Here is a 144,179-nt window from a genome sequence, read left to right as displayed (position 1 = left end):
TTACTTTAGTGCCTGTGCCTGTGTTTTATCAAACCCTACAGGAACATTTACAGCAATTGTACTTTGTGTAACGTAATATCTTGTGAACAGTCTGGTGAGAATGAGCTACTTTATTTGTACCAAATGTGTTGTTATGGCCCGATCCTGCTCTCATTGAAGTCAATGAGGAGTTTGCCATTAATTCCAATAGGAACAAGGATATGCACTTGATGTTATCAGAGCATGAAATACGCTAATATATAGAGAGAAAAGCATACGGAGACAGTTAATTAGCCAGTGCTGGACTTAGGACCTTCACTTAACTGTTTTCACTTTTGCAGCTGATTTCTTTTCTTCTATTTTATTTTTTTGCTGAACAGTGTTTTCAGTCAGACTGACATAATATGACTTTTATTTCACAAGCATGTGGTCCTCACCATTTGCACTACCAGGGAAGACACTAGATGAAGTGGCTAAAAAAGCAATTATCACCTTTCCCACCTTTTCACTTTTAGTTAAGTTACTTTGTTGAAGGCTCAGTTTACTACAAATGTTTAGTGGCGGGTTTTTGCAGTATCTCAGGCCTTGACAACTTTCATGAGAAGAGGTGGCACAATGTCAGCAGTAAATGAGAGTGTTATTTACATACTAATTAACGTTTGTACTAGCAGGTGATAGAATGTCATACACAATCCCCATATTCTGTTCAAATCTATTTTTAAGCTGTATATTAGGATTACAAATCTATGTAACCCATAAAGACGGTCAAAATGTTTTCTTATCTAAAAGACACTCCTATCCTGTAGTGTAGTTCTGCCCTTCAGAAGAATTATAGGATGGTTTAATGTGTCTCAGAAATCTTTTCCTGGATGACTTTTCCAGTTCATTTCAATGTTAGAAGTGTCAATTTCCAGCTACCTATCAGAAAGCAAAGTTTGCATTTTGCTAAAGCCTGGGTCGTCTTCTGATTGCTCAGAAACAAATTTCAATAGTATGTAATAAAGAGTGTTTGAATCCTAGTGTGGCATTGTTTGAGTTCACTATTAACCTCTCACTCTAGCACTTTGAGTGAGGGGGCATTTCCTTTTAGCATCAGAAAATTACCTTGCTCAAATGCAAAGGGGAAGCTCCATAATAAACCTTTAAAAATAAAATAAAGTAAAATGAAATCATAAAAAAATCTGCTTCCCACATGGGGAGAAATAAAAATTGTTACTAGAACAGAAAGTTCTTCAAGCTGACATATGTACTGCCTAGTAACATACTCTGAATCCATATGTCTGCCATATATAGCAATCAAAGGTGTATTGCTGCTTTTTTGTAAGAGGTCACATTGTATACCTACTGTTCTTACCACTGAAGGAAACAATCAGGGACTGTGAGAACATTAGCTGTTACATAAAGAGTATGATCCATGTGGATAGTAATTAAATTAGTGACCTGGCCTCTGGCTCTTCATAAGGTTGAACTAGGGTTACCATATTTTGTGCCTCCAAAAGGAGGACACTCCACGGGGCCCTGACCCCGCCCCCAGCCCCGCCCCCTCCCCCGCCCCAACTCCGCCCCCTCCCCAAAGTCTCCGCCCCCTCCCCTGCTTCCCGCGAACATTTAATTCGCGGGAAGCCTGGGCAGGTAAGGGGGAGTGTGGGGGGAGGAGGTGCGGCCCAGGCTGGCCCCCCCGGCGGCTCCAGCCTGGGTCGGCTCGGGCCCTGGGGTGCCGGCCCTGGCCCCCGGCCGACCACCCCCGGCCCGCCCAGCACTGCCGGCCGGCCCCCGGCGGCCCAGCGCACCCCCCCGGCTCCCGGCCCCGGCGGCCCAGCGCACCCCCCCGGCGGCCCGGCTCCCGGCCCGACCCCCGGCTCCCGGCCCCGCGGCCCAACGCACCCCCCCCCGGCGGCCCGGCTCCCGGCCCGACCCCCCGGCTCCCGGCCCCGACGGCCCAGCGCACCCCCCCGGCGGCCCGACCCCGCGGCCCAGCGCACCCCCCCGGCGGCCCGGCTCCCGGCCCGACCCCCCGGCTCCCGGCCCCGCGGCCCAACGCACCCCCCCGGCTCCCGGCCCCGCGGCCCAGCGCACCCCCCCAGCGGCCCGGCTCCCGGCCCGACCCCCCGGCTCCCGGCCCAGCGCACCCCCCGCGGCCCCGGCCCGGCGGCCCAGCGCACCCCCCCGGCGGCCCGGCTCGACCTCCCGGCCCCGCGGCCCAGCGCACCCCCTCGGTGGCCCGACCCCGCGGCTCCGGCCCGGCTCCCGGCCCGGCACTGCGCCCCTGGACCCCAGCCCGGCACCGCGACCCCGGCACCGCGACCCCGGCCCAGCCCTCCCTCCCGATTTTCCCGGACATGCCCGGCTTTTGGGGATTTCCCCCCGGACGGGGATTTGAGCCCCCAAAAGCCGGACATGTCCGGGAAAATCCGGACGTATGGTAACCCTAGTTGAACTTTGTGAATATCCAAGGAGCCCATTGATTAGAGAAGTTCAGATTAACAGTAAAAGTGATCAAAAAGCAAACAAACAATAATGGTCCAGACCAGCAGTACTGCTAAGTGATCACTAGTTGCTAAGGAATGTGACTGGAATGATGCTGTAAATTACTGATTTCATTTCAGTGCGTCTAGAATGGAACTGTGATTTAATTGTACTGTAATTGATGCCATTTGACAACAGTTGAAGTTTCAGGCTGATGTGTCACAAGCATCTGTATCTCTTACATTTGCATGTAGATAAAGGGATACAAAATGTGGCCAAGAAGCATTTTAGCTTTATGATTAATTTGATATATGGATGGTTCATTTCTCACTACTGTCTGTTCTATACAGGATCTTGGGCTTTAATATTTAATGGCTATTACTGTAACCCCTACCAATGGTGTGTAGTGCTTACTCAGAGGAGCAGTCCCATTCAAGTTAATGGAACCTCGGCTATATAGGCCAAACCTGCAGCTTCCCTTATGATTGTAATTAGCTACTGGAATAAGTAGACAGTGATTCCTTCCACATGACAAGGATATTAACCTATTGTAACCCTGACCCCCATCATGTGGGGTGGGGGGCTAAAAAATAAAAATCAGTCTCTTAGTAGCCCTCCTGCATGTCACATCTTTATTACAAGCATCAGTAAGGAATGATGAATCAGGCCTATAACCTTGAAAACACAACATCTCATCATAGGAGAAAGAAGTAAAACAATGTATTTTTGTGTAAACACCAGATTCACTCTGCATGGATCTTGTGAATCTGTAGTAAAGTGGCAGGTTTGGTTTGCTCAGGTTCTTATGCCTGGGATATGCTTGATGTTTGAAACTGGTGACTTTTTATCCACAGAAAGGGGTTGCACTGATTTAACTACATCTGTTTTTCTATCAATTCACTGAAAATTGTGCATAGACAAGCCCCACGTTAATCCTGTGCTTAAGTGTTTTCTGGATCATTGCCAGTGTTCAGCAACTTGCAGGGTCAAGCCCTCATTGAACAAAGAAGGAGCAAAACAAAATACACTGAAGACATACTGGAATATTTTTTTTTAAATATTTCATAGAGTGTTTTGTGTCGTGTTATAGAAAATGCATACTGTATGTTTCCTTTTTATGTATCGGGGTGATGTTATTGTTTAAGATGGATAGAGCTGGTTGTGAAGATGCTCCATATTCCTGCGCCTGTTGTGGAGGATGACTTGCTCTGATTGCATGATTACAGTTGCTCATGCTTGATTTCTGAATATTTTTTTATGTATGTATCTAGGTATCTGGGGTGTACCACAGGGCATTTGGATCCTTGAGGGCCGATTTATTGGTTTTGTGCCAAGTTGAATTTTTGAAATTCTAGCAATTTATTCTCATAGGATTAAATGTGCCCCACAAGGTCTTAGGCACTACTTAAACCCCATGTTGAAGATTTAAGCAGCTCCTAGGGTCTTGTGGACATCCTCTGCCTGAGAGTACATTTCATCTATCTAGAATTCGTGAAAAGCTTCTGGTAGATTGATATTTCAAAAAGAAAGTTTGTTTGTTTTCAAATATCTTAATTTTTTTTAAATGCAGTAAAGTGCACTGGGACTTTTGAGGAACCCCCTCAAATTGTTCCTATTAATTTATGTTTATTGCTTCTATATAGCACTCACAAATGTCTATATATTTGCTTAACTAACTATACCTGCTCCCGTCTCTCTAATAATGGACAAATCCAACTATGTGGGTATTAAAATCTGTGGTTTGGGTGCATGTTGCACAAAACACTAGTAGATATTAGAGAGACAAGGTGGGTGAGGTAATATCTTTTATTGGAGCAACTTTTGTTGGTGAGAGAGACAAGCTTTCAAGCCACACATAGCTCTTCTTCAGGTCTGGGAAAGATTCTCTCACCAACAGAAGTTGGTCCAATAAAAGATATGATTTCACCCACTTTGTCTCTCTAATATCCTGGGACCTACACTGCTACAACTACACTGCATACATTAGGATAAATATTATTTTATCATATACATATATATTATAGAATGACTTAAATTTCATCCTAAAACCCATAAATACAGCTCTTGGTCCCACTGTGGGTAACAAAGGGACCAGCAATATCATTTATTACCCTGTTGCTATTAACAAATAGAGTGTAAGAGTGTTGATTTACCCATTCACTCTTGAAAAGGTGTTGAAAAGAATTGCCATACTTCTCTTTCCCTAAAGACCCCAGATGAAGGAGTGGGCCAGACAGTTTGCCCCTCAGGAAGCACAAACGAGCCATCATCCAAAGTTACTGGGAGGAGAAAGGTATTGCAGACAACTAGGTCCCCAACTCAGAGGATGTCACTTGATATGGGGGGTTCCTTCTGGAAGAAAGGGAGAGCTGAATGAACCTTTTTTGAAGCTTTTCTGAACCTTTTCTGAAGCGTATGAACCTTCCTCATTCTGTATAATTCTTAATAGTTTGAAAATATTTTCTTTGATTTTCATCTGCATGGATCAAAAAGGCTGAGTTTCCTCTTGATTCACCTTGAAACCCTGTGGAAATAAAAAGGTTTATGTAATTTCTGTCCCTCACTCAGACAGATTTTCTCAAAAGTGGCCCCACATTTTGCCCCCCAAAAGCCCTTAGTGAATCTTTTTTTTTGATGGACCTGATCTGTATTTCAATTTTTAAACAAAACTCAAAACCAGAGTCGTTGCATGAGAGTTTGGGTTTCATTTTGTGAACATTTTGCACAGCATTACTTATACTGTGTTGGTTATATTACTGCATTATACTGTACTGCAAAGTAACTCCGAAACTACTACGCTGACTATTGAATCAAATCATACTGTACCAAGAACTAACAGTACAGTAATATTATACTATCAAGAACTCACTGTAATGTACTGTACTGGATATGGATATAGGGCCAAATTCTAACCTCAGTTATCCCAAAGTAAAGGTAGGAAACTGTAGTTAAATCCATGGATGAGTCATTCCTGGATTTACATTTGTGTGTAACTGATCTCAGGATCTGACACATGTTCTCAGCTTTTACCATACCCAAAACAGATAAAACATGATAGCATATATTTGATATAGTTTATATTGCAAAATTTATAGAGCTAAATACTGCATATCTATTATCAGAATTGGCCCTTTGTTGTAACTGACTAGAACCCTACTGTCTCTAGAGAGATTTAAACTGTTCAGTAGATGGTCATCAGTGTTGTTGCATATGCAATATACATTCTTTGTACAATACCCATAATGTGATAGGGAATGCTTTTTCCTCCTTTAAAAATGTTAAAAATGGAAATTCCAGCTATTTGACACTGCAGTAACTTGCTGAGAGAGGGCTGAAGGTGTAGCTTTTTCTATAATTGTTTTGAGCAACTGTCTGGGTTGTAATATTGCAATAATTACATGATGAAGTCATAATTAAAAAGAAAAAAAAAAGAATTTGGGGCCTACATAATTTAAACAGGACCCAATTTTATCAAATATGACCCATTAGGTTGTCTGGCCTGTGCCTTATAAGACATACCAAATTTTAAGCCGATAACTCAAATGGTTCCTGAGATATAAACTTGTGAAAAGTCACAATTTTGCATTGTGCTGAAAAGCCACCTTACAATACAGTGACTACCATAGCTCTTTAATATCCAGCAGAGTTCTCCTGCTGTGCTTTGTCAGTGGGTAGCAACATCCAAGTCTTCTTGTAAAAGTAATTCACACTTTTTTCACAACACTGTTGCTTTAATTACCACTGAACTCTGCTGTTGCTCAGACAGGCCTAGCAGGACCAAGAGAGGGTCAGCACCGCAGTCACTGCAAAAGAAGCAGATGGCTTTTTTTTCTTACTTTAATATTAACAAACCATCTTTGATTGAAATGTTCCTAGCTTCTGAGCCCTAGTCTTGTCTCTGTGCTCTCTTGGGGTATTCATTATCAAAGGATACCCACAGATGTCAATCTAGAAAAACATCAGAAATAATACCTAAAGTCCTAATCAGAAACTTCAATAAAGAAAAGACTTACATATCTTTGACATGCAAACAACTGATTGGATTTGTTGTATATGCCCACTGAATTTCTGATGGAAGTGGACAAACTAATCAACATATTGTACATTTTTAGGCTTTATAAATTATTGTTATGCATTCATATGCAATTCCTTCATTTTTCTCATATTTAGTTGATTTTTAACACCTCGTTAGAGCCAAACACTTCTATAGTAGAATAAGAAGGCACATTGCAAAGTTAAATTATAATTACAAAAAAATGTTTCATCTCTGTCCTATAGTATTGCCTAAGAAAATATCTCACATTTATGTAACTTCTTTCACCCCTAAAAGATTGTGAAGTACTTTTCAGATGTATAAGTCCCATTTTCAAACTCAGGTTCCTAATTGAGATGCCCAAATTTTGCAATTGGCCAGGTACATTAGAATGTAATTGCCTTAATGCCCATTTGGGCACCTAATTCAGGAGCCCAAGTTTGAAAATTGTCTCTCTCCCCTCTACATTTCATATAGAGGAATCAATATATTCACTGCTGAAATGCAGCAGCTTCTGTGGGGAACACAGGTGCTCTTTATCAGAGCACAGCAACATTACAGAATAGTATAGAGCAGGAAATGTGAATGAACTCCAGATCCAAATGACACTGCAGAAGAAATTTAGGTAGACAAAATTTAGATTTTAGGTTCCCAATGTTAGAACCAATACAGCACACCAACTCTCTAAAAAAATGCTGTGGGATCTTTGACAGGACCTCTGTTTCACATCTCACCTGAAAGATGGTAGTTCTAACTGAATCATGCCATTTAACTCTGTATTAGAGCACGGATCTGTTTCCGATTTGGAGCAGACTGCCACCTAAAGAATCTCCAATTAATATCACATCCTGCAGTGCTCTGGTTTTACTTGGAGACCTCTCAACCTATGAATTGACCAGGAATGATCCTGCTTAATTTATTAAATCTGACAAGTTCAAAGCTAGAGATGGCATAGCTACAATCTAGTAAAATACTCTAAAGTACAACATGCCATAATTAGGGATGAGATTTTTCAAAGGCGCAAATGGTGGTTGGGCACCCTGATCTCATTGACTTTCAATGGAAATTAGATAGAAAACCTCCCCCTAAATTGTTTGATAGGAAATAATAATAATAATAATAATTAATAAAAAAGCCAGAACAAAAATACCCATTCACCCAGCTTTAAAAAAGTTATACTAGTAGTTTTGAATAGCCAGATAATCCACCTATTTGCTACCCTAGGGGAATAATTCTAAAAATAACCTCCCTGTGTTGCATTGCACCAAGCATTTTTCTTTCTTTCTTTCTTTCTTTCTTTCTTTCTTTCTTTCTTTCTTTCTTTCTTTCTTTTATTATTATTCAGTACTGCACCCAAGACAGGAGGGAGATGTTTGAAAAGGAGAGCAGGGAAAATAAGTTTGTGTTTTTAACATAGTTTCAGAAAAGGTAGATAAGGAGGCAGAGGAGGGTAGGGGGTTGTATATCCTATGGGTCTTTGTTTATGAGAACATTCGAGCACTGAGTCTGTCCAGGGGATAAGAATTCTGGTTATCACATATTGAGTCAGTTAAGAGTAAATGTAGGCATGTGTATTATACAATGTGGTAAAATCCTCCCCTTACTGGGAGCAGGAATGAGTAGGCAGTTGCACGATCTGAACTTGACACATACAGCTGGCACAGGACAGGAAGTCTCACTATGAGTGAGCATAACATGTGTCAGGCAGCATGTTACTGCTCCTCTCAGCAGGAACAGTGTGTATTTCTTAACCATTGCTGGCTAGCACTTGTTGCTGGTGGTAGCATAAGTGCTAACCAGTCGGGATGCTGGATATGCCCTTGCTGCTAGCCTGGTGTATCACCCACTTCATTCTATGGAGGCATCCTGCATTGCTGTTTCTGTGAAGGTATCCATCTGGCAAACATACCTCCCAGTGTGCTCTCTGGAGGTGTTCTCACCTGGCATGCTTCTGGTATTCTGCCTGGCTGTTTGTGTGGGGAAAGAAACTAACAGAAAGCAGGATTTGCCTCCTGTGTATTGGCATGGTATCATTCCTTAGAGTATATTTTCTGCTTCCCTGTTGTCTGGGGAAGTATTTTCTAATTATGCTTTGGGCTGGCTCTAATGGAAAACATTCCTAAGCCATAATAAGTAAGGAAATTGAAATGAGTGGTTGATATATGGATTTGCAGTGGCCTGTATACATATAGCTAGATACATATAGCCAGCACACAATTTTTTTTTTCACGGAAGGAGAAAGTTATCCACCAGCATTAGTAAAAAATAATCTTGCTTCTTAACATATTGCTGAATGATTCAGCCAGAACTACAATTCTCTCTTTTCTAACTCCAACTCTTTATTGCCTTCAGATTATGTACACTTTTCTGCAAGTGAGCAGCAGATTGCCTGCTCTGCAAAAAGACAGCCTCAGGTGGAATCACTTTCTACAAGTTCTTTATTTCTTATTAACTATGTAAAACTTCTTGGTCTTTTAACCATATGTGCAGCACTATAAGAGTAACTGATCAACAATGTTCTCAATGAGTGACATTCCTGCATTAGGGTGGAGAGATTGTTTCTTAAGTTTGAATATAGCCATGCCAGTATTTATTACATTCTCTTTTCTGATTCTGTAAATTCATAGATAAGGGATGCAGTAAAAGCCAGAGCTGCCACTGCTATGAAGCCAATGAAACTTGTGTGGTTTAACCATTTAAAAAAAAAATACTTGGATTGTTTCCAATCTCATCTGTGCTGGAAAAAGTACCACAGATCATCCCCATCCTCCCCTATCTCTCCCCCAGACCTAAGAGACCGCTGATGAATGTTGCCAAAATAGCCAAAAATATTCAGGTCCAAATTTATGAAAGGACTAGAAGAAGACAGTGAATCTGAGGTAGGCAAGAGCTGCTGCAAGTTATCTTACAGAGATGATGATCCAACCCCACTGGATAAACCTTGGGATCACAGATCTCATCTGGTGGTTCCCAGAGAGATGATGCACCCAGAACACAAGAAACCATTTACAACATTTTTTTTTTTAAAGAAAGAAAAAAAATCTGAAGGAATTTAAATGAAATTAAAAAAAAATCAAATCACCACTAGGATGGACAGAAAAAGAGAAAAAGAGAGCAATGTTTCAGACCATCTGGTCTGGCCAACTGATGCTCTGTACACAACCTTAGGGGAGAGGGGACAGTAATGGCTTAAAGTCACCTTTGCACTTCCCAAATCCTAATAGCATTCATACTTGAACTTCTGCATAAACCAGAGCAACCTCAAGACTGCTCTAACTTACACTGACAGTAAAGTCACCCTAGGAGCCATTCCACTAGCAAGAGCCTTGGTGAATCCCAAAGTACCATGCCCACTCCTTAAGCCTGTTGGGGAGATTTTGCCAGAACCTGGGACTGGATGACAAGGGATCTATCACTTGATAATTGCCCTACTCTGTTAATTCCATTTGAAGCAACTGGCACCAGCCACTGTCAGAAGACAGGATACTGGGCTAGATGGACTGTTGTTCTGACCAAGCACAGCCATTTTTATATTCTTTGTCCTTAAACAGTGTTGGGCCCAGTTTCTGAGAAAATAGGCGTAATTCCTACTGGCACTTCTGGAAGAGATAAATAAGGAGAATTTAAAAGATCTTTAAAAGTTTTGCCAAGCTCTGTAAGAATATTGCACTTGTGAATGACCTGGGAAAGAGCTGAAGTAGAAATGTCACCAGCCAGCTGTGGAAACACCATAAGCAGGTTGAAGAATAAGGTGCTTAAGAATCCAATGGTTGTTTGGAATTTCTTTCAAAAACTAGAATGTTCTGGAGAAAGTCAAGGAAAATCTTCCATCCAAATAGCAGAAAGGTAGTAGTGACCAAATACAGAAATAGCTTATGGCCTCATCAAGTCTCAAGATCAGAGAAGTGTGAGATACAACAGTAGCTAACTGACCACCCCAAAGGACTTAATTATTTTTCCTGTGTTTTGGTCAACTGGGAGACTTTCCTGGGCAGTCATGGCAAGGGTTGGTGATAGCTGGGTCATGGGGAGAATGTGTGAGGAGGAAGGTAAAAAAAGCAGTCATAAATTTGGAGGGGGGATCTAGGCTGAGAATCTTCACCCCCATCAATATTGGAGTTACTCCATATGGCCTGACCACACTTCTGTTCTTCGGTGAGAAGCCAAGGGATATCAGAGTTTAACTGGACGATGAACAGGTGATGGTGCCATTTTATGAGCCCAAATCATCACTTTTGCTCCCTTTTTCACAAAGAAAGTCTTCCCCTGCTTTAGTGTCTGGTTTCTAGGAGGAAGTCTGAAAACTTTGTCACTGTCAGAATATTTTTTGTAAATAAAATTTTCTCTAAAGATCATTTTCCCTTCTCCTGTTGCTTTGTCATCCCTTTCCTGCCCTATTCTTGGCATCCTTCTCACTGTATTTTGATGTTATTACTAATTGTGTTATCTCTCCAGTTTAGATTGCAGGCTCCTGGGGGCAGGTACCTTGTCATTTTATTGTGTCTGCAAGGTGACATGGCCATCTCTGGTGTAATATAAATAATAGATTATAATAAAAACATCTAGATGCCATAATTGTCAGCCAACTGTATTCATGCAGCATCAGGGATAGAACTCATGACTTAAATGGAGGCTTCTAGCTAAGATCTTCATTGCCGGGACTATGGCTTCCTATGTTTTTTCAGCACCTAACAAAATGGGGCTCATATTCTACTTCAGGCCTTTGAACTCTACTACAGTACAAATAAATAATTATAACTAATGAGTTTCTAAAGCAGTTGCATTTCTTCAACTCTTTGAAGGAACCAATCTATGTATGCTTCAAATATTCCACCAAACCCAAGGCAGTACTAGTACTGGCAATATGTTGGTGTATTATATCCCTTCCCTCTTCTTTGTTAAGGCAGTGTTTTTCTTCTTGGAGAAAAACATTGCCTTAACTGAAAGTATTCAAGGTTCACAGAAATTCAATCCAACAGTTGAATGCTGGTTTGAAACCCCACTTAGACTATACCAGGATTGATGAGAATATGCCACGTTTCTTTCTTTCTCGTCTGGTCTTATAATCAAACCTGAACCTTCCTGGACTACACATGCCATTGGAATTCGGTTAGAGTTGGTCTCACTAACGTTTGTGGGTTAGCTTTTAATGTATATTATAGACATATATAAAACAGTATACGTTTATTCTTCAAAAAATAAAAATTAATTTATATACACACAGTGTGTTTGGGCAGCTACAAAATATATGTTCTTTCTCTTTTAAAGGGAAATACATATTGGTAAAGTGTATTGTAATGTTCTAAAAGCAAGAAGAAAACTTGATAGCTAAAACAATATAATCTTTCTGAATGTGGTAACAATTTTTAATACTCTACTATAGAATGAGGAATTCAGGCTCAGTGTTTAATAATGTGTTGTAGAACAGACAATGAATGCAGTCAGATCCACGAAAGATCTCTATTGGCTTCATCCTGACCATCTGACCTTACTTTGCTACCACTGTACTTGACAACCATGCCAACCCCACAAACAGGGAAGTATCTTAGCCTTTTCAGATTTAAGATACTGTTAAAGCTGATGAATCAGATTTCCCATATGTGGACATGACAACTATGAAAAAACTATAATTTAGGACATACAGTATTCTCTTTATCCTTTTATGTGGAATTTCACTTTAATGTGATGCAAATGATAGTAAGAAATACATTCACAGAATGTTAAAGCCTTCCTATTAAAAATTCTGTATGCATTTTATATTCTAATTCATGTACAGTCAAAAACCCTGATAAAATCACAGTCCTGATTTGACTGCTGCACTTATCGTATTAATGAGGATACTTTATGCCTTTTGAAAATTGGGATATAGTCCATTATGTGATTGTAAATGATGTGATTGTATCACATCAATTTGTTATTCAATCCGACCCCTCCCTTCAGTCAACTTTGTATATAAGAAGAGCCATTGGTGAAGGCATGCTGAGGATGGAAAAGCTAAACTTGAAATTAGTCTTTTCTTCTTTTGTCTTATTTTTACTTGTTAAAAAAAGAATATTTTTTTTCTGAATCCTAAAATTCCCTCTAACTCTAGAGGGAAATTCAAAAAGGAATTAAAAAGCACATAATAGGGGGCACCAGACAAGGTTCCCTAAAGGTATGTACTTGCTTTACCATACAGCCACAACAAACTAGAGCAGCTCCATTAACTTTCTGGCTGGTCATGTAATGACTGAACCTAGGAAATCCTTCCGACCCCCCAAAACTGTAATATATTAAGGATTGAAATCTACTGTTGGTGTTGTTTGCAAAAAGGGGTTCTTTGATTGTGATGTATTTACAATTTTTAATATTTTCATTTTTCTTAATTACTGACCATCATTTATTCTGCCCTTTAGAAACACTCAGTGGGTGTAATGCATCGGAACAGCTGCAGATGTCCTTGTAGCTTTTTCTCTACTACCCTAGTTTCTGTTTTTGAATCAGTGTTGATATGCGTAACTTGGTGAAGGTCAAAAATCTGTTTTCCCCACCCAAGGCTACTATGTGGCTTGCCACTAGTAAAAGAAACTCCCTGACTGACACGATCAAGTTTTATAAACTTTCTGCAGTTTAAATCCCAACGCTGGGAAACTTTTCTAGCAATAGGGCTCCTAACTCAAAGACACACTGAATGCAGCACTATAACTAGTAAATTAAGTCTGCATTCTAGTGTTCTTTTCCCCCTGGCTTCTAACCATTATGCATTTAATTCTCTCTCTAATGGGGTCTCCACCATTACCTTCTGAAGCTAGTACCACTCTTACTGAGTGTTAGTGGGTGTTCTTCGGAATGCAACCACCTTCACTCTGTTTCCCAATGGCTGCCTGTTGTTCTTTGTATAGTAAATGTTATCTTCAATTTTACTTCCCAGAGCATTTTTACATTTAATTTCTTCATAAAAAATTGTTGCCGCTGTCTTAAACTTCACTGAGGTAACATTGCTATATGCAGCAGAATATGCTCCAGTGTAGAGTTTATTAGAGATTTGAAACACAAATAATCAAATTGTTAACACACAAAGTGCAATCTCATATTTCTAACTTTTGGTCCTGTTCACCTAGGAACCTGATCTGAAGGCTTTATCAAGATATATGTTTTCCTTGAGTTTGGTTGTCATGGATGAAACTGCTGATGTTTTTTATGGTTCTGTCAATGTCATGCTGTAATATGAACAAATGTATTAGAACACACATGCACACACACACAGGAAATTAGCACAATGGAACATAAACATTTTTTTATTTTAAAATGACCTTTTGTGGTAAAGAGAAGGTGTTTCAGTAGAATATATTTAAAGGTCATAGGAACCTTTAATAGTGGTAGATAAATTTTGCCCTATTTAAATTCAAGCCCAATAAGAACTTTATACAATCTTTTGGACAAAGCTTGCAACGTTCTAATCTCTGCAAATCCACTCTGTACCGTTCACTGCTCTTATTAATCAGTTCTACAGAGCTGTACTCTTCTCAATACTGTTACACACACTGCATTTTTATTCTTCAGCTTCAGCTTGGCCTTTTCTATATTTTTGCTTCGTCTTACATTCAATTACCCACAGCCTAGTTTGCAGAATAGGATACTACTGGCGGCTGCATTTAAGCAACAGCACATTATGTCATCTTGCTTCATATATTTCACTCCAATCTTTTCTAGGATAAAGCTCATTTGAGAAATCTTTCCTCTGCCTTTGGGGAGAAATTATTTGCCTTCTTTCATTTGGTCTGAAATTTGCCTTCTCAATGTCTTTGTTTAAAAAGAAAACGTATTTACATCTTCTTGGATCCTATTAGTTAGCTAAATTGCCTAATTGTTGCAGTTTTAGGAATACCAAGTCATTTTCTCTCTCAAATCATTGTGGCACTATTTTATGGCTTCCATAATAGCATTTAGTGGTCCAAATTCAGAGCTTACTTTCTTTAGAAGGTTTTTGTATTCATTCTAGTGTATACTGTGATATCTGAGGAAGACCATATCCCTCCCATACATATGAAACTGGGATAAGCACTCTTTGAAAATAGAAGATATTAGCCCAGTAAAAGATTCCCTCTGAAAATCTCCAGTGTCAGAATGAGTGCCACCTAAAGAAATTCACTGTCAGTCCTCAGGGATGGTACTTGATATTCAGTTCTAGATTAGTTTAGCATTACTGGTTCCTTTTAATTAATTTCTCTATCCATGTTTTGATGGATCCCTCTCTCTCTCTTTTCCTGCACAGTCTTTGGTAAACAAGGGCAAGTAACCTCATTATGACATATTGCAAGAAGTCTTGCACCCTACTGAATTTTTCTAACACTTACTATGTATCAGCAGATAATAAAATAATTTTCTTTCTATGAAAGAGAAGCATACAACATGTATTAGTAACTTTCTGCATCTTTTTTTGCAACATTGATAAGCCTTGACTGATTTTGCCCAATGGCCAAATGTCACCTTAACCTAGTTAAGCACAAATCCCATTGAAGACAAAATTTCCTTTTGGGGACTGAGACAGAATTCTGTTTTTAGCATTGATGTAACCTTACTTTTCTTCCTCCTCTGATGACCCAGCATTTTGGGGTTCTGGTCACTGTCTTTCAATATTGTATCTAGAAAGTGAACCGGTTTTAACCGATCCTTTCTTTAATAACCTGAAACAGATTCCATATGCCAGGTATACAGAGGAGGTCTCGTATATTAAAACTGTCATTTATACAAATTCTAATATCTAGGACTCCAGTTAAATAGAGACTAAAACAAGCATTGTCCAGGATTTAACGCAGTTAGTTTAAAAATAAAAAATGCAGCCAAGGAGTGGAATTTTCAGAATAAAAAAAAAAAGCAAAAAATTTTAGAAAACTTTATGCTTCTTCACTGACATTGTACCCCCAAATGCTTAGTTGATAATAATTTAAAATATAAAATATAGTGGAGCCTGAAACTTCATTCTATCCCTTCCAAATTATTGTCTTTAATTAATATTATTATTGATCACATAATAGAAGATCCAGTCTGAGTGATATAAAGATTTGAAGATTTCAAGGCAAAGCTTTATAACTTAATTATGTTTCCCTAGGAGACTTAACATAATTCAATTTATTTGTCCCTTGTGTTTCATCAATCATTATATGAATAGAAGAGATGTCTGAGCCTCATTTCTATGTGAATTTCTGTAGATTCAAGAATTTTCATCTATATAGAGAGATTATTGGGAGAAAAAGAGCACACCTTCTATGAAGACACCAGTCTCCTAAGCCTCACCGATGATGATAGCATGTCTTCTGTTGTTGCTCAGTCAGTAAATTTGCTGAATACAAACTGTTGAGCTTCACAGCTTTTGTAAACCAAGTTCTGCTGTGTTTAACAGGTAGAAATCAGGCCTACTTATTGTTTTTCTTCACTCTTTCTGAAAAGGCTTTATTGTACATGGAAGACGCATGGTTTTGTCTGTGCTTTTTCTCTTGCAATTTTTTTTTTTTTTTTGGACTGTTGATTTGGGCCTGTTTTCTATATAAGAACATAAGAACATAAGAATGGCCGTACTGGGTCAGACCAAAGGTCCATCTAGCCCAATATCCTGTCTACTGACAGTGGCCAATGCCAGGTGCCCCAGAGGGAGTGAACCCAACAGGCAATGATCAAGTGATCTCTCTCCTGGCATCCATTTCCACCCTCTGACAAACAGAGGCTAAGGACACCCTTTTTTACCCATCCTGGCTAATATCCATTAACGGACTTAACTTCCATGAATTTATCCAGTTCTCTTTTAAATGTTGTTATAGTCCTAGCCTTCACAACCTCCTCAGGCAAGGAGTTCCAGAAGTTGACTGTGCGCTGTGTGAAGAAGAACTTCCTTTTATTTGTTTTAAACCTGCTGCCCATTAATTTCATTTGGTGGCCTCTAGTTCTTGTATTATGAGAACAAGTAAATAACTTTTCCTTATTTACTTTCTCTACATCACTCATGATTTTATATACCTCTATCATATCCCCCTTAGGGGATGCTCTGTATGATGCTCTGTTACTGCCATAATCCATATCACAGTGTGGGACATAGGTGGTGTCAAATCCTGCAATTTCTGAACACCCAGCAGGCTCTGCATCTCCATTTGGGAATCACCAAGCCAATCATGATATTCATCACCTTTTATATGAGGCCTCCAAACCACTCACTGAAATGAGATGGAGTTTAATTTTAGGGCCTGTAACACTTTATTTGCTACTCCCCTTCGTATCCCAGTTAAGAAAAGTGTGAAACAAGGAGACATAGTTTCACCAAAACTCATCACAGTCTGCCTCAAAATGGTAATGAGGCAAATGAATTGGAAGGGTGGAATCAACATCAATGGAGAACAGTTAAACCATCTCATATTTGTGGACGATATTGTGTTGATCGCTGAAAATACTATCCAACTACAGAAAATGCTGCAAAAACTCAACACAAAAAGCAGCCAAGTCAGACTGAAAATTAACCACTCCAAAATGAAATTTATGCACTCTGATACCTTGCCAAAAACCCAAATAACAATCAAGAGAGAACAAATAGAAGAAGTTGAGCAATATGTCTATTTGGGCCAAGAAATTAACATGTGCCACTATCAGGAAGGTGAACTCTCGCGAAGAAAGAAAGCAGGTTGATGCACATTCAATTCTATCTCGGATGTCCTCCAAAGAAAAATCAACAAGGCAACATGTGCCAGCCTCTTCAACTCAACAGTACTGCTGGCAATGTTGTACAGCAGCAAAACATGGGCACTGACAAAGACAGAGGAGCAGCAACTGTCTGTCATGGAGAGGGCGATGGAAAGAAGAATTCTGGGAATTTCAATCCGCAACCAAGTCCCCAATGAAGTGATCAGACAGCAGAGTGGAGTGCAGGATGTTGTTGTTGAGAGCAGGCAGAGTAAAATGCAATGGGCCAGGCATATAGCAAGGCTCACTGACAATCGATGGACTGCAGCTGTCGCTGAGTGGTATCGACGGGAACTGAAACAACCACTCAGCGACTTCTAAAGAGATGGTAAGATTTTATTGTGAAAAGACATGGTCGCACATGGAGAAGGAAGGCCAAGATATGAGAAGAATGGAAGATGCGTTGTGATCGGCGCAATCTATACGAGGGCTAAAGGACCGATTGATCAAAGTGATCAAGGTGAAGGTGAAATCTGCAAGATGCTTTACATGTTGTCAGACATATTTTGTGAAAGGTCTTTTCTATGTTAATGAAGCACTTGTACCTCATCCTATATAGTCTTAATCATACTGATTCTCAAAGCAGAAAAATAGATGCTGTTTGGCTATGAACTAATTGCAAATGGTGATCACAGAATATCAGTGTCTGTACATTCTTAGCTGTTTAAGAGATGTCTGTCTGTGTTGGAGCTGTTTGAAGGTTGACAGTCAGGAAAGCTGTTATTGATCCCAGCAGAGGGTGTTCCAGAGTTTGCGACCAACTCACAGTCACATGGTAGTGCAGAAATTTCATTACCTCCTCTAACAGTCTAACTTTCCTCACCTACTGTACAGTCTGGTTAGCAATGGTAGGAGGAATCAGAGATGTTCTATTGCTAGGGGGTTAGATGAAGGAGCTTTTTAAAAAATATCAAATAATTCCAGATCTGAGTCAGTGACTTTTAAAATGAAAGGTCTACTCTGTTACCGTTAATGGGCAGGCTTTCATAATTCCTTGCTATCACAGTACTAACTTCCTCTTTTCAAAGCCTTTCTGAACTTCTCATTGTCCAGCATTTGTATCCCTCACTTTAATGAGCGCTAAATAAGAATTATATAAGAATTTCAATAATTCTCACTGGACAGTTAATTAAGCAGCACTGAGTCTAAGGAGCAGTCAGCTATTACCTCCTTTTACAGACAAGTGCATCCACAGACACAAAAGGGAAGAGGTCAATTTTTTAAAAAAATGATGTGTGGATTAGTAATTTTTCTCTGTAATAAATGACCTAGCTAACAAGCTGAAACAGTGAAATAAAATTTCACTTTTTTTGTCCCTTCATTTCTCCAATCCACTCTCTTGTGTTCCCTCAAGCTTCTTTTACACAGGAAATGAATTCCCTTTAACTTTTTAGGGCCTGAAAATGTTGAACTAAAGCTCTCCAAATTTGCTTCCCTCAGTAAATTGCATGGGGCATGGCCCTACCCAATCCTTCATTACACATTTTTTTTTAACAGCTTCTGTTTTTTCTCATATTTGATAGATCCTACCACAAACTTCAACTAGAGTGAGTGCAGAGGACCATAACACCAGTCTTACACACAAGGTATTTTATTAAGTCCAGCAGTTAAAAATGTACAAAGTTCCTAGTAATAATCCATTCATTCTGTTCTCGCCTGATTCTTGGAGTAAGCCTGCACAATTATTCAAATCCCAGCTTTTAGCTACAGCATACACCTCGCCATGGGGCTGTGCCTCTGTAATCTTGCTTTGGTCTTGCATGTCAAATGGAATTAACTCCCATAAGAAATGTATGCGAAGACAACCCAAAGTGTCTAATCCTGCTGCTGTCTTAAATTTCTGAAATTCAGACCTGTCATCTTTTTTCTATAGCTTTGTTGAAGTTCTCACTTATGCTTCAGTCCATCCAAAGATGAAGTTTAGGGAAATTTGCATTTTTATATATTTTTCAGTTGTTCACTCCTGTGGCTTTTTCATGTGTTCCCTTTGTAGGAGTGTCTCCCCTTCCTCCCCCCAGTCCTATTTTACACTTGCAGAATTTCTGATAGAGGTGGAGTCAGTTGTTTTTGTAGCTGGCAATACACAAGTTTAAACCCAAGGAGCATTATTTGATGATTCAGAGGCCAAACCAAAACAGAAGCTAGGACTTGTGTGAGTGAGGAAATAATGATATCATTATTACCATACCTTAACAACTTAACCCAGCTAATCACAAAAACTAATTCTGCCTCAATTAAATCTCAAACTGCATTGCCTCCTTAAGGAATAAAATGCTCGCTGAAATTAGTTTTGGTTAGTCTAACTACACTGTTTGTGTGTTGTATTAAGAATAGATTAGCTAAAGAAGCAACCTTTCCAATGCTTCTGGCTTCTGCTCTTCTGTAGGGGGCATACTTTCAGATATCAGCAAAACAAGCCAGTATAGTAAATAAGGATTTTTTTTAAAAGAGAGAAAAGCATTATCATACAGAGCTTAATTTTCCACCTATTCAATCAAATATCAGCAAGATTTGATTAAACTTAGACAATTTTATATGAACTAGCCAAAATGCATTTACATAGAGGGGTCCAGTTTCAACATAAATTCAGTAAATAGCAATTACAAAATTATAGTCAAATAAAAAACTGTTTCTTCTAGCTGTCTTGAGTAAGTGAGGTTGGAAGGGTAAAACTGTAACTTATTGTAGTGGATATTTAATAAGTGGTAAGCCACAGCACTCTCCACTTGAAAGTTAATTACGGCCATCAAATGACAATACTTGTACAGAAAATATGTTAATGGTTTAACCATGGTAACAGTCACAACAAAGCCCAGCAAAATAATAATGGCTTTATGCATCATTTTCACTAATCATTACAGAAAGACTTATCTTTTAAAAAAGAGTGACCATCTCTTGTTTGTTTTCACAGTTTTAGGAAGTAAGTGTATTAGCAGTTAATTTTGAGACTTCTTCACTTCACTGCAAACAGGCACTGATATTGAAATTTTGATATGTGGAGTAGGTCAAAGTGTATTCACTTATAATGAAATTATATAAATATGAACTATATTGTGCATGTCAATGCTGTATTTTCTTCATCTCTCTCTTTTTTGTTTTCTACATATGGGTTTTGAAGAAAAGACTCTTTAACTTGTAGAACTTCACCTAGTCTTTCAGATCTTTTTAATTTAGAAGTGTAATTATTGTGCGATTTTTGTTGTTGAATAATCATCCTCAAAAGTAGACAGGATAAAAGAACAGGAGTTCTTGTGACACCTTAGAGACTAACAAATTTATTTGAGCATAAGCTTTCGTGGGCTACAGCCCACTTCTTCGGATCCATGGGGAGATAGATTCAATGTTTGTAATGGCTCAACCATTCCCAGTCTCTATTCAAGCCTAAGTTGATTGTATCTAGTTTGCATATCAATTCGAGTTCAGCAGTATCTCGTTGGAGTCTGTTTTTGAAGCTCTTCTGTTGCAAAATTGCCACCCTCAGGTCTGTTATTGAGTGACCAGACAGGTTAAAGTGTTCTCCTACTGGTTTTTGAATGTTATGATTCCTGATGTCAGATTTGTGTCCATTTATTCTTTTGCATAGAGACTGTCCGGTTTGGCCAATGTACATGGCAGAGGGGCATTGCTGGCACATGATGGCATATATCACATTGGTAGATGTACAGGTGAATGAGCCCCTGATGGCATGGCTGATGTGATTAGGTCCTATGATGATGTGACTTGAATAGATATGTGGGCAGAGTTAGCATCAGGCTTTGTTGCAAGGATAGGTTCCTGGGTCAGTGTTTTTGTTCAGTGGTGCGTGGTTGCTGGTGACACTGACCCAGGAACCCATGTAAGTATTCTCACATTTCTTATCAAACTGTCTGTACTGGGCTATCTTGATTATCACTTCAAAGAGGTTTTTCTCTTACTTAATTGGCCTCTCAGAGTTGGTAAGACAACTCCCACCTTTTCATGCTCTCTGTGTGTGTATATATATCTTCTCAATATATGTTCCATTCTATGCATCCGAAGAAGTGGGCTGTAGCTCACGAAAGCTTATGCTCAAATAAATTTGTTAGTCTCTAAGGTGCCACAAGTACTCCTCTTCTTTTTGCGGATACAGACTAACACGGCTGCTACTCTGAAAGTAGACAGGATATAAAATCAACTATCCTACTCAATACATAGTATTCTCAGTGGGTCAGATTCTGCAGTCCTTCCCCAGGAAAACTCCCCATTCAGGTCACTGGGACCTTTTATTGTTTTAAGGTTGAGGGATTGATTCTGTAAATTGACAAGTATCTTCAACTCCCATGGAGGCTGAGGGCACTCAGCATTTTGTAGGAAGCATGAGCCCTGAATTTAGCCCATTTTGAGTAAATAATAGATTATACAATACCTTTCATTGATTGTATCAGAGGGGTAGCCGTGTTAGTCTGTATCCACAAAATTCCTATCACTAAAATTCATTTGCAAATTTAACACCGTTAATTTGGGCTTGAATAGGGACTGAGAGTGGCTGGCTCACTACAAAAGCAACTTTCCCTCTCTTGGTATTGACACCTCCTCATCAATTATTGGGAGTGGACCACATCCAACCTGATTGAATTGGCCCTGTCAACGCTGGTTCTACAGCGAAGGGCAATGAAAATTATTAGGGGGCTGGGACACATGATTTATGAGGATAGGCTGAGGGAACTGGGGTTATTTAGTCTGCAGAACCGAAGAGTGAGGTGGGATTTGATAGCAGCCTTCAACTGCTTGAAGGGAGGTTCCAAAGAGGATGGAGCTAGGCTGTTCTCAGCAGTGGTAGATGACAGAACAAGAAGCAATGGTCTCAAGTTGCAGTGAGGGAGGTCTAGGTTGGATATTAGGAAACACTATTTCACTAGGAGGGTGGTGAAGCACTGGAATGGGTTACCTAGGAGGTGGTGGAATCTCCATCCTTAGAGACTTTTAAGGCCCAATTTGACAAAGCCTTGGCTGGGATGATTTAGTTGGTGTTGGTCCTGCTTTGAGCAGGGGGTTGGACTGGATGACCTCCCTGAGGTCTCTTCCAACCCTAATGTTCTATGACTTGTGAGGTAACTCCCTTCTCTTCATGTGTCAGTATAATAATGCCTGCATCTGTAATTTTCACTCCGTGCATCTGAAGAAGTGGGTTTTTACCCATGAATGCTTATGCCCAAATAAATTTGTTAGTCTTTAAGATGCCACCGAACTCCTCATTGTTTCTTTGATTGTTAACTCTCATTAATAATACCTTGCACTTGTGTAGCACTTTTCATTCAATGATCTTAATGTGCTTCCCACTGAAAATGCCTCAAAACATTTCTGTGAGGTACACTCTACTAGCTTGTGCGTGTTTGAGTGATGAAAGTATATCAAGTAGTCAATGGACCTATGCTAATTTACACCTGCAGAGGTTCTGCCTCATAGTGTCTGTTACTCTGAAAAATAAAGGGTGAAATTATATAGATCCTAGTGGGTAGCAATACGATAAAGTATTCATTCAGATAAAGCAAGTTATTTAGTGATTTTTGCCACTCTGTCTCTCTCCCCCCACTTTAATATGTGTTATTTACTCATATCACAATAGTCAAGAGTCTGTCAACATTTCCAACATAATCTGCCATTTTAAGGCATTCATACAAATACACATTTACCTATACAAATAAATTCTGGTTTAAAAACGTAGTATACATTTCTCTTGATGCATTCACATAGCTCTCACTATTAATAGCAATGTTATATTCGTACTTCAAGGGAACAATAAATTCCATAGCTTTTTCCAGGTCAGAAATGGAACCCCCAAAAATGTTTACACACTTGTTCCTGGCCTTCTTTCAAAGAAGAATAAGCATTTATCAATAGAGCTGACAGAATATTTTCTGACGGAATGTTTTTCCATAAGAAAATGGCTTTTGTCAAAACCAAAACTTTCCACAGGAATGTGATGAATTTGATGAAATTTCGCTTAGACACAAGGCATTTTGATTATTTCAAATTTTTGATTCACATTTCTGATTTTTTTAATTACTTTTCATTTCAAACTTTATTTTATATTACTAAAAAAAATAAAAAGTCAAAATTGAAATGAAATATTTTTATTTTATCTAAACAAAATATTTTAATTCACAGCAATGATTTTTTTAAAATTTCATTTTGTGGGAAATTTCGAAAGAAGACATATTTTGAAATTGGAGAATTTCCTAAGAAACTAAAATTCCAGTTTCCACACAGCTCTGCCTGTCATTATTAGGTATGTTTATTTCTATAACTCAAGACCACCTTTGTTTTGCTGGTTGTAATAAATGAAAATAGTCATTGCCCTTTTTGGGTTTATTTTATCAAAATGTCCAACTTCTTTTCTGATTACATTTTTTAAAGTGCTGGAGATAGCCACAATGTATCCACTGGTGGCTTGTCTACATAGTGCTTTAGTCTGTATCAAGGAAGTGTAAATTTTAGTCCGCATCAGCATGTCATGTAACATGCCTGTGTGGATCATGCTAGCATGCACAAGTTTCCTAGTGTATGTTGAATGTAGTCCCATTTGAAACAATACATGCTAGTATGGACTAAAACTACCTCTCTGGGGCCGACTAGACTTGAGAAGAGGCTGCTAGACAGACCAAATGGATGTTTCTCATATCCAGTTGTTCTTTTAAGGATTGCCTTAAAGTGCTGAACACTAACAAATTCCACTAACTTGCGGGATCAAAAACTTATTTATTATCTCAGGCTTGCTCTGTGATAAAACAAAATATATGTAATAATACTACTCACAGCTCAGTCCTTTCAGGCAACAACTACCACAATGAAACACTCAAATCTCCATGTGTGGGAATGTCCTGTTTCTTGGCTTGCAACCTTTTAACTGTCCCACACTAACAATTCTGCAAGGGTGACAAAATCAAGCATAACAAAACAAGGAGAAAAATGTCAACAGAGAATCCCTTACTTAGAGCCTAACTTTCGGCATGGGAATTAGATATGTCTTCTGTACTAGTGCTTCAAGCTACTCTCAGTGTTCACTAGCTGTCATCTCTCAATAGATACTTGTAGTTTTTTGCCCATCTGTAATAGGTTCTTAGACATTTCCCATTACTGTAAATCTTTAATGTATTTAACCCCACAACATCCCCATAAGATAGTAAGCTATTACGTCCATTTTACAACTAGGGAACGAGGCGCAGAAAGGTTAAGTGATTTGCCTTAGGTCAGATAAAGGGCCTCTGGAAACACTTGGACAGTGGTCTCCTGAGTTGAAGGTGAGACCCCTAACCAGTAGACCATTCTTCAACACCTCATCTCCTTTTCTAGAGATTTTGTCTGGCCTCCAATTCATCTCCTTTTCATTGGTGGTGTCAGCTTTTCCTTCCTGGTGGTTGGCTCACTACTGTGCTATCTCTGGACATCTTGCTACATTGCTAACACATGTGTGTAGTAACATTGTAAAGCTATATTCTCAGGGGTCCTTGGGCTATGGTAAAGGAACTTAAAGATAAGATATTGCTTAGGGTATTCATTGTTCATGGACATCATAAGTAATGAGGCCTTGTGAAGAGTTAACAGAAGATGAAAGCTACATGGCATGCTGCAGCACATGAAAACGTGATCAACTTGGCAAAGGGTAATACATATAAGTGAATGGCCGAGTTGAGGGAAAGCAGGAAAATTCTGGCTAATGTGAAGTGATCTTAAGGGAATAATTGTGAAAGATTAATTAAATGTGAGAAGAGTGTAAGTGAAGATATGTATTGAGAGTGTGAGAGGAATATCAGAAAAGGAGGGGAAAGCTAGGGAGTGGCTCAGACTGTTGAAGAAAAGCCAAGAAAAGAAAAATAATGGGCAGAATTAGGAGTATATCCAGCAGGTCAAGTCTGTACAGTAAGTAAAATAGAGGCCTAGCTCCTGTATTCTCATAAATTAATACAGAATCTCTCCAGCTCAGTGAAGGGCAATGAGTGGGATCAGAAGCTTGGGCTCTGTCATAAAGCAGTTTGAGTGTGACAGGGTTGATTGAATAAAGGTCCAATATATAGGATGAATGGCAATAGTGGAGCATGATAAGTTATAGAACAAACCCACTGCAGAACAATGACCCTATAAAACTGACCAGAATCCAAGAGGGAAGTAGCTGGACTTACATTGGCTACAGCTTTTTGGCTGCAGGCCTCTCCGTTGCACGTAACTATGGAACTGATTTTAAACGTAGTGATTATTATTCAATTATGTGATGCTGTAACTGAAAGAAGGTATTTCCTCTATGGCTATCAATGTATGAGAAGAAAATACCATCTAAAGTAGAAGGATAGGCTCATGGAGTGTTGCTGGAACTGTGTCACAAGAAGCTCATACAACTATGCCAAGGTGGTGATGGAGGCTAAGAAATGTTTCTTCTCCTTTTCCATAACCTTTATAAAGTTGTGGCCAACAAACCTGTTCCAGATAGTGAACAATCTTTAACCAACATAGGTCATCTTAGCCTAAGATCTGCTGTGAGGCACTTATGTCCTACTTCACAAAGAGGAGAACATTGCCTGTTCTGTTAAATTTGAGTCAGATAATAGAGTACCATCCCTTGGCCAAGCTTGGACCAGTCTCAGAACAGACTTCCCCTCAAATCTCTATTTCTATGATGACTTTCAGGAGCCCTGCCTCTCATGGCTGATGAAAGATAGTGGGGAGCACCTTGTTTAACTGCTAACAGAAATGGTTAATGTCTCTCTGAAGAGTGTAGACTATAGGTAACCTTTAAACACATTCCTCCTGTGGTGTTCCAGCCCTTGCTCAATAAGGTATCACTGGATGACAATAATCTAAGCAATTAATTCCTCATCTCAAACCTCCTTTACTTTGGAGAGGGTGTTCAGAAGCTGGTGTCATGCTAACTCCAGCAATATTTTAGATCCTTTCTGGTCAGGCTTCTCTCCTGGTGGATGATTCACTTGGCAAGTGACAGAAATCTTATTTATTTCATTTAATATCTGCTAATAATGTTAGAGCAACCAATGTCCTTTGACACCACATGGACCCTGAGGTTCTACTAGCATGTCTGTTGAACCTGGAGTAGACAGAATCGTATAAATGTGACTGCATGATTTTCCCTATAAGAGATCCCAAAGAGTGGTAATGGGCAGCTGCTTATCCACTCCAAGGCTCCCAAATTGTCAGTCCTGTCACCTCTCTTATTCCACACTTATTGGAAGCAGCTGGAGGAGACCACAAGCTGTTATGGGCTACAATTTCACCAGGATGCTGATACCACGTAGCACTCTACAGTCCCTCCGGTGCCCTAGTGTCTGGGTGAAACAGAGGCACAAATGAAAAGCAGTTGGTTTAGGATTCATTAATTAATGGCAGAATAACACTGGTGCTGATTCAGTGAGAGAAATATTTTGAGAAACTGGCAGGGTCTGTGACCATCTCCCCAGCTAAGGATATCTGTCCACTGGTTATCCAAGTGATGCAATGCTGCATTTGCCTCTGCTCCTGGACAGCAACAGGGATAACAAACTGCCCCTTTCCAAGCTATGTCTAGCAAGATGATGATGATGCCCTTTCTGTCAGATGAATGCCTTACTTTGCCTTTCTTTACTCCAGGCTAGACTACTCTAGCTATACATCTTGAGCAGACCATGAAGAACACCCAGAAACTATGGCCTTTACAGGGTATGCTACTACAATAGACACTCATTAGTAGGGACATATCAGTGGCCTATTGCTATGTTACTCCTAAGTAGCTATTGCTGTTATGGGGAGTGTCGACAATTCACAGTAGAGAATATTCAGAGTAACAGCCGTGTTAGTCTGTATCCGCAAAAAGAAGAACAGGAGTACTTGTGGCACCTTAGAGACTAACAAATTTATTAGAGCATAAGCTTTCGTGGACTACAGCCCACTTCTTCGGATGCATATAGAATGGAATATATAATGAGGAGATTTTTTTTTTTCTTTTTTTTTTCTCTTAATTAATTGGCCTCTCAGAGTTAGTAAGACAACTCCCACCTGTTTATGCTCTCTGTATGTGTGTATATATATCTCCTCATTATATGTTCCATTCTATATGCATCCGAAGAAGTGGGCTGTAGTCCACGAAAGCTTATGCTCTAATAAATTTGTTAGTCTCTAAGGTGCCACAAGTACTCCTGTTCTTCTTTTTACAGTAGAGAATGTGTTCCCAGGGGAAATGTTGCTCATAATGGCGGTTGCTCTTACAAGGTGTTGCTGCAAACAAGCATCTACTGTAACAAGCTAATGTAGGAAAACAAAAAATCACACAAAATATCCAATATCCTCTAAAAATACAAAAATCCTTAGTTAAACCAATTAAATTGGGGAAAATCAGAACTGAGACTCAAATAGTGTCTCCTGCTTTCCCTTCCCTGGATATTTTGAGGGTGGGATCTGGGGGTGATTTTACATAGCATTTATTCTCTATTGGACACAGACACAGTAGGGTGAGTTAAACTGAAGTTTCAGATTTTGTCCCATATTTTTGTGTTTTTATGTCTCAGTTGTTCCTTCAGTGCTTTTTGAACATTGATGTCATTTAATCTATACATTCTGTATACATTCAGGCAAATCACTTTTCGCCTCAGTTCCTCATAGGGAAAATAATATTTTTCCAGGGCTTTGGAGCTGTGCTCCGGCTCCGCTCCAGCTCCAGGCAAAAACCTACAGCTCCACTGCTCCTGAGCTGCTCTGCGCTCCAGCTCTGGCTCCGCTCCAAAGCCCTGTTTTTCCTATCTTTGTCGCTCTTGTCCGCTTTGACTGCAAACTCATTGAAGAAGGGAATGTCTCTTATTACATGCTGATGCAATGTTTAGCACAATAAAGCTCCACTTTTGGTTGGGACCTCTGAGTGCTAGCATAGTACAAATAATAATAATAATACATGCAGCAATACATAAATATCTCAGTGTTGGAAATTTGTTTTTATTTTATTTAAGAGCACATTCAAGTAATCAGTGCCAACAGAAATCCAAAATATAGTTGAACATTTTAAGAAAATAACCCATAATAACCTTGCAAGCCAATCATCTTGGTTTTGATCCTGTCCCTGTAGCCGGTTTGGACATTCTCTGGACTTTCTCAGGAGATATCCAAAGGACACCTGAATAGCCCAGTAAGTGTTAATGGTAATTCAATAGATGACACTCTTCTCTTTGAGTCAATACTTCATAGGTGCCCCTGAATGGTGCTAGGGGGCAGTGTGCTGCTATAGATGCCTCTTTCCAGTGAAAATATTAAAATAAGGCATTGATTAGAGCTGGGCAAAAATTTTGGACATTTTTTTTTCATCCAAAAATGCAGATTTAGATTGATTGAAACATTTCACATATTCTTATCATGTTTGACTAATTTTTTTTTTGTCATAAAACAAAACAAAATGCAACTAAATAAAAATATTTCACTTCTACATTTTTTAAACAAAATATTTTGATTTTATAATTCACAGTGAATTTCATTTTGAATTTTACTTCAATTTTATTTTTAATAAAATGTTAAACTCAAAATCAGGTCAAATGAAACATTTAGTTCAACCCCAAATATATATATATATTTTTTACTTTATGGTTTGCTGAAAAATTAACAGAAAAGGTGTCATTTTTTTTCAAATGTTTCAAACAATTTTCCCCTACTTTTTTCAGTTTGACCAACAAACTGAAAAATCATTTATTTGCATAGCTCTGGTCCAAATCAGTTGTATCTAGTCAATCTAGTTTTTTTATATCATAGTGAGAATATCTGAATTCTACCCACCCTAACGCCCTTTGCAGTTTCAAGTGGATGCAATATGCAGCACTTCCTGTCCTAAATTGTTGTGTAGTGGTGCTCTGTGTTGGCTAATGGTGGTTGCAATTTATCTTAGCAGTCGCTCCATTGCAGTGATGGAATGGGATGATCCCCCTGTAGGGTTTGTATTTAGGTTAAGTCTATAAAGTGCTTTTGGATCCTTTTTGATATACTGTGCTATATAAATGTATGATGTTATGGTTATTATATCAGGATTGCCTCATTAACCCCACTGCTTCCAGATCAATCCCTTTAATGGCTCCATTTTTCTTTTAGGCTGAATAATACAAAAATAGTACAACATGTTACAACAACTCAGATAAAAAAATCAAGATGTCCTGCAGCGTTATATTAAAATATTCATTTATCTTGTTAAAATCATTAAAACAAATGATTGGTAGGTTTATATTTATTTTGGTACCCCTTTTAGTGAAGAACTGGGATAACTGGAAGACAGAGAGATAGTTTGACTAACTCACCATCAAGACTACAAAAGCTTTTCCACAGTGCTAATTTAGGCTCTTGCTACTTTTAAACACTTTCCATTTCATAAATAAGTGGAAACTCTTTCTTCTTTTTGGCTGACTTCACCCTTTTTCTCCCTTTCCAGAGGGACCTATAAAGAACAGAGCTAAGGAAAGGGAAGGTGTGACAAAGCTTAGACAATAACGTTATTTTAAAGTTTGACTGCAACAGCTCCCTCAAAACAGATGTTCTGCGACTTTAGTGCCTGCTGTCGTGGCCCTTTCCTTCTCTCCTCTTTGATTGGCAGTGCCTTACATCAGCTTTTCACCTGTATTCTTCTGCTTTCTGGTAGAGACATTCCCAGCACAGCAATGGTAAGCAGTGGCACCAAGTCAGATATTTCTTGGGGCAAGGGGCAAATTCTGATCCCCTCTGACTGCCCAGCCCCGCAGCAGCAACCCCGTTCCAGTCTCCACTCAGCCTCCTCCCACTCCCACAGGGACCATGAGTCTTCCTCGGCTGAGGATTCTCCCCTCTTGCTTACCACACAGTGCATGAGCTGGTGCTGCCTGGAGTCAAGTTCAGAGTGGACTCTCCTGCACTCCGTAATACACTGTCTGGACAGAGGGGTAGCTGGGCTGGATTTGAGTGGTGTTGCGACCCTGTGCTCCAGGTTACAACACTGCTCCATGAAATTTGGCCAAGCCACCTTCTGTATGGATAGATGGGTGGCCAGATCCAATTTCAGTAGTATTGCAAACAAACAGCTGGAGTGATGCTCCAGACTTCTCTGACAGCATATTGATTTAGTACGAGACCACTGCTTAAAAGCAGTCAGGCCGTGGGCCCATGGCTCTGCAGCCTATGGAACTTTGAGCAAGTGCAAAAACTTTTTTTTTTTTGGTGTGGGGAGGGCTAATGGTACTACTGATGGTAGGACGTCTTGCTGTACTGGAGAATAGGCTTTATTCTGCTCATAACCAATTTCTTTGTCACTTTGGGATATGTTTCCACAATAGCTTAGGGACGCATCCTGTTCAGATATCTGGATAGACAGAGCACTAGATGGAGAGCCAGAAGACCTGGGTTCTCTTTCTGACTCTACCACTGCTGTGTGACTTTGGACAAGTCACCTCACATCTCTGTGCCTGTTTCCCTTTGTCTGTCCTGTCTATTTATTTTGGAAGTGTCCTCAGCCCCTCCCATGGATTTTTCCCATCCAAGGGCATAGTCTAGACTATTATTATTTTTATGTAATCATTTAATACATAGTACCTAAAAGTATTTTAGACCCTTTCAGGACATGCAAGAAGACAGTTCTTTGCTCCAAGCCATTTAAATTCAAAGCCTCTGCTCCTGCCATCTGATGCACATGAGCAGACCCCTGCACCTGTGCTGAGTTGCACTGGCTTCAACGGGGCTCCATGACGGCACAGGGGTTTGCCTACATACATCATACAGGAGGATTAGAGACTAACCAGACAACATACAGAAGAAGAGATGGGGAGAACTGAGAAAAAGGCTAAAAACCAAATGTTTGATGTGGGTTTTTTTATACCAAATACTTTGTCGATGTGCGGTGTTTGTTCCTTAACTCTTGTTAAGGTTGTTAATTCTTGTTAAGGTTGTTTGGCACATTATATTGTTTAGGTTTTATTTAGGGCGGGGGAGAGAAGGGATTAAAACATGCCCTCAGTTAACATTACCCTATAAACCCTATAGCTTTTCTCATTTCTTGCTTTTTGAGTCTTTAACATTACACAATTTATACTGAGGAAAGGATAATCTTAAGAGGACAGGATGTCCTTGGTTTAAGGCACAGACCTAGCAATCTGAGTGCTAATCCCAGCTCTACTCAGGCTTTCTGGGTGGCAATGGGTCAGATTTTAAAGTGGAAATAATACTTAGTATCATGGGGTGTGGATGTTGTAAGGCGGAACTCAATAAAGTTTGTAAAGTGCTTTGAGATCCTTTATTATAGCACCGTCAAGTACTATTATTGTTTTCAGTCACCTCATTCCATTTCCACCTGCCTCGCCCAAGAACATTCACTTGTTCAACACACCCTTCACAGTTATTTCCATCAGCTCCATATCATGACATCAGTGGTTACTCTAAGAAGACAACACTTTTCAAATCATATGGGCCAAGAAAACATTGTGGGCCATTATGATCCTTGATGCAAATGCTCTGAAGTCAGTGAATTTAGACAATTTTTCACTTGACCGGGATGAACTTGGCCCTACATTGTTAATGTGGTTTGTCGAGTATTTGTTTGTCATGTGAAAATACAGGACTAATCCAATGGCTTTAACATATATGTGAAATAAACACCTTTTGCTTTGGGAGAAATTCTGCATCCATTGAAGTCAATGGCAAAACTCCCATTGACTTCAGTGGGGCTAGAATTTCACTGTGTGTGTGTGTGTGTGTGTGTGTGTTTCTAACCTGGTATATGGTATATTCCTCCACTTGAATATTATCCCATAAATACAAGGGTAGCACTTTTATAATGTCACTAGTAGCTAAAAGCCTCAGAATAGACAGACACAGCACAGATGACATCATAGTCTCTGGTATTTAATAATATTCAGAAAACGTATTGTTTCTATGTGGAGCACAGTAAACAGGTCATCACAGCTCATCTTATATAAACTGCTTTTGTAAGACAAAGAGAATCTGCCATTACATTACATCCCTAGAGCCTGTGGCTTAAAACTTATATGTTGGTCCAATAAATGGCATCAAATTATCTGTCTTATCCTTCTATTGAACGCAGAACACATGCTGCTAGGAAACAAAAAGGACATGCATTTATTTTCAAGCATAGGACTTTGGAACCACTTGGGAAGAATATTCTTGATTGAGAACCAAAACATTCCATGATGCTTAACAAACCTGCAAATTGAAAAATCAACATCTGCCCTGTGTAGCAACAATAGTAGAAGGACCTATAGCTCGAAAAATTCAAAATATTCCTTAAATTATATTTTTGTGCATTTACAAAATTACTACTCTCTGAATCAAAAGTCTCAAGCTGTTTTTATCTGAGAGCATACGTTGTGTCGATAGACAATATCTCAGCCTGTAGTCGTACATGAAAAGCCCTGCTGCATAGCATAATGGACAGTCCTGCGAACAAGAAGCTGCATCTCAGTGAATGCTCCTATAATAATATTTTAAAATAAATGATATGCATCATTAAATCACTGAGGATGACTAACTCAATTTTAGAAAAATCACAACTCCTGCAATCACAGTTACAGTTCTTATTTGAATATTTTAGCTTTTACCTGGGCAGCCAATAGAAGCTAGTGAAGCCACATTCTGCTTCATACAGATGAAGGCACTACTCTAAAAGAAACAGGAAGGAACCTGTGATTATGTAGATACAGTAGCACGGGCTAGATGGTTGTTTTTTTTTTTTTTTTTTTTTTTTGCCATTTTTCTTATTTACATATCACAGGCATTTCTTTATGAAGTTATTTTAAATAATTTATTAGATTGATCTCTTCAAAATTCTACCAAGGCTAGGGGAAAAAAATGTCTTCTAAACTTATTTAAGGTTTGTGCTCAAGCAGGGCATTTACCTGCCTCACTGCTGATGTTCTAAAAATACCTCCATGTCCATACTATTATCCATTCTTCACGTCCAATTGCTCTGTTATGGTAATAGTCAGAAGCACACCATGTAGTAATTACTTACAGCTGACTTAAGAAAAGAATATTCAACTCCCCCACTGTTCCACTAGAAGGTCTTTATGCACTATTAACTCATTCCTGTTTATTAATACTCTACTGGTAATTCTGGCTGTTGCTTTTTAGGTTTGTAATAGGGGGACTATTAAACAGCAATTATTGACCATATGGGTTGGTGAATATTTGTTGTTGGTTTTTTTTATTAATCCTTTTAACTTCTTTTTAAGGAAGCCATATTGCAACATAGTAGAAATGGCATTACATCTGCCTGGGACTAAGAACCTTGGCCATACTTGCCATTTAGAAAATGCAAACTTCATATTTCAGATATATCAGAAGAAGGTGCAGAAATACTGCAGAACAATTTAGAAAACATGAAAGTCCTAAGAGGCAGGTACAGGGAAAACCTTTGTCTTTGTTTTACGGCTCTGGGCATTTTGTTTTTTTATTTTCTCTGCCTTTTATTTTTTTAAGATAAATAGACATCTGAGTTTTTTGCTCATTACATCTGTTCTAGAATTTCCAAATTTTAAACTAATAAAACCCAAGCTAGAAAAAGTGCAAATTATCAAACCTCTGGGTACTAGGCAGCAGCCTTTGTGAATGAGTCTGCCTAGTGAAAGGGTTCAGGAGGGACAAAATTATAGTAATTATGTCTCAAATAGCTGGGCTGGGGCAAGTGGGTCTTTTTTACTGCAGTTCTTGCCTTTGGCCAGTAGCAGCAGTTAGTACCCCTGTAGTTTCCAGCGGTTGCCTCTCTGTTTCTCCTGCTGCTCTTCGCTCCTTCACCTCCCGACTTTCCAGAGTTAGGGAGGCAGCCAGCTGTAGTTCAGTCAACTCTCTCACAGTTGGTGCTTCCCTCTTTTGCTGCCCCCTCAGGATGATGGAGAGGAGGAGCCAGGTGGGTTGGGAAAGGAAGTGGTAACTATAAAGAGGGTGAAGCAGAGGAAGGAGGGAAAGGGGAGCCTTAATGAGGATGGATGACAAGGGATAGGCCTACAGTGAGAGAGTGGAAGGGGGAAGCTTGAGATGAGTAGCAAGAAAGAAAGAAGGGAGATATGCCCATTAGAGGTTCCAGAGAAGAGCGCCCAACATCAAACACATTTGCTGTGGTGGGTGTTTATGGGGAATTTGTGGGCTGTGTAAAGCCCCTACACACCACTTCTGATAAGATGGTGACATTGCAGTTGAGATTGACATTATTTAGAAGTTGAGAGAGGACATGGCAGCAGAAAATGAGGGACAGCATGGAGGAAGAAAGAGCCAGATGCAAAGGGCAAAGTACATCACCAAGCTCCCAATCTTGTAAATTGCTCTATGTGAGTGGATCCCTGTGCCCATGTGGAGCCCCACTGAAGGCAAGAAGGAAAGTCAGATTTTCAAGATGAAATCATTTCAAAGGCAATTTTCTCTATTTTTCACTCACCCTATTTTTTCTCCTAGCAGAACATTTTCTTAGGGCTTGTTTTCACTACTGGGAGATCGACGCTGCTGCAATCGATGCAGCGGGTGTCAATTTAGCAGGCCTAGTGAAGATCGGCAAAATCGATGGCAGAGCGGTCTCTGGTTGACTCTGGTACTCCAGCTCCCCAAGAACAGTAAGGTAAGTCGAGCAGAGAGCGTGTCCCATCGACGCAGCGCAGTGAAGATCCCGGGGTAATTCACATAGCTAGGTAGTGTAACTTAGCTCGACTTTACCCCAGTAGACAAGGCCATGATCTCTTAATACTATAGAGTTTGGTAGAAGTTCTCATACCTGTGTGTGTTTGGCTTGGATTATGATTCTTTGCCATATCATTCTGGTCTTCTGAGCTGATGACCAAAAACAACTCAATTTAGAAAAAAACAGAGGGCATAGTTGTTTCTGATCATCATTACATCATACATTTTCCAGTACTAAAATAACTAGTGTCAAAATAAAAAGTTTAATAGATAAAAAAATCAATTTTGAATCTGTTGTTGTTTCACTGCCAATGAGACACTCTATTGTTTTCCTATTATAAATTTGCATATGTTATTGTTTTATGATTTAAAAATGCTTTTTTTGGTATCTCAGCTAGGTATCATACAGAATGACTTAGAAAATAAATTAGAAAAGCCTGTTAGATATGATGTCAGCTCCAAAACTGCTTCTAACCTAAATTGTAATGTAGATGAGTTAAATTGTCTACATTTATCTGTAGTCTTGTCAAGCTACAGAGATTTTTTAGTGTGATCACATAGATTTCAGGGAAGTGTGGACTTACACAAAGCTATGCTAAAAATAAATACTGGAGATAAAAAATAGAATCTGTCCAGTCTCTATGCTATTAAAGCAGGATAAAGTATTTTATTCAGCCTGGGTCTATGATAGCAGAACAGCAACCTGTTGTTCACATTAAAAATAACAGTTATGCGAAACCTATGCATTCCTTTGTTCTCTGTTGCTGCCTGGATCTACATTGCAAAATCAGTGTGTGGCCTGAATTGTTGTTATGCCAGAAGTATTACCTCCTCAAGCAGTTATTCCTCTGAAGTGGTGTATCTCATCATAACACCAGTGTTCCATAGCATGCATTGCCTGCCTGATGGTTTCTGTGTGCAGTTTAAGGTGCTGTGTTTTGGTCTATAAAACCCTAAGTGGCTTGGACCTGCCTCTCCCCAGGTGAAATCCTGGCCACACTGAAGTCAATGCAAGATTGCTATTGACTTCAGTGGAGGTGTTGGAATTGGAGCTCCCTTGCTGTAGAAAACAGGGATCTAGCAAAAAGGTGAGGGCTTCTTGATTAGGGAACTTGCTCCATTCTGGCTCTGAAATAGCCTGGATTTGTTGGGCTTAGCAGAGTGTTTTAAACTCATCTATTTGGTAGTGCTTTTGGGGAGGGCTGAGGGTATGAGTGTAGTGGTGCATATTTTGCTATTTTATAATAAAATAATATAATAATGGAGATATCCCATCTCCTAGAACTGGAAGGGACCTTGAAAGGTCATCAAGTCCAGCCCCCTGCCTTCACTAGCAGGACCAAGTACTGATTTTGCCCCAGATTCCCAAGTGGCCCCCTCAAGGATTGAACTCACAACCCTGGGTTTAGCAGGCCAAAGCTCAAACCACTGAGCTATCCCTCCCCCCCACTTGAGAGAGTCGCTAGTTAAGTGAAGTGAATGGAGCCTCTGCCATGCTGATGGGTGGTTCTTCCTTCTATAAATGGAAATCTGGAGTGAACTAGCCCATGAGGTGATCTACTGCTTCAGTAAGCCCCAGAGTGCGGGCCACATGCAAAATTTACATTCAGATTGATGTCAGAGCCTATCAAAGAGACTGCCACAGCTGCTGGGCTTAGCTGCTTAATGCCACACCTTGTAGGTTTCTGTTGCGGGGGGTCTTATTCCCAAACCCAAAACAAGATTTTGGTTCATTTCAATTAAATGGTCAGTTCCCTCCTCCCTAATTTAAACCTGGCTCGAAACATTCAAAAGTATTCTTTAAAAGCCACTGGGAAACTATATTTTTGCAAGATAAAATTACAGCAGATAAATGACCGTGTCACTGACATGTTACTTAATCTTAATACACTTTGGTAGATTAGTTGTGTTTAGTATTCTAGGTGAAACTGTAGTGTAGCACCAATCCTTGCACATGCTAAAGGGAAAATGGTGTGCTAGTGATTCAGTCGTTATGCTTGTTGCAGGGAAGAGATTAGAGTAGCGCTTCTTTGTCAGTTCATCTCCTTAACTAATAATATATTATTTATTACAAAGATTTAGTTTCTTAAACCTGTCTTCTTTTTTCTTTTAAAGATATCGCTTACTGTTTGATCTATAGTCTTTAAATATATATAGGTATGTGGGGCTGCAGCACAAGCTACATTTTTTAATGCCATCCAGTTTTATCTAAGTCTGCATTTTATGTTCAAAGGGCTAGTTCAAGCACATCTGGGGTCCCCTGTAGCCCAGTGCATAAGGGGCCTTCCACTTCTGTCATCATTTATTTTTCCCTTCCCCTGTATAACCAGACATAAAGTATTAGTGTGAAATTACAACTCTGGTCTATGTAAAAATGCTGCAGCTCACCTACACTTTTAGTATTGTGCACCCACACACACATACACACACACACACACACACACATACACGACTTCACCCTTACTGGGTCTGCCTACCACATAAGCCGTCTCCCTCACTACCCTCCCCACACACAGCACCCAATCTCCCTCACTCTCAATGCACTCACTGTACAGATTACTGTCTCTGCAGGAGCCAGACCCTTTCACCCTCTTCCCACAGGACTAGGTTTGGAAGAAGAGCAGGAGCAGCCCCCGGAGATCTCCTCCTAGGTCTCCTCCTTGTATCCCAGGGTTTCTTGTCTTCCTCTTGGTCATCTGCAAGGAAAGTGCTCTTCTTTCCTGTACCTGTCCCAGGGAGTGAGGCAAGCTGGGCATTCAGCCAGCTGCCAGGGAAATAGCATTTAGTGCAGGGCCCAGATGTGTTTTTCTCCGTTCTCTTTGGGGCCCAGAGTAAATTCCTCCCTGTCAGCTGGTGACATGCTGGAGCGGGAGAAGACAGAGTGGGGAATTCAGGATATTCAGCAATGCACCCAGACAAGGACTGTGTTTCCTCCTGGCAGGTAGTGGTGGAGGCCCGACTGCAAGACAGAGTGGGTTACTTCTCTCATGTTCCTAGTATGGTGTTTTTGAAGGAGGAGGGAGAACTGGAGGAAGCTGCCACAGTGTGTTCCCAACATGCTATGTCAGGTCCACCAGCCTGTCATAAACTAGCCAATCAGAAAACAGTTTTTAATGCCAGTTATAAAATATAAGTAACCTTTTCATGGCATTTTTGTCTTCTGTATGATTTTGCATATCAGAAGCGATGTGTCCGAAGAAGCAGACAAAATAAGAACATATTTCCATCAGAAGTACAGATCAGAGTGAGTCACAGTGGGTGGAATAGGATGGGAAAGAAGGGAATTGTGTATCCTCTACAACTGCTGCCCTGTATTCTGGGCACCATGTCTGCATATTTGAATCTAGAATGGTATATTCTGTGTATATACACCTCTACCCCGATATAATGCGACCTGATATAACACAAATTCGGATATAAGGGGGTAAAGCAATGCCCCAAGGGGGTCGGGGCTGTGCACTCCAGTGGATCAAAGCAAGTTCGATATAACACGTTTCCACCTATAACACGGTAAGATTTTTTGGCTCCTGAGGACAGCGTTATATCGAGGTAGAGGTGTAAGATTTTTTAACTCTAGATGTACAATGCTTTTTCATACAGTGGCACACTTATAGAGTGAGAGTGAAATAAGCATTGAGTATCTGACCCACAAGGGAAATGGAGGATTTCAGTTTATGTGGCAAAAATGGTGGAAGGAAAAAGGCACATTTTAAAATTGGTCTCCCCATCCTGTGCTAAATATCCAAATGTTCCATAGAATAACTGTAACTCCTAGTGGTATCCTTTAAAAGATAGTCAGTATTGGATCTGTGGGTCTCCTTTAAAGATTTTTGTTTCAACAGATCTACTTCTTTCTCTCATTCCCTTGTTGTTTGACTCTGCCCTTGTCAGTGCTACTGTTCTGACAATCAACAGGGATAGCAGCATGCAACATTAAATCTGCTCATGGGAGAGCAGGCGAGACAGTGTCTTAAAACTGGGACATCTGGTGGTTCTACTGTTAAGCATAAGTGGAGAGCACTAGTTAAAATACTGGTTCAGTACTGTTCAATACTGTTTGGAAATGGCATGACTAAACAGCATTTGGTGGGTAGTAAAATGCAGTTGTAAAAAAAGTCAGTTTTATCACAAAACCACCTTCTCCCTCTTCACCCCCAGAATAACAAACTTTCAAGTAAGAAGTGAGCTCATGAAAACAGCAAAATTAAACTGGATTCCAGTTAGTAAAGGAATGTCAATGCAAGGCAGGGATAAGTTTGCGAGAGCTAGTATTATGTGTGGATTCTTGTATTTGATCATGAATATGTAGGGACATCCTTTCAATAAAAAGAAAGAGTTCTGGTAGGAAAGGTGGATTGTAAAAACAAAACAAAACAAAATCCTCTCTCTCTCTCTCTCTCTCTCTCTCTCATATTGAACAAAAATACTTGATATGCAGTTTGCAATCTTGACAGCAAAACCAGCATGTCTTTGCTCAGTTCCCCTAAATGTTATCTGAGTACATTCCATTAAAAATTAGGTTGTCTCATCACCTGAACTTGAGATAAAAAGTAATAAAGTAAATATATTAAATGAAAATGTAGCAATTAGACCAAAAGTTATGTTGTTTCATGAGTATCAGAACAGACCAATCAGTGAAAGTGCCTTTATATTTAGCTCACTGTAACTGTAAAGGCCTACTACTATGCTTTAATTTGACCAAACCATAGTATAAGGTTTGTTATAAGCACTGCATGACTTTTATTGCCTTGAAGATGAAAGTTCCTTTATAAACTGACATCCAGTTTTTGCAGACCCAATGAAATAGTATTGTACATCACATGTGCAATACGGACAACATATGTAATATTCCTCCAGATTTAACCACTTTTGTGTGTATTAGCCAGAACCTGGGACATGTTTTCATAATTTGTTTAATACACCGCTACCTCGATATGATGCCACCCGATATAACACGAATTTGGATATAACGCGGTAAAGCAGTGCTCCGGGCGGGGGCGGGGCTGCGCACTTCGGTGGATCAAAGCAAGTTCAATATAACGCGGTTTCACCTATAACGCGGTAAGACTTTTTTGGCTCCCAAGAACAGCATTATATCGAGGTAGAGGTGTAGATGCTTAAGTTACTTTAATATGATTGTTTTCTGCTCTCCAAAAGTAGAATTATTTCTTTAATTAGGTCAGCATTAAGAATGGAAGTAGGACCGTATGGTTTCACCATCTTGTCTTTGCAGCAAACATTACCTTAAAAATGTTGTGCAAGGAATTAAGAAGAAACTGCACTGAGAGAAATGTTCAGTGTTTTAGCAGAGCGTAAGTGTTCCACTACTCTACATTACTCTGCAAGTTGCCTATGTCACTCTTAGTCAAGTATTAAACCTCTTTTATTTCACTGAAAGTCTTTTTTAAAACAAATGGCAAGTGTCAAATAGTGTTATCTTTTGAAATCCTGTTGCAGCAGTTCCACTATGAATTACCATGTCCATTCAAGACTTTTTCCGTTTCTTCCACACCTTTTTTCTTCTTCTGTCCTTTCTAGAGCTGAAAGAAACATGCCTGCCTTTAGTTTGCATGCATTTCGATAAACTTTTGCAGTGAGTTTTGTTTTTACAGTTTAGCAACAGCTAACCCCACACAAATGTTCAGGTTTTGAATTACAAAAAAATGGGAAGAATTTGGGCAAAATGAGTTTGGTAGAATTTGTTGCTAACTCAGTGAACTTCATTAGGCTTGTGGTAAAATTCGCCATTTTCATTGATCATTTTGCTGCTTCTAAAAGCCAGAGAGAGCCCCGCCCCCCAAATATTGTCAAAAAACCTTTTTTTCTTTTTTAAGTGATATTGCTCAGAATATACTAGAGATGAAATTGTGTGTGTGTGTGTGTGTGTGTGTTTACCTTTGGGAACTTTTTCTTGGTAAATACATGATCATACAACCAAAACTTGGTTTGTACTATTTCCACTCTAAACCGGCAGTAGTAGAAGGGCATTTCTTTACATCAAACATATAGTTGGAAAGAGAACTGATATCAGCAGAGCTGGTGCTGAGAGTAAGGGCGAAACAAATGCTGGAGGATTAAAGGACTGCTCTGCCCTTCTTCTACAACCCTGTATGGGTGAGGGAACCTGCTGGCTTCCTCCTCTATGGCTCCTGTATGAGGAGCTAACACCTATGGTCCTCTCTTAACAAGAAGTCAGGAGACAGAGCCACAGAGTCAGCCTGATACTGGTGAGTTTAGGGGGTGTGGTGCACATGGGGTTGTGTGAGCAAATAGGGGGAACACCTGAAAATGTCTCTGAGCACAGTAGTTGGGAAAATAAGTTCCTTCAGCTTAGGGCAATAAAGCACAATCTCAGGAACTATTATTTTCCTTAGGGAAATATTGTCCTCAGAGCCAGTCAGTATTTGTATTATATTAACTTTTCATGGGCTGCAGAGATCTCAGTTTTATGTAAACTCTGTACATATGTTGGGACACTAAAGTAAGTTTACAAATACTGCATTTCAAATTACACTAGAATCACTTCCAGGGGACCTGTTTTTTTTTTTTTTTCTAAATAGAAAGATTAGTTTATGTCTTGTGAAATGTATATATATAGTCAGAATTCTTGTGTATCACAGACCATAGAATTTCATCATGAAAGCATGTCTGTATAACTAGGTTTTATACCATGAGCAATTCTCCTCTAGCAGGATAGGAGTGAAGCCAATGGGTTTTATCCTGCAGGAGTAGGGAGGGGACTCTATTTTACAATTGGACGGATCTCTTGGCAGTGCTACAGACAGGGAGAGCTGCAAAAAGCAACTTCCAACTAAGACCAGCTTAACTCATCTCCTAATGGCTCAGTTCCTTTAGATTTGTCAGGTAGAGCTGCAGTTTAGAGATGGCTTAGTCTCAGCTGTATTAACATGGATGATGCACATGCAGAGCCAGATGGTGTCCAGATCTCTGCCCCTCTCTCACTCTCCACATGCAAGGGAATATCAGCAACCTCTCCCTCCCCCCTTGTACTGCTGATCCACTTGCTGCCAGTGCTTGACTGAGCTAGCAAAATGCCCTCTCCTTGTCGCCACATTCACGGTGGTGATCTCTCTTAAGGGAGAACCCCAGGTTCAGACCCAGTCAACAGGATTAGCCAAGGTATATGGACAGAGATGCAGAACTCATGCAAAGGGACAACGCTTCTTCATTGATGGCTTTCTGCCAGGGGCCGAGCCTCAAAATCTCCACAGAATCTTCAGGGTTTTGGATCCAGATACAAGGTTTCTTCACCACTCTTATAACTAATGAATGCATAAGAAACTCCACAAGGGTGGAACCTAACATGGTGTTTGTCTGGCCATTACATATGTATCTACATGGTGGTGTGATTGGACCCTAGAATCTATCAGCTGCAGGCTTATTCCCTTGTCTCCAGGGTCCCCTCCCTGCTCCTGCAGGATAAAGCTCGTTGGCTTTACTCCTGTCCTGCTAGAGGAGAATTGCTCAGACACAATAGTAATGGGCATAGTATAAGAGCCTAGTTATACAGACGCTTTCATGACAAAATTCTATGGCTTGTTATATGCAAAATGTCTGACTAGATGATCTTATGGTCCCTTCTGGGTTTTGGCCTTAAAATCTATGAAATGGTCACTCCATATTTTGCTTATCTCCTCTTGACCCTCACCTGGAGTTCTTCAGATCCCGTCATCTCCCACTGAAAGAACCTTCCAAAACAGTTGCCCCTAGAGACACTGACAAATTCTCCAATGTTAATGTCACCACTGACCGTTACTAACTCTTCCTCTTGCTGTTCTTTAGCTTGCCTGCTTTAAATTGACTCCCCAGCAGAGGAAAGGAGGGCAGAGATTGAAATGTCTCTCAGAGGCCCTCCACTTTGTCCCTCACCAGCCTTACATTTACAACATATAACATAGAAACTCAAACATGCCTGATAGCATTGGAAAATGAACCTCGCAACATAGCCCCCATCACTTTGTTGGGCAAAACAGGCATAGTCTCCCAGAATAACTGTCGGATCTTACACCCGGACCCAGCATGGTTATATCTGACAGCCTAGATGCTGGCTGGCTGACTGACCAATATCCACCAAAAGAAGCTATTGAGCGAAATTCAGAATATTTTGCTCCAAAGTAGGAAAGCTTCAACTAGAATGACTTGTAAAGCGAAGTGGAAGAGGTTTTATATTTGAACACGTCAGCACCAGCTGCCTCCTTTGACAGCACCGATTTTAGCAGTATTGGACTTTCTACTAACTCTGAAACAACCTGGAGTTTCTATTAGTTCTGTAATGGTACATCTAACAGTGATATCTGCACATCACCCTCCTGTCCAGGGCCACACTGTATTTTCTCACTCTAGATTGCTTAAGGGCCTTATTCATGTTTTTTCTCCAGTTTGGAAGCCCCCTGCTGAATTCACAGAGTTAATGGGTGTTTGCTTTGAGCCCTTAGTAACCTGTTCCTTATACCACATGTCAATAAAGGCTGCTTTTTAGTATCCATTATGTTAGCTCGATAGCTACGGTAGATTCAGGCCCTCATGGTGGTCCCCCTTACAAAGTGTTTCATAAGGATGGGGTTACTATCAGGGCCACATCTCAAATTCCTGCCCAGCATTGATTCAGAGTTCCAAATGAATCCATTTATTCATCTTACAGTTTTATTCTTCAAACTTTGCTCAGTCCAAGGGGAAAATAAACTTCATACACTTGATGTATTAAGGCAGGGCATTGTCATATTACCTTAAGAGAATAAAACCATTCTGGTACACACCTAGACTGTTTGTGGTCTGTGCTGATCAGGTTAAGGGTCAGACAATTTCCTCACAGAGATTATCAAATGTGGCCGCCAACAATATGATAATATGCTACGAGCTAATGAGGCTAACCACCTTAGAGCACATTGCACTAGAGCCCAGGCAACCTTTGCTGTTTGTTTGGAGAATGTCCCTATTTCTGAAATTTGTAAAGCAGTGATTTGGAGCTCAGTCCACACATTTACAAGACACTTTTCCTTAGTAGAGGATTCCAGGCTGGATGTCCATTTTGGTAGGGTTGTCCTGCAGTCATTTTTTAATTAGGACTAAGTATTCAGTTCCAAGCAAACAGAAAACTTTTTTGTTTGCATTGTTGTTCTAGCCTTGTTGTTCCCATGATATGCGAGAGACAAGGTGGGTGGGGCAATATCTGTTACTGGAACAACTTCTGTCGGTGGAAGAGACAAGATTTCAAGCTTCACAGAGCTCTTCTTCAGGTCCGGAAAGGGTAATCAGAGTGTCACAGCTAAATACAAGGTGGGACAGATTGTTAAACCTAAGGGATTAACACATGATGCAAGAAACCACTTAAAATGAAGAGGGCAATTAACACTTCTGCAGTCTGAGGACAAAGGACAAATTGTTGTAATGAGCTATACAACCAGTTTATCTGTTGAGACCTGTTTCAGAGGGGTAGCCCTGTTAGTCTGTATCAGCAAAAACAACAAGGAAGTGGGCTGTAGTCCACGAAAGTTTATGCTCTAATAAATTTGTTAGTCTCTAAGGTGCCACAAGTACTCCTGTTCTTCTTTTTGCGGATACAGACTAACTCGGCTGTTACTCTGAAAGGAGTCCTTGTGGCACTTTAGAGACTAACAAATGTATTTGGGCATAAAATGTCATGGGATTATAGCCCCCGAAATCTTATGCCCAAATAAATTTGTTAGTCTCTAAGGTGCCACAAGGACTCCTCGTTGTTTCTGTTGAGACCATGATTTTTAGTGTGTAACCTGGTTATGAATTTAATTTTCCAGGCTCATCTTTTGGAGGTGTTGTAAAGGTTTCCTTTGAGAATGAGGACTGATAGGTCAACTATGGAATTATCATTTCTTAAAAGTGTTCACTCATGTGACAATGAGCTGCCTGTCTTCCACTACTGCGGTGTTCTACTCCTCTGGGATTCTGAAGCAACTGAGAGACAGTTGAGGCTGCTCCACTCTTTATGCCTTCGGGTCGGGACAGGGAGTGAAGATATCTGGTATCCATACAAAATCAAAATAATGCTGGCCAAAATAATTTGATGATAATCTGATCTTGCATACATGGGGTGCTTGAGAATCAGGAGTGGAATCCATGTGGACATCACAGCTCTGAGAACTACAGTTACTGTAAGGTAAATATCCATTCTTTATTGTTATTTCTTTTATCCCCTTTTTTGCCTCACAAAAGGTAATTAGGCCATAAACAGAGATCTGACAACTAATTTTATTTGCAGCAAAATTAATACATAAGCAAACAGATAATTTTAGTGGAGCAAAATTAAAATATATATATTTTAATGATGTTTTAAACACACCAAATCTCATTTCTCTCCTCCCCCTATAACTCCGTAGACTTTTCTACTTCAGTATGCATAGAAATATTTGCTAATTTTAGTAAACAAATGTTCTCTTATTGATTATTCCCGAATGTTCAGCAGGCCCTACTGGTCTCAATCCATGGTACAAAGTTGCTTTTTATTTCTTTCTTCTGTTCTCTGGCTCCCTTCAGAGAGGGAATAATCTGAGGGAAAAGACATTACCTTTCCTACAGCTAAATTTTCATTGACATTAATAGGAGTCAGGTGGCCAAATCCCTGCACACAGCTTTGAAAATTTAAGGTTTAGTGTTTTTTCTGGGCAGATTCTTACATTGCCAGAGTTCTGAATCATCTGAAAAGATATTAAATATGTAACTATACAATGTCAGCAGTGCCTAGAGAGTTTATCTCCAAAATTATCACCTGCCTTCAAAAAAACTATAACCCTAAAGTATTGATTGGTTAAAAGGTAGCTGATAAAGATTAAGCCAGCAACCCTGGCAGATTACTCTAATCAAATGAAAAGAATATTAACAGGGCTAGTCACTGTTCTGATAATGTTTTGTTTGAAATTCAGAGACCTTGTCTAAAGTTGTGTTTCATTCTTTTTGAATATTTTTGCTAGACATTAAAATAAATTGCAGGAAAGAGAGAGAAAAATATCGGAATATAAAACACATTTTAGGGAATGAATTTAGGAAGTTTCCATTTGTAGTAAAATGTGCATGGTACAGTATGGTAAACAGTTGGAACTTTTCAGAATCTTTATACAGTATGCGCAGTAGTCAGCCATTAGGGCCCTGATTCAACAATGCATATAAGTGCATGCATAACATTGAACATGTGAGTAATCCCATGCAAGTCGATGGAACTACTCGTGTGCTTAAAGTTACATGTGCATTTAAGTGTTTTGCTGAATTAGAGTCCAGGGTGGCACAAAACCCAACATTTTCATTTGCAGGAGGCTCATTTTAAATATTTTTTTTCTGTTTTTGGAAGGTCACAGCTTCAGAAAATGTGTTTGAAAAAAGCTAAAAACTCAAAGCAAAAGGCATGTGAAATCAGATTGTTTTACCTGATTGGGGTCAAACCCATTACAGTTTGGATAATTTCTTATCTGCTTATGTGGCCTTCATCACCAGAGTCCAAGTGCCTCACCAACAGTAATGAATTTATCTTCACAATGCCCCTACGAGGTAGGGAAGTATTAATATCCACATTTTGTACAGAGAGAGGAGGGAAGCACAAAAGGATTAAGGGTCAGAGTCTGATACCCTGGGCCTGGCTGGGTAACACCTTACTCCATGAGTATTCCTGTTGACTTCAGTTCGATGACTCTTGGAGTAAAACATACCACCCGATACGAGAAAGGGTATCAGAACTAACTCTAGACGGCTTGATCAAGGTCACAGAAGAAGTGTGTGACAGAGCTGTTAATTGAACCATTGGATCTCTTAAATCCAGTCCATGGCCTCAACCATAAGTCTATCCTTCCACTCAAAGCTACAACTAAAGCCTCAACTTTGCCCTAGTTTGCTCAAAAACTGGCCGAGCCTTGTTTGAAACTCCAACCAGGTTTGCTGGTTTTGACTTTGTCAGCAACATTTTGCACAGCTCTGAAGGCCATCAACCTTATACAATATTCTGTAGAGTGAGATATTGTGAAATATCACTTGGAAAAGAACAACACTTGTGCCTGGGTCTCCAGTGTGTAACAGATAGTTTCATCCAGCCAAAGGCTGAGTTGTGGTTTATTCTATTTAGAGAATTTTCTGTTGAATTCCAGGATTGAGCTAATACACCATGTCCTAAGATATTGAAATCAGAGAGAGAGAGAGAGAGAGAGAGAGAGAGAGAGAGAGAGAGAGAGAGAGACTAGTACAGGATAATGGATTCATTTTCATCAGTCATGGAGGATATTATTAAATTACTAACTCTTATTGAAACAATGTGTCTTCCATTAATAATATCACTGCAACTTCATAACCTTTCCTACTTAGGAAGTCTGAAGTGGCTTGTAAAAGGCGAAGAAAAGGTTTTGGAATTGAAACTAATTGCCATGTAGTTGGTTTGTTTTTGTTTTGTTTTTTAATTGCACCGAATTTTAAGGCACAGTGTATAAATGCGGGTTTAAAAGTTTTTATCAGCGCTGTAGACAAATTTGGAATTAAAATCAAGAACAATCTGAAATGTTGGGTTGCTCCACTTTTAAAAATAAGTTCCCTTCTCATTTGCAATTAAAATGTTTGGAATTTGCATAAAATGTGTGAAATTAGAGATAATTGAAATACAGTAGCTATAAATGTGTCTGCGCCATTTGAAAAATAAATAAAATGTCCACTAAAAGGGTGCTAAAGCCATACCCCCATCTCTCGTTTCTCACATTTGGCTCTCTGGTATTTTTCACACTTTTATAGCTAATTTTTATTGCAAAACAATATGTTACATTTGTAGCAGTTGTGGGAATGCAGAATAGCCCCTGGCAGCTTTGTAAAAAATGGAATGTTAGGAACACATTTAGAAGAATACAGTTTTCAATTTCATCCACAGCACTGGTGTCATGGAATCACATTAAGTGTGAGAAAGAAAGAAAGAAAGAAAGAAAGAAAGAAAGAAAGAAAGAAAGAAAGAAAGAAAGAAAGAAAGAAAGAAAGAAGTGCAAATGTTATGGAAAATACTTTAAATAAATGTTCCATCCTCATTTTATTCCCTTTCTAATATTTTTGATGAGATCCACCCAAATGCCCCCCGAGGGACTGCAGTAAAAGCCAGAACCCAGGTCAGAGCTGTTAAAAGCCCATGTTTAAAGTGCCACAGCTAAGAGTTAATCCTGGAAAACTTGTTTCTATTATATGGCATAAATAAAGGGTACCCCACTGGAGAATGCTACAGCACCTCTGTTTGGATGGGAGAGAGAAATCTCTGCTGAAGAACAAATTCTGCTGGTAACGCGGATTCGGCGGCATGCCTGCGGGAGGTCCGCCGGTGCTGCGCCATTGGTGTACCCGCCGCCAAATTGCCGCCGAAGCCGCGGGACCAACAGACCTCCCACAGGCACGCCGCCGGAAGCTGCCTGCCTGCTGCCCTCACAGCGACCAGCAGGCCACCCCCTGCGATTTTCTGCCCCAGGCACATGCTTGCTGCGCTGGTGCCTGAGCTGCCCCTGCTGAGCACCAGGGCATGAATGCCACAGCTATATTTTGCGTAACTCAAAGCACTGTCTCCAACGTGTACCTCAGTGGAAAGATTTTTCCTTTTCATTCTGTAGCCCAAGGCTATTTGGATCTTTTACCATCTCCAAACTGATGGCTATTTTAGCAGCTAATATAAACGTATCTTCAGTCAGACAACAGGGTGTGCTGCACATGGTGCATTCTCCCTAAGCGGCACCATCTCCTTCATATACTCCGAGTTCTGCTGGCCCAGCACGTTAACATTCATCTTTGTTGCCAGATCTTTGTTTTCTTGGCTGCAGAGCAAAATGCTTCTGATGTGCAAACAAGTTCGCGCAAGGGACTGTATCTTTCACAGATAGAACTGGAAATAAGGACCTCTATCATATTGCCAAATTACACTTTATTAGCATTTGCACTAGTGAATGCCTAACACTGGAATGTGTATGACTATCTTACCGTATATATGAATCATGCAGATATTAAAAAAAAAAAAACAGGAGTACTTGTGGCACCTTAGAGATTAACAAATTTATTAGAGCATAAGCTTTCGTGGGCTACAGCCCACTTCTGCATCCGAAATGGTCTGTAGCCCACAAAAGCTTATGTTCTAATAAATTTGTTAGTCTCTAAGGTGCCACAAGTACTCCTGTTCTTTTTGCGGATACAGACTAACACGGCTGCTACTCTGAAAGCAGATATTTCTGTAACTCCAATCTTGGAACTCAAAAAATGTCATTCATTTAATGCCTCGTGCCTCTTTTTTAGTGAAGCTATACTCTGATGTCCTGTCATTTTTGATGCTGTGAGGTGTTTCTGTTACTGGGGAACACCAAATCGTTGCTTTGGTGTAGAAATGGGCAGCTATTCAAATACTCTGCATCTAAGAAAAATAACAACAACAACAACAACAAAACCAAACACAAAAAACACCACTGCATTTTGATGTAATTCCATACAGTACTGAATCAGGACACCTGGTTGAAGGTTGCTGCACCAATCTGTCAGTATTCCCAATCCTAGAATATCATTTCTGGAAACAGTGTTTTCTGGAGGTGTTACTTGTGGAAGAAAATCATGCCAAAGAAAAAGCGTTCCCATGCAGGTACTGTACTATAGGTAAAGGAAAGAGTTATTTTAACACCTGGGCGTCCTTTAGCTGTCTACCTATTATCTGATACAATCAGGCACAGGAACCTTGTGACACTCACAATTTGGAATTTAAATGATTTTATATATATAAATAAGATGAATGTGCTCAGAGCTCTTTTATCTCAACCCTACATCCCAGTAGCAGAGATGTTGATGTGCACTGGTCTGAATCGGGAACTTCACAACAAACCTTCCATGGTTCCTGCCTTTCGAAATAAGGCTTACTAGGGCGCGGCAGACTTTCAGCATGTTTTGTACAGCCCTGAAAATTTAAGAGCTAGATTGTACTGTCCTCAACTCACGGCAATGACTTAAAATCCACAAAGTCATCCTGCCCCATGAGGGACTGTGTTTCAGGCCGACACAATCGCTCTGGGGCCATTTTTTGTGCATGGGGCAAAACAAGGATGGGACCATGGTCACACACCCTCTTTGCCCCTCTACATCCTTTTTTAGTGTTCTCCTTAAAGGGGAGCAGAAGTGAGTAGTCCTAGTACTGTTCAGGTTGCACAACTATGACACTGTGTAAATAATAATAGCCAGCTGCCATTATATAATAACTGCTTTGGTAGGTGGGACAGAATGAGACGAGGGGGTGAAAGCCGGTGCTGAAATATTCAGTGGTTGATTAGATCAAACTCTGAAGAGACCAGTGCAGACGATAATCCTGCATTTAGTGTAGGGGGATTCATCAAGCAATCACCGTGTTCCTTTCCAACCCTATCATCTCTGAGTCAAGGTACAGGAATGCACAGGCAGTGCAGAAAGCTGAAACAGAGAACCCCAACACAGAGCTCTTCCACTGATTTCTGTGATGGTCTCCTCTCCCTCATCCATTTAATTTCTGCTCAATTTAATGTCCCACAGGGGCCAGAAGTCTGAGTGATCAAGTATAGAAACTGTCTCTCTTTCATAGATAGAAGACTAGGCTAGTCTAAACTTACTGACTGACATGCAAAATTGATCATTTCAAGAGCCTTTTGTATCACACAAAACTTCAAGCTGAGAACCCAAGGCATTTCCTTTCATCAACCTGGTTCTAATTTGATCAAAGCACTAAAATAATTCAACCCACCTTATTTCTTGTCCAGCTCTTTTACACTTTACAGCATATTATATATCCATCTCCTCTCCCTGAATTTTAAGAAGCAACTAGTTATATAATTGGATCAACAGTTGCCAATCACTCCAGCGTAACATTACATTTTTACTGACAGCCTCTAATTTTGAAGTTATTTTTTACTATGAATGTGAATATATTATCCTTGTATATACATTAAGACAATTAGAGGATCCCCTTAAGGAAAATAAGGGTTCAAATAGCACCAGCAGTATAGGTAAACCAACAGAACTGAAGGTTCACCCTTGTTGCAACCAGATGGCATGCTAGCAGAAGGAAGGCTTGGAGTACTATCAGTGTGGTGCTTCTATTAGTCCTACCAGAAAATCAGAATATTACTGCAGTAATGAAGCTGACCATATTTATGTGCTCATGCACAGTAGACACCAAATTTATTTTCTGGCCCCAAATCCTAATGGCTCAAATGAGAATTTTGTAACAAAACAAAACAAAAATTCTGCCTCAGAGCAACTCATTGTGGATACTGCATGTGCGATACACTATGCTACTTCATTATGCAATTATAATTTACATGTGTAACAACAGCAGGCACTATTTCATTTCAATAATTTATACAATTATATAGGATTGTTAAAAATGCAAATAATATTTTTCTCCCCTATGCTTGAGACGTAACAATGTTCTTTGAAAGACCTTGAATTTTGTCTGAGTAGCATCTCCATAAATAAAACTGAGTGACAACCTTTTAGAAAACGCCATGTTTTATACCATTAATTCACAGATAAGCATTGTTAGTCAAATAAGCATTTAAATCCCAATAGCCTGAATATTTCAATACCTAGCAGCAAACAAATAAATAGAATATGCACAATGGCAAGCAAATTATAGAAAATATTCCATAGAGTTGACATTTGAACTCATCACCTCTTAGGTAAAGGTGAACAACTATTAATATAATTTCATTATTTCTAGGACCATTTTTTTGTTTGCATGCCATTCATTCCCCAATGTATTATCTTGAAAGAATTAAATCAGTAAAATGTAGCTTAAGCAATAATAATATAAAGAGAAAACAATACGTTTTCTTTTGTTTATTGACCACTCCAAGCGCACGCATTGGTGGCACATACCTGTTTGCTTGACTATGTAATATAAAAAATAAACCAGTTTATCCTGAGCATTCTCATTCTTTGGCCTACTGGAAAAGCACAGGAGCAAAATATAGCTCCGAACCGTTGACTGTAATTAAAATGTTTTAACAATTTGCAGAATAAGTGAGAAAATTCAGCTGAAGGGACTTCTGAATTCAGATATGTGTGTTTGTTTTTAAGTAATCATGGATTATTTTTAGTAGTAGTAGTAGTAGTACTATTTTATTTATTCCATTCAACCTGTATTTATTTAAATAACAAATCAGGATAGGTGCCTGGCACTTCAGACAAGTGCTTGTTATACACAAGCTGATAAAATGAAGTAACTGGGTTTATCACTTTTGAAGCCTGTTTTACAGTACCACGTTTTTTTCTTTGGCAATTCATGCTGTTTTTTTTTTAAGTAATGCGATAAAACCACTTCAACATCCTCCTGTATAAAATTGATTGTTGATGAGACACATGGTCATCTTCATCTGCTGCTGTGTCCCTTTCTTTAAAACAAAACAAAACAAAACAAAAAATGAACAAAACCACAAGCAGTATGTGCAGATTGAATTTAGGATATTCTCCATGGGGGAGAAAAAAATCCATATAATCTACAAGAAAAATCCCCCCCCCTCGCAACCCCCTAAAGATGAGAGCAATATTAAAATTCACATTTTCATATCCACTACAGATTAATGTGGTTCAAGATAGATACTTAGTTCTCTGTTCGTTTCCCATGCACCTTCACAGTGAAGTTGATAGAAATTACTACAGCGGAATGCTTAAAGCAGATGTTATCCCATTAATTAGCTCTGGACCTGAGTAGGCTCAAGACTTTCCCATTTTCAGGCCGATAGGAATTGGTCCCAGTGAGCGTGCTCCATATCCACATTTAGTATCATCTCATAAACAGCAGTGAAAACACAGCAGGCCCTTGATGAAGATACATTAGCTTATTTCTAATTTAAAGTTATGTTGCTTAACCTTAATGTAATTGGTCACTGGTGACCAACTGTTTGTATAGTGAGTTGATGACCAAAGAGATGTAATAAATTATAAAACTCACTGCTTAAATGGAGGGAATGACTGTTCTGTTAAAAGCCTTGTGTGTAATAATGGTAAAATAATTGCACCTCAAACAGAATAGCTGTGAATCTGTTAATACTAACAAAGTCTTTCTCCGGGAGGTTAGTTTCATCCCTTTTTAAAGCAAGTATATGAAACACTTACATCTTTTTTTTTCCCTTTCTCCCAGTGTAATCTCTTACATTGGCTGAAGAGTAAACTTTAAAAACCCAGGCTAACATTGATTAAAAATAAATTGGTAAATCAAGATAGGCTCTTATTTGGGGGTTGTGTGGATTAAAATAATCAACCAATTTCTGTGGTTAAAAGGAAACAAAATAAATTTGCACAAATCATTATATTCTGTATATCTATTAAGACCCACTGCTAGATATGTTTTAGAGAAGGGTTGATTAGCTGGTAGAATAACCAGGATAATAATCAACTATGGAGGTAAGTAATTGACACAACTTTAATGTTTAATAATGAATAGCATGCCAGGGGCAAAATAAAGGAAAATTTTCTCCTTTCTGAGAACCAATTCAGACCTAAAATTTCATAGGCCAAATATAGCAATTACTTGAAATTCCTGAACTGCTTCTCTAGTATTATAGCAAAACTAACAAGTCTAGTTAAAAGGAAAGCACACAAGTGGCTATATTAAATCAATTGGTTTCTATATGTTGCAATTTAATTTCAAACCTTGTCCCTGTTGAAGACTTAAGGGTTGATTTTAAAAATGTAGAAATGTAATGAACACACACTCTTCTGTGTCTTTTTGTAAAAAAAACCTAGATTGTACTATCTAACTGTTAATTAAATCAAGAAGAATAAGTTTATGATTTGCTTGTCTCAGAAGTGATTCTTCCTCTCTAAATATTTGCATTTAAAATTTGGGTGGCCTCCAAAAGCCCTAACTTTGCAGGAAAGGGAACAGTTTCTTTATTCTTTTTATTCTCACATTTTGTTTCTAACAAGGACCTCCCAATAATTTAAACTATTTAATGTACCTCAAAGATCATTATTTCCCCCTGATCCCTCAGAGAAATATAGGAGCATTTCTATTTACTGCTAACATTAGATTTACCTTTGAAGACTGGTTTACAAAATGGAGACATTAGCATGTGAAAGTTATTATTTTTTATACCACTGGGAATGCTAAGTTTTTGTGTTTGGTATATTAGTGTAAATATTGCCAGGTTTGTTATGGAAACTTGAAAAGCAGAGGCATGAAGGTATTTTGGTTTTAAAAACACATGTTTCTTTACCAGATAAAATATAAATACTATTTTGAGGATTGTCTTGAATTTATATTTAAAAGCAAAATAACAAAACCATGAATAAAAAATGCCCCTTTGAATTCTTAACAAACTAACAGAACTGCTCCACCAATGGAGAAGCAGGTGGGGTAATGCATCACAATTCATATAATTGCGGCTGTAAAGAAAGATGAGAGATATGTGCACTGTTTGTGTCACAGCAGTTGTGATCTGTGAAAATAACTTCTGAACAGCCTTTCTTAATAGTAAAAATGACTCTGTTGCTGTTCCAACTAAAAATCAATACAGCTCACAATTTTAATAAGGAACATGAATCTGGAAATGTGTTTAGTATCAGGTTATATAAACACACCCTAATGAGATACTATAAAATCCATCACATTAAAGGCTGGTTTCCTACAAGGTATATTAGCTTAAAAATAGTCAATATATTAGGTCAGTATACAACACTACCCATAATAAAGCAGGTCTGTCAAGATAAGATGCATGTTTTGCCCCTTAAAACTGTTATGTTTTGCACATTTTATAAGGTTCTTTGAATACATGAATAAGATAAGTTATTCCCATCCCTTTCTTAAGCAATCTCAGAAATGGCTGTGACCTGAAATTGGAAATCTTGTAAACACCCATCCGAAGAAAATGTGTGCAGTTCTGTCTTAAAGAGACGGTACATGTTTAATTATCCTAACTTCTTCTAGGAGAATACTATTAACATGCACATTAGCATCATCTCATTGGTTCCTCCTGCTGCTCCACCTTAGGGGCAGCAATAGGAGCTAATCTTATAGCTCCCATGCGCATAATAATGAAATTTTGTCTTGTCTCGAAGGCAGTGTTCTTTGGTCTAAAGTACAGCAGGAAACATTTCTTTTTTTAGAAAATTCCTGACCAACTCATTTAAAAAGATTTTAAAAATTAACGTTCTCCCTATGAGAATACCAGTGATTGCAAAATACATTGCTTTGACTTGTGAATGAAACATTAAGAAACTGTGCCAATAAATGTGCTCCATATTCTTATAGACATATACAATATAATATAGATGTTTGTGTATTTAGCTTTTTGTAAAACTGAGAGCAGTGGGTTTTGTTTTTTACAGTGTCTGTATAGGGTATTCTCAAAGAAATACCCTATACAACAACAAGATATAATTTTAATATAAAATATCTTTGTTTTTTGCGTACAATATTCCACAAGCTATAATAGGGAAAGAACGAAAAAAAAACATACAAGCAAAAAAATACATGTGAATCCAAGGCTACTGAATTAAGGGAGGTTGTACCAACATTTCCCCCACTGTACATTATTTGTATTCAAGGTTTTTGAAATGACATTGTAATCTGATGATGCACCAGCCTATTATATTGTCTAGCAGGACAAATATCCTTGCGTTTTCTCTGTAGAACTAACACAATTTTTCCATGTCAGAGGTGCATAATATCCTGGCGGTCATAAGGAATGATGCTATTAATCCTCTTGGGCAATCTCCAGGTCTGATTATTAGGGAAATAAATTTGCATGCTGCATATGAGCTAGGTGAATCACCGAGAGCACAAATTATATTTCCTGACAGCAAGTTAGAGAATGGAGCCACATCGCTTTTTTATCTTTTTTTTCCCCTCTGAAAGCTATAGAATTGCAATTCATTACATGAGATTGGTTAGAATTCAAGTCTCTTTTTAAGTTGATATTAAGTTGAGTCTGTTATCTCTGTGAAGGCTAGTGGGTTCCCCTGAGTATCCACCTAATCACTACTTAAAAAAATCGAAACGTATAGTTAGTGTCATGATTTAGGTACCAGAGCTACTTTATTTATCAGCACAGAGTGAGATAATTTCAATTTGAGGCTCTGTAGCCCTCATGAATTTAACTGTCTTGAAAGCTTCCCCCTCCCCTCCTTCCTTTTTTTTTTTTCCATATTGTAATAATGGTTACTCTGGACACCTCTATTGCTGTGTTCCCAATGCATCTTACAGGATTGGTTGGGGGGTTTTTTTGTTTTGTTTTGGGTTTTTTTGTATTGTTGCAGACCTGATTTTTAACATGTTTAGGTAAAACATCACTCGCCTTTCAGTTAAGAAATTTGGCTGCATTTGCTATGCCAGAAGCACAGCCAGGCATGTCTGCCTTCAATATCGGTGATGAATGTATTTTTATTATTTCCACCATTTGGCATCTGAGAAACCTTTTTGCATTATTAAATCAGAACAGGGAGAATGATAGCAAATAAGAGGAGAATAAATGGCTTTATGTCCTAATGTATTAATTAAGCAGACATTTATTATAATCATGGTTTTATAGACATGTGGTAAAAATGTGTGATTTATCAGTGATATATTTACTGAGTTCTGCATATGGTAACATTCATGAGCTAATTTGGAGATTTCCACTTTTAACAGATTTCACTTTGAAATCCTACTCATTGGTGCTGTCCTGTACGTGCAGACAACAAGCATAACCAAGCCTTAGTGTGGTGAGTAACAATATAGCTGTAACCAGCATGGAGGCAAGAGAGGAATGTCTCGATTAAAGGTAAAATGTTCTATAAACCCATATAGATCAGATACAGCAGACTTGAATTGACTTTTGTGGGGATTCTGAAATGTCTTGTGTTACCTCAGTGGAGATGAGAAAAGGTTGAAGACATAGAAAATGTCTAAACTGGTAAGAATAGGAAGCATGACTGAAACAAAAAGAGACAGGTAGTATATCTGACAATGCCAAATCTAAAATGTTCTTAATCATTTACTTATTCACGGGTTACAGGCAGCAATACTGAGAGCAAAGGAGATACGTCTCAGACTTGAGGTTTCATATGCATTGTCAAATATATAGCAAAGGGGAAGGACTTTTAATAATCGTATGTAAAATCTGCTAAAGATTTGTCTATTATTGCATCAGTTTAGTTTCTTTGTTTCCTGATCAGGTCTGGTGTCATTTCTTTTTAGGACAGAGGTGGGTTTTTTTGCATTTGGACTGTGATCATGCATAGGCAGGAAGTATTACACACGTTTACAAAAAGGAGATCGTATTTGAAGAACATTTAAAGAATGTCCACAGGGGAGGGACTTGCCTGCTCATAGTGTTATTTCCTATTCCTGAAGAGAAACATTGCAATCAGATAGCAGTGCAAGTAACCTTAATTTCTGGCTTGCACAAGGCATTGCTATTGGTAACACAGGGTGTTCATAGCTGTCCTGAAATAGGAAAGGGTTATAAGATGGGGAAGCTAAGAGAGATACTGCCACAGTTGAGATCAGAAGAGGGACTCAAGTTTCAGCCCACTACCCTATAAATGAGGAGGACCAGCTGAGGCAAAGCATTCTCTGTAAGGAGTTCAAGCTTCTGGAACACACTTCCCTGCGTTGGTCAATCAGAGCCCAAATTGGTTAATCTTCCAGTCACGATGGAAAGCCCATCTTTTCTTTCTGTTTTCTCAGGCTGTTGAAGAGGGAGCACAGTGGGGACTAGGTGGTTATATCCATGGACAGTCCTTCTGGGGATAGGAACCCAGAGCATAGGCTGAGCACCTACAGCTATGGTTAATATAAATTTGAATAAATAAAATAAAAGCAGCTGGCATTTTTATAAAAAAAAAACATAAAATATTTATTTCTTACTACAGACTGGCCATTTCTCCACAGGAGTAAAGGACAAATGATGTGTACACACCTATTAGCAAAACAGAACATGACTGAAACTCCTGAGGGCAGGAACCAAACGTCAGATAGTGAAGCTTTGCTTCAAAACTTTACACTCTACGTTCTCAGGGTAACTGATCAAAAATGCAATGAAAACACTGTCCTGGAAATATGGGAGAGCAAATCTAGATGAGAATTGAGAACCAGATGAGAAAGCAAAACTAGAATAAAGTGTAAAGAACAGAAATGTCTTCAACTGAAAAGGTTAAAAATAATTATTTCTCTGAAAAATATATGGTGAGGGGGTTGTTTTTCATTTTTTTCAGATTTCCCCTGTCTGTTAAATGTCTAGCTCTCTCTGTAGTCTTAATCCTTGTAACTAGTGGGGACTCAGCAAATGCACAAGGGAAGCCTGCTTAAATCAATTGTTTCTGTGTGTTCTGTGTTATTACACAGAATGTTATTACACCACAATGTATGTCAATGCATCGGGATTTAGTGGTGCAGATTCCAGTGCTGTAATGACTGAAACCCCACAAAAATCAGAGTGTTGTGCCAATCAGAGCTTTTAGCTTCATTATGGAGAGCTTTTCCTGAAGGTTCATAAGCTTTATGCAAATTTGTATAATACAAAGCGTGTACAGTGCTGATCCCAGGAGGGCTATTCCTCACCTCTTACTGACATGACCAACCTTTTTAACTAGTGGAATTCTAACTGGAAATTAGCTGCTTGCGTTAAGGAAAATAACTAAAATATCTGAACTCCAGTGTGTTCCATTAAACTTTTAGTAGTTAGTATGCAGTTGCTAATATTGATTTTGTTTTTAGCAGAATGAAGCCTGTGTTGTGAGTATTGGAAATATGCATAGCTTCTCTTCTGGCTTTATTTCTTGCAGTAGGTTGAAAGCACAATGGTGCATTAAGTCTAAAACAGCCTGTTCTCCTGCCCGACTCTGCTGGGACTTGAACCTTGGATGTTAACACACAGGACTCATCACTAAATCTGCAATGCTTCTTGATGCAGCCTTAAGGCCCCTGTATACCCCCCTCCAATCTATGCCCAGAATACAACCCACAGTTAGATGTGACAGAGGGAAAAGGCTTGCTGCTTCTGTGTCACTACCTGCAGTCATATGTAGCTGAAGGCTCTGGCTTACATTCGAGGCGACCACAGTGTGCCATCAACTTCTGTGCAGTGACCTGTCATAGAATTTCACATGGCCTGAATAACTGACAGAACAGTTCACCTTTCGGGGAAATGTAATGTTTTCTGATAAGAAGCTTATGTTAGTTTTCTTAGCAAATAGCCTGAAAGCATTTCTGACTATGGCATTTCTAGATGTGATAAGTTGAAGGAAACATCCTTGACCATGACTTAACAAAGCAGGCCATTCGTTTAATGGGGTAGCTGTTTTAAGAAACGTAAATAAATGGCAACTTAAGGATGATATAAAATAAATGATCACAGAGACAGCCCAGAGCTGCATTGTCACAGAAAATACAAGGCACTATTTATGGAGCTGTAAACAGGGGAGGATATTTACTATTGCAGCTGGAATTAAATCAGAAAGCCAAAAAACTGAAATTTGGAGCAGCGTTAGGCCTAATTTCAGAAGCTTTTTAGGCAGGTAACAGCATATACTGATTGTTTTGTAATTAAAAATATTTTGCATTAAATTACACATAAACCTTAAAGTTTAAAGAGCCAAATTCTACTGTTTGTTTCACCATGGCACCTCATTGAATCAGTGAAGTTGCAGAAGATAAACTGAGAGCACAATTTGGACCATAAAATGTGTGATTGGGAGGCGGGGGGGGGGGGGGGGGGGAGGGAGGGCTTACATGCAGATGTCAAACATTTTGTAAATGTATATTTTAACCCAAGTACTCCTTTGTAGATGGGCTGGAGTCAAATCCTTACAGCCAAAATACCCTTTTGTGGGTATTCACAGCTTGCAGCTGACCTCTCTTTATAATGGGCTGAACCAGACCCCTAGCTCTAAACTTCCAGGGTGTTCAAAAGCCCACTCTGATTCCTAATTGGGCCGATGGAGCCTATCTCTGTTCTGGTGGTTATTCTGGACTTGCTTCTGATAGTCATGCTAAGTACTATCTTATTCCTTGAGGGAATTCACTGAAACCAATGGAACAGCCTGAGGAATGAGGTACTATTCAGTATGAAACTAGCCCTTTATTATTAATTTATTATAAACTCTGCAAACCTTACCTACACTGTATATGTTAATCACAGGGAAACATGTGTGGCACATCTAAATTTAGTTTTATAAACTGCACTGCACACCCTTCAAACTGAAAATGTTTTCCTCCTCAGTGTTTTACTGGTATCCCTAAACTATTACGCTGCATTTAAAAATGAATTGTGTGCAATGACATTACAGAAGGGGTTAGGCTTTCTGAGCTGCCACCAGTGACATATGACTGTAGTGACAGACAGTCAGCAGTATTCAAACTGAATTAATCTGAAAAAAGAGCAGACTTCAATGTGAAGTTTAGGGGGAGGCTGAACAGCTACATATTTACAAAAGGGATGTCACTGAACCGTCTTTCTACCCAGGGATAGCCTTTGGCTACTTAATACTTTAAAACCAGTAGTAGAAGGATTAAATACACCTGAAGTCAGGTCTTTGAGGCCATTTCTCTCTAGTGCTCTCTTTTCCTTACTTGAGTTGGACCTCACCAGATTTTTTTGAAGGCTGTGACCAGGGTTGATATTCTGATACCTTTTATTAGAATTGCACAGAAGTAAAAGAAGTCTCGCAGAGACACAGACTCCTTTTTCTGATGTCTTTGAAAAGTTAACACATCCGAGGCTACATAAGAAACAGACATCACAGAGGAGGAGGAGGAGGGATATGGTAATAAAGGTGATAGTGATACCTTCATTTAACAAATATGCAGTGCTAATTATGTAAACATGTAAGAACTCAAAAATCTTTTCATCATATGTGTCACACAACTGAAATATTTTACAGTCTAATTCAAGATCATAGGGTAATAATGTTATTTTACATTGGCTAGTTGACAAGCATAGGCCAGGGCTGTCTATCAAACAAAACTGTTGTGCCAGATTGTATCTTGGCAATAAGCACAAAAGAAGAGCCAGTCAAATTCTGTTTACATATTAATAGTCGAATCAGATTTCTGTACTACAGACATTCCCTTAACTGGATGGCTATAAAAAGAGAGGAAGGAGAAAGATGCTTGTGCTTGGGTGGGCCATATTTTAAACTAAGTGATTTTTACAGAGAACTTCTACTTCTATGAAGCTGCAGATCAGGTTTCTCAAATGCACCCAAGAGATCAGGTTCTCATTCTGAAGGAGGATTTAAGCAACAATAGCTTTTCTCTTTTTTCATTATTTAACACAGAAGACAACAAAAGGAGAATATATTTTTGAAGAATGACAAGATTCTACCACCCTGTTTCTTGCAAAACTTAAAACCATTTTAGGTACATCTATGTTATAACAAAGTGGTCAGCTTGTGAGCAGCATAGGTATAAGAACCATGGAGTGAAGAAAAGTTGGGAGATTCTGGCCCCATGCAGGGAACAAGATGATGCTTTCTTCTTTTAAGACATGCACCCAATAGTAGCTTTAATTCATTGCGACTCGTGCGGTCCCCATCTGCCTCCCCTTCCCTCCCCCCCACCAGCATTACTGCTACGAACAGAAAGGGTAAAATTCTGGCCCCGTTGAAGTGAATGGAAGTTTTGCCATTTAACGTAATGGGTCAGGATTTCACTTGGGAAGTGCAACACCAGATTAGACTGGTCCATCCAGTTCAATATCCTGTCTCTGATAGCAGCCAGTACCAGATGGATATAGGGACAAATAAGAAACCCCTGAATGCCCAAAAGGGAGATTTCTTCCCAACCTCCATCAGTTAGTACTTTGATTATGCCCTGAAGCATGAGGGTTTGCATTCCTTATAAATATCTTATCTTGGCCAAATTAACTGTTGATGTTCTCATTATCATTAAAAATGTCCATTTATTTTTTTCTGAATCATATTAAGCCCTTATTAAATCTAAATTATATCTTGTGGCAATCTGTTCCACAGGTTAATTATGCATCACGTAAAATGCATTTTCTTCTATCTGTTTTTAAAATGTTGCATTTCAGTGTCATTGTATTATGAGACAAGGTAACTTGAAGCATGCAATTGACCTGCTGTATACCTGTCATTAACTCTCTCATGTCCTCTCTTATATGTGTTCTCCAAGCTAACCAGTCTGTCCTCCTTCCACTCCTTCATTTTTGTTATGCTCTTCTATGTTGGCTTTGGTTTCTTTAGATGGGTTGAACATAGGCTGGTGCAGCATTCCAATAAGAATGCACCATCAAGTTATTCAATGACATAATATTTTTAGCATTAATTTCTATCCTGCTCTTTCTACATTTTAACATTTTATTTTCTTCTTTGACCACTGCTGCCCATTGAGCAGCTTTATTACTGAGCTGTCCACAATGTCACCTACTTCTTTTTCTTGAGTGGTTAGTTAATTTACAACCCAGCAATTCAAATAGCATCCCAGTAGTTCAAATAATTCCTTCAAATATGCATTACCTTGCATTTGTCAACAGTGGATTTCATCTCCCATCATGCTGCACATCTGCCTAATTTTCTTAATCTTCTTTTGTCTTGATGACCCTCAATATCTTATGTCATCTGTAAATCTTGCCAGCTCCCCATTTTTTGCAGGTCACTAATAAGTATATTAAATAACACTAGTCCTAATAAAGTTCCTTGAAACACTTCACTGTTAGACTTTTTCCATTTTAAACAATCAACTATTTATTCTTACTCTGTTCTCTGTCAGCTTTATTGAATACACACATTTATTTTCAGAATGTTGGTATCGTTCTGCTGGAAGCACTCACTCATGTGGGCTAAAAAGTCGGAGGCTTAAGTCTCACATCAGACTTCAGGCTGATCCCCAGTGCTCACAAAGCGTCCTTAGGGCTGCTGCACTGTTAAGGGTGCTGTCCTATCAAATGAGTTGTTAAACAAAGTCCCTTCTGCTCATATCTGGTGGTTCCCCGGTTAAAATGAAAGATCTTGTGGTGATTTTCTAGAATTCAGCATCCTAATCAACATTCCTTGTATCAATAAAATAGGGTTTGTTGTCCAAGATGAGTGAATAATGGCTAAGCAGTCACTTCACTGCTGGAAATTAATTAACTGAGGCTAAGTTCTTTGGGATACTTTTAATATGCAAAGTTCTACATAATACCCAGCTCTGAGAACACCCACCAGTTGTAATAGAAGATTCAAGAAGGAAGACTGTAGTCAGTCAGGAATGCCCACCATTCTGAGGACTAAATGAGATGAGATCCTTTCACTAGCTTGCATCTTTTGGAGTCACTTTGGAATTCATACTACTGAGACTATGTGAGAGCTACAAGATAGCTTTCCTTCTTGTGCTGATTTATTGCAAGACTGGAAGTCTAACTTACTATGCAGGGGTCAGTAATGGTTTACAGTATAGTATACAATGGAATATTAAAGTTAGTATACCATGGTCTAGTAGAATAAGAGACACATGCAAACAACAAAGAGAACTATAGTATGAGCAAGCCAAGCCAAAGAGGATGGATAGACTGAAAGGAAAAGACAGTTTATATTTACAGTGATCCGATGAGTCCTGCATATCCATAAATGACGATGTCTACAAGTTGAGTTTCTGTCAAAGAAGCTAATGTAGATACCTGGAATGTTCAGTTATCGAGTACCATTTTTGCTTAAGCGCATTTGTGTTACATCAATGCCAGTGCTAGTGTAATGTCTGTGTACAAAGGAGCTCTTGGGTTTGAAACACTAGTAGTCCTTGGAACTAGAGGTTCAGATCTTGGCAGGACTGACTCAGTCGTCATCCTTCTGTAGCAGAAAAATTGAGTTCTGTACGATTTACTGTGTGCAAGTCTCTTAGATATAGGTTTAAGACTGAGGTGCTGTCCAGCCAGAGTAGACAGAAATATATCCCTGGGTCCTTTTTGTGAGGGTCTAGCGGGATGTCCATGGAAAAAATCTGCTCCTTACTCTGTTGTTCAGTTTGCTGTAAGACATTTGGTTGCCACCTTCCACACCAGATGGTTGCATACTAAAGGTGTTATATGTGGATAATTGTAAAGTACCTGGAGGTAAAATGTTCTGTATACAGTGATCATTATTGATTGTATTTGTTGTTAAATGGCAGCTGAAACACCAGAAGCAGTGGCCTGCCTACTTTTGTTCTTCTCAACAGATGCAATTTTCCAATATCAATTATTATTATCTATGATATAACAGATAAAATATATATTATTAATATCTATCTATGGTACTTTTATGACCCTCAATATTGTAGTGTTTGTGTGCCTCACAATCTTCATTGTATTTATCCTCACAGCACCCTATGAGATTGGAAAGTGCAGTTATCCCCATTTTACAGACAGGGAACTGAGGCACAAAGAGACTAAGTGGCTTGCATAGAAAGCCTAGAGAGGAGCAGGGACTTGAACCCAGGTCTACCAAGTCCTAGGCTAGTGCCTAAATCAATGGGCCATCCTTACTCTCTTCCTCATTTATGCATGACCCTGAACATTTTAGAGCCATTTTAGTTCATTCTTATAGTAGCTATGATGTGTCTTCCAGACACAATAACGTACACTGCAGAGAGTCCGATGGGAGGTGGAAGAATGGGATGAAAATGTGGGAGGTTTTTTTAAGGCAATTCCCATCCCTAAACCCTCTTCTCTACATAGTTCCTGTGCATTCTCCATTTCCTGTCTCTGCTCCATTGTGTCTATTTGAATGGTAGCTCACACCTTAAAGCTGTTATTTTCAAGTTTTAATAATATTTTGCAACTCGTTTCCTGTTTCTCAGACGACAACCTTGCCAAAAGCATTCTTTGGCAGGTACTAATTTGGGTGACGACCACTTGATCTACATTTTTGGTGGGTAATTACTGAGTCAGAAGTGAGTAACTTTTTGATATCCCCTGGCATTCAGAAAGGCGGGTATTTTTACTACCCACTCATTAAAGAGTCACTGGTAGTGTAATGCCATGAATTCTGCACTGTTCTCAGAGATGAGAAAAATCTGACTTAACTCTGAAAGTTACTACTTTATGCTTATTTTGGTCGTATTTATATAGTTAGCAGTATGTTGGCATTTTCAATATTAACCCTACTAAGGATTTATCATATTGAATATTTAAATTTGCATGAGACTGAAACTTGAACAAATCATTGGTATTCAGAAAGACACACACAAGTTCACAAGCTGATCCAGAGTTCCTCTGAACTATGTGAGCCAGATTCATCACTACTCTGGCAGCTTTGCATCATTCTTGTGATATAAAGCACCTGTAGTGCAGGCCCCTTAATGAATGAGGGAGGAAACCTAGTGACAGAGGATGTGGAAAAAGCTTTCAATGCTTTTTTTGCCTCTGTCTTCACAAACAAGGTCAGCTTCCAGACTACTGCACTGGGCAGCATAGCATGGGGAGGAGGTGACCAGCCCTCTGTGGAGAAAGAAGTGGTTCGGGACTATTTTAAAAAGCTGGACAAGCACAAGTCCATGGGGCCGGATGCGCTGCATCTGAGGGTGCTAAAGGAGTTAGCGGATGTGATTGCAGAGCCATTGGCCATTATCTTTGAAAACTCATGGTGATCGGGGGAGGTCCCAGATGACTGGAAAAAGGCTAATGTAGTGCCCATCGTTAAAAAAGGGAAGAAGGAGGATCCGGAGAACTACAGGCCAGTCAGCCTCACCTCAGTCCCTGGAAAAATCATGGAGCAGGTCCTCAAGGAATCAATTCTGAAGCACTTAGAGGAGAGGAAAGTGATCAGGAACAGTCAGAATGGATTCACCAAGGGCAAGTCATTCATGACTAACCTAATTGCCTTCTATGATGAGATAACTGGCTCTGTGGATGAGAGGAAAGCAGTGGGCATGTTATTCCTTGACTTTAGCAAAGCTTTTGATATGGTGTCCCACAGTATTCTTCTGAGCAAGTTAAAGAATTATGGGCTGGATGAATGGACTATAAGGTGGATAGAAATCTGGCTAGATCGTCAGACTCAATGGGTAGTGATAAATGGCTCCATGTCTAGCTGGCAGTTGGTATCAAGCGGAGTGCCCCAAGGGTCAGTCCTGGGGCCAGTTTTGTTCAATATCTTCATTAATGATCTGGAGGATGGCGTGGACTGCACCCTCAGCAAGTTTGCAGATGACACTAAGCTGGGAGGAGTGGTAGATATGCTGGAGGGTAGGGATAGGATACAGAGGGACCTAGACAAATTAGAGGATTGGGCCAAAAGAAATCTGATGAGGTTCAACAAGGACAATTGCAGAGTCATGCACTTAGGACGGAAGAATCCCATGTTCTGCTACAGACTAGGGACCGAATAGCTAGGCATCAGTTCTGCAAAAAAGGACCTAGGGGTTACAGTGGACGAGAAGCTGGATATGAGTCAACAGTGTGCCCTTGTTGCCAAGAAGGCTAAGGACATTTTGGGCTGTATAAGTAGGAGCATTGCCAGCAAATCGAGAGATGTGATCATTCCCCTCTATTCAGCATTGTTGAGGCCTCATCTGGAGTACTTTGTCCAGTTTTGGGCCCCACACTACAAGAAGGATGTGGAAAAATTGGAAAGAGTCCAGCGGAGGGCAAGAAAAATGATTAGGGGGCTGGAGCATATGACTTATGAGGAGAGGCTGAGGGAACTGAGATTGTTTAGTTTGCAGAAGAGAAGAATGAGAAGGGATTTGATAGCTGCTTTCAACTACCTGAAAGGGGGTTCCAAAGAGGATGGATCTAGACTGTTCTCAGTGGTAGCAGAAGACAGAACAAGGAGTAATAGTCTCAAGTTGCACTGGAAGAGGTTTAGGTTGGATATTAGGAAAAACTTTTTCACTAGGAGGGTTGTGAAGCACTGGAATGGGTTACCTAGGGAGGTGGTGGAATCTCCTTCCTTAGAGATTTTTAAGGCCTGACTTTACTTTTAAGGTCAGGTTGACAAAGCCCTGGGTGGGATGATTTAGTGGGGGATTGGTCCTGCTTTGAGCAGGGGGTTGGGCTAGATAACATCCTGGGGTCCCTTCCAACCCTGATATTCTATGATTGTATGATTCTATGTAAATGCAGCTGTGCTGGCCAGCTAATCTGTATTTATGGCTGTTTTGCATTTCCAGAGTGGCCAGAGCGTACTGGTGAATCTTGCCTTCTGAATTACTTGGGTACACAAAATTTGGCTGGACATATCATGAGAAGAGGGATCCTTCTGAGATTTTTGGCACTGCTTGCTGTCGTGAGTTATTTTGGCACTAGTTTGTGGTTCCAGGCAGAACCTGTCCAGAGGTGAGCAAAAATGAAAAATAATGTGGGAAGAAATGATTAGATTTCTTTTCAAACATCAGAAAAGTTCAGATTTTTGAGTTTTAGAAGTGTATGTCCGTGTGTGTGTGTGTGGGGGGGGATATTTGCCATATTCTCAGCTTCCCTATCTGGCTGCTTTCCCCTCCTTCTTTCTTGGCACAGTGGTCCCTAGTGGGTTCCCCCAAATCCTGGAAGCAAACAAGCTCCCACAGCAAATGCTCCTGGGAACTAGCCAGTGTCCCACGAGTGAACAGATTTGAGATCTTTGAGAAAAACTGATCTCTGTTTTTGAACTAACAGTAAATTGTCATTGTGCTTGATTTCTCCTGTTTGGATACAAAATATTTAAAAAGTTAGTTTGAATGTGACAATATACACATACGTCTGTACTGTCTATTGCTCGGCATCTTTATCTTGGCATCATAGTGAACTAAGCCCTGCTCTTTAGCTGTGTTGCTTACAGCTTGTTCCTAGAATAATTTGAGCTGCCCCATGCTTTTAGACTGTCATTCAGCATGTCTTTGAAAAATTTCTGGCCACCTGGCTGCATTTTCCTTGTCTCAGGTGGCTCAGTATCCTTTCTGGTAGTTTCTCATCACAAACGGTCAGTGCCTCTCAACTGTAACTTTAATATCATTGCTTTGATGCTAGAGTTGATGCCAATGAATTTAATATCCAGTGTATAGCATTGCCAATTTATCTCGGGAGTGATAAGTAGGCAGCATTGATAAAATGCATTTAGTGCCTGAATTCGACTTAAATATGTAGTCTATGGTTCACAGCCTCAAAACAGAGAGGATAAAAACTGCAGCACAGTAAACTGATGCCCAAGAATTAGGGTGCTAATGAATTGTAACTCTTAAAAACAATTAAGTCCCAGCATACTAGAATTTCCTCAATTCCAAATAGTAAAGTTGTCAAATCACCCATGGAGGATAACCTGATAGGCATCTGGTAGGAAGGTTTGTGTTGTAGAAATCTGAAGAAATACTGTTTTGTTTGTTTTGTTTTTTTAAAAAAACCACATGCTTTAAAGAATGGAAATTCCATTGCTGACACATCTTCACTTTCTTATTGTACTAGCAAAATGCTTTCCATGCATATGAAATCAATGGGGAAATATTGATTTCTGGCTATGAATTTGCTTTCAAGGCTTAGGCTGACTGTCTAGATACAGTGAGTCTGAAAAATATCTATTCAACTGTTTATAACTATCTAACTGGCATTTTTAAAAATATTACCCTGTATTAATCTAGTGAATAGTGTTATAACTGCCAGAGTTAATGTTTATTACACTTATTAAATGGATTCTGATATCTCATATAAAATAAATGGCAGAGTTAGAAAATTAATACTTTAATTCTTCAAATTTGTGTCAGTAACTTTATCTGCTGAACATCATATGAATACTACTATATCTGAGCAAAAGCACACACAGCTCTATAGTGTTGGCAATGTGATTATCTCTTTAATTATGTATAGATTCTTTGTTTTCTGATCAAAACAAAATAGGATGATAGGTGAAAAAAGGGTGATCCATGCAATACTGAATAAAGCATCCTTCCTAGATCCTACAAGTTGATGGAACTGTTCAAGGATAACTGCCCTCTCAGACCAGCCAATGATGAATCTGGGGCTTTTACGCATTCTGTATCCTGGAAACTAATAGACCCATTAACTTGTCAAAGAAATTAGATGCAGGATCACCATTGGTCATGGTGCAAATGATCGTTGGTGATAACTCTGGAATTGTGAATTTTATTCATGTTAAAAAATACAAATATTTTCAAGTTAATATGTGCAGTATATAAATAAATGCCTTAAATGGAATTAAACTGCTTGTACTCAAAAATACAATACAATTAAAATATTACATTTCCCCCACCCCATCTCCCAGAAGAAGATCAATGTCCAGGTTTCTAACATCCTAAAGTTTAACAGAATTCAGACCCTTTTTTGTGATTCAGCATATATTCAGTTTAAGTTGAGATTCATAGGCTTTGGGCAGTATTCAGATCTGGGCTTTTTGTTCTGCCCTTTTTAGAGACAAGGGCTATTGCATGTTACAGATCCAGACGTGGATTTTGAACCTAAAATTTCAGGTTAGAGTCAAAATTTTGGTATTGCCAGTCATAAAAATAGGTGCTAGTTGCAAAACTCTGATCCAACCCTAGCTTTGGATTCGGAATGCTATCAATGATTACTGGGGTTACCATCTGGTATTTTAGTCCAGGACCATCTCTAACTGATACAGTGAAGCTATGAATAAACTGATACTAAGGAATTCATTAGTATGAACAGTTGTTCCTAGCAAAATTGCAGGTCTGACCTATATGAGACTGATCAAACATGATACATTTGTGAGACATTGATCTGAGGGAGAGAACTCAAAATGTTTAGAAGGAAAAATGATGTGAAGACAAAAAGGATATAAAATAACACCAATGTTTTTAGTATATAATCCTTCCTCTCCCTCCTCCCCCCAGCCTCAGCACCACATTTTCACTTGCCTGAGCACATCTTGGTACAGAAAAGGGATGGAAATATTGAAATACCATGAAAAATGCTCTTCTTCAGGTATTTGATCCTCTCAAAACTAGGAGGTACCAGACATCCAACCCGTGAATGTTTATCTGAAATGGACAAAACCGCCAAACTTTTTGAGCTTCACCCATTGCTAATCATGAGTGCAACTTCCATTAATACTAATGAGAGATGTGAATATGTCATAAGAGATCAGATTCTTAAAATCGAGGAAAATATCTACAGTAAATATTTTTGATTGACAAACTATGATTGTACTCTAGCTAGTGTAATAAAGCTGTTATATGAACACTAATTACAAACTATAGTTTTACATAATTTTCCACAAAAATACTACCATTGTCTTGCTATGGCATACATTCTAAGATGTGTGTTAGCATCTGCACATATGCCTTATCATTACTAGAACAACTGTACTTTAGTAGAAAAACTGTGGAAGCATTTCCACGGTTCTGTGCAAAAATCTATCAGTTCATTTTGGTATTTTGTTTTTCCCTTACACCATGAAGATATTCAGTATATGCATCTCTCTTCAGGAAAGCACTTCAGCATTCACTTAATTCCATTGAAATCAGTGGGACATATGCATGTGCTTAAGTGCTTTCCTGAATCAGGGACTTGGTGCATACTAAATGCATTGCCATTGCTTGTTACCTATTTCAAAACTCCTCGTTGGTAGGCTTTACCACAGTAGCTTTTATAAACTTTGTTATCGTTACCCTCTACAGCTGGCACAGAATTGTAACTTCACTCAGAGCGATTAAGCAGCAGCGGATGTTTTCTTGTCCCTTTTGGATAAAGTCCATTACAGACTTACTTGATGGAACTGTAGCACTCCTGTTGGCTCTCCTTCTTCCTTTGTTTGTTTGTGTTTTGTTTTCTGTCTTTTTGTTAAATAAGTTGTTTCAGACACTGTATTTGCTCAGAAGGACAGAAATGACACCACACTACAGGAAATATTTCATGTTTAAACAAGTTACAAGAAGATTATTTGAAGGGTAACAGGCAGGTTATGTAACCCATAAAAGTATGAATGATTTACAAATATTTAACAAGGAAAAAACTAATTATGCCGCTCCTGTCACAGTGAGGGCAGGCTTAGAAATGGTATAATCAATATGAGAATGTTAGCTGTAATGCAGTCTGTCAGCTTTTTAACCAACCAAAAAACTTCAACAAGTCTATAAACAGAATTAACCCTCTCTTTGCTGGATTCTGCTTGTGCTGCAATGTTTTCTCATCTCATGGTCCATATTAGCAGTTGTCTGTCATGCAATCTTTTCAAGAAGCATTTGCACTGAGGTTGAGAGAGTTTGTCTCAGAGCATTGAGGCTAAGAGAATTTGTATTGAGGACCATGAGAATGTAGTTTATAGGGACCAAATTGTGCCTCGGACCCTGATCAAGCCAAAGCACCTAAACATGCACTTTACTTAAGAACATACTTAAAGGTAAGTATGTGCTTTCATGCTTTGCTGGATCTTAGCTTCAGTTGCACCTCTGAAACCTCACTGACTTCTGATGTAACTAGATGCTGAATTTGTCTCAAAGAGTCTATCTGCAGGAGTCTAGGACATTGCCACCAGATGTAATGAAGACAGAAGCTTGAACCCTTTCCACCCAAATTAAACAACTGAATCCTGAGTATGCGACATAGTGCAGGAAGTTGTTTTCTTATATGGTTCTTACGTTTTAAAAGAAGCAACATTACCATGTATTTTACACATATTTTTAAATCACTGTATAAAGTTAATGATTCAGATGTTTTGCATTATAACCTGGCATCTCAGGAGGCATGAAAATAGCATAGTAGGAAAATGTCATTGCATACTTTATAGGCAAAGCTGTTAACAAATGGAAATCCTTTCATACCTAAATAAGAGTTCCATCTTTACTCCCTCCGCCTATCTCAACCTTCCACTGGACTTCTGATGTGCATAAACTGTGACTAACACATAATAGTAACAAGGCTTTTGGAGCTGCCAGAAATCTTTACTTATTAAAAAAGTAGCCTATGCTTTACAATTATTAACCATGCATGAAAATGTTTCTCCTCTAAATGACAATATCCCAAATCTGCTGTTTGCCTCAGAGAACAGGGGAGAGGACTCGTTTGAAAATGGAAACCTGCAAATTTAAAAAATTTAAGCACAGATCATAATTATATCTGCCCACAAAGTGCTGGGTGTGTATAGTTCTATTTGATTTGTTGCTTTGTTACATTAGTTGTGGTTGTTTACGGCATTATATGTTGTAGTAACTTTATTTTATTGCTACTGTCACAACAAAGCAAAGCTGCTATTATGTTATAACAAACTAAAACCACATTTCTAAACCATCACATCTAACCAAACTACAGTGCTATAACACTTAATTTACAGTTTATTCCAATCGCATGGAGGCAGGAAACATAAAATATATAAAAAGTTGGATTTCATTGGTTTGTTCCTGCAAAAGACTTTTCAGGTTTGCTGTTTGTCACAAAGAAAGCTAAGGAAAAATGCTTTCCATAGATACTCTTTTTTTATATGATAAGTACACAACTATGCAATAGACACAGGACTGCAGTACTTTCAAGCCAGTTCACTGCATTAAGCAGGAATTCCAAGTGACAGGAACACAGGCAATAGGTCTATTTCAAATGTTTATGATTAGTACCTTTCTATTAGAGATGGACCTGAATCAGTACCCTAGAACCAATCAGCTTTCCGCATTGGAGGAGAGTGGAAGGGAACAGAAGCCAAACCTGAATCCAAATTAGTGCCTGGCCCAATTTCTGTACTGGACAAAACCAAATTTGAAGCTCAAGTATTTTGCAGTTATAGCCTGTTTCTGACTTCATATACTGTTGAGTCTCAGTACTGCAAATCAGAACATTGAGGCAAGATACTTAAATATGCAAGTAACTTTAATCACATATCAGAGGGGTAGCCGTGTTAGTCTGGATCTGTAAAAAGCAACAGAGAGTCCTGTGGCACCTTTAAGATGTGGCACATCTGTTAGTCTTAAAGGTGCCACAGGACTCTCTGTTGCTTTTAATCACATAAGTAGCCCTATTGAAGTTAAGTGTTGCTTAAATACCTTCCTGAAGTGGGGCATAAGATACTAAGGAATGGGATAGGTGCTTTGGAAAGGCACACAGTAGATACATAATGCTGCTGAGCACATCTTGGGAGGTCCCCTCAAATTCCACTGAATATACCCATTTCTAATCATTTTAGAGCATAGATGTCACATTGAATTCAATGGGATTTGATGGATCTCAACAAATTTCAGGGTGGGGCCACTAATAATAAACTCAAGTATCAGGGGGTAGCCGTGTTAGTCTATATTTACTCAGACCCTACGCTACCAGCACTCCCAGCTATCTTCGAGACACCACCGACTTCCTGAGGAAACTACAATCCATTGGTGATCTTCCAGAAAACACCATCCTGGCCACCACGGATGTAGAAGCACTATACACCAATATTCCACATGAGGATGGACTACAAGCTGTCAGGAACAGTATCCCTGATGAGGCCACAGCACGCCTGGTGGCTGAGCTTTGTGACATTGTCCTCACCCACAACCACTTCAGATTTGGGGACAACTTATACCTTCAAGTCAGTGGCACTGCTATGGGTACCCGCATGGCCCCACAGTATGCCAACATTTTTATGGCTGACTTAGAACAACGCTTCCTCAGCTCTCGTCCCCTAGTGTCCCTCCTCTACTTGCGCTACATTGATGACATCTTCATCATATGGACCCACGGAAAGGAGGCCCTTGAAGAATTCCACCTGGACTTCAACAATTTCCACCCCACCATCAACCTCAGCCTGGACCCGTCCACACAAGAGATCCACTTCCTGGACACTACAGTACAAATAAGTGATGGTCACATAAATACCACCCTATACTGGAAACCTACTGACCGCTATACGTACCTACATGCCTCCAGCTTCCATCCAAGACACATCACACAATCCATTGTCTACAGCCAAGCCCTAAGATACAACCGAATTTGCTCCAACCCCTCAGACAGAGACAAACACCTACAAGATCTTTATCAAGCATTCGTAAAACTACAATACTCACCTGGGGAAGTGAGGAAACAGATTGACAGAGCAAGACGGGTACCCAGAAATCTCCTACTACAGGACAGGCCCAACAAGGACAATAACAACACCACTGGCCATCACATACAGCCCCCAGCTAAAACCTCTCCAGCGCATTATCCACGATCTACAACCTATCCTGGAAAATGATCCTACACTCTCACAGACCTTGGGAGGCAGGCCAGTCCTCGCTTACAGACAACCCCCCAACCTGAAGCAAATACTCACCAGCAACTACACACCACACCACACCACAGAAACACCAACCTAGGAACCAATCCCTGTAGCAAAGCTCGTTGCCTACTCTGTCCCCATATCTACTCTGGTGACACCATCAGAGGACCCAACCACATCAGCCACACCATCAAGGGCTCATTCACCTGCACATCTACTAATGTTATGTATGCCATCATGTGCCAGCAATGCCCCTCTGCCATGTACATTGGCCAAACCGGACAGTCCCCCCGCAAAAGAATAAATGGACACAAATCGGACATCAGGAATGGTAACATACATAAGCCAGTAAGTGAACACTTCAATCTCCCTGGTCATTCTATTACAGTTTTAAAAGTCACTATCATTGAACAAAAAAACTTCAGAAACAGACTTCAAAGAGAAACAGCAGAACTAAAATTCATTTGCAAATTTAACACCATTAATCTGGGCTTGAATAGGGACTGGGAGTGGCTGGCTCATTACAGAAGCAGTTTTTCCTCTCCTGGAATTGACACTTCCTCATCTATTATTGGGGGTGGACTACATCCACCCTGATTGAATTGGCCCTGTCAACACTGGTTCTCCACTTGCGAAGTAACTCCCTGCTCTCCATGTGTCAGTATATAATGCCTGCATCTGTAACTTTCACTCTATGCATCCGAAGAAGTGAGGTTTTTACCCATGAAAGCTTATGCCCAAATAAATCTGTTAGTCTTTAAGGTGCCACCAGACTCTTTGTTGTTGTTGTAATAATGAACCTTAGTGTTGGGTACTCCCCTGCCTACATTCCCTTCTGTTGTGCTGTACTCTTTCTCCATGTGGAACCTGAAATATATCCTTTGTTATATGTTCTGTCATGCATTAGAGCACAGACATTTGAAAGGGAGATGTTGGACCCTAGCTAGCACATAGGAAGTTTTAGTCCGGTAAGTTGGTTAAGGGTCTGTAAAACTTGTCAACTAGGTCTGAACAAAGAATTTGCAATGAATAATTTATTCTGGGGTCTTTTTTCCCATGTTTTTCTGTTTGAAAATTTAGCTTCTGAGTTACCGCCTGTGACTGTGAGGGACACCTGTGTAACTTGCTTTTCAGTTCTCTCATTTGAGGCAGTCTTAGCTAATCAGTTTGAGAAGATCTGCCATGGCATGATAGGCTGTCACCAAAAAAATCATTATGAAATCAGCACTCATGCACAAATATCAGTCTAGTCATAGGTGTGCTAGACCAGAATCAGCCCTTGGAGAAGTTTCAGATGAAAGTCACCTAGTCTTGTATCTCATGCCTGTGCTCAAAAGCAAAATTATCTGTGTTTCATATGGGTTCACTTTCATTTTCATACAGCCTCCCAGTATTACAAATTAAGTAAGTTTGAGGCCTTTGAAACCCTTAGAACAGTGGTGGGCATCCTGTGGTGGTAATCCACTGGCGGGCCATGAGATGGTTTGCTTACATTGACCGTCCGCAGGCACGGCTGCCTGCAGCTCCCAGTGGCTGCAGTTTGGCATTCCCAGCCCATGGGAGCTGCGGGAAGTTGAAGCCAGCTCATTCTGCTTCCCGCAGCTCCCATTGGCTGGGAACAGCAAACTGTGGCCCCTGGGAGCTGCAGGTGGCCGTGCCTGTGGAGGGTCAATGAAAACAAACTGTCTCACAGGACACCAGCGGATTACTCTGACAGGCCTCATTGTTGCCCACCACTGCCTTAGAACTTCCATGCTTTTGCTTAGGCTCCAGACTGGATGTACTCTGCAGTTTATTGAATCAGGTCCTGTGACTTTCATAGATGTCATTGGCAACATCTTCTGCAGACTCTTAGGTTTGCTCTGAATAACTCTTAAAAGTAGTAAGCACCACAGCATTTCCTGGAAAATTCAAGAGGCAGAAAGAATGTGACAAATTCAGTGGCTGAGCCATCAGGATATAGAGAACAAGTATCAAGCTGTGCCATATGTCAGTTGTGCTTGGCTTGGAAGGTCTCCTCCTGTAAAAGCATCTTGTTCCACTAGGAAGTGAAGCCAGGAGCGATAGCCTGCAAAATTAAACTATTTTTTCTTCAAAATCAGTGGATGCTTTTGTTTAATGAAACACCAGGCAAAATGTAATTTGAGTCCCAATACAAACCTTCTCATCTTCTTCCCCCCAAACAGAGTTACCTGTCACCAGCAAGGTGGTACTTACCATCCAGCAAAGAGATGTGAAGTTAGCACTTGGATGGAGATTGAGCACTCTGAGAATCTAGCAGAAAATATTACTGCTCCCTCTGCTGAGGGTGTCCACTCCCTTATCCTCAGGAGAAGTTCATGCATGCTGGACTCAGCTCTGGGCTGGCATGGCCTTGTTCCAACAGTGTCCAGAAAAACTTTTTTTTTTTTTTTTTAAATCTATGGCTAAACGGATTTTGCTCACTCTTTTTGGATAGAGATCTGGCCGTTGTGACCCATTCTTTCTTACTTCCAGGCTGTATTCTAGTAATGTACTCTGTACCTAAGGCTGACTATGGACGACACATAGAAGTTGCAGTAACCAATCTCCTGAGCAGAACAGGTACACAAAGCATATGACACTCATGTTCCACGCATTGTGCTGGCTCTTCATTCAATGAGGCCCTTCATAGGCTACAGTTGGATTCCTTTGATCCAACCATCCCAAGAGTACTGTGAGCTACAGAGATGATTCAGCTGACAGTGCCTAGGACAAAGCTTGCAAGAGTTGGATGCTAGGCACTTTTGATGAACAGCTACTAGCCATGGACCTCTCTTCCACAGGGGATTAGAATCAATACTCATGTCTCCCCATTTCGAGCTGAGGACAAGGTGCACCAGTTTGCCTAGTCCTTTTCGCAGTAAAGGCAGTGGCATGATGGCTGGAGAATTTTCTTTCCCCTGTAACTATTCGCCTTTGAAGAAGGCCAAGATATGAAAAATGCAAAGAGGAAAGTAGAGAGAAAGATAGTCAGAATAACAATGAGGCTTAATTCTTGTTCTCTGCTTCTGGATTTTTGATCCTGTTATTAATGGGTGGTGATTTGTAATGGAACTTGTTTGGGCAGTCCACTCCATTATATGGTACTATTTTGGTGGATATGTTTGTTGGTGGGTGTTTCTAAGTACCGTGAAAACACCTATAGCCATGGAGAGGCATTATTTATAAATTATATATATATATAAGCCACAGTGATTGGTGCACCAGATATGTACAGACAAATAGAGTAAAGGGGAGGAGAAGCAAAGTGAGTACACTGGGATGTGCGGGCAAGACAACAGAACATGAAGGAAATCAAGAGATGGGGAAAATGGAGGGAAAAGGGAAATAGAAGGAACAAGGAATAATTATAGAGATATAGATTATAGTTGTAGCGATAGGAAAAGGAAAACAGAGAAGGGTTATATTTTTTCAAATAAAAAAACAGGGAGAGAGGAAGAAGAAATGTGAATACAAATGAAAGGGAAAATAAAAAATAGAGAGGAAAGAAAGTAAATGAAATTACAGGGTTCTATGAGAGAGGGAGAGAGAAGAGTAAATACATGTAAATTGTATGATAAATAAGCAAGACAATAAACTTTTGTTTAAACCATCAAGCTTCTGCGAGTGTGGAAACAGGGGGAAGGGGATGGCAGAACGATGTTGCTTAGGGAATGTGAGTATTGCTAGTTTGTAATGATTGGCATTATATGTTTTTTTATATGTCTTTTCTCCATGTATTTGATGGACTGTTCCATTAGCTACCAGTAGGGGGCTAGGTGTCTGGAAATAATGAAAATAATCTCAAAATGAGATTTCTCAGTTCAACAAAGTCAGATAGATTTCTCCCAAAGTAAAAGAGGCCTAACTGAGGCCTTAGGCACCCCTGCTATAAATTACAAAAAACCCCAAAACAAATAAAATTAAACAGCCAGCAGAACACAAAAGTCACCTCCTCTCCTACAAATCTAACCCCCCTTCAAAATTCACCACAACAACCCACACAAAGAGCTTTGCCTTTGAGTGTGCACTGCATACAGAGAAGGGATGGTATTTCTGACATTTTCACCAATTCTTTTATAGCCAGGCCCTTATGTGAATGTTGGATAGAGTTTAGGTTTGGAGTGTTTGCTTTTTCTGTAGAACATGGCAAGGAGGCAGTAGAATGTGTGGGAGGAGAGGAAGAGAGGGGGAGGGGAGAAGACCTTTTAATTGTAGGACCTGCATCCTAGCTGTCTTGACATAGAACATTTTACTGTCCCTGGTATTTTTCTGTCCTAAGCAATCAGGTATTGTGACTAGATGATAGAAATGACCTTGAGGTGACTATACCAACAGCTGGTCACAGGCGTTGATTTCTCTTCTTTTTATCCTCAATGTAATAAAATGTTATTTTGGTCACAGTGGAATCATCACAATTTTTAATCATGTGTAGTGGGAAAATAATGTCACGTTATTGGCTTCCCATGTGTATTGCACTGGTGGTTTCCCAATCTCACACCATAGTTGTTTCAAGGCTCATTCATTCTCATGTCTACATGGAATGAGTATCAGGAGGTCTCCAAAACAAATTGTATCTGATGAAGGAGGGAGGGAGAGAGGGGCTTAGTTTGTATATTTGTGAACTACGTGATGCAACTGTGATTTCCTGTAGCTGGAAGGATAATGCTGCAGGATTTCTTTATGGCTTTAAGCACAACTGCAAAATATAATAAAGTTAGGATCTTTTCTGTCATCGATCTTGCTTTCTCCTTCATATAACATACCATGTTATGCAGGAACTTTTCTCCATGCATCTCAATTTATTTAAAGACACTGTATTCAGAAGCCTTGAAGTGAGTAGTTGCTCTAGCACGGGCTTTATGTATGTACCTAATGTACATTTGCACACACACTCTTTAATAAACAGCCTCATCCTCAAGGTTTCCTGCATTCAAGTATTCAGACTGATCTCAATTAGTTTGAAAGATAGGCTCAAGGTACAGTTAATATTCTTAAAAAGTTAACATTTGCTGTCAGATATTACAGCTATTTCCTATTCTTACCATAGGGCGAAAATGGTAGTATCTCAGATATCACTGTGTGATAACTGCGGGCAAATGCTGATTTTTAATGACAATTGGCCACGATTGTATAGCTGCTGGTATAATATTGCAGCTGCCAGTGTGTCCAGGATCTACACTGTGTGCCTAAATCCTGCTTTTGCTGCTTGTGGCTTTAACCAGAAGGAGATATCTCTGGTGCCATTACTTGCTTCCTCCAAGTCTTTGCAGATCTTTCGCACCACCAATCAGTCCTCTCTGCTTGGGTGCCCTGTGTACTCCAGGGGGCAGTCATTCACCATTTCCAGCAAAGTGAGACTTTTCCATGTAGTTTCTGGGGTTCTGTTCTTTGAGTATCAAGACTGTGAAGGGATTTGATAATATTGGGGGGAGGGCAATTATCAGAGAGGTGGAAGATTATTTTAACAGACAGAGTCAGGGGGCCAGATCAGAGTAGGATACAGAGAACCAAGCTGCCAGGGTCTGGGGAATTAAAACTGATTTTCTTTACCTTGACATATGGGAATACAGACAGTATACCTTTTTCCATCCCCAAACAGGTTGTAATGGAACCTGTAATTGAAGATGTAGAATGCAATTTATAGGGTCTCAGAATTAGCACCATTGATACATATTTCAGCATGTGCCACACTAATCTGTGCAAGGATCCAGTATCTCTGTCAGTAAGCTCGTGGAAGCATTGTCTCTTTGTTGATGAACACTGTATTGTGTTCAGGATGTGTTTAAGATTTGCTGTGTCCTTTCATATATGGTCAATCTGGTCAGAAAAAAATGGCTCATTTGCTGGTACATTGGTGTGTCCTGTATTGAGATTTCTTTATCTCTGTACACTATGAAGTGCATCCTTCCCTCATGAAAGACCACAAGAAAAAAGTCAATGTGGATATGAACAAAAGTCAGACTAGAGCCCATAATGTCATTTAGCAGGTTATATTGCATATATCTGGAAAAATACACACTTACCTAGAGCTACCAAGCAAGATTTGCATGTATCACTGAGAACTGGAACTGGGGCACTCCCCCAATTATTTTACTGCATAAACAGCTAGCCACAAAAGCTAGCACTAGTGTAGTGCTTTAGAGTGATAGGAAATGTTTCCATGCTGCAGAGAAGGAAGGCCAAACATTGACATGGACTGGCTTGTACGGTGGAATCTGCCTGTGTCTTCAAAGGAACATGATAGACAGGAGAACAGCATGCTGCTGTCTGTCTTTTAAGTTTGGCAGTTCCCTTTGTTTATCTCATGGTAACATTGTCTTCACAGAGCACTGACTTATTCATGTTTTCAAAATGCAAAACAACTCTGTGCATTCCCCCTCCCAAAAAAAAAAAACCCTTTGATCTCCAGTATTTCAATAATTAGTAATATATATCGTCTTTATGGAATCCTGCATCTTATCTTTATTCTGTTTTGGAAGTGCAGTATTTTGTCTCATTTTACATGAGATAATAATAAAGTGAGCACACCACATATTACGTTCATCTGTATCCCTGGAAAAATTCAAAAGAACTATTTTTTGTCACTAGGAAATGACTAGCAACACCTAGGGAAAAATGAGAGTGTTACAAAAATAGATGCATTATACATAGCACTCAGTAAAACTGTAAAATTAGAAAAATTTCTAGACAGCAAACAGACATCCATTTCTTTGACTGCCACAATATAAGTCAACATACAGAATGCTGTCATTTGTTCAAAAGCATCAAATTGTTATGCAATTTAACTGCATGATTGACAAGCCAAAACTGAGTTAAAATAAGGTGTGTATACTGTTTGTCAGATTACAAGGATAATCTTTTGAAGCTAATCCTTTTTACTTTTCACAGTGTTCTTTACAGAAGTCTTTTCCTTCATGTTGGCATTATCTTACATTGTTGGACGACTATATTTGTGTGTGTGTGTGTGTGTGTGTGTGATAAATATAATTTATAATTAACTATCCGGATTAAGACATCTGGACAGTCAGTGGAATCCTCAGATGTTGTTAATTGTTTTCTGTGGAATATGTTTCTTTTAAAGTTTTAATAATCACCAATTGAAGTTTAAGATTATTTTTTACAAGCAAGCCTTACGATTGTAATGAAATAGCTGAGCCTTTTCAAATACTTTTTAAATGGAAAGGTACAATGGTCCCAGTGTATACTACTTTTCAGGAATCTGTGTAAAAATGAGGCATTTATAATATGCTTCCGCGGTACATATGCTTACCTTTGTTTCAGAGAATCTTACAGGCCAGGATTTTTAAGAGAGATTAGCTTTGCTTTGAGCACCAGTATAGATGGCCAGATTTAAACTAGTCAGTAGGTTGGTAGCTGAGCACTTTTGAAAATCTGGCCCTTACTTAGGTGTCTACATGGGAACTGAGCTCTTTTTAAAATTTAGGCCTAAGTGTGGGTACTGAGCTCTTGAAAAGCTGCTGGTGAGGTCATTTGAAATTTTGGTCCATAATGAGAGAGCAATGTGAACAACACCAACATATAACTTAATTATGAACTGTTTAGTTATGTATGATAGAGCTCACAAATTGTAAATATGCCTTTCATTCTGAACCAGAATTTGATACCCATACTTCACTGTAGACCCACTGAAAAAAATGAGATACTGGCGCAATAAGATACTCATGCTTAGCATGAATGAGAATGGCAGTACCTGGTCCTATGATAATACACTTCATAATTTAGTAACATTTTACTTGAAAATACAAAGAAGCTTGAAATTTCTGCTCCCAAGGAAAAATATTTTCATATTACTTCCTAGTCCAGTACTGTTCCCCACACAATTTAGGGCTCTCAGGCCCCTACCCACTCTTTTGGGTATTCAGGAAGTAAGGAACCCATCTTTACCCCTCCAGGGGCTCCAGGATAACACCCATTCCTGGTGGACTTGGAGCTCTAAGGATCTCCAGAGCCTTTTTCCAGTGAAAAGGCCTTACACAGTAATATCCTTACCCTCTATTTATTAACAGTTACCAAAACAGAATACATATGCTAAGCATTCAATGCTCCCCACTCCCAATAAGGCTGACAAACCTTTCTTGATGGCCAGTCAAGATTAGATTGTCCGGGGCTCCGGCTTCTGCACAGTGTGGTCAGCAGGGTGTAGAAATCTGGCAGCTCTGATCTTGAGCAGCGTCCTGGAGTTAGGTTCCAAAGAACTTCCTTTGGACCCCAGTTTATATAGTTAAAACTTGGGTCCTGCTTAGCTATACCTTAATCAATCATTTTAAATTGGTTAAGGTATAGCTTAAAAATCATGGAGCGGATCCTCAAGGAAACCATTTTGAAGCACTTGGAGGAGAGGAAGGTGTTCAGCAACAGTCAACATGGATTCACCAAGGGCAAGTTATACCTGACCAACCTGATTGCCTTCTATGAGGAGATAACTGGCTCTGGGGATATGGGGAAAGCGGTGGACATGATATATCTTGACTTTAGCAAAGCTTTTGATATGGTGTCCAACAGTATTCTTGACAGCAAGTTAAAAAAGTATGGATTGGATTAGTGGACTATAATGTGGATAGAAAGCTGGATAGATTGTCGAGCTCAATGGGTAGTGATCAACTGCTCAATGTCTAGTTGGCAGCCGGTATCAAGCGGAGTGCCCAAGGGTCAGTCCTGGGGCCAGTTTTGTTCAACATCTTTATTAATTATCTGAACAATGGATTGCACCCTCAGCAAGTTCATGGATGACACTAAACTGGAGGGAGAGGTAGATAAGCTGGAGGGTAGGGATAGGGTCCAGAGTGACCTAGACAAACTGGAGGATTGGGCCAAAAGAAATCTGATATGCTTCAACAAAGACAAGTGCAGAGTCCTGCACTTAGGGTGGAAGAATCCCGTGCACCACAACAGGCTGGGGACCAACTGGCTAAGCAGCAGTTCTGCAGAAAAGGATCTGGGGATTACAGTGGATGAGAAGCTGGATATGAGTCAGCAGTGTGCCCTTGTTGCCAAGAAGCCCAATGGCATATTGGGCTGCATTAGTAGAAGCATTGCCAGCAGATCGAGGGAAGTGATTATTCCCCTCTATTCAGCACTGATGAGGCCACATCCGGAGTATTGCGTCCAGTTTTGGGCCTCCCACTACAGAAAGGATGTGAACAAATTGGAGAGAGTCCAGCGGAGGGCAATGAAAATGATCAGGGGGCTGGGGCACATGACTTATGAGGAGAGGCTGAGGGAACTGGGCTTGTTTAGTCTGCAGAAGAGAAGAGTGAGGGAGGATTTGATAGCAGCCTTCAACTACCTGAAAGGGGGGTTCCAAAGAGGATGGAGCTAGGCTGTTCTCAGTGGTGGCAGATGACAGAACAAGGAGCAATGGTCTGAGTGGGGGAGGTCTAGGTTGGATATTGGGAAACACTATTTCACTAGGAGGGTGATGAAGCACATGAATGGGTTACCTAGGGAAGTGATGGAATCTCCATCCTTAGAGGTTTTTAAGGCCCGACTTGACAAAGCCCTGGCTGGGATGATTTAGTTGGTATTGGTCCTGCTTTGAGCAGGGGGTTGGACTAGATGACCACCTGAGGTCTCTTCAAACCCTAATCTTCTATGATTCTATGAAACTAAAGTCCTACAAAACAGCATCCATCCATCACCCATCCTAGCCCATTACGAAACAATTCTTTAACCAATCAGACCCCACCACCTTAGTTGATTTAAATCTGGCAAAATTAGTTACTCAACAGTCAGAAACAAATAAAGAATCAGTCAGAGGCCACACAGATAAACAATAGAGAAGTAGGGACCATAAAGGCAAAATAATAGAAGAATAGATTTCACAGTTGCACCTGTGGATAAGTGGTTTCTTGCCAGACAGAATGCTATCAAACAAAGTTTTCTTTAAACATCTTAAGATCATTTTTTTAATCAGGTGATTGTGATTACTATTAGGACAGGATCACCTTCTTTACAGCCTGATCTTACATTGTTTTGGTGCAATTTAGATGGAACGTGAGGATGTGACTCTCTGCAACTCAGCTCATGGCTGCTATTTCTCACTCTGGCTGCTGCTTTTACTAAAGAAAAAGGCCTCAGACCATACAGTATGGCTAGTGGATCTACTGCCTATTGTTCGCTTTCTGGAAATTTGCAGGCCCCATCTAAGAGGTGTGTGTGTGTGTGTGTGTGTGTTGGAAAATAGTGATATTTTACCCTAGCACAAATTGTAATTTTTCATAAATTTATCCCAGGAGAAATTTCACTGCTGTTGCAGTTGAAATGTTCTGTGTCTGTTTTTGCTTTTTAATCTTTCATAGTTAGTATTACCTGGAATCCTTTGGCTTCGATCAGGCTCTTAGATATACAATGATACAGCACCTTGGAGCTCATGCAGTTGACTACAGTGAGCAAATCTGTGTTAGCTGTCTTACAATCCCAGCACCAGTGTGTATTTGGGGCCCTCTTTGAAGTCAATGAAAAGACCCCCCACTAGCTTCAAAAGGCATTCGATCAGGCTCTTGTGTAGTAGCCCAGAAATTAACCCTCATTTTTGGTACAGTTAAGGGATCCATCATGAAAGGTGCTGATTGCCTTCAGATATCATTGGAAATTGAAGTCAGGGCCTCAGCAGGATCTTTTCCTGAACAAGATTTGAGTTGAACCAGGTCTGCCTTTTGGAGAAGATTGCATAACTGAGTAAAGGGGACCAATGCACCTGTATCTCAGATCCCCCAAAAGAGAGGGATGAGAACTCAAAGACAAAAATGAAAAAAAAAAAAATCCACCAAACTTTCATGCACCTGCTGCGTAGGAACTGAAATACACATCTGTATTTCAAAAGTGTTTTTTTCTCTTCAATAAATGTCTTCAAAGGGAAAACATGGGTTATTAAGTAATATCAAGATTATTAACATTATCTGCTTGAACCACATTAGTGGTACTGCTCAGTAATCTCTTACAAGCTGTTAGTTTTCAACACTCTCCTGTAACAAATGATAGTGAAACTTAAATATGTCTTCTCTAGGATCCAAATTCAAGAATACGTTTCAGTCCTATTTTTCATTATTCCTCAGCGTATACCTTGTTGAAAAGTGATATTCATACCCATTAGACAAATGTGATCGGAATTGTTGCAGTTATATATCACACATCAACACCTGTTTGTTTCCTTTCTTATTAAAAATGTGATATGCACTGAAATCTGGTTGCATTTGAAAGGGTGAAAATACATATCAGGACCAAATCAAAGGTTTTCTAAAAGAGCACTGGAGCATACCTTCCAGAGTATCACTTGATAAAGCTGATCTACAGAAGCTGGTCCCTAGCATGTATTTTCAAAAGAAGCCTCTTAGCATGTTGAGGCCGCTTTTCATGACCTAATGGTGATTTTAAATGGATAGATTTAACTGAGCGGTTTTTTTGCACATGACCTTTAAAGGGAAAAAAGAACAATGTTAGCATTCAACCCAAACTCTGTAGTCTGTCACTTTGTATACCGTATCATTACTGGCAAAATTTAAAGGAAAACTGCATCCATTTTGCTCAGCCCAGCACTATGGAAGTTCACAGGGTAAGAAGTACTTGTCACCATTTTTAAATTACAATTGGCATTCCTGAGAGGGCGGCCATTTTACTGAAATATGATCTGTCTATTCTATCCTATGTATCCAACCTCCCTGTCCCATTCATGTATTTTAGAGTGCATGTCACACCCCTCACTGTGATATTTGAATGCAACTGAATTATAAACACACATAATAGTCTAAAACGTACATTCTCCCCTTTGCCTGGTGGCATGCAAAGAGAGTGTGTGTGAATGAGTGTGTGGATTTTCCTAGCTTTCAGAAGATATTACACTTAGTAAAGCTAGTGAAAAGAGGTGGCTCTCACATAGGAATTGACATTGACAGGGTTGCAGTAGGCTAGCTATCTAGTGCTTTGTTTGGTGGTTGCCCTCTTGTGGTTCAGAATCTAAGCTTTTATTTAAAAATACCCCACAAAATGCAAAGTTCCTAAGCCTTATGGTTATGAAAATAACATTTCAGTTGTGAAATTGAGTGTAAATTGATGCAATGATGTCTACCTGCATACACAGAACAAGAGACAGTTCCTGCCCTGAAGAACTTATCATATAAATAGACAACGCAGACAAAGAGACATCTGACACAAAGAGGGCAGCCTCTTGAACAGCTGAAAATGAAAGAAGGCATTTCTGGCTGCTAAGGCCATTTGGATGTCCAGCAACAGTGGGCTCAGATGGACTCATCTCATCTTGGTGAAGGAAGAGCAAAGGCCCTTGTGTGAGGGCTCGTCTATATGAACATTTAGTGTGTGGAAAGGTGGGGTGTAAATCTATCACCCACTAGTCTGCTGTGCATTAACTGTCCATGTGGATCCTGCTGCCATGCATTAAAATTTCCCCAGTGCGCTTTGATCTACTCCCATGTCAAAGCAAGATAGAGCAAAGTGCACTATAAACTGTTACTGTGTGGTAGATTTCCACCCCAGCTTGTTACACACTAACTGTTTATACAGACAAGCCCTGACAGCATAGTTATGCTGTGGACAGTTTTATTTAAAGTGTGCTCATATTAAAGGCCAGCTATTGGCTCAAACTTCCTTCGGTGCTTTTAGAATTTCCAGTTGCTGACTTCTGGCTAGGGAGGTGGTATAGCTGTAACCCAGCGCCCTGGCACTAATCTCTGGGATGGCTGCCATTTGTGATATTAGCATTACGGGAACCCAGTATGGAAGAGACTGCCTATCCGTTTCCACAATGTCCAATATTGCTTTTAAAGACCTTTACAAATTAAATATAATTGGCCAGAACCTCAGCTGGTGTGAAATGGCATACTTCCATTAAAGACAATGAAGCTATGCTGATTCACAGAGCTGAGCTACAAGCCCTACAGCTTTTCCTTTGACTATTTACACTTTTACTAAAGGAGGCTAGAGACTGTAGACTGGTTTCCATCATTGGTCTCCCACTGTAGTGTCGCAAATGTCTCCTCTTTGCAGCAAGATGGTTGCAACCAGCACTAGGTTAACAGTAATTAGAGATTTTTAACAAGCACATTTCACTGTGCATTTATGGTCTCATATGCTCCTTACTCTGCAAACTTTTAGACTGTCAAGCTGAACAAAATGGGTGTCATTTTTCTTTATTTTGCCAGTGAAAACTAGAATTCTTTGGAATAATAGGTAAGCTGTCCTGGTTATTCATAAACATCTTATTTATGCATCTTCACTGTTGTGATAAATTAACTGGGTTTGGTTTATATTTCCCTACAGTTTACTTTAAATAATCCTTCACAGTGTTTCACTGCAAGACCACATAAGATTCCTTGTTTAATACCCAGAATGCTGAAATGGCATTTTGAGCACAGACTGTAATGCATAACAAGTGTATAATTTCTTATTGGGAATGCTGTGCAAAAACTTGTTTTCCTATCAGCCACTCCAAAATTTTGCTTCATTCACTAGAACCCCCGTGTATCTACAGGGGTAATTTATAATTAGAACTGCAGCAAGCAATATTCCAGAGACGCATATGTTTGTGGACGAGCCCGTTAGGCAGCACTCCAGATCTGAGCCCCTACATGCCTCCATTTGGCCAACAGCCTTCAAGCTGGGCTCACAATTTAAGAAAGGATCATTCTTGGCTGATTTGAAGAAAAGTGGGAAGCTGCCTAAGCTCTGGACCCTGCTGCAAATGAAAAGGGAAAGAAGGGTGTGTGCGTGTGTGAAATTATCAAGTTTAATTGACCAACTTAGATCCTAAGCACTTTGATGCAGGGGTGGTAGCTTATTTTTTTCTTAAGCACCATGCACTTTTATGGCACTATATAAATAATAGTAATAAGGCACTAATCGGAGTCAGTCCATCACATCCTTGCACTGTGAAGATTACCCCCATGATTCTGATTTTTAAGAGCAGCAGAATGAGCAGGAGAGGGAGGGAGAGGATGAAACAGGAAGCGGGGATTTGCATTTGTGGCTGTTTCAGCTATCAGGGATGAGGATGGCTTTGCATACTATCAAACCTGCCAAATGCTCCCAGAAGAGGCCTGTGAGGTTGCTTATTACTATTATTATTTTGTGTATATTTTTACTGCAGAAAAGGAAGGAGGGAGGCTGGAATGAGAGAGAGAAAAGATTGGGCATATAAATTATGTCATTTTACTACTAATAATCAAATCAAATTTTCATTGACTTCAATGGACTCTAAATCAGGCCCATAATCGTTAAACTGTCATATTTCCAGAACAGTTCACATTGATTATCTCCAAAGTAGTAGTTTTAACTTCTGTTCGTCTTTGTTTGGTTTGTTCCAAAGGCTAGCCCCAGAAATGTGATATTTCCAAAATCGTCTTTTTATTTTGTCTTGCTGCCTTAGCTCTCCATCTGCAGCCCGTGCGGACACACGCGCTCTTCATTTCTCCATTACTGTCACTCCAGCTCCACAAGCTTGGAGAGATTCAAAAGGAGAAAAAAAAAAGTTTGCTGACTGAGAAGATGTTTCCCTAACCCAGAGTTCTGTTTCTAATATCCTTCATTATTCTACAATTTTAAAGCAGGTAGATCTCTGATAGTTCTTGAACTATCCCCATTTTGTGCCGCACATTAAATATTTGTACTTTTTAAAATTCAGAGTTCAGCAGACTGGTCTGTAAAATGGGAACCAAACATTTCCCCATAAATATATTACAGAATCATAGAAGCTAAAAAAAGTCTTATCTGAATCATCCTTTCTCTGACCATGGATTTTTTTCTAGACATATATGTACCAAAGTGAAAGGTGTGTGTGTATATACCTAATGCAGCCTGGTTTTGATTCAGAAAAATACAATTATGTCTCTCCGGTGCATCCCTGATGCCTTTCCATATTATCAAAAGTGATTCTACTATTTGTAAAATGGTAACAAGAAACAAAGCAGGCTCGGAACAATTGAGTGGTGTCCTTTCTAGGAGAATTACTGTAACAGGAGCTGCTAAACTTATTGCACTTAAAAACACAAATAAGAATGTTGGTCAGAAGTTGTCAGTAGGTGGTCTCTTAATATCTCTGCAGTTTTGAAGTTATGAAAAGGAGCAAGACTTTTGAAATCTAGAAAAGAACGAAAGAAAAGCTAGAAACCAAGTGAAAGAGCAGAGTCACAGCACCGGTGACCCGAGAAACCTCATTGCTCCAGTTATACTGGCACAATGTCACGTTCTCAGCCACTCCATCACCAGCAAGGGAAAAAAAAACCCTTTTCCTTTCCTTTTAGTCAAAGGCAGTGGGTAAGCAGAGCACGCGGTTCAGAGGGTCATTAAAAAGCATCAAAGGAGGCAGCCTCATGATGGTAATAAGACGGCTGCAAGGAAATAAAGTGGGCATTGATCTGCACTATCGAGTGTGACATTTTAACCGAAGCTAAAAGCCAAGAGCAGATCTAGCCCCTTATTCATCTGCCTGCCTGTTTTAGTAAATTGTCTTTTTTTCCCCCCAACCAGTGGCCTCAGAGGTCACTTCGTATTAGCTGCCTTGTTAATACTGAGGCAATCAATACTTAATCAACAAGTAATGGGATTTTGCAGTCATCCTGTATGATCTTTCAATAAAGCCCCGAATCTATCTCAGCCCATTCAGAGCCTGACTAAAGGTGCACGATTGCTGCAAAGCAGGGATTTGATGGTCTGATGCTCTTAGGCTGATCTGCATCTGATTAAGACACCATGCAGCCACTGTCCTTCACCCCTTTGTTCCTTTATCCCCGTATAATGTAGCATGGCACAGAAATTCATCATCTTAGCTTTTAGATGCAACAGCAAAGGAATTAATATTTTCTTAGTGCATGATGTTCCAGCCTCTTTGGTCATGATATGCAACCAAAAAAACCAAGGGGGAAATGAAACAGGAACAATGACAGTTTTAATGCACTATATTAAAAAAGGCAGCTATAGCAAATGGATCCCAAACAGCCTTTTCTGCTCCTGCCTCTTCAGCCCTCATAGCCAGAGAGAGTGTGTGCTAGTGATACAGAACCAGGCACCGGGCATGGATATGTAGATGCTAGAGATGATCAGCTAAGTCAGGAGAAAAGGGACAAAAGCAAGAATTTCACAACTCCTCTGTTTATTTTCCGACATTCAAGTACATTGGTGACATGCCACATGTTCATGGTGCCATTTTCAGCTAATTACTTGCTGCCATTTTACCATCCTGCTGCAACTTACCCTCGCTTCTTCCATTATTCCCAGAAATTGGCTTGTGCTAATGCAGTCTAATAAAAAACATAAGTGGATTCATCCAGATAATTTGGCCCACAATATTTCCCTTTTCAAAAGCAACACCAACAAAAGTCTTTAATAAGACAATGGGTGTGGGATTGGCCAGTTCAAAAAGATCAAGAACAATATTAAAAATAAATATCATAGGCTAGCAACAAGTTTATTTAGAAATATACTTTCTGCTTTTAAATAGAACAGATAGTGCCATTACTTAAGAAAAAAACATTCCTTTAAGAAGAAGCTCTCTTTCCAAAGTTGCATACTGCAGGGACCATGTGATGCAGGGACTGCTATGGTAATTAACTTTATTGAATAGTAAATAGTATTGTATAATCTCTTACATGTGGCCAGAGCACAAGTATACACTGCTTCTAGGCATCTCCAAAATTAGGAACCAGTGTTGCACTGAGCAGCTTAATGTAAATGTGAACACTGAGTGTCAACAACATATCTGGGTTTCAGAGTAGCAGCCATGTTAGTCTGTATCCGCAAAAAGAACAGGAGTACTTGTGGCACCTTAGAGACTAACAAATTTATTAGAGCATAAGCTTTCGTGGGCTACTGCCCACTTTTCTCTGAATCACCAAAAGTTTTTGGGTGGCGAGGGTCTGGAGATACGTGGCACCACTGTAACTGGTCAGTTGTTCACACAGCTAACATGATGCTGCACACATATTTGGGGTTTGCTCAAAAAACCCCACTTTCCTCCACTGTTGGCTTTTGAACCTGCAGAAGACTGGAGTGACACCTCCACAGTTCACCACTCACTGCCAAAATCCCAGTCATCTCCCCAGGTCGTCCACAATGTTCAGTGTAAAACAATGAATGTATCACACAGGCACCTAGTTACTCCGGGAGAAAGAGTAAGATATGAAGGGGAGAAGAAGAAAAGCGAAAAGGCAATTAAACACTAAAGGCATGAGGACAGGGAAAATTAAAAAAAAAAAACAGAAAAAAAGGAATGTGAAATAAGAGAAATACTGGGAATAAAACAAACATAGCAATCAAACAAATGTGCTTCAATGCTGAGGCCTGCTCACTCAGTGATAGTGGTGACTGGTAAATGTTGACAGTGAGGGGCTGTGTTGAAGGAGGAATCTATTAGATTCAAGTGCTGTCTGAGAGTGTTTTGTGCGACTCCATTAACTCAAATGATTGAATTAATGGTAACATGAGCTAGGTATGTGTATGAGAATTTAGTAACCTAATTCACCTTATGCTTTATTTTGTGGCAGGGAATTTCTGGTATCCAAGCCTACGCTTTGCATATCCTGCTGTCCTGGCCAGGGGATCAAATATCTCCTCAGGAGCTCATATTGCTTCGTGCAGTGGCATTTTCATCCATTGTGAAATGCCATTCTCCCCACCCCATTTAATTCTTTACTTGCCTAATCCTCATGTCCATGCTGTGAAGCTGCCTATGCCGTACTTGCTGTGCCTCAAAGAGAAGAGAATATGCAAGTGTCAGGACTGTTCCATTCCTACAGGGTTCAAAATGCCACCTCATGATGTTTACAGTCTCCAGCAACCTGAGAAGTGCAAAGTTCCATCACGTTGCCTTACATCCCATATGGATATTGTACACACGTTGGGGAGGAGACAAGTGTAACAGGAAAACCACTCATGTTGGGTAAACAATTATATATCCATCAAATGTCTTACTATGCAGCTATTTTAGGTAGCGCACATGTCCACATCCCCTGCTTCTATTAACCAGGGGCTGAGGAGGTGGTGTTTTGGTTTTGAAAATGAAGCCAACAGGGGTTCAGAGCTGGGTTTCATTTTCTCTGAATCACCAAAAGTTTTTGGGTGGAGAGGGTCTGGCGATATGTGGCACCACTGTAACTGGTCAGTTGTGCACACAGCTAACATGATGCTGCACACAAATGGTACACATTTTTCAAAACATGGGTGCAACTACTGTGCATATTTCACACAACCTATGTTTGGCTCTTTAAATCATGTTTACGCACAACAATATAAGTGGTCTGATTTTCAGAAGTTCTAAGCTCCTGCAAATCCCATTAAAATGGATGGGAGGAAAGTTCAGAACTCTTACTCCTTTTGAAAAGCAGACTGCTTTTATTTTTGTACCTATACATGGGTTTAGGAGCCAGACTTTAAACACAATCCTCAGTCCCTTTCAAAATAAAGCCATTTATATGTAGGTGCCTAAATATGAATCAGGATGCTCTGTTTATATACTCAGGTTTAAAAATGTTGGCCATGATGGTTTTGGCCAAGATATGCTTTTTATAGTAACTGAATACTGTCTGTGTCATCAGTACCCCTTCCCTCTTTCCCACACTCATCCACACAAATTCAACAAAACATTTTCTTCACCTATTCCTCTTTAATACATCCAGCTCTCAGGGCCAGTTTGGACAGTTAAGAGAGTGTTTCACAAAAGTGAGATCTTGCAAAGAATGATTGGCTCTTGCAGAGGTGCAGTATATTTGGTGGGAAGGGTCCCTACACAGGACATTGCTATTTTAAATTCACCTTGTTAGACAGCACTAAGTGCAACCCTCTGGGTATGTCTACACTGCAATAGAAGACTTGCAGCTGGCCCAGGTCAGCTGACTTGGACTGAGGGGACTGAGGCTACAAAATAGCATTGTAGACATTTGGGCTTGCAGTGGAGCCTGGGGTCTGAAACCCCATGAGGGGAAAGGGTCCCAGAGCCCAGGCTCCAGGAATAAGGACTCCCGGAACCCTCAAAGTCCCTGTGCAACCTCTGAAGACAGTGCAGAGTGTGCACCCCACCACAGGGGTTCATCATTCCTGGCTCTCCTGGAGAAGTCTGAGGCCACAGCCACATTCCCATTTGGAGAGGCCAGTGCGGCTGTGAAAGCAAGCCAGGAGTACTCGTGGCATTCCCTGAGTGTGAGCACTGCAATAGCAGCTATTCCTTTCCGCAGGGGTGTAAGGCTGCGGGAGGCCATTGTGCACCTGCCTAAAAAGCCTTCAGCCTCCTTGTTGGCAAAGGCTGACTCGGCCTTTGTGTGCTGTGCTGTTTCATAGAGACAAGTATCTGTATCGTGGGTGGGGCGATGGTTAAAATTAGAGTTGTGTGAGTCTTACAGGGTTTGCACACTGAACCATCTTCTTTAATTTACAGAGATTGGAAGCGAACCAACCCCTTCAGGTTTACTTGCACATGTTTCTCCCAGCTTTCTCATTAATATTCAGACTCCCAAATGCCATCTGAATCCAGGCATTGGCTTGTGCACTCCTCTCCACTCAGCTCCAGCCTACCTGCTGTTGCTACTTCATCCTCTGCTCCCTGATGAAGTCCTAGAGGTCTATGCTTGTTGTCTTCTCTTCCTCCACATGCACCTTAGGAGCGAGGGCACCAACATAGGGAGCTGTGGGCCTGATTCCTGTGGAAGGACTGGGGGGAGGTAGGGCCTGGTATGCTGCCCCCCTCATACTTGTCCAGGAGCTTCTCATCCCCAGTACCTACATAGCCGGTGACAGGTGTTGCTTGGGAAAGTGACATGTGTGTGTGTGTGAGAGAGAGACCCCTTTGAGATAGAAGGGGGGGAAACAGCACTGGTTGCTTGACAAGGTGAAAAAGAACCATGTAGGGCTGGGTCAACTGAATGCTTAAATATGACAAATATCAACTAATAGTAATTGACTTTGACTATTAAATATGTCAACAGCTTTTTTTATTCAGCTCACTGATCCTTGCTAAAAGATTCAACCCCATGCTCTAATATATAGTAAATTTCAGATGATTCTGGTTAAAATCTGGCTAAATATTTGAACTCTGTCACATTTTAGCAGAACCTAAACTCTGGGGCTTGTATGTTTTGACTCTCAAAAAGCAAGAATTTTACGGTGCCTAACTCCTTTAAACTACTTTGAAAATCCCAGCGTTAAGGAATAGTCCAAATGCATGCTGTACCCTTCTTAAGATACTTTGCAATCATTCTGTGCACCACATGCAGATATGAAACTGGTAGCATTTGAGTGATTATGATAAAGCTAAGAATATTTTAGTTTAGATGAATTACAAACACCCAAACCCTATGGAACAATGCAGGAATGTGGTCATTAGTTACTTTGCTCTTGCCCACAGCATTCTTTCATGTTTTGAAACAGAAGTTGAGCAGTGGTTAATTTATGTTCATCCATGTGTCCCAGTTCTTTAGGGGTCTGAAGAACCTCTTTCTAGAAGTCATGTCTCTGCTGTGCTCTAGATATCTGCTGCCAGAATCAGCACCAACTTTGAGGGCCAAACATGTAAGTGATGTACCTAGTGGTGTGAGTTACATGTTAGAAAATCAGATCAGGCTGGGGAAAGATGACATGATTTACACACTTGGCTGAAGGAAAGGTGGAAGGAGATCAAGAGGGGAGTATAAAATAAAGCATATGGTGCCCAGTAAGGTGACGTCCTTCTTACACCCTCCTGTTGGATGGTTTTCTTGCTACAACCCAACTTCTTGATTTGGTGAGGATGTAAATTACATGGGTTTGCATTAACTGACACCAATCCACATTCAACTACATCAAATCACCCATCCCTGACTTAATCACCATCATTCACAACGTCTCTGTGCCTGGCCCTGCGATTTCAGATTTGTCTGTTGGTTGCTGTAGCTCACTCTATAAGTTCTTTGGCTGTCTTTGTGGCCCATGATTTATGGCTGGGTTAGGAGATTCAAGACAATACCAGTGCTACATGATATTTGGATACTCAAGCAATAAGACACCTGTGACTCTTCTCTGGAGACACAGCTCTATGTCATCTTTGAATTTTGGGGGGCTGAATCCGTTCTGCAGGCTCTTTTGTAGCCATCTTTAGCTCAGTTGGCTATGTTTTAGTATTAAATTTTAACTCATAGGGATTTAGAAATTGCTCTGGACAGTGTTGTTTTAGCAGGGTTTTGAACTCTGAATGGGAAAGATCAACAATGTGTCTTGTATGCATTTTATAAGAGATGACAGACTACAGCAAGTTACTAGGAGTCTATATTAGGGAGAAATCTTGCATGTAGCTTGGATGGGGATAAGAAAAAAAATAGAGAAGGATATGGGGTATTTTTGTTCTGCAACAAGATATCTTATGGTCAGTTTATTAAACAGGTCAGCCGGAAAGGACAGCAGCTTAGTGAGTTGTGTTTAGCTGCAAGACATGCCTGGACTAAACAGAAATGTTCATTCCTGCTTAAGCCAGACAATATCACAACTATCAGCTGTGAGTTACACCATGGACAACTGCTAGCCTATCCCTGCATTAGGGACATGTTGATACTAGTCTGTTCTGACACCTTTTATCAGCTCCAAAAAGTAGCCTTGTTCTCCTCAGTGTATCATTTCTTCTCTGCTGGGTTTTGATAGGGGTACGGTTTAAGACATGTGCCCTGAACGTACAGCAATTTACTGGAGTCTGTTCACATGTTGACCCCCGGACACTGAAACAGGGGGATGGCAGTGTAGCCTCATAACTTGAATTCCACTCCACGTTTGACTGTCATCAACATGCCTGCCGTAAACGAATGTCATTGTAATGCAGAAGTGGACTCAGCCTCTGGTTGGAGGCAATTCTTGGCTGATTGTATTCGGAAGCCACATTTGAAAAGAGAAATCTGTGTTTTGCTGATGACGGGGAGGGACCAGCGTAACTGGCAGGTGATGTGGTGTCTGTCTGCAACTTCAGTAAGTCAGTGGAGGAATCAGGCTCCTTCCTTTAGTAGTGTAGCGTCTGTGCACTTGCAGCACTGTCTCCCGGATGGGGCTGGTGACATCTGCACTAAACAGGGAGGCTGAATTTGATTGGTATTATTAACTATGGTGTTGCAACACTTTTCAGTTTTCACTGGGCATTATTTTGAATGGTACAGGTGAGAGCACAACCTTTTTCCTCTCCTGACATGAACAGATTCACTTAAATATGTTTCTTTTCCCTTTCCCCCAACTTTTTTTTTCCAGAGCCTCTTGACATGAAATAAACTCTTGCTGTTGTAAAATCAGTGAATGGAGTCATGAATATATTTCTTGTCCTTGACAGCAAACTGAATAGCTGCTTAACTCTGTGAGGGTACTCAGAGCCCTTGCATCCCTCTTTGCATTAACTTTGGAGAAAGTGTTTTGTTTTCAGGCAGGAGGGAAGAACAGAACTGAGACGCAGAAGAGGAGGGAGGATGACTCCACGGATTCCCTCCTGCTCCTCAGCGCCAAGCCAGTCTGCTACCTCCTTGCCTGTGCCGAAGTATCCTATATGAAATGCTGTGCAGAGCAGCAACGAAACGGGTTTCAGATCAAATAAGAACCGACTATTGGAGACTCCTTAGGGGCAGCATTGTCTCCCTTGTGATGAGTTAGATACAGTGTGAACCCTACCCACCACTGTAAATTGGCTCTCTCAGCATTCGTTTGTGTAGTTTTTACCTACCTGCTTTCAGATGTCACCAACAGGAAGCAACCGGAATCTTAACTTAGAGCTTGAACCAAACCCAAGGCTGTTTTGCTATTTTCAGAGATGCAACTTGTTTTAAATGTACTCCTGCCCCTCCACGTTTTGGCTTAGGGGATGCACTGAAATACTGAGAGAATGGATTGTTGCTTTCATGGTATTTCTAATCCATGCAAAATCAGCAAAGAGTGGATATATTTCCTATCTAGTGAGCTTTCCAGTCCTGGAAGATTTGCATAAGTTAGGAGAAGTATCCAACAAGGATCAGGACTTCAGCATGCTACCTGAACAGAACGACAAATTTTCTTTAAATTCACCTGACACAAATTTAGAAAAAAAAACCCTCAGAATTGTACTCAGATTAAAGCTGCTAAAAATAGCACCAATTTGATTAGTATCTCTGCACAAAAGTCACATTTACAGGGTTAGTCTGTGGACACCTCCCCCCCCCCATCATTATTTATTTATCACATTATTTGTAAATTAATGTTAAAAGCTGCAGATGAAGCTCCAAACTGCTGAGGCTTCACTCCCGCTTCTTCACCTTCAGTTTAGTCCTTGTTCTTGGGCCAAATAAGAGAGGAACCTGAGATCTGTGTATAAAACGCAGGAGCACATAATTTCTGGTATTGTGCATACAATTGATTGCAAAGCCAGTGTCTAACTTCATGCTGTGATTTGGCCATGCAATTGTGGTAACTATACACACAAATGACTCACGCCATTGCACAAACTACTTGGGCCTCTTCGGTAAACATTTGTGTGTTTTGTCTGTTTTTGCTTGTACTCCAGTAAGGTTAAAAAGTGCTCTGCCTTCTTTTGCCAGACATCCAGGACTCATCCCCTGTTGAATCTCCATAGGCAGGATACATCGCTCCCTGAATAAACAACATAAGGGACCAATGTTAAAAGGGAAGGCCCTTTGTGTAGAGAACTGATTGTGTCCTGTATGTACCAAATCAGACGTGTTCTCTTCAGGACCCAGGGACTTCCCAATGGAATGGGAAAAGACGGCGTTTCAGTGCCAGTAGTGAGGAAGGCCTGGCAGCATTGCAGAACTGTCCAGCAGGCTTCTAGAGAGCAGTAAGCTCAGGTGTCTCCAGGCATGCACACGGCAGCCCTAGTTATCTGGCAGCAAAGACGTCATGTGCATTTCCTAGTAAAAACCACTCCTGAATTCAGTGTGTCAATGCAAAAAATTATGCTTGCTTGTATAAGGGCTTTATTAAATAGGTCTGTGAAAAATAGTGTTTTGTTTGTGCACTGCAACTTACTGTGTCCTTTGCATTCAGATTCAGATATCAAGGAGCTCTTTCTTTTTATTCTGATATATCAGTTTACATCTGTTTTAATTTTTTGTTGTCATCGTATATATATGTCAGTCTAACCCTCACATTGTTTCCAAACAGAGTACATTTACCCCCCAAAACAATTTGATTTCTGGGGAGCTAGAGACTCCTATTCTTGAGCTGGAATAGCTGAGAACTGTGACAAGAATCTGACTAGCATGGCTGTGTGTATGGTCCCAGTGATAGGCTGGCTTTACTTGCTCTGTGTTCTTCATGTTGTTTAGAGGTCTGTTGCAAAATGACAGCTTTCACAATGACAGCTACTCCTTTAACAAGCAGTCATGCTCAACAGTCATTGCTTGATTGCCAATATTTACCTTGCTTTATTACATTACTGTAAATTTTGGTTGGCTAGCACAGCCAATAGATGACTCTGACAATCTGGAACCTGAAGGGCGCTGATGAAATTAAACACCACCTTTGCGTGCCATCTGAGCCTCTGGACAGGCAAGTGAAAATAAATGTTCCAAAGGTTGTACTTTATATAGCCATAGACTTGACCTCTAAGTGCCTTAAAAGGGCTCACATACTTAAAGGTGCATTACTAGGCCTTACACTAATTCACTGTGATAGCTAAAGTGCTTTGTGTATACCACAGGAGACCAGAAGCCCTTGAGGATCCTTTAGAGCAGAGCGTTTGGGCAGTTAGCATTATTCAGCTTGAATTTTGTATTTGTAGCCAGTCATGAGTGAAAGTAGGGGTAGACCATTTGCATATTGTTTTGGTATAAAGCTAGAAAAATGCTTCCATATGGGTAAGTCATGTAACTTCGCCCTGTGTATGTTTTTCAGATACCTGAAAAACCCTAAACAAGACAAGGCCCATTTTTTGTTTTCCTAGGAGCATTCATCCCTCCTTGTGTTTAAGTTTGCAGGTCTAAGCAAGAATACTTGAGACTGATTTTAATTCTTAACTAGATGGACATGATTTATTAATTCACATTTGAAGTAACAATTGCAGTCGGGAAGAATCAGCGGAAAGCTTTAATTACACTGGAAAATATGCAAGGATGTAGCATGTCCCCATCCAGATTTCACAACACATAACTATCATAATTTTTTAATTTTTTTTTTTTTTTGAAAAATGATGATGGAGAACAGAATCCACTGGCTACCCACTCTACTTCAAAGCAGCATCTAAATCAGATTTGAAACTTTAAATAGATCGTTTTCTAACTTGCTTGTTAGTGCCCAGCCATATATATATCTATATATACACACTCACTGTGAAGGGTCTTGCCTAACCCAGCTATTATTTTTACATCTGAGCCAACTTGCAGTTTCTGTGCCCAACTCAAAGAAAAAAGATGTTAAACGGTGAGTGTGCACTGGCACGTGAGCTGTGATTAGGTAATTTGGGATCACTCCACAGAAATCACATATGGGCTTTTGGGACTGGGAATTCATTCCTGTTCAAACAATGCTCAGATGGGGAAGGGAAGATCGGGGAAAAAAAATCATAGTTCCTGAAAAGCAAAATCGCACCATTGAACAAGAAAGTAAAAGTAAACAAACAAACATCTTCCTCTCCTTAATCTGAAAGAAAAAAAAAAAAAAAAAGAAATTCCAGGACAAAGAAATACTGTAGCACATATTGAACCAAAATGAGGTTACATTAACACATAAGCACCTGTAGTTATGGCTGCAATCCAACTGTGGCCATAACCCCCTGTTTTCTGTCATTTGTAACCCCTGAAGTATTTTCCCCTAGTCTGAGCGTTTCCATGCCTGGTCTCAGTTCCAAAGTGAATTTCTGCCCTTTTTTTCTTTCATTTTATTTTCATGCTTATTCTATTTTATACCTCTTTAATTCCCCTAATCCTCAGCTATCCTTTTTTTATCTGTATTCCCTCACCCCTCCTCTATCAATTGGGGTTAACTGCCCATTAAACCTGTGTTGAGATTATTATAAAACTGGTGGCTGTTAATGCTAACCTTTGCAAAGTCAAATTGTTGTAGCCTGGGGAATTTTTGATTTCTGAGCATAAATAACTCCAAAATATGTGCAAAGTTCAGACCTAGACTTCAAAAAACTCCAGACCTGAGTATGTCCAGATCTAGGGTTGTTGTTTGACCCATTATGAAGAACTAATGGGGTAGCTGTGAAATTCCGATTCTAATGAAGATTACAATTCTCAACGCAAGCCCCAAAGTTAAGGGGTTCTGGATCCATTGTTCTGTGGAAGGCCTATCTATAGGCAAAAACTGCTTCAGAGCTCATATATGGCCTCACTGAGGGAAACAAGTGCTTTAGCACTACAGAATTCTAAGGGATTGAATTGTGGGCACTTGACATTAGCCACCCAGCATGCAGAATTGTGTGCAGTGTGGGTGTACTCGTGCACCCACTCTGCAGTGCAGTTTTCAAATGATAACCAGAGAGAGGGAAATTATTCTTTTTCCTGAATATTGTGAAAGTCACTGATAAGTAATAGTTTCATATTCAGGTCTGGAAATGATGGGGTTCTAGAGTGATGAGCTAATTTGTGCCACTCTAGCACCACTTGGTGATCTGTGAGCTGCTGGGCAATCCTTGAATCTTATGGGAGGAGAAGTTTGTTCCTCTTTCACCTCCTACTCCACACATACACACAACCGCACACACAGTCCCAATGGGGAGGAGACACGAAGAAAGTGGTGGAGGATCTCCTGCTTTAGGAGAGGATGTGGGAGTGCGAGATAGACCTAAAACTAATTAAAAGAGATTGAAAGAGATCCCAGCTCAGCCCCACTACCTTGGCTTGAATAGGGAGGGGAAGATCCTGATGACCCATCCCCTAGAGGGCAGGGGGGGAGAGAGAGGAGAGTCCCAAAGTGGTAGCTGGGTGGCCATCTCCCCAAGACTAGAGAAGAGAGAGTGAAGGATAAAGGAAAGCAGTTACGGGGCAATCATTGAAAGGGTAGTGTATGCTAACCAATGCACAGTTATGGTTATTTCTTGTTCTAAATATAGGTCGTTTCAGATATCACTGTGTGGTGCTGGCACATGCTAACTTTTTATTGGCAACTACTGTTCTTTAGATGGGGTATTTGGGGTAGCAGACAAAAAGGTGAAGTGACTTACTGAAAGTCACACAGCAGGTCAGAGGCAGAGCTAGGACTAGAATCCATGGGCTTAATTCTCTGCTGATGTAAATTGACCCAGCTCCATTGAAATCTCTAAAGCTATGCAAATTTATGCCAATGAAGAATGTGGACCCACATCCCCAGCTCCTAGTCCACTGACCCAATCCACTGGAACCAAACTACCTCTCATAAAGCAGGACAGCTCACAGCCAGTTCTCCAGAACTGTACTGCTCTCTGAATTTGGATCTCACTACATATGTGCCTATACAAAAAGAGAGCAGCTAGTTTCCCACAATGCCCACTGATGTGCAATGTGTTTTGGTGGGCAGACTGGTGTGTGCATTTGAGAGCAATCCATTTACCACTTGGGGGAAAAGGAGGTTAACAAACAATGGAAACAAACAAACACTTTTTTCCGCACAAAGTATTTTATTCTGTACTTCTTCTAAATTAAAGTATTTGAATATTATCAATGAAATTGCAGACACAAACTCTGAGAATTGGGCTTGAAATCTAAAGTTGCAGGTGTCATTTTACCCACACATGACATTGGTAAGTTACATTAAAAGCTTTTGGATCTTCTCTCAAAACCTGATGAAACTTCGTACCCCAGTACAAATGCAGAAGTACACTTCTGAAGTAAAACATGCTACAACTTCTTAAGATAGCATCAAGACAGTATAGAGAAGGATCCTGTTCACTTTCTTAAACCTTCCTTCAGAAATATGTAACTTTTACAGGGCAACAGTGTGGTGTAAAGCCCATTGTGCTCACAGCACATGTACTTATTGTTCTCACCTGACATAGTAAATCAACTTCTTCTTTCAAATGAGAGAGGAAAATAGCGTTGTTTAGATAGCTATGCTCCTTCTTGCCAGTACCTGCTAAGTGTGGACCTCACGCTATGGAACATCAAGCCTTCCTGCTACAGCAGAGCAAACCTTGTTAACGATAGCGTCAGTCTGTTCAATAGAGGTCTTCTACCTCCTTTTCCTCATCCATCCAAGGCAGGATCTATTTTTGTTGCCTGGATGAGAGTAGCATAACAGTCAAGCCAAAATTGGGAGTGGTCAGCCAGACAATCGCACGCAGTGCCTAATCAGACATAAAGCAGTGTGTTACTAGAGATCCCTTAGAACTCACAAACAGGCTTCTCCCCTTCATGTGACTTGAAAAGAAGGGAGTTTTTAAAGGTTCTCTGAATGTTTATGGGTAAACAAACAAGAGGGCTAGGAGGCTATCCATGTCTGTAAATCCTCCCCCACTCCAGCGCACCAATAGCTGTAAATAAGGCAAATGCAAGACTGTACTTGAAAATAAAAGAGCAAAAGAAAGCTCTCTTCTCTGCCTGGCATGGTTTCTGACTGTGTTTGCTGTCTGACAGTGTCACTGTGAATTACAGTACATTGGGTCGTTATTACATATGTGGTGGCACAGACAGCAAGAGCAACACAGGAAATGTTATGTATTTCTTTTTTTGTCACCCAATAAGTGTTGTCCTTTTCTCCGTTGCTTTTAGATCACTATAAATCCAGCTACAGATGTTTGGAATTACATTTAAGATGTCTGACTAGCTTAACCCAGCGATGTTACCATGTACCATGTACCAGACCCATCAGCTGTCTACTTGAAAAAATGCCACCCATCAGTCTCAATGGATGGGGAGCTTGGTGGGGCTGGAGGCACTGAAACAACTCCAGTTGAACAGAGGAGAAGAATGCACTGAAAGCTCATGGGGGGGGGGGCCTCCCCTTCAGAGTCTCTAGCCACTCATTGGCTAGAGGTGATTGGTCCCTTGCCCTTCCCTTTCATTAATTTAAAACCTAGCCTGGATGCCACATGGAGTCTCTTTTTGCTCTGTCCCAGCAGCCCCATGCTCCCCACACCATAATGGTAGCCTCAGAGCTGTATTTTGCAGATGTGGCAGGTCTGACCAATCCCCTGTTTTGCCATCAGGAAAGAATTTTTTTCTTTACAAATTGACAGAGACCTGGGGAGTTTGTCACCTTTTTCACAGCATCCAGGAGATGTAGTTAAATAGGAATATGATTTAATAATTAATTATAGAACTTGGTAAGGATGTTAGTTTGTCACAACTTGTGGCTGGTTTCCAATGCCTGGGTTTTTCTGATGGACCCTGTGCTCATATGATAAGAAAAGACCTTGAGGCCTTCATGGGTCAAGGGTCCCCTTTTAGTACCCTCTTTCCCCCTCAGGGAAAGCAGGTGATTGGTAGGACTCAACATTGAACTGAGGGGTAAGGCTGAGGAGAATATACCCCAATGTATGGGTTATATAGTAGGAGTCCTGTGATTCCACAGTGGAACCACTTAAAATGCATGATAGGTGAGAGTCTGGATGACCAGGTAGGTAGCACCCCTTCCCTGTGTTAAGTTTAATAAAGTTGTGGCCTGCTGCTTAAAACCCATTCCTGTGTTTGTCCTCACTCACCGCTGTGTCCACACTGAGCAGGACAGGACTCCAGGCACGCTGGGACAAAGGAACAAAATCCAGCTCAATCTCTGGGGATAATGCAGACTCAGCAAGCAATACAACTCTTCCATTTGGAAAAGGAAGAATTATAAAAGCAGAGAGAATAATTACTTTAAAACCTGATGTTGTTATGAGTGTTAGAGTACTTACCGAAGGATAATGTAATTCCTAGAGCTGATGAAGAGAATTGCTAGCACAAAATCATATATTTATCTGGCCCCCTGCTCTGCGGTGTCTGACTACTTCCCAAGTATTTATCCTCATCACACCCCCACAACCCCGGTCAGGTAAAGAAGTATTATTCCCATTTTACAGATGGGACACTGAGACCAATGGAAGTTACTATCAAAAGTGCTCAGCACCAGCAGTTGGGATTAGATATTCAGAAAAGCTCAGTATATTCCAGGTAATGAGCCCCTCTGAAAATCTGGACATAAAAGTCCCAAAGGGAGCAGAATGCTTTTTGAAAATCGAGCCCCTTTGATTTATGTGCTGAAGGGGATCTGCAAATCTGACCCTAATTATGGGTGCTGAACACTTGAAAATCCTCTAGAGTGTCACAACTACAAGGACTAGAATGCCAGTCTTCATGCCTCCCAGCCCAGTCCCTTAATTACAAGACCAGCCTTCCTCTGACCTGGTCTCTGCCATGGTCCCATATACCTAAATTTATTTTCTGAGTTAATAAGTGCATTAAACAGCATTTTTGCTTTGATACCTATTTTTATCCTTCCCATCTCTCAACCTGAGATTTTCTGTAGTATTTTCCTTCCACAAGGTGAAGAAGAGGAGCCATATGTGGTTTCCCTCTGATGATATTTTTCCAGAAGACCTTGTAAGCTGACATTAATTATTTTGACTGCATGCATGTATTCATTACTGCAGACTGCTGTTCTACTGTTTTGGCTTTTTTATAAAAAAAGGTGGTGGGCGGGGGATAGGGAATCTTGTGCTATGTTCAAATATTGTTTCAGAAAGAGCTCAGTGGAAACATGTTCAGTTCTGCAAAGATCTCCAACAATTCAGAAGTCCTTCTGCAAACCGTGGCCAAAGATCAGAGTTGTTTGGTAGTTGTTTCACTATAAGAAATACATTTAATATTTAGTGGATTATTACTTGGGCACAGATGGGACCCAGCCCTGCTATGTTATTAAAATTAGAAGCTGTCCTGATGCCTCTTCATTATGGGGTAGGTTGGCTTTAGAAGATTTGAACACATTATCTTCAAAGTTATCTGTGTTGATATGTGAGTTGTTGACCTGCAGCAGGCAGGAGCTCAAATCAGTGCTGTACTTTTCTTTTTCCAACAAAGCCATGGAAATCTGATGGACTTGCTGGGCAATATTAAATCCCAAGCAAAAGCTTTATAAAAGCTACTTCAGAACACTATCAAATTATTAGTATGCTTTCTCATAATACAGATGGCTTCTCATTTTATTGAGAGAGAGACAGAGAGAAAGAGAGAGAGATTTTTTCCAGTCCTCTTGGGAATGATTTTATTGAAAGTATCAAAACTGGGAAGATGACTGCATCATTTCTCTGATGCCAGGGGTCAGAATCTTTGACTGGTTTGTAGTAATGTAACATATAAAAATTCACTCAGCTCTCATTCTCTGCCTTTTATTTAATGTACAATCCAGCTAGAGCCACTTTCATTTTTCACATTACTGTCCCTAACACTGAATGTTTGCCTTTGGTGTTTTAAATATTTCCGATCATGGATCCTGAGACAGGGAAAACCTTAGGAAAATTGCCATTGGCCTAATATGCATGAATGTATAATTGCCAATAAAACAGCATTTTGTTATTCTACCTGAATAACTGACATTGAATAAACATGTACTGCATCTCTTGTTGGAAGGTGTTGCTTGAAATGTGGTTCTGCTCTGTAAAGTGTCTATATAAAATTGGCATCTTCTTACTAGTTCCCTGGGAGTCACATCTGCATACTTTAGTGATTAAAATAAGTGGTTAATACTTTAACTTCTGGTAATACTGAATAGCAAATACAGCTAAAAGACAGCAGATGTAATAAACTGTAAACAGAAGGCTTCTACTCCTTCTTGTGCATTGCCCTCAACTAGGTTTTCGGAGTTTCGGTAATGGGGCCAATCAGTTACACCTGTGCAACCTTACTCAAGGCTTAACCTTTCCCAGGGCATAATTTGAAGACAATGTTCTGAAGGCATGAAAAAATATCTAGCACACTCATTCTCCCTGCCATGCGTGGCTGGGGCCTTGGAGTACAGGTCTTTTGCATTGCAATACTAACATATAAAATGTTGACCGCCAAACCAAACTCACAGTGTTGAAGTTTGAATTGACATGTTGAAAGAGGGCTGGTTCAAGTAGGTTCTGATTTCCTTTAGAACTGTTCAGCTAGCCCCACAGTGTGACCATGGTGAAATATCCACCTTGGTTAATTATAAATAAATGTTAGAAGGCCTGTATGGAGTTAGTTAGAGGTTCCAATCCAGTTCCTGTGGGTCAAGAGTTATAAAAACCACCAGCCATTTAATTCAGGGTTGAGGAACATTGATGAAATAACACAGAGAAGCTTACTGTCCAGGATTGCTCTATGCATGTGACCCCTGTGTTCCAGGATCCTCGTCTTTGTTTGCAAGGAGAAACGAACCCCAACAAGCCTTTTGTAAGTACCTCAACTTCCCAACCCCCAGTGCTGATCCACTATTCATAACTAGCTCTCTTAACGCATCCTGCCCCGAGTCCCTGTCCCAAACATCCCACTTCAAAATGGGCAGGTTACTGAAGTCTGCCTGAGTGTCCCAGACATCATAGGGCCCAAGAAAACCAAGGACCAGGACTTATTGCTCTGCTTCAGTCTATGCCTTCTCTATTCTGTGAATAAATTTAGTGGTGAGTGTAATCCTACACATTTCCCAAGCAATAAACTCACTTAAAATATTATCAACAAATAAATGCTACCAGTATCTTTCTGACATCTGATTTGGTAGCTAATTCACAAACGATTGACTACCCAGTTGTGAGAGCATAGGGAACCTCTGTGAGCAATTGTCAACGCTAGAATAGTAGAAAAACCAATTGTTAAGAACTGAAAATTATAGCAAAGAAGAAAGTCCTTGAAGGAATAGGGCAGAGAGTCTGCTCTAAGGATGAATTTATGAAAATGCTTGGCCAAAACAAAAGAAGATGGCATCATCATTTCACATATGTGCTCCTCATGGTTGGCTATTATTATTCCAATTTTTGACACTTGAATGAAATGTGCTATAATTGGGCTTCATAGCCACTGCTTCAGGCAACATCAATTGCCTTTTTTAAAAATGATGATGGCATTGAGGGAGACTTTTTTTTTTCCTTTTATTTTTTGAATGTGCTGTACTCTCAGTGCCACTTGCACAATACATGGAAGGGGCACTGTACTCCTGGGAGGGTGCAATGCTGGGGGACTGATCCCGTGAAGAAATACGAGATGGAGAAGAAAAGGAAATATACTGTAGGACGTTACACTACAGCTAGTCCCATGATATTCCTCCCACTGGTCTCTCTCTAGCCTTTTCTTTCCTGTAGCTCAGACATTTCCCCTCACTTTCCTGCTAAATCCTCTGAGCAGAGAGAATACTGTCCCCTGCCTTTTTAAACTTTGATTCAAGTTTGAATTCTGTCAAGTTTGAAGGACTTGAAGCTGCCAAGAAAGGAAAACCATTTCCTAAACTGTTCACTTCTACCATAAAAACACCTCTTGTTTATTTTTATTTGTGTGCTGCATGTTTGGTTGGTTTTGTTTGATTTTGGGAGGTGGGGCTGCAATTTAATGCAAAAGAGAGACTGAAGCTTGTAAGTTTTAAAGGTTCTCTGAGCAGGAACAGGAAAGATTTGTCTATGTTTTGATTTTGCAGTAGGAATTATTTGTTTCAAGGTGAACATGGAAGTTTTCAAAAATAAAGCTGAAAGTGCCAGAGAATAACAGAAAAGAATGAACATACTGAGGGGTGAATCTTCAGGGGTCTGTGCCGGAGGCTGAGTTCTGCTCCATGCAGCTGAGAAGCGGGGATTAAAAGGTGCTGGTATGCTACCTACTTCTCCCCAATCCAGGGGCTGCTTCTGCCCTGGCACAATTTATAGTTGTTGCCCTACCAACCACCTGCTTAAAATTTCAGTAGCCCCAAAGGGACCATCCACTGATCAGATCACCAGAGTACAGCAGCATTCCAGCCACAACCCCAACACCAAGGCCAGGGTGGTGGTGCAGAGCCACATAGTTGGCTCTTCACCACCTGGGAATTCCCTTGCTTTAGGAGAATTCCAGCCAGCTGGTTAAACCTGTTTATTTAAGCTTTGCACTGTCATTGGAATGGCTGGTGGAACAGGGGACCAGGATTTGGCCCTGTATATATAGATTAAATAAACAAATCCTGAACCCAAGCACTCCCATTTGCAGCTCTAGCACTATAATAGGCCAGAGTGAAACATTGCCAAAGGATGGAACCATTCAGAGCTCAATCCAGACATCAGTTCCTCAGGCCTATTACTTCTTCATCTACTTACCAGGCAGATTCTGAGTTCAGGATTCCCTGTTTCCACTGTGACAGCTGGTAAGATTGCAAATACCTGAAGCAGAGCTCAAAGCTGCCTGTATGTCTTCAGCTGTAGCAGGGCAAAGACACAACCCTGAACCCTGATCCTGGCAGGTAACAAAGGGGAAACTTTTTTCAAATGCATGGCTTTAAAATGGAAACCTCTGTGCAATTTTTAAGTGTAAACTTTTAACTAGTAATGATTTAGGATCTTAAACAATTTTTAAACATTCTTTTTAACCAAACCTTTGCAGTTAACCTTTAACAGCTTCCAGTTTATGGAATCTTTTACAAGAAGGGGCAGGAAATCAATAACTCTAAGCAAAGCAAAAGCATTACAGCAATAGCATCAGCATGGTCCATATCGTACTGGTGTGCCAGCACTAGCGATCACTTAGAGCAAGCAGGAACTTGGAAGCAAAACAGCTATGTTCTCTGTCTGGTTTACTTTTGAATTTTAAATTGGTTCACCATTAAGAGAAGGGAGAGTGAAGCGCACTGAGTCACTATCAGCTAGGGAAGAAACACGGAGGGAAAGATGTTTGTATGTAGAGTATGGTCTAAATCCATTGATTTAAAAGAGATCATTAGTTTGTGTATTGCAAGCAGGATTTAGACCTGTATTTGGTCTTGATGTATTTGTATTTGGTCAAGGCTTTTGTTGTAGTTTTATAGAATTTAAGGAGCACAAGCCAGAGAGAGACTTAATGTCGGCCTAGCCATCTGTCCGTCTCATCTTCTCTCTCTATGCAAAAAATCCTCATCTTTCAGTAAGTTCAGCTCTCCAATGCTTGTCTCACATGTTAAAGAGTAGGATGTGAGGTCAGGCACTAACCGTTTCATGTGGACAGAGTAAGTCAGTCCAGATCTTCTTTTCCTCCCCTGAATTCCTCTGAACATCCTACTATGGAAACAGCCTCCTTTGTGGCAATGGGGGCTTTCTTTGTAAACAGCACACTGCTCAAATGTGGCAAAAAGCAATCTGGGGACTTCCATGAGACTGCTATGAATACATTAGGTGTATGTGTGAGGATTGATTGTGTTCAATCTTGCATTCTTCTCCCCATAACCAGCACTGAATCCTTTTTTGATCTTGGGAAAATCTCTTTAACCTCTTTGCCTCAGTTTCCCCATCTGTAAAAATGGGCCAATGATATTCACCAGGGTGTTGTGAAAATGAATGAGGTAATATGTGTAAAATACTTTGAGAGGGAAAGCTCTTCACTTTATAGCAGGCTCAGCATTGTTATTATTTATTATTCTAAGGGACTCATTGCTCTCAGCACACTTCTGCCAAAAGATGCACTGAAAGTTATATAAGTGGCACAGAATCTAGGTTCCATAATTTTGTTTGTGTGGTGGTTTGGGGTTTTATTTGGGAGGGGGTGGGTGTGAGTGGGAGGACAGGGCAGGGGAGAAGATGGTGTTGAGTTGTTCTTTTAAAGATGGAACCAGGGACAAGAATCTCCAGGATAACATCCATAATGCAGCATTAACAATATGAACTCGGAAGAAATGCACAGTTGTACTTACTGTGTAAACTATTCCCCCAAACATCAATATACAGCTCTCTATCCTTTGGATTTCTTTCTGTGTTCTCTCTCTCTCTCTCTCTGTCTCTCTCTCTCCCTTTCAGCTTTAACAAACATAAAAGGGAACGTAAAAGACAAAGATAGATGCATTATGCTGATATAGGCACAAATATTATGCATAAATGCTATGTATGATGCAGTGGCTATGTACCAGATTTGCTCCAATCTCACCCTCCAGTTACAGCGACTTTCCATATGGTGCAGTTTGCACTGTACACTCCCTCAGGTTCATGTGAAAACTACTGTGAAAGCAGAGTCATTGTTTTTTGTGGGTTTAGTGCCAGAGCAATTTTAGATGGTACGAGGCTGATTTCTTTGACTTTTGCTTTCCTGCTCTTGATACTGCTGTGTCAAACTCAACACCTTTCACAACACTATCCTCCTCCTCAGAATAACAAAGCATTCATCACCTCCCCCTCCTCACTAGCATTGTCAGCATCAGTGGCGGGAGGGTGCTACAGGCAGCTGTATTTGTTTTGACAGTGACAACTTTAGAAAGAATCTGCTGGGTTCGATGTGTGTGCATACATATATATATTGTGTGTCTTCTTTTGCAAAGGAGGAACAGTAAGGCTGCAGCCTCTGGGCTTTAGACTCCTCATACTATGCTAGTCATTGTGTTGATACAGTACATATCTCAGATTGCAGACAACTATTTAGATGGAAGGAGTTTTTCAAGTATTCCAATTAGTCTGTGATAATGGTATAGGTAGTAAAGATTTTGTTTTTCCATTCCACTTTAAAATATATACTGAAAGCTCAGTTTAATCGTAGGGACATGGCCGTATAGCACAATATATTGTCTAAAACCAATTACTGTTCATGCCTAAGTGTATGAGATCAGGATCAGAGCATAAAGTTCAGCCAACAAGGATCTCAAAAATTCTGTACACAGAGATGCTCAGTGTCCAGCATGTAGAAAGAGCTCTTGCTTTAGTTCTAGTATATTGTTATAGAGGATTTCTCATTTTTTCCCCCTCAAAGAATTAGTCCCACAAGATCTACTGCCAGGAATGAAAATTTTGTGTTAGAAACACTGATTGATTGGCTCAATCCTAAGGCATCGGTGCATAGAAGGTATTTTGATCCCAGACGTTCACTAATACTTAGTAAGCAGGGAATGAAACATTTGAGAATGAAAATAAGACTTTTGTGTATTTTTTAATGTCAAGTTTTGTCCAAAGAGCACATTGCAGTTATTCCCTCTGAGAAATTAGAAAAGTTCTTTGAAATCAAGTGTATTATTTTTAGCATCTTACAAACACATGTCAAAATTATTAATTTAACTGAAGTTTAAATCTTGTCAAAATGAGAATAGGTTTGTATCTCTACAGTTATACTGGAGAAACGACTAACTTTGGTTTTGATCCTCCAAATAGTTATGCACATGCTTCACTTTACACATGATCAACCCTGCTGAAGTCAATCTGATTGTTACAAAGATATTTGTCAATATGTCTTTTATAAGATTTTAACTAAAACCTATCCCTCCTGATTTTTTCCCCTTCTATCTCACCATGTGCAGAGCACACAAATACATCTTTGGCATATTTGTTTATTTTTGGGCTCAAGAGTACATTCTGTTATGCTGTTAGCATGGATATATATATAAAAGAATAAAGAACAATGAAGCATTTCTTTGCCGGGGGGAGTTACATTTAGAAATAAACTTAACCAAACTGAAGAAAAAAAGAGACTTCCAAGATATAGTGGGCTTGGGTTCCAAATTTCAGCTTCATCTGTGTGCACATTCCCTGTATACTCAAACTTCTGTGTGTGAATTTTTCATTCACTGACACCTGCTGCTGATAGGCTGCATGGATACGATTTTTAAAGTGCTTGATCCACAGATGCGTCTGTTGTTTAAAAAGTCTGGACACTTCACTTGATTTAAGGGTTAACATTTTCAAAAGTTCCTAAGTGCCAGATTTTTAACTGTAATTAGGTGCCTACAGATGAAGATAGGTGCCTAGTGGTATTTTCAAAAAGCCTCTAGGTGCTTAAGTGGGAGTTAGGCATGTAGGTACTTTTGAAAATCCCACAAGGGGCCAGATTTTTAAAGGTATATAGGCACCTTTTTGGTATCTAATTAGGTAGGTACCTAATTACCATTAAAATCTGTTAAAAGTCTCTTTTGTAAATGGGACTTTGGTTCCTAAGTCACTTGGGTGCTTTTGAAAAGTACTTGGGAGCCTATTTTAGAGCTGAGGTCTTTTGGAAAGCTGGCCATTTAGCTAGGTGACTAAATAAGAGCTACTTGGTGCTGAACTTTTTTGAAAATCTCACATTACAATGCACCAAATGCATTTGCACAAAAGTCTTTTGCAGGGGTAAATTCTATAATTCTTGCACAGAAGTGATAGGAACTTTACTGAAAAAATGAAGGTTCTGTTGAGGGCTCTTTGAAAATGGAGATTTGTATCATAAACAATGATTTTCAAGCTTTTTCATACATGACATTGTTTCTTTTTACCTCATAGCATGCATGCTCAATGCACATTACTTTTTTTTCCTTTGCTTCCAAAATATGGGAGATACAGTGAAATTAGCTTTGAAGCTATAAATCATGTCCTGCCCAGTGAGGCGGGGGGAAATCCTGCTTTCACAGTACAAATTATTACCCTGCCCTTGGATGAGATAGGAACATAGAGAGATAGAGAATATATCTGTGAATGCATTGCTCGTGCTTCTACACCAAAGGAACACGACATTATCTTTGAATTTCAGAACATTTCTTTGGATAATTAAAATTTCTACCCAAGAATGTGCCATGGTTTATAACATACATCTGCAACGGAACCTATGTTCAGTCTGCGTATGTCCTGTTAACCAGAGACAAATCCTGCTGTTGTCTGACCATAAGCTCTTTGCCAGCAGAACCAGGGCATTTCTGCAGCATGGGGAATAATAAAGGGGAGGACTGCACAACACAGGGGCCTGTGGGCTGCAGCATGCAGGATTCAGAGCATGGGCAGGGCTGAAGGATATACTACTGTCCAGATCTTACCACCCTCCTTGCCAGGGTGGGTGGCCACATAATCTATTCTAGTTAAGCATCTGGAGTAGTCTTCCTTCCACCTTCCCCACTCCTGTGTATTTGCCCAGTGTCCGGACTAACAACCTGTGTGAAGCTTCTGGGGAGAGCTACACTTAGGGGGCATACATTTTTGCTTACCCTTTTGTGCCCTGGGAGAACATTGTTTTCAAAGTCCTCCTGTAAAACAACAGTTTTGGAGAGTCCTTTACAAACAGAAAAAACAAAAACAAAAACAAACTTTGCATACAATTTTATTCTTAGTGATGAAAAATAATGTTTCTTCAATTAAGTTCCTTAAAGTCCCTATTTTTCTGAGAATGATGGTCTGGGAGACAGAAATTCTGTGGTCTATTTCCAGCTATGCCATATACTCACTGAGTCTCCTTGTACTACTTAACCGCTCTGTGCCTCTGTTTTCCCATCTATGGAAGGAGACTACTGCTTACTTGCCTCCCACAAGTGTTGTGGGATATAATTCATTCATATTTCTAAGGCATTTTGAGCCCCTCAGTCGGAAGGTGAAATATAAGTGTCAAGTATTACAGTATTATTGATTAATATATAATTTTTGAAGTTAGAGAGGCCTGCTCAAATGCTGCTTTGTGGCAACAAATTCATGCCTTGTGTACACAAAATCAGATGCACCTATGCACACATTTTTGTGAGTATTAAAAGCTTCTACTTTAAAAAAAGTGGGTCCCCTGAGGTGGTCTTTGTTGCAATGCTCTAGGGAGGGGGCTTCAGTGGAAAATATGTATGGAGAAATTTGAAGGAGGGGAAGAGCTGGCTCAAATAAGTAATGCACTTTATTTTTCTTCCACATTTCAATTATATTTACTCTCCTTAGCTCAGATTCAGCATGAAGTTTTCACCGTGGTCTTGCTTAAGACATGAGCTGTTTGAGGTAGATACAGGAAAAGTGACTTTGGTCACATAAAAAGAACTATAACATGGAATACTGCTAGCTCCTTTGTTTTAACATTAAACTACATAGCCTTGACCTCAACCCACAGGTAGCTTTAACATCCCTGTCTATTGTCAGATAGCTGTATGAATGTGTTATAAAATTAAATAATGTTGCATTGTGTTGTATGACTAGCACTTACGTGCTAAATTATCACAGCTTTTCCTGACCTTGGCAGCATTATAGGGTTCATATTTTCACATCGATGAATTGTTCTTAAAACAATTTCTGCAATGTTTTAAGCACACACTTTTCTCTAACCTTATAGAAACACAGTTTCTACCTCCTTGTATTATTATTATTTTTCAAAGACCAGGCTCAATACAATGCCTATTGAAGTCAGTCAATGCCTATTGAAATCAGTAAATGTATTACCCATTGAGCCCAAACTTGAACTCCTTACTCAGACTCAAACTATGGGATTTTGGCCTGAGAAAGGACAACAGGATCAGGTCTATAGCTTTTATGTACTTCAAAGGAAAATCCTCTTATTAAAGTTTCAAAATCCTCTAACATTCTCTTTTAATATCTAAGACCAGTGATGCATTATACAATGGTTCACATTCAAAATTGAATCCATCGACAAACTTGTGTTTGTTTAAAGATGCCAAGGTAAAATCTATTCAGGCATTGGAATTGACACCATTAGGAGCATCAATATTAGGAGAGTAGAATGCATTGAGGTAGTTATGCTAATTATTTCCCATGAATCCAAGTTGTAGTTGTTGACTGTCCATCAACTGAGGCCTTGTTCTTATGATGAATATTGTATTTTTTGAATATTTTTGGCAGAACATTGTATAAACTGAAAACTGCATATTATGGCTTGTTTTATCCATTTATTGGATCCAAACGTGGCATTTGCATAGCACATTTGAAATTCACATTTAAATATTCCTTGTGCTGTGCTTCTCCCACATGGGATAGCCATGTTCTTTTGACAGAGTAGTTTGCAGTCAATGCTGCATAGGGAATCCACAGGAACCAAAAGAAAGAATGGGCCAAGGCTGGGGACTGGATGGTTCAAGGAACTGGTCATGCATTAAAAAGTTTTTCTTCTGTAGGTCATCTGTTCATATCTAATCCATCTTTTCATAGATTCCTAGATTCCAGAAGGGACCATTATGATCATCTAGTCCAGGGATCGGCAACCTCTGGCATGCGGCTTGCCAGGGTAAGCACCCTGGCAGGCCGGGCCAGTTTGTTTACCTGCCGCGTCTCCTGGTTCGGCCGATCGTGGCTCCCACTGGCCACAGTTCACCGCTCCAGGCCAATGGGGGCTGCAGGAAGTGGCGGGGGCCAAGAGATGTGCTGGCCGCAGCTTCCCGCTGCCCCCATTGGCCTGGAGCGGCGAACCACGGCCAGTGGAAGCCGCTATCGGTCGAACCTGCGGACGCAACAGGTAAACAAACTGGTCCTGCCCGCCAGGGTACTTACCCTGGCGAGCCACATGCCAGAGGTTGCTGACCCCTGATCTAGTCGGTCCTTTTGTACAAACCAGAATACAGAAATTCCTGGAAAAAAATCCTTTTGAACTAGAGCATATTTGTTAGCAGCTGAAAGTCATGAGTGTGTAAGAGCTGTTCAATGACTTCGCTGGTAAGTTTAGTGATCTCAGTCCATTTCTGCACTGGCATCCACTGGCAACAATAAAGACTACCACACATGACACTAATTGTCTCCCATGTCAGCAGTCTCAGCAGAGAATCCTAGGATTGAATGGGCATGGAATGGTCCCCTTTAGGGTCACCCAGGGTATTGGCAAAGCAGCGTGGGAACAGTGCTTTGCACTGATTGTGCTGTGCCATGGCTCCCAGGGGACCCAGATGGGGTAAGGAGGCTGAGGCTGCAGCTGGGGGTGGGTCTGGGGTCAGAGCTGTGACCGGAGCCCTGACCAGGGGCCTGAGGCTGAGGGTGGGAACCAAGGCCCTGGCTCAAGGAGGGAAGAGCAGAGCTGGGGGTGGGGCAGGACTGGGTGGCACTCCCTCAGGGCCCCTCCGCGCCCCCCAAATGTTGCTCCATGCTCCTAGCAGGCATGCCCCACAGTTTGGACCTCTGCTGTAGATAAACAGAGAACTGCAGGATCTGAACTTTCAACTTTTAAAACTGATACTTTTTTTACTGTTTGCAAAAATAGCATGTGGAACTCCCTGCTACAAGAGATAATTGATGTTAAGAGTTTAGCAGAATAAAAAAATGATTGGCAATTTCTAGGGTTAATGAGAACATCTACAGGTATATTCATTTTTTTTTAATTAAGGGATATTAAACCTTCATGCTTAGGGCATAAGCCAACCACTACATTCCTGGTGTTAGTTAGGAAGTTACTCTCCCTATCAAAGCTTATTTTGTAATTATCCATTACAGGGTGTCTTGCATCTTCCTCTGAAGCATCTATTACTGGCCACTGTGTAAAATAGGATGGATTGCTGGTCTGATCCAGCATGGCAATCCCTAGGTTTCTATCATTGTTAATTAAAAACTGTTTTCAGTTGGTTATCCTGAAAAAAAGAGCGGGGGGGGGGGGGGAGGGGAGAAGAATCAAATCATTTCAACACATTATTAATGCAACATTAAAATGAGAGAAAGGAAGAAAGCGAAAACTAAAGATGTGGTTGTAGTCTTTTGTTATAGATAGTTCTCCAGTACAGTGCCACATAAACAGATTAACTACAGTGTTTATTCAGTGTGAAAAAGCAGTTCCAAGAGCCCCAGGTGCTTGCCAAGTCCATAATTGTACCTCCTTAAATACTTTCATTACTTGGAAGTACAATAAGGGAAGCAGGGACACATGCTTTCCATTTTCTTGTCAACAAAACACCTCCAAGAAATTAAACTCTATTTTCTCTAGAAATTTTCAGCGAGTGTTTTTCTTTTTCCTTTCTTGGAGAGGCAGGAGGAACACCTTAGAGGGGATTGCAAAATGACTCCCCAAATAAAGGGCTTTCAGCATGCAAGAAGAAAAGGATTGAGCTAAAAGGGTAAGATTTACTTTTATTAAAGTTTCATTAAATTAAGGAGCCCGTCGGAGCATGCAGCATTTAAACAAGGACTCTACATTCTCAACAGATGGAAAACTAAAGAGGTGAAGCTTTGTATAGAGTTAGGTCCTGTCTATATTTCCATCATCTCATCAGTACTAGATCAGCCAGTGAGTGCTTCTAGCAACAGCTGTGTTTAAGCATGTATTCCCCATAGACCAATGCTGGCTAGGTCATAGGTACCATAAGAACATGTGATGGCCAGCTTCCTGGGACCTTGGTCTGGCTTGCTCCTTGCTACAAAATTTTACTGTATTTAAGTTTGTCAGCAATGGTGTTAGATGCCATGATGCTGAACATGTTTTCTCCTGGCTTACACTTATCACTAAACCACCAGCAGCAGCATGTCAGCTAATGTGATAGCCAGCAACCATGCTCAGACATGGCAGAATTTTGTTGTGTAGACCAGGCCTCAGTAAAAGGTTATCCCTCTCTTGACCTTGCTTTGCTATCCCTTGCCCCAACTGATAAAGGGACAAGAACTTGTTCTGCCCCTACAGTCAGAGGCAAGTCCCTTCCCTCAGCTTTGCTTTAACATTCCAGTGAGAAACAATCCTCTGGAGACAGTAATATGTCCTCCTCTCCTACTGAGAAAGAGAAACATCAGCTGGCAGGTGTTGTGCAAATGCTATTTGAGTCTTCTAAATGTAAAAGGCTAGACACAACTGAAAGCACACAGACCATTTGTGGATGGCCCAGGATGCGATCTGCATCCTAGGGCAGTCAGTCCACCCTTCTCCCGAGGATGGACAAGATTTTGTTTTATTTTGTTTTTTGAGAACTGCACCAGCCAAGCAAAGCTGTAGTCATTCTCCCCTGCACAGCCTCTGTACCCCACCCATGTATTTACCTAGACATTACACTCTAACACAGTTCTGCTAGCAGAACCTGTGTTGAAACAGAGCTGTAGCTAGCACAGTTCTGCTCTCAGGGTGGGCAAGACCTTAGTATAACATGAGAGTCTTGAGGAGCTCATGGTCTGAAAGTTTTTAAGTTGTATCCTTTAAAAAAGCATGTATTAAAATTAATTGTTCTCATTCCCTGGCATAGCTAGAGCCACTGGTTACACATTGGAAAGAAGTCTCTCATCCTATTCCAAAAGAGAAGCATTATTATATCTCTATGCCACGCTGGTCTGTGCTAACCAGAAATCATGCTTTATTAGAACTTCAGTGGCAAGCAAAAGAGTGATATGTATCTGATGATTATTGTATTATTTCGTGAAGCTGGGGGAGACATCTCACACCACACTACAGAACTGAGGTCTTAGAATACCACCTGGCCTGTTGGAAGAGAACTGTGGTCAGTGGACAACCCTGACAGACAGCTGGAATGTTAAGGTTCTGGGACAGTACACTTGTATGGACGTTGGAGTATCTTGTTCCCTGATATCCTTGGAGTTTGTCATGTTAGGATATGCTTCAGTCACTGACCGGGGAAGATAAAGTGTGAGAAGATATTTGCCAGCTTTATTTCCATGAATCCAGCCATCCTTTGTAATGGTAGAAGAATGTCTGTTCTCCCAGATCAATTTAATATTTTTTCTGTAGATCACATCCTTTTTTATCACAAAGAAATCATTTTATCCTGCTGTGTAATTAATGCACATGTACAGTGTCGCAAACATTTTCCTGTAGACTGCTTATTTTGCCTGTAAATTACAGGAAATCCTATACAATACACCAGGGAGCCCTGCAGTTTGAAATTAGAATACAAACTGTCCCTCAACTCCTCCTACTTGGCCTGTGTATGGTTCAGATTTTGAATATCTTTTTCTAGACATGTAATAAGCTCTGATGATGACATATTCATTTACTTCTCCTTAGCTTAAAATTAATACAGGTTTTAATTCTAAAATAAAAACAGCTTATGGCCCATTGAATTATTGCAAAGGAATGAAAGTGCAAAGAGGTTTCCAGCTTCAGATTTCATTCAGACACACATGCAACATACAAATTTATAACAAAAGTGGGTTACCCGTAAAGTCTATGGCCAAGACTTAGTTCTGTGTGATGTCACATCTATATGATCCCAGAGATAGCATTAAACTGGCAACAGCTGTTTCTTGTTGTAGGAATATAGACTTCTTAAAGGGAGGCTACATATTTTCCTTTTTTCTGATGGGTGTTCTGTGAATGTCAAGAACAAAAGAACCCTTTAAGAAAATGATCAGTGCAGTCTGACTGGGTACAGTAACTGTCAGTCTTTATTAGTTTGGCATAGACTAACTGCAGTGTGTTTCTTTTATTTATTTATTTATTTATTTTGTGTTGGAAAAGGATTTCCTGCCAGCATGGGCTGCAGAAAATATCGACATCCTCTTGTTGATTGTTTGTTAGCTTTGTGCTACAAAACATGCACTTTTTGTTGACTTGCTGAATGGATATTCCAGTTCAGGAAGGGCACTGTAGTTTTGGGGAAAGATATCTTGTAGCTCTCCAGAACACTGCAGGCTCCTGACAGCTGCAGTGAGAGCGCCTTCCCCAGAGCACTCTGGCAGTCATAATCACATCCCTGCAGGTGAGAGAGGTAATTCAGTCTCTATGAAGCTCTTTCCTGGCCCTAACTCCCTCTTAAACAGGGAATGACAATTGCATCATCTTATTAGAGAGCATCTGAGACTCGCAAATTCATTTCACTAATTAGATCTGTTTACTTTAACAGTAATGGGCCAAATACTGTTCTCAGGGTACATCCAGTTGTGTTATCCTAAATTTAGATTGATGTAGTTGAGAGCTAATTTGACCAGGTGGCTTCACAAATGACCTTTTCATCAAATTGTTACTCCAGTAGTTTTTCTATTCTGCATGGCAGTGGATGGAGCAGTCCCAGTGGGAATCTATAAGTAGATGTTGCTAGCTGGATCTTTGGAGAAAGCAGCTGGAGAGAGGTAGGGAAAAAAAGCATTGCCAGGTGAACCCAGACTCTGTCTCCCTTTTACTGTATTCCTAATTTCCCTCGTCAAGGTACCCTTCCAGGCCAGGACACCTTTTATAAGGTGTTATTCACCAGGTTGGACTAGCAGTTTGTAAACACATCAGAACTCATTGGAATTGCAAGGTCTAAACTTCAAGGTTTAAGCTTTATTGGTGTATCTGTTGAGAAATTTAGAAATACCCAGTGTTGATGGTTTGTAAGGCTTTTAAAGCACTGATGTCATTAGGTGCTTTTCCTTTAAAGCCATGATGTGGCTGTATAGAAATATGATGTCAGGGCTGTAAAAGAAATAATAAAATAAAACTTGCTAAATACCTGCTTCACATTTGGAAGTGTATGTTTTACACCGAACAGCAAATACTCTGTTCTCTTCCCTCTGACCTTCACTTTCATTACAAGTACCCCTGCCAAGAACACTAGGGTTAGGCAGGAGCCACCATTCCCTTTCTCCCTGTGGGAATATAGCTACTTTTTATTACCATAACTTGTTCTTTCTTTAATGGTTTTTCATTAAAATTTAAGGGGGGAAAAGAAGAAAAAGAAGAAAGTGGCATTTTTTAAACTACTACAAGAGGCATTAAATAGCCAGCCTCCCTCTGGAATCGCTATACGCTTTTCATTAAGCAGGATAGGATTTTTTTTTTCTTTTTTTATTGGAACTTCACAGTAGGACTACAAAAGTTTGTATCCATTGGTTGTTTTCATTTAATAAGAGTCAAGGCTTTCAGCCCCACCCCTCTGCTGCGTCTTATTGCTCCTTACATTTCCCCAGGGACTTGGTACTAAGTTTTCCTAAAATCATTCCTATGAGTATGCTCTCATCTCACAAGTGACTGATCCTCCAGGATGCTGAGTACTCTCAAGTTCTACTAAAGTCAGTGGAAGTCGAGGGCATGCAGCTCTTTGCAGGATTTGCTCACAAAGTCATGGGTGAGTCATGTGTACTCTGTGCATATGGCCAGAAACTGTGAGATCAAAACCGAGATTGAATCAAATCAAAACTAGGATCACCCAAGGGCCAGGAGAATTTGCATCTGTGGTGTTGATTTGGACCAATATAAACATAGAGGATATCTGCAGAAGTAGATGCAGATCCTGATTCATGTTTCAAACAACCCCTCCTCAAAATGGGGTGTTTGGATTTGAGGTTCTGCTTTGAATTAATCCCTCTACTTATCAATGGGTCTCACTAGGGTGAGCAAAGCAGTTTGGAAAATAAGAACTGTCTCAAACTCAGTTTGAACCTGAACCAAACCTTTTTATAAAGGTTTAAAAAGATCATTTGATTTTTCCCCCTCTCATTTTCATACCTGCCCAGCTGTTTGCCATTGAGTTCAGGCCAGGGCTGGAAGCAGAAGTAGTGATATACCATGAGAAATGTAGGAGAAGTTGGAATTATAAGACAGCAGATTTGCATGAGATTTCCAGGTCTGTTTTGCAGCACCAGCTTCCAAACTTTAAGTGCTTACCCGAACCCGACTTTTTGTCTTTTTCCCATCACTAATTCTTAAGTTCTCATTGTAAGTCCTAAAGTGAGGCATGATTTAGGAATTCCAGGTCTTATTCACAGTTTTCCTTAGCTTATTTTCTCTATTCTGTGGCTCACTCAAAATTTAGACTTGAAATAACCCTTTTGGGGTGGTATGGAGTCCTGATCAGAATTTTGTGACATAAGCCCATCTCAAAGCTTTATTCAATCCACATACAAAATATTCTTCATCCTGCATTCAGTGAAAACCCCCTTATGCAACTCTTCAAGAGAACAACAAAAACTGGTTCCTTAACAGAATTATTCTTCTAATAAAGATGGAGGATAATTTTTCACACTACATTTGAGAACACTCTGTGGGAGTCTCTCAAGCCATCTCCCAAGCCCCTTGTTTTTTGTCAGATTCTCTGAAGGATTGACCACTTCAGGAGCAGTATTGCTAGATGTCTATTACTGATACCTTGAGTTTAATTCTCAATTATGTGCTCTTTCTTTCTCTTACGCTCCTTTTCTACCTGGTGTTGCTGGGGAGATATCTTGCTTAGCCTCTGTTATAACAGAATACTTTTCTGTCTTCAGCAGTGACACCCTTGTAGTTGAAGTAGGAGATGCATTTATGCCCCCCAAATGAAGACATTCATCATTAGAGGCCAAGGGAAGTCACCAGTGGCCTAGTCCAGTTTCATTGAAATGAAGAGTCTTTCAATGCCTTTCATTGGACATTGAATCTGGTCCCAAGTCCGAGTTGCTGTCAGAGAAGGCCTGGAGTAGGTGTGTCCAGGTGAGAGAGGAGTAGGACGTCTCCTTTGTTAAGGTGTTCTTGACTCCTTGGTAATCCTTTCTCTCATGCTATTTAGTGGGCAGTGTTTTTAGGCAGGAACTCTTGAATGATGCTATAGACACTTTAGATGACAAAGGAAGAGTAAAACAAATATTTTTCTATGTTTTCCTGGTTAGATTATCTTGTTTAAAATCATACTTTCATCATCTAGTTATTTTTTTAACCAGCCTGGAAATGCCAGAGGCACAGCAAGCTTGGTAGTTCTTTTGGTAGGTGAACTGATCGTGATATGAGTGGGTATTCCCAACCTCACACAACACTAATTAAGAGTAATTCTCAGTAATGGACATTAGCTGCAGGCTAAATAAATAGTATTCCTGAATATTTTCCTTAAATCGCACAGAAATGTGTTAATTGAAAGTCTCACATCTTCTTCTAAATTGAATCCAACCCCATGTTCTTTGATTTATGTCTTTTCATGTCGGCTGTTAAAGCAATGTCTGCTAATACCACGGTTGTTAAAGATCGGTTGGTATTTCAGTACAGATTCTGGGTTTGGGGTGGGGCGTCAGTTAATTACTAGCCCACAAACATTTGCTATGAGCGGAAGCACAGCATGTACACTCTCACTCCATAATTATATCTTTGTTTTACAAATTAAAAAAGAAATGGCTGACCCTTTTCAAGGTGATGGGCAGGGCTGTGGGTGCAAATGTACAGTGGAGCCACATGGATTTTTCCTAGGTACACCGTTTGTAGCCACATTTGAAAATTTGGGGCCAGATCCTGGTCTCAACAGTCTGCCTTTTTTGTGCTGCTCTGGCACTGCGAACCCAGCAAAGAGGTGGCTTGCATAGCCAGCTGGGGGTTTCTTTAGCATAGAGCAACCCCCTGGTCTCCTATAACTAGCTTTGCCAGCTCTACTCCACCCTAGTATAAAGAGTGTGTCATTGGGAAGCCAGCCAATGCAACCTAGAGCACACCTGAGGCTGCTCTAAGTTATACTTGGGTCAAGAAATCCTTGCTTTGCTCCTGGATTGCCTAGCCCTTCCCTAGCAGTGCTGAGTTCAGCTCAGCTGCAGCAGAATAGTGCGTGCTTGACCCTTAATGTTAAGGCTGAAAAACTCCCCTTTATTCCCGAACAGCACTGCGGGAGCTATAGAACAAAAAAGAGCTCTCATATAGATGCCTGAGTACCCAAGCACAATAAGGGGGAATTAAGGATAATGTCTGAGTCTTAACTTGAAACCTCCTTGCATTAGTGAATTTCAGCCAAACCTGGATTTGTATCTCATCATTTTTCTGTTGTTGTTTTTTGTATGTTTTTTTTTTTTTTAAATTCGGTTTAATTATATTGAAATGATAGTGGGGGTTCAGTAACCAGTGGCTTGAAAATTAACTGTATTATGAAAGCTGAAATGTTGCTAGCAGCATCAGTTAATGACAAGGTCGCCACCACTGTCATATTCAAAAGAAATGTCACACTTGAATGAGGCTGAGATGGCTGCGTTGTCCCAGGGTTCCAGGTAGAGAAAATGAAGCAAGGGCTCCTTGGGTACTGTTTTATCCCATGTTTGAATCTAATGCATTCTTTTTTCAGCTCATTTTGGTTCTGCTGTGTTCCCACAACATATGGAGTCCCCAGATATTCTGCTGTAACATGGAAACTTTGGGGGGCTGGGAATAACAGATCATGAATAGATTGAAAAGTCCCACTAAATGTCCCCTTGGGTAGTCGGTGAAAAGATTCCATTCTGTGTTTCTGTCTTTCATAACAATCCAATGAGCCTAGAATTATTTTTCTCTAACACACTATATTTTTGATCAGAATTCTAGCATGCCTCCAAAACCAGCTAGCAAATGAAGAAGCTATCCTTCCTGCCTCAGTCCTGTCACCTGGTGTGGAAAACCTCTTGTTAATTGAATAGAGAAAGTTTAGGAGACCCAATCAGAGAAAACAAACTAAAGTCCTTTATGTTTGCATAGGATGTTACTTGCTGAGACATTTTCATAGCCCAAGTTTTCTTGTTTGGTGCGGAGATTTTGGTGTAAACCAAACTAGAAGATAAATGACATTGAGCTTGATTATCTCCCATTGAAATCAATGCACCTTTGGCATGGACTTCAGCTGGAGCAGGATCAAGCCCGTTATGCCTGACTAACAACCTAGTAACTAAAGGAGGTGATTATAGATTGTATCTTTCCATGTGTGAATTCACTACTTTAGCTGGATAAAAAGGTTGAAATTATACAGTACTAAAAGTTGTTTACTGTGCCCTGATGGCCTAACAGGTTTAGAAAAATCAGAACTTCCCCATGACCCAGCCCAAATCTTGAATGAAAAAAAGGACCCCCAAATTTGTTTAGACTGGAGAAAGTTCGTGTAAATAGCCTCCTTTCCCCAACTCCAAGAACAAACCTCTTTACCTGAAATCCTTGTGACGACTGCAATTCTGAAAATCTCTACTAAACCTGCTTCTATCTTCCAAGCTCATAGCCTTCCCAGGATGAGGGAGAGCAATCCTGCCATGGGCTGAGGGAATCTGCAGAGTGAGTGAAGTTTTTCTAGTCTCAGGAAGGAAAGTAAGAGTCAGGGAGGATGGGTTAAGGGTGAGGTAGCAAGTGAAAAGATGCATGAGGATGGGAGAGCACTAGGGGAAATTTCACTAGACTTTTTTAAATTTTTTCCACTGCTCTCTATTGGTTTCTACTAGCCTCCTGTTATTTTAAGTAAGAGGACCAGAAACAGCAGACCAATAGACCTATTGCTCTAGTCCAGTGGCGGGTAACCTGCGGCCCGTGGGCCGGATGCGGCCCATCAGGGTAATTTGATTGCAGGCAGCGAGAGATTTTGCTGACGATCATCCGCAGACATGGCCCCCCACAGGTCCCAATGGCCACGGTTCGCCGTTCCCAGCCGTTCCCTGCTCCTGCAGCTCCCATTGGCCGGAATGGGAACCGCAGCCACTGGGAGCTGGGGGGGTGGGAGGGGGGCCGTGTCTGCGGATGGTCAACATCAGCAAAATGTCTCACAACCCGCACTCAGATTACCGTAATGGGCCACAGGTTGCCCACCACTGCTCTAGTCCATAACTAAGCTGGAACCAACAGAAAAATTTCAACTGGAAATTCCTCCAGTGAGGAGTGGTGACTGGGATGAAGGTTCCGCCAGGGGAGAATGCTTCTTTTAACATAAACAACATTCATTGAAATGGGGGAGTATTTATCTTTGTTAATACTAAACTTTCCCTACATTGGTGCTGATCTAGCAAGCACAGCTAGGATGATACGATAACTTTTCTTAGAATCACTTCCTGTAGATGTACCTCCTCCTCAATGCTTATTTCTTATGCCCGTCATGCACATTTTCCTAACACTGCAGTGTTGGGGTTTGAATGAGGAGTATTCTAGGTCAGTTGGCCTCAACCTTTTCCATACCATGAACCAATTTTCCACAGTGTGACCCCTTCAGAACACCTCTGTCATTTAGTAACAAGGAAAGGGCGACAGGATAGTTGTGACCCAATAACACCTGTTCATGATTCCACTCAGTCATGATGACCCCCAGGATGAGAACTCTTGCTGTAGATAAAGCAGCTGGACAACTTAATGGAACAGCAATTAATTTAAATGATAATCATCATAGTAATGTATAACAATTATGTATTTGCTAGAAAAATCACATTATTGCAGGATATTTAAATCTTAATAAAACACTTTATTTCATTTACTATTGACATAAACTAACCTATTTATGTCACTATTTACTAGTGCATCATACAGGTATGAATATTTTGGTCATATGGACTAGAAAACACACATTGTTTTTATTCCAATTATAATTAGAACATAGAACAGTAAAGGACCAGTATTTACTTCAGGCTTTGCAGATCTAACATTTACACAATGCAACAATTGTTTTCCTCAGACAAATACATTTAAAATCTTTGCTTTTTTTTCTGTAGCTACCAATTTACTATCCTATAGCACCTGCTTTATCTAGATTTCTACTAGGCTTTTGCAAGAAGAAGCTATTGCTATAAGCTAAGAAGCATTAGAAGCTGTCCCTTGTAGGATAACAAAAGTGCACCTTCAAGTAAAGAATTTGGAAGATTTGGACTCATGCATTGTTTTTTCTAAACCCTCCAGTGCACATAAAACAATATTTTTTTCATTTTCAGTTAGTATTCATGCATGTATTTGGTTGTGGTTCTAGGGCTTATAAAAGAAGCATAGTATACAGTGCACTTGCTTGATATGAAGATGGACAGTAACTGAGTCAGACACATCCAAATGTGTGTGTGTGTGTGTGAGAGAGAGAGAGAGAGAGAGAGAGAAGATATTTACTTGTCTGTGATTCTATTTTTTCACTGGGGTGGGAGGTGGGGGTTAAAATGTGGTTAAGTCACAACGTGAAATGTGATAGGTGAACTTGAGTTAAACTATATATAGGACTTTTGTATCTGGCAAATGCCAAATACCTCAGAGAGTCCTGTTTGCTTTACATCAGCTCTCTTTGCTTATCAGTGAAAAGGGGTAACTAGAAATCATAGTGAGAACCTCTTTCACTCCCACCTTTTAATGGACAGTCTATCCATAATTAACCCTAAGATTTAGTCAAGGATATTTTTGGTAAAAGTCATGGACAGGTCACGGGCAATAAATAAAAATTCACCGCCCATGACCTGTCCATGACTTTTGCCAAAAATACCCATGACCAAATCTCTACTTCTGGGGTCCCTCTGCTCCAGGGTCCCTGCTTCAGTGCTGGGGGTTCACTGCCCTCCAACCGCTGCTCCCATGGACCGCTTTCTGGACGGCCCCGGGCACCTCTGGGGCCAATGCTCCAGCTGCTCTGGGACTTCTGCTGCTCGGGTGGCCCCCACGCTCCCCTCAGGACTGCTGTTCAAGTGCTCCACGGAGCCAGCTGCACCAGCTGTTGCTTGTACGGTCCCTGGAGCCAGCTGCCTGGGGCCACCCAAGGAATGGTTGGTGTGGCAGGCCACTGCTTGGGTGGTCCCTGGGGCCACTGCTTGGTGAGCAGTGGCCCCGCCTGAGCAGTGGCTGGTGCAGGTGGCTCTGGGGCGATCCCCGGGACTGCTGCTCTGGCACTCCCCAGGGCTGCCCCCAGGACCGCTGTTCAGGCGGTCCTCACCGCACTGGCCGCTGCTCAGGCCGTCCCTGGAGCCAGCTACCCGGGGTCTCCCGAGCTGCAACTGGTGTGGCTGGCCTCGGGGACCACCAGAGAATCTGGCCCCAGGTCACTCCAGCAGCAGCCAGAAGTCAGCCACACCCACTGCTGTGGAAGTCACAGAGGTTGCAAGAAGTTACACAATCTGTGACTTCTGTGACCTCTGTGAAAGAATTGCAGCCTTAGCCATGTGTGCTTATGTCTTTTCACAGCACCTAGCACCATGGGCCCATCCTCCTGACTCAGGAGTCTCAGCTGTTCCTCCAATATAAATATATAATTAATGAATGATTGGGGCTTGATCAAGCTCTGCTCAAAGGTTTGGGCTTCCAGTATATTTGGGTCCCAGTGCTGCATTTCTTGTGCTCCTGAGACTCCCCTTGAACTAAATGGGAAACGTGGGTGAACTAGATCAGAGCCCTAGGCTGCAGATACCACAGCCATATAGAACCTCCATTGAGTCCTCTACTTTCCACAAACACTAAATTCATTGCTACTTTTTTAAAAAAGTGAGATACTTCAGCTTCTTTTCAAAATAGAAACAATAGGCCACAGTGTAGCAACTTCTAAGTCTTTAATCTTTCTACAGATTCAACCACAGTATTGATTCTTTATTGACCTAAACTGTCCTAAGTATGGCTGTGGTTTTTTCTCATATAGTCTATGGGAGAGTTAAAGCAGCTACTACTTTAATATTGATTTTTGTGAAAAAGGTGCAGGAAAGGGGGCAATTTGTGTCTGCAGTTGCTCTTCACTATAAAAGATACTATTGTTAGGAGCTTATAGCATTATATCAAGGGTCTTAATCTGTAGCAATCTTTTTTTACAACTTAGAAATAGGCTTGGGCAAATGTGTTATTGGTGTTAATGATATTTTGAAGTGAGGAAAATTTGTCAGCCTTTCTAAGTGAAATGCTCAACTTAACCATTTGAGAGCTTGACAGGTTTGCTACATCTGTTTGCAGAAATTATGTCCTTTGTTCCTTCAGAAAAGAACGTCCATTTGAATAAACAGCGATGAGAATATCTGAATAAATCTTTAACAAATTGAAATTATTACCATGGGCTTAAATAAGCAAGAAGTTTTGACAAGAAGGGCATTATCATCTAATTAGATTTACTTTAAGAAAAAGAGGGGCAAGGGCCAACCTGTGAGCCGTCTAAAATATAACAATGGAATGATATCCAGGACAAGGAAGGATCCATGTGACAACAATACAGTACATTTAAAATAGCAACCGGATCCCTGGTTCACTTATATATGCTATTTTAATTGTAAGATGGAAGCTATCAGGGAAATATAATGAGTGTGCTCGAGTTTTTGCCTCAGAACAGACCTAACTAAATAGAGAAGATAATTCTGTGCCAGCTATTTTACAGCATTCCTGAAGATTATTTTAATTATCAGTCAATATTAATATTGTATATTACTTACCTGTTGGATAAGTGGTCTGTATAAAGATCTATATTTTTGTTTCCAAACAGGTGTCAAGATATAACTGATATGAAAATTCTTCTTCTTCCTGTGGCCAACTCGTTTGCTAAAACACTTAAGAAATCTGATAAAACACCTGTTGTTCAGGTTAGTGGTATGTTGCTCATGTGTTCTGCTCTTAGTATGATCAATTGTGTTGAATAATAAAGAGCTGTACCACCATTTCTGGAGGGTGGTGAAGCACTGGAATGGGTTACCTCGGGAGGTGGTGGAATCTCCTTCCTTAGAGGTTTTTAAGGTCAGGTTTGACAAAGCTCTGGCTGAGATGATTTAATTGGGGACTGGTCCTGCTTTGAGCAGGGGGTTGAACTAGTTGACCTCCTGAGGTCCCTTCCAACCCTGATATTCTATGATGCCGTGATTCTATGATTACATGCAAATCAGCATAAAATAAGGTATCCTAAATATGGTAATGTGGGGGTGCTCTGCAAAGAAGGGGGAATCACATATATACATGCTATTGCTAGTGAACAAAGGATTTTTTTTGTATTTGATATCTACTATTTTTTCCTCTCTACTGGGTGCTGGTAAACAGAACAGATCACTGTCCATTGATGTTCATAATCTACTTTAATGTTTTAAATAGTTTGGCAAACAAGTTTGACTGGTTTAAAACCTCTATAGCTGTGTTTATTTCACAGAAGAGAAGTCTTTTTATTTATTAATTATCTGACAGATTTGACAAAGTTGCAGAAATCTTGGTCTGTGTGGATGAACTATTAGATTTGGAAATACAATCTCCACAATTCAAGTAGTGATTGTGTGTATGTGTGTGTGTGTGTGTGTGTGTGAGAGAGAGAGAGAGAGATTCAAGGAGTGTGTGAATGTATACATGTATGTATGTGTTCTGTATAGATAATATTTCAGACAAAAACTATGTTTAAAGAACATTATTAAGAATGCAAATTCAAGCATTCAAAGATAGGAAATGCCACAGTTAAGGTTGCCTGCCCAACCTTAATTCCATCCACTTAGGCATGTACATTATGACAGAGTTTTTAATTACCAGAACATGATCACATATAATTATTTTTCCACAGGACCTCTGCCTCATTCAGTGCACCAGATGGACCTGCTCACAGGATGAATCAGGGATGTGTGGTAAAGGAAACTATTGTCTGTAGGACTCCTGCCTCATAATTATTTTGTGTATGGTTTCCTAGGGTTTTTAAAAAACAAACTGAAAAATGAAACAGTAATTCCATCATGTGGTAATACACTGACACCACCTGTTTCATCAGCAGGGTTGGAACCTTTAGATCCACTGCGCAGACCTCTGCAACTTCAGCTTATAGAGTAACTGACAGCAATAGTAGTTTGTTATCCTCTATGTAGACTGGTATAGAGGGGGAAGAGAACCACACTTTGCCAGTGGGTTTCACAGATATTTTCTGGCAGCAGTGGAATGGTGAGACTCAGAAATCTTGGGTTACACGCCAGGCTCTGAAAGGGAGCATGTTCTAGTGGGCACAGCTTGACCCTTTCTGCCCAGTCCCTCCAACCTGTCCCAGTCTTGTCTCTTCCCTAAACCTGGCTCCTTGTTCCAGTCCTGTTCTCCTTGCCCACCCAGTCCCAGTCTCCATTACTCAGGCTTCTCATCTCAGTCTCCTTGCCCAGCCAATCCAGTCTACTCCTCCAGGCTAACTGTCCCAATCTCCCCCCACTCTGCCACTCATAGTTTTTGCCCTCGCCTCCTCCCCCGCACCCACCCACCCACCCATTGCCAGTTTTAGTCTCCTTGTTCGACCAGCCCCAGTTCTTTCCTCCTGGTTCCTCATTTGATCTGTCGCAGAATGGTGTGGGGTAAGGTGAGTTGGTAGAATATTTTACTGGAATGGGTTTGGGAAACCACAATACTCACAAGTGGCAAAGTGTGTGCGTGTATGTGTGTGTGTTTTTTCCCATTCTCTTCATTCTCAAATATGTGTGAGCTTTTTTTGATCATGTTAAGGCAAGAATCACAGCTGGAAAATTCATCTCAGAAGATGAATGATAAAATTATAAACAATAAGATCCCTTGAAATGGAGACTTTCAGGCAACCTTAACTCCAGCTATTAGGCAACCTTGCATGCAGCATGTAAAAGTGGTGCTTTTTAGTGGCCCTTTATGTTTATTTTCTCATTTTGTACATAATTCTATATAAGCAAAAAACTTGCCAGCACTTGCAAATGTTAAAATTTCAGGCCTTTATCACTTACCCAACATGTAGGATGAGGATACAGTAAATCAACTGAAGATCACTCAAGTTAAAAATATGAAAAGTCCACAAGAAGCAAGAGCATTTTAGGACATAGGCCAGGAAATGATCTGAACAACGAGGAGAATGTTCAGAGCACAAAAATATTCCCCCTCGACGTGTGCACATATAGATAAAAATGGACACAGAGAGAAGGATTTATTTACAGAGCTCTGCACAGATACAAAATTTATATCCGCAGATGTGGATATCCACGGGTATAAATCAGTATCCACAGAGCTGCAGGGGTCTACCGGGAACTGCAGAGGCGAAAACAGCAGCCTGTTGGGCCGCCACTCCCAGGAGCCAACACCTCGTGCCAGCAACTCTGCCAGTGTGGCTGTACTGCCCCCAGCCCCACCCACTGTGGGCACCTGGCTCACTGGCAGCTGTCCCTCATTGCCCTAGTGCAGTGGACAGTGCTGGGGGCAGGGCTGGGGTGGTACAGCCATGCTGGAGGAGCTGCTGGCGTGGGGCACTGGCTCCTGGGAGTGGTGGCCTGGCAGGCTGCTGCTTTTGCCACTGTGGTATCCACAGATCCAGATTTATATCCACGGATATCTGCATCCACAGATATATATACCACAGAACTTGGAAATAACATTTACATGGATTCTATTCTGTTCAGCATTGTTGGTATACATTCATTATTGTTAATGCTGCTACATGAATCAATTAAAAAAACAAACCACTCTGCATGCCAGTCAGGACCATTTTCTCACTGTAGGTAAATTAATCTACAAGACTGGCACATAGAGTAATTGGTTTCAGTATCTGTTACTGCATATTTTGTATTTAGGTAAAATACATTATAGACTGAGGTTTTCTAAGAGGTTAAAGAGATTTAGGCACATATTCTCTATTCATTTTAATATAAGATGTTTCTAAACTGCTTTGAGAACCTCAAGGTTGTGAGGATTCTGGAGTCTGTTAACGCCATGTTGCAGATGAACAATATACTTCATAAATGTTATTCCAGCTTCTAATGGCTGAATTAATCCTGTAGTTGCCAAGTATTTTGTCCTAGAATTATTTCTTTTCTTGACAAATGAGTAGTGTTGTTAGTGAATGAGGTGGTTGGGGAAGGTGCCAAATAGCCAGCCCTGAAAATGGAAGCCAGCCATTTATCCACAGAGGAGATAAAAGCTCAGGATGCAGTAATGCAATAATCTCCATTCTGTTACCTACAAACTAGCTGTTGCTCATGCGTTAGTACTAGTCAGAAAATGGGCTTTTTCCGGATGAAAAAAAAAATCAAAAATTTCCATAGAAAAGTTTCACTTTTTTGTGAAAAATCAAAATATTTCAAAAACAGAAATATTTCAATTCAGGAATGCTGCTATGGTGCCTTATGGGAGTTGTAATCATGTGCCTCATGCTTCCATTCTCCTCCATAGGACAGGATCTGTGGTCAGATTCCAACTCCCATGATACACCATGGTTTCTCCTGCTGGTGAGGGGAGGCAGTTGCATCGTAAGAGTCCCTGGCCTTGGTGCACCATGAATGTTGCAGTTTAGCTGGGTAACCTGGTTCATAGAGGAGAATGGGGACCTGAGGAAACTGAACTGCAGCTCCCATAAGTCACTATGACAGAACATCTGAATCTTAATATTTTTTTGGGGGGGGGATTTGGTTTTTAGACAAAAAAATTGAAATTTTCAGCAGAAAGCAGAAACTTTTCATGAAAAAATGGTGTTCAGTTAAAATTCCAATTCTCTGTCAAAAATGGTTTTAACAGAAAAATTTCAACCATCCCTAGCATTCATTCATATCACAAATCCCAAACTACCATCAGATGGCAGCAATTTTTAGTCATCACCATCCCTGCAGGCTTTGAATGAATGATCTAGAGGCAGTGAAATCTATTGCCAGTTCCCTAATCTGTCCAATCCTCTATTTAAAAAAAAAAAAGTGGTAATTAATTGGATGTTAGACTTTTCTTCATACATTTGGGGGAGTTCACATGTTGTTTGGAGATGGGGGTGTATTTTCATTTCTATACCCGATTTTTGCTGTTCTCCCTAGGATTCCATTCTTACTGCTTATTATTTTTCTAAACAAAAAAGTGATTTTTGATTACAACATTTAAGATATACAAGGATGCCAAGTGTTAAGAATGTGCAGAAAGGTGTGATGTCTACAAATAGAGCCAACCTACAAAACGGTGAGTGACTAAAAATGGAGAAGATAAACAAGACACTGTTTAGGCTAACTTAGCCCCCCCTTTTCCCTCCAAATGTGGGTTTATATATGTCACCAGAACTAAGTTAACCTTAACTGTGTCATGTTTAATTTGGCCATTTAAATGGCTAACCCTTTTTGTAACTTGGCTCTGTTTGTAGTTGTCACACCTTTCAATTACTGACCTTCTCTTGTCTAACTTGTTTTTAAATACATATTTGAATATTTTTGTTCATATTTCATTTCCTGGTTGTTTTTTTCTGTAGCAAATATTACAGAAAATAATTCTTATGATAGGAAGACTCATTTTTAATGAGACAATTTCTCAACTTCTCAATACCAATAGCTTAGACTCTGTGCAAAAAGATTGTGATGGAAAAACTCATTGAAATAAAGGCATTGCCTTTTTCATAAATGTGACTGAAAGTTACTGTAAAGATGCAAATTTGTTGCAATTCTCAGACAAAACTGAGTTAAGCTGTTGTGAGATTGTGATTTAATAAACAAACATTTTCTCCAATTTTCTCTTCATGATTTTGTTTGTTAAAACGGGGTTTAAAAGTTATGACTGCAAACCTCTGAAATTTTGAGACGACAATGTGCTTCTACATCTTGAAATTAGAGTATTGAAAATGTGTACCAGGTAGCATTGGTTTTTGTGACCGTTTTATACATGCATGTGTCCATTATTTGTAAATGCTATCATTTCTGGTTAATGGAGAGTTGTTGCATGTATTGTAGATTTACTAGCTTTATGTCTAATGTCATCTGTATAATTTGTGGCACATGGAATCTTTGTGGACCAGATCCAGTTCCCATAAAATTCAATGGAAGGCCCTCCATTGACTTAATTGTATCAAAACTTTAATAAAGAGAGTGGGAATTATTTTCACTATCACATATGTCTCTTCAGGAATTATGGAGTGGTGAAAGTTAGTAGTTCTTGTAGTTAAGTTTGCAACTGAGTTTCTGTAATAAACTGATTTTGGCTCCCATGCTAACCACCACAGAAATGTTGTACTAGTACGTAGGTTTTGTTATCCTGTATGTGAGACGGGTTTGATGGTCTCAGAACAATTCGCACCAAAGAAGGGTGCATGTTCCAAAATTCACTACATCTGGTATTAATTGACAACTTTACTGCCAGTCTCTGCTCAGTAACTCACCACTATCTGTTTGTATACCTGTTTTGCAAATCCCCAAACATTCTAGTCTTGTGTGCACAATAAAAGTAACGTTATCATGGTGCTCACAAAAGTCATGTATTCTGTGATTCTGCATCTTTTTCTTGAGCTTTATCATTACCTCTCCTTCCTACAGCATCCTATCTATGATGAAAAAGTGTCCTTGACATGGGGGAACATACTTTCACATATACAACCTCGCAGCGAGTGTATGTATCTTTGCCAGTGGTATGTGCTGGTTATTTTCCTGTTTCAGGCTGGTGACTAATGGGCAAAGTGCTGAGTCTCTGACAGAACTATTGGCTATGGGGCATATTGTTTGTCATTGTTTTTTTTTTTCTGGTTTGGACCTTATCTATAACCAATTTGCACATTGTGGGTTTGCAGTTATTCTTTTAATTAATATTTTTCATCTTCTCTCCTCATCCAGGTTTTCATGGTCTCTGGAATTTTGCAGTACTTTTGCCATAGTCCAGTAAGACATTTTTCTTTATTTTCTGATGGTAGATTTTGCCATTTAGTGATTTCCCCTCTATCCTCTATCACTGGCTGTTGTGTTTGCTGTATGGTAGGGGTCATTCCTTTAAGTTTTGCATCATTTGCCTGATTCAGTGGTCTTATCATAATACAGATATAGACAGTTTCTTTCACTTATCATTTAGACTTCAATTTTTCTGAAGGTTCCATTATTGGTTTAATTTGTTCTAGTTTCCTTCATGATCTGTTGCTAAAGCTTTCTTTCCTAGCAGTGATAGCTGCCTGAATCTTCACTGAAGCCAGCTGTGCACTCATGGTTGCTTTTCTTATGCTCTGTGATGGTTTTTTTGGAGGTATCATCAGCATATTTAACCTACAAAGAGTTCTGTGGCACCTTTAAGACTAACAGATGTATTGGAGCATAAGCTTTCGTGGGTGAATACCCACTTCGTCAGACGCATGTAATGGAAATATCCAGAGGCAGGTATAAATATGCAGGCAAGAATCAGTCTGGAGATAACGAGGTTAGTTCAATCAAGGAGGGTGAGGTCCTCTGCTAGCAGTTGAGGTTTGAACACCAAGGGAGGAGAAACTGCTTTTGTAGTTGGCTAGCCATTCACAGTCTTTGTTTAATCCTGATCTGATGCCGTCAAATTTGCAAATGAATTGAAGCTCAGCAGTTTCTCTTCGGAGTCTGGTCCTGAAGTTTTTTTGCTGTAAGATGGCTACCTTTACATCTGCTATTGTGTGTCCAGGGAGGTTGAAGTGTTCTCCTACAGGTTTTTGTATATTGCCATTCCTGATATATGACTTGTGTCCATTTATCCTTTTACATAGTGACTGTCCAGTTTGGCCAATGTACATAGCAGAGGGGCATTGCTGGCACATGATGGCATATATAACATTGGTGGACGTGCAGGTGAAAGAACCGGTGATGATGTAGCTGATCTGGTCCTGTGATGGTGTTGCTGGTGTAGATATGTGGGCAGAGTTGGCATTGAGGTTTGTTGCATGGATTGGTTCCTGAGTTAGAGTTGTTATGGTGCAGTGTGTGGTTGCTGGTGAGAATATGCTTAATGTTGGCGGGTTGTCTGTGGGCGAGGACTGGCCTGCCTCCCAAGGTCTGTGAAAGCGAGGGATCATTGTCCAGGATGGGTTGTAGATCACTGATGATGCGTTGGACGGGTTTAAGCTGAGGACTGTAGGTGATGGCCAGTGGAGTTGGTTTCTTTCTTGGGCTTGTCTTGTAGCAGGAGGCCTCTAGGTACCCGTCTGGCTTTATTGATTTGTTTCCTTATTTACTTGTGCGGATATCATAGTTTTGAGAATGGTTGGTGAAGATTTGTAGGTGTTGGTCTCTGTCTGAGGGGTTGGAGCAGATGCGGTTGTACCTTAGTGCTTGGTTGTAGACGATGGATCGCGTGGTGTGTCCGGGGTTGAAGCTGGAGGCATGAAGGTAGGCATGGCGGTCGATGTGTTTTCTGTATAGGGTGGTGTTAACGTGACCATCACATATTTGTACGGTGGTGTCTAGGATTCTAGGATTGGTCCAGGCTGAGGTTGATGCCAGGGTGGAAGCTGTTGAAATCGTGGTGTAATTCTTCCAGAGTCTCCTTCACATGTGTCCAGATGATGAAGATGTCATCAATGTAGCGTAGGTAGAGAAGGGGCGTGAGTGGACGAGAACTGAGGAAGCGTTGTTCCAGGTCAGCCATAAAAATGTTGGCATATTGTGGGGCCATGCGGGTGCCCATGGCGGTGCCACTGGTCTGGAGGTATATATTGTCACCAAATTTGAAATAATTGTGCGTGAGGATAAAGTCACAGAGCTCAGCAACAAGTTGTGCTGTGTCATCATCAGGGATACTGTTCCTGACAGCTTGTATTCCATCTGTATGTGGGATGTTTGTGTAGAGAGCCTCCACATCCATGGTGGCTAGGATGATGTTTTCTGGGAGAATAACCCCGGTCTACTACCCAAGATCCACAAACCTGGAAATCCTGGACGCCCCATCGTCTCTGGAATTGGCACACTCACTGAAGGACTATCCGGATATGTGGACTCTCCGCTCAGACCCTATGCCACCAGCACTCGCAGTTATCTCTGTGACACCACTGATTTCCTGAGAAAGCTACAATGCATTGGTGATCTCCCAGAAAACACCAAGTAAATAAGGAAACAAATAAACAGAGCCAGACGTATACCCAGAAGCCTCCTCCTACAAGACAAGCCCAAGAAAGAAACCAACAGAACTCCACTGGCCATCACCTACAGTCCTCAGCTTAAACCTGTCCAACACATCATCAGTGATCTACAACCCATTCTGGACAATGATCCCTCGCTTTCACAGACCTTGGGAGGCAGGCCAGTCCTCGCCCACAGACAACCCGCCAACATTAAGCATATTCTCACCAGCAACCACACACTGCACCATAACAACTCTAACTCAGGAACCAATCCATGCAACAAACCTTGATGCCAACTCTGCCCACATATCTACACCAGCAACACCATCACAGGACCAGATCAGCTACATCATCACCGGTTCTTTCACCTGCATGTCCACCAATGTTATATATGCCATCATGTGCCAGCAATGCCCCTCTGCTATGTACATTGGCCAAACTGGATAGTCACTACGTAAAAGGATAAATGGACACAAGTCATATATCAGGAATGGCAATATACAAAAACCTGTAGGAGAACACTTTAGCCTCCCTGGACACACAATAGCGGATGTAAAGGTAGCCATCTTACAGCAAAGAAACTTCAGGACCAGACTCCAAAGAGAAACTGCTGAGCTTCAGTTCATTTGCAAATTTGACGGCATCAGATCAGGATTAAACAAAGACTATGAATGGCTAGCCAACTACAAAAGCAGTTTCTCCTCCCTTGGTGTTCACATTTCAACTGCTAGCAGAGGACTTCACCCTCCCAGATTGAACTAACTTCGTTATCTCCAGACTGATTCTTGCCTGCATATTTATACCTGCCTCTGGATATTTCCATTACATGCGTCTGATGAAGTGGATATTCACCCACGAAAGCTTATGCTCCAATACATCTGTTAGTCTTAAAGGTGCCACAGGACCCTCTGTTGCTTTTTACAGATCCTGACTAACACAGCTATCCCTCTGATATTTAACCTACTAATTTCTACCTTGTTCTCATATGGTTCTGAATATCTATTCTAGGTCTCCAGTCCAATTTATTACATTTGTGTATAGTTCTTTCATCATTTATAAAGCACTAATTGTTCACTAAGCCTTTTGCTATTGAGATCATGATATTGAAAAGTGAAGGAGCATTAGAATGTGTAAGCTGCAGGTAAATTTCCACCTAAATACCTATTTTGTTGGCATTGTGGAAAAGGCTAGAATTCTAAGGAATATACAACAGCTACCGTCTTTTCTTTTCGATACATGTTTGATTATATCCAAAAAGAAAAGTTCATCATTTTTCTCCAATTCTTATATTGTTTAATTAATTGGGAGGCAAGATGGGCTGATGGGTTAAGCAGAAAACCAGGAGTCAGGACTCTTGGATTTTATTCCCAGCTCTGCCGCTGACTCATTGCATGAGTTTGTCACTTTGACATTTCTATGCTACAATTTCCCTGCTTGAAAGAAGGTATAAGAATACCTACTATCACACAGTAGGCCTGATCCTGCACCATTAAAGTTAAATGGAGTTGTACCATTGATGTCAATGGGAGCAGGGTGTGGGTCACTGTGAGACTTACTTAATGAAGTACTGTGAATTTCTTGATAAAAGTGCAAAATATCATTATTAATAAATAGCTTCAGTGCTTTAAAAACTTGCAAGACTGATTCAAGATTCTTGAAAATAAAGACTGATAGAGATTTTCCTTAAGGATCTCCCCCATGGTTTTGGCTAGATGGATTTCTAATGAGTAAGTCTTTTATTTCTGGGACATTCTGTCTCTCTCTGCCACAATTATTCATGTTCAAGTCCTAGAGCCAAATTTTGCTCTGAGATGCATATTTGTTGTTCCCGTTGGCTTTGCTGGAAGCTGCAGGCTCTTATTCTAAACTATCACTTGGCTCCCATTATTGCTGTGGTCATATTTGCTTGTCTAAAATGACTGTGTTTCTCCATTTAAAATCTTGTAATATTTAATCTTTACTGAGATACTACTGTATTTTTTCTTTCATTACTAACATCCTATTGTAATATTGATTTTTTTGTTTTGTTTTGTTAAATGGGACTACATTGGTAATTTTGGCTGGCAGCTTGTTTTTGTTTTCTTTTGTATACTTTTGAGTGGCATAGAACATTCGATACAGTGTATTGTAGTTGACTTCCTTGATATGACCTATACGTTTTGTCTGTCTAAAGTAATTTAATGTTATCTAATTTTTCTGTGCAGCTCCCAATCACCATGGTATTTAGATTCTAAATTAAAACCCTCTTCTGAGCCTTGTAATGATGCTGACTTCCTGTTTGAGTGAGTGACCTATTCATTGTCATTCTTTCTTTTATAAACTGTTTTTCTTTACATATTGATTTTGTTCTAAACATTAGTGACCACGCACTGGTTCAGATCAGGAAAGAGAGTAATTTTTATACCCACAAATGTACACACAGTCACATGCACTTGTAGTGGACAATTGCTTCAGCGATTGAATTCTAGTCAAGAGATATTGCTACAGGCCAGATCCTGGAGTCTGGTTGACTTGCACGTGGACTCAATCATGGAGATGTGTATGTGTTTCAAAAGTATGCCTTTGAATTCTCTGAGTCCAGGGAATACTGAGGTGTGGGGCTGGCCCCCTGTGACAGGTTAAAATGGCCTTTGGGCTGCTTCAGTTTACACTGGTCACCAAAGGCCCAAAACCACAGCTAGGAATCCAATATACGTGCGACCTGTCATATCCCTTCACAGGCAGCAGGTGGGGGTGATGTAGGAGCCTTTACATTAGCTTTATGCCACCTGAGTATTCCTCTTATACTGCAGAGATCCTCCAGGGGTCATATTCATCAGCTGTATGACCAGAAAATTGCCAGTGATGCAGTTCAAAATGACCACTCTATACCGACTCTCTATAGGTCTTCCTCCGGTCCCATTATTGGGGAAACATTTTCAAAAGTTCCCAAGTGATAGGAACCTCAATCCCATTAACTTGAACTCTTTAATCCATGATTTGTAACTCATGATTCAGTAACTCAAGCAGAAGTTAGGGGTCTATTACAGGAGTGGGTGGGCAAGGTTCTGTGGCCTGCAATGTGCAGAAGGTTAGACTAGATGATCACGATGGACCCTTCTTATCTTAAAGTATATGAGTCTATGAGTTTGAGTCTCTGGTGCTGCATCACCTTGCCCATTGCTTGAGGAATGAGCACCAGCTGATGTGCAGTCCTAAAGGGAAAATCAGGTCACTGATTTAGTCACCTGAATAAGAATTTCAGAGTCTAACTTTAGGCACATGTTTTTGAATCTTGGCTGTAAACTTTAAGATTCTTATCTGCACTGAAGTGAGCTTCTCCAGCGAGGCTATGAACCTCTTTTTCAGTGCCCCCCAAGTCATTAATGTTCTGAAAAAATACCATTTTCACAGGGAAAAAGTCCACCTGGGGAAAAAATTGGCTTCCATTTTTGTAGAAAAGTGTTGAGGCAAAACAACAAAATACTTGTTTGCTCGGCACACAACTGATAAAATTAAAATTCTATTGGCTGCTTTTGTTGCATCTATGTTACCACTTAGCACAGAGCTACTTGTAATGACAGACAAAAAATAGTGTCCATGCTCCTGCCTGAAAAGGAACATCACTGACTTAGCAGGCGAACCACTTTCTCTGCTGTAGCGCCAAGAGAACAGGACAAGACTCTCTTAAAACTGAGCAGTGTCAACTCCCTTAACACCCACCAAGAGCACTACTTCCTTCCCATCCCCCTTCCCTACCCTCCCCATTGTAGAGTTGAGGTCATTGCCTCCACAACAACCATACCAAGCTATGACAGATGGTGCTGTGTGCAGGATGGCTTGCATATACCATCAAACCATGGTACCATACTCTTCTCTTTGTGAACAGAACTGTAGGAGAAAGCGATTCACAAACTATGAATTTGTTGTCAATTTTATTATACTTAAGGCAGGCAGTAATTTCAGTTTTCACTGCCATTAGATAATAATAGTAATTAATTAGTAAGTCACACTGTTGGGATCTAGAGGTGAACTAACATGGAAAATGTAAATTAAAAAAAAAGCCACTAATACCTCAGTTTTCTGCTACAATTGAGGGTTTATGTCTGTTTGTCTCTCCAGAATGAATTGCTGCTCTTAACAGCAACTTTATATTGCCCTCAGCACTGTCTGTGAAATATTTGCTGCAAAGAGAGGTGCTGCACCAAAAATAGCCATAGAGGGGCCAGGAAATTAAGGGAAAAGCTACCAAGGATTGTGCTTGTTCTAACATTAATGACCTCTGTGCTCCCTCAGATCATCCCTCACATAAATTTTCCATAGTGCTATATTTGTCATCAATGATAGAAATATTTGAATTCTCTCTCACAGGGAAGTGTTGACTAAATCAAATCTACATTCATGTTATTCCTTCCCTTTCAGATGCTGACACCAATGATAGGACAGGCTTTTTCTCCAGCATTTTACATCATCACCTTTGAGGCAATATTGGACACAGTCAAAGGAAGCAGTAGGACATGTACAGAGCTTTCAATTCAAGGTCATTCTGAACCCTCTAACCCGTAAAAAATAAAAATAGGTAAATAAAATTGGGAATTATCCTGAGTCATTTTAACTATGAATTGTTTGCAGCTGTCAGAGTCAGAGCCACATAGTTCACTGTGGTTCAATTTCCTTTTCAATTGGACAAACATATTATAGCAGATTTCCTATTTTGTTTTAAATAACCTCGTAGGGGATCTGCATGCCCAATATATATAAAAAAAGTTTATATTAGCTTAGGCTATTTATAGAACTTCAAAGAGGGTTGAAAGATAGTAAAAAAATTAATTGATCCCATCAAGCAACAGACACTAAAACTCAGTGTTTGAAATGCCTTCCTCCACCGAATCAATTCATAGCAAGAGTGATTCTGATTTACAGGATGGCTAAACTCATTTCCACATCTTCCGATGCCACGTAGCAGAATTCAGAGCTCTGTGGTTTGGACGGGTACATCAGTAATTCACCCTGAGTCCTGCGTGCCAAAGAAAGATTAAAGATAATATTCCTGGCTGGGGCATTCAAAGACACCTAAAGGAGTTAGGCATCCAACTCCCAATGAAACCAAGTCAGTTAGTCACCCAACTCTCGTAGACACCTTTGAAAACCTCAGCCATTGGGTACCAAGCCCTGTGATCTGAAAGCAAACTGCAAACAGCATTTCTCTCAACCTCTCCCAGTCAAAATGTGGGATTCAATGATTCAGTCATGTAAATGGCTCTTCCTACAACCTCCATTTTATGACTTTTTATTTCTTATTTTAATAATTTCCAACAATAAGAGTGAGGGGGCATCAAATTTACATGGAAAATAGGAAACTTTGGGACTGAAATGAGGAACATTTGCAAACAGCAAGCATGGCACTGTGTACAGCCAGCACAGGATCCACCTTGGATGAGTGAAGGCCCCTCAGCCCCAAGGGAGATGTCATGATAAGATCCAAGGGGAGAGGAGGGCAGGCAGTGGATGGAGAGATTTCATTTTGACTTGGTCAATGTGCATAGCCCATATACCTGACTCTTCAGGGGCAACATTATTTTTGTGATGTTTGGGTGAATCTAGGTCCAATATAGCTTTAGATCATGCTTTTTAGAAGAAGGTGGCATAAGAACACGGGAGTCTTCCAGAACCAGACTTACCCATGGGTAGGACAGGAATTTGATGGGGAAAAAAGAGCAATAGCTAAGGCCAGGTAGGGGAATTCAATATCTGGTCAAGACTATTACTGATAGACTTCAATGCATAGCTTTGCTTAGCAACATATAGTTTCCTTAGGAAGAATTCATTATTTATATTTTTATGGCAGAGCATCTATATTCCAAATCTAGGGTTACATTTTTGTATGTCTAAGAAGTACTGGTAACAACAAAGCTAGATTTGCACAGGCTTCAAAACAGCCACCTCAGATGGATGCAGTATTTGGTGTGGCTTAATTTGGGCTTGAACTCTGTGGGGCAGTAGGGTGGAATAAAGATTAGCCAGATCAGAGCTTTGAGTCACAGATCATGCATTAAATAGCTCTAATTCTAAAATAGTGGAAGGGTCTCATAAGCTATCTGTTTCAAGTGCAAACTCTTTCCCATCTCTGACCATTGCAACTGGACCTCCCAAGTTCTTAAAAAAAGAGTCTGCAAATGAAAATCCTTAGGACACCCCATAAATAAAATCATCTAGCATTAGTATATCAATGACAACATGCATTCTTAAGGAGGCACCACCAGGAACACACACACTTTCATTCAACGAAGTTGCATATTTTATTTTTGTAGGTACCATCAAATGGTTTTAATGCTGGAAAAGAGACATTTTTCCCATTCAGATATATTCATGGGATCACACAGATTTAGAAAGACTGGATTTAAATGAAATTAGTATCAGCTGGGTTTCAGAAAAATCAGTTATTGTGTCATAAGAAACTGATGGTTTGATTTTCAAGGTGAATATTATCTAAAAGTGAAATACTGGCTAATTCAATATTTTCTGCTATACTGATCATTTTGTTCTGTTTTCTTTAGAGAGAACTGCCTTCCAGGCCTGGCTTTTTCCACTGCTCTGGATTCTGTCCTTAATGAAATCTTAAAATAATGAGGCATAACTTTTATTATAAACATTATTAAAAAGCAGTTTCTAAAACTTCAGGGCTATGCAGCTGGTTTATAGTAGGTTATATGGTATAAATAATTTTCAATAATAACATAAATATAATATTAAGTTTATGTGGATCTATGTATTCTGAACTAAAATAGAGGATTACTGAGAACTTTGCCCACATGACCTTGGAACTATGACCTTTCCTTTTCTGTGATTTTTTTCCCCCTTCTGGTTTATTTTTAGTCTGAAGTGAGCTATGGTCCAGGAAGCCAGCATAGCTTGGGATATTGTGTCCAACATAGGTAAAAAAACAACAACCCCATGGCAGTATGAAATGTGGGACATTAAAAATAAATACATAAATAAAATAAACATGTGAACTGTTACACTAAAGAGAGATTGTCCTGGTATCTTTGGCATGTAGTGCCTCTGCTTTCCTGTGTTCTTGTGAGGTAGCTGGTGTGCGGGACTAAACCGGTACCTGTTTTGATACCATAAAAAAACTCAGACACAAAAATCCACCAAGAACTTACCTGCCTTATGTATCATCTCCTCAGACAATAATTTTCCAGTCAGTCCCTCCCCTCCTCACAATTATTCGTTCAGCTGCTGAGAGAGTCGAGGATGATTTGTGACATTTCGGAATTACAATAATGGTCCAAAAAGTTGTTCATTTTCTCTCAGACAATCCAAAACTAAAGCAGTTAAATTAACCCATTAGCTGCTC

The 144,179-nt window shown here is 40.2% G+C and overlaps 1 long non-coding RNA gene across 3 annotated transcripts; it reads left to right on the top strand.

The window, feature by feature from the left end:
• The first annotated feature begins 34,640 nt into the window (after window positions 1-34,640).
• LOC128833445 (uncharacterized) lies at window positions 34,641-143,796 on the top strand. Of its 3 annotated transcripts, none has more exons than XR_008444237.1 (10): window positions 34,641-34,742; window positions 44,596-44,954; window positions 56,430-56,503; window positions 66,873-67,038; window positions 128,564-128,660; window positions 129,614-129,674; window positions 134,607-134,651; window positions 139,045-139,122; window positions 141,242-141,398; window positions 143,377-143,796. It is a non-coding gene; the product is annotated as an uncharacterized LOC128833445 (long non-coding RNA). The 3 variants fall into 3 exon arrangements; XR_008444236.1 differs by having other exon boundaries at window positions 56,430-56,562; XR_008444238.1 differs by lacking the exons at window positions 34,641-34,742; window positions 44,596-44,954; window positions 56,430-56,503; window positions 66,873-67,038 and adding an exon at window positions 56,526-56,562.
• The last annotated feature ends 383 nt before the right edge of the window (window positions 143,797-144,179 follow it).

This window comes from Malaclemys terrapin, chromosome 3 (assembly GCF_027887155.1).
Source record: "Malaclemys terrapin pileata isolate rMalTer1 chromosome 3, rMalTer1.hap1, whole genome shotgun sequence".
NCBI lineage: Eukaryota > Metazoa > Chordata > Testudines > Emydidae > Malaclemys > Malaclemys terrapin.
Note: the sequence above shows the minus strand (reverse complement) of the source record. Positions and strands in the feature narration are given on the sequence as shown.